The sequence below is a fragment of the Camelina sativa genome, chromosome 13 (assembly GCF_030686135.1).
Source record: "Camelina sativa cultivar CO46 ecotype springtype chromosome 13, ASM3068613v1".
In the NCBI taxonomy this organism is placed as follows: domain Eukaryota; kingdom Viridiplantae; phylum Streptophyta; class Magnoliopsida; order Brassicales; family Brassicaceae; genus Camelina; species Camelina sativa.
This window is the reverse complement of record NC_141892.1, coordinates 12,946,125-13,087,973: the sequence shown is the minus strand read 5'-3', so window position 1 is coordinate 13,087,973 and position 141,849 is coordinate 12,946,125. Positions and strand designations below refer to the sequence as shown.

General features: G+C 36.3%; 11 protein-coding genes, 3 long non-coding RNA genes, 2 other non-coding genes and 2 pseudogenes across 26 annotated transcripts; 6 read left to right on the top strand and 12 right to left on the bottom strand.

Moving 5' to 3' along the window:
* The first annotated feature begins 5,150 nt into the window (after positions 1–5,150).
* LOC147929474 (uncharacterized) lies at positions 5,151–5,615 on the top strand. The gene has a single exon (XM_087480632.1). It carries the CDS (start codon positions 5,151–5,153, stop codon positions 5,613–5,615), a length of 465 nt encoding a protein of 154 aa, XP_087336758.1.
* A 12,812-nt stretch (positions 5,616–18,427) lies between these two features.
* Positions 18,428–18,534, top strand: LOC147929473 (small nucleolar RNA R71). The gene has a single exon (XR_015579011.1). It is a non-coding gene; the product is annotated as a small nucleolar RNA R71 (small nucleolar RNA).
* Positions 18,535–26,041: 7,507 nt separating this feature from the next.
* Positions 26,042–26,803, top strand: LOC104736714 (uncharacterized). The gene is made up of 2 exons (XR_759620.3): positions 26,042–26,220; positions 26,309–26,803. It is a non-coding gene; the product is annotated as an uncharacterized LOC104736714 (long non-coding RNA).
* A 5,915-nt stretch (positions 26,804–32,718) lies between these two features.
* Positions 32,719–33,694, bottom strand: LOC104736712 (GATA transcription factor 23-like). Its single transcript, XM_087482115.1, has 3 exons — positions 33,516–33,694; positions 33,169–33,346; positions 32,719–33,064 (listed from the first exon to the last, which is right to left on the bottom strand). The coding sequence occupies exons 1-3, from the start codon at positions 33,590–33,592 to the stop codon at positions 32,831–32,833; spliced, it is 489 nt and encodes a 162-aa protein (XP_087338241.1). The 5' UTR covers positions 33,593–33,694; the 3' UTR covers positions 32,719–32,830.
* Positions 33,695–34,290: 596 nt separating this feature from the next.
* On the bottom strand, positions 34,291–37,191 carry LOC104736711 (calmodulin-binding protein 60 G). Its single transcript, XR_015578447.1, has 6 exons — positions 37,003–37,191; positions 36,840–36,915; positions 35,827–36,358; positions 35,579–35,739; positions 35,112–35,478; positions 34,291–35,016 (listed from the first exon to the last, which is right to left on the bottom strand). It is a non-coding gene; the product is annotated as a calmodulin-binding protein 60 G (transcript).
* Positions 37,192–63,758: 26,567 nt separating this feature from the next.
* Positions 63,759–64,573, top strand: LOC109128356 (uncharacterized; annotated as a pseudogene).
* A 5,865-nt stretch (positions 64,574–70,438) lies between these two features.
* LOC104736709 (uncharacterized) lies at positions 70,439–75,114 on the top strand. Of its 4 annotated transcripts, none has more exons than XM_087480176.1 (6): positions 70,439–70,620; positions 71,298–71,417; positions 71,823–71,881; positions 71,984–73,597; positions 73,767–73,878; positions 74,112–75,114. In XM_087480176.1, the coding sequence occupies exons 2-6, from the start codon at positions 71,309–71,311 to the stop codon at positions 74,792–74,794; spliced, it is 2,577 nt and encodes an 858-aa protein (XP_087336302.1). In that variant the 5' UTR covers positions 70,439–70,620; positions 71,298–71,308; the 3' UTR covers positions 74,795–75,114. The 4 variants fall into 4 exon arrangements, with proteins under 4 accessions (XP_087336302.1, XP_087336301.1, XP_087336304.1 ...); XM_087480175.1 differs by having other exon boundaries at positions 70,439–71,081; XM_087480178.1 differs by having other exon boundaries at positions 70,464–70,620; positions 71,826–71,881.
* On the bottom strand, positions 74,982–80,785 carry LOC104736710 (lon protease homolog 1, mitochondrial). The gene is made up of 19 exons (XM_087480174.1): positions 80,224–80,785; positions 79,818–79,883; positions 79,214–79,399; positions 79,050–79,115; positions 78,857–78,898; positions 78,622–78,744; positions 78,439–78,537; positions 78,294–78,359; positions 78,135–78,221; positions 77,987–78,026; positions 77,640–77,811; positions 77,347–77,471; positions 77,135–77,265; positions 76,930–77,034; positions 76,659–76,772; positions 76,417–76,584; positions 76,206–76,307; positions 75,472–76,134; positions 74,982–75,371 (listed from the first exon to the last, which is right to left on the bottom strand). Exons 1-19 carry the CDS (start codon positions 80,719–80,721, stop codon positions 75,189–75,191), a joined length of 3,036 nt encoding a protein of 1,011 aa, XP_087336300.1. The 5' UTR covers positions 80,722–80,785; the 3' UTR covers positions 74,982–75,188.
* A 104-nt stretch (positions 80,786–80,889) lies between these two features.
* LOC104736707 (protein SEMI-ROLLED LEAF 2) lies at positions 80,890–86,798 on the bottom strand. Of its 2 annotated transcripts, none has more exons than XM_010456742.3 (18): positions 86,298–86,798; positions 85,713–85,860; positions 85,490–85,564; positions 85,278–85,393; positions 85,048–85,162; positions 84,774–84,902; positions 84,429–84,670; positions 84,144–84,340; positions 83,611–84,047; positions 83,144–83,524; positions 82,900–83,049; positions 82,734–82,812; positions 82,529–82,653; positions 82,225–82,416; positions 81,966–82,100; positions 81,756–81,881; positions 81,467–81,661; positions 80,890–81,237 (listed from the first exon to the last, which is right to left on the bottom strand). In XM_010456742.3, exons 2-18 carry the CDS (start codon positions 85,845–85,847, stop codon positions 81,112–81,114), a joined length of 2,955 nt encoding a protein of 984 aa, XP_010455044.1. In that variant the 5' UTR covers positions 85,848–85,860; positions 86,298–86,798; the 3' UTR covers positions 80,890–81,111. The 2 variants fall into 2 exon arrangements, with proteins under 2 accessions (XP_010455044.1, XP_010455045.1); XM_010456743.3 differs by having other exon boundaries at positions 85,713–85,852; positions 86,298–86,657.
* Positions 86,275–88,256, top strand: LOC147929472 (protein NLP6 pseudogene; annotated as a pseudogene).
* Positions 88,257–89,418: 1,162 nt separating this feature from the next.
* LOC104706998 (threonine--tRNA ligase, mitochondrial 1-like) lies at positions 89,419–93,956 on the bottom strand. The gene is made up of 20 exons (XM_087482323.1): positions 93,607–93,956; positions 93,268–93,505; positions 93,116–93,175; positions 92,837–92,926; positions 92,603–92,677; positions 92,361–92,489; positions 92,186–92,275; positions 92,012–92,100; positions 91,836–91,932; positions 91,672–91,758; positions 91,476–91,560; positions 91,099–91,193; positions 90,969–91,001; positions 90,796–90,882; positions 90,584–90,676; positions 90,417–90,509; positions 90,095–90,316; positions 89,913–89,984; positions 89,746–89,817; positions 89,419–89,644 (listed from the first exon to the last, which is right to left on the bottom strand). Exons 1-20 carry the CDS (start codon positions 93,852–93,854, stop codon positions 89,549–89,551), a joined length of 2,151 nt encoding a protein of 716 aa, XP_087338449.1. The 5' UTR covers positions 93,855–93,956; the 3' UTR covers positions 89,419–89,548.
* A 106-nt stretch (positions 93,957–94,062) lies between these two features.
* LOC104738228 (putative RNA polymerase II subunit B1 CTD phosphatase RPAP2 homolog) lies at positions 94,063–98,423 on the bottom strand. Its single transcript, XM_087481438.1, has 9 exons — positions 98,108–98,423; positions 97,355–97,986; positions 97,050–97,265; positions 96,434–96,808; positions 95,569–96,201; positions 95,273–95,463; positions 94,929–95,192; positions 94,520–94,666; positions 94,063–94,432 (listed from the first exon to the last, which is right to left on the bottom strand). The coding sequence occupies exons 1-9, from the start codon at positions 98,215–98,217 to the stop codon at positions 94,328–94,330; spliced, it is 2,673 nt and encodes an 890-aa protein (XP_087337564.1). The 5' UTR covers positions 98,218–98,423; the 3' UTR covers positions 94,063–94,327.
* A 4,064-nt stretch (positions 98,424–102,487) lies between these two features.
* LOC104736706 (threonine--tRNA ligase, mitochondrial 1) lies at positions 102,488–107,025 on the bottom strand. The gene is made up of 20 exons (XM_010456741.3): positions 106,676–107,025; positions 106,337–106,574; positions 106,185–106,244; positions 105,906–105,995; positions 105,672–105,746; positions 105,430–105,558; positions 105,255–105,344; positions 105,081–105,169; positions 104,905–105,001; positions 104,741–104,827; positions 104,545–104,629; positions 104,168–104,262; positions 104,038–104,070; positions 103,865–103,951; positions 103,653–103,745; positions 103,486–103,578; positions 103,164–103,385; positions 102,982–103,053; positions 102,815–102,886; positions 102,488–102,713 (listed from the first exon to the last, which is right to left on the bottom strand). Exons 1-20 carry the CDS (start codon positions 106,921–106,923, stop codon positions 102,618–102,620), a joined length of 2,151 nt encoding a protein of 716 aa, XP_010455043.1. The 5' UTR covers positions 106,924–107,025; the 3' UTR covers positions 102,488–102,617.
* Positions 107,026–107,194: 169 nt separating this feature from the next.
* LOC104736705 (uncharacterized) lies at positions 107,195–107,711 on the bottom strand. Its single transcript, XR_759619.3, has 2 exons — positions 107,589–107,711; positions 107,195–107,501 (listed from the first exon to the last, which is right to left on the bottom strand). It is a non-coding gene; the product is annotated as an uncharacterized LOC104736705 (long non-coding RNA).
* Positions 107,712–111,088: 3,377 nt separating this feature from the next.
* Positions 111,089–114,756, bottom strand: LOC104736704 (solute carrier family 40 member 3, chloroplastic). 2 transcript variants are annotated; one of them, XR_015577969.1, is made up of 12 exons: positions 114,181–114,651; positions 113,862–114,084; positions 113,705–113,768; positions 113,377–113,591; positions 113,067–113,243; positions 112,909–112,983; positions 112,719–112,820; positions 112,210–112,317; positions 111,969–112,115; positions 111,769–111,875; positions 111,564–111,677; positions 111,089–111,485 (listed from the first exon to the last, which is right to left on the bottom strand). XR_015577969.1 is itself a non-coding variant. In XM_010456740.3 (12 exons), the coding sequence occupies exons 1-12, from the start codon at positions 114,351–114,353 to the stop codon at positions 111,189–111,191; spliced, it is 1,806 nt and encodes a 601-aa protein (XP_010455042.2). In that variant the 5' UTR covers positions 114,354–114,756; the 3' UTR covers positions 111,089–111,188. The 2 variants fall into 2 exon arrangements, 1 of the variants encoding a protein (XP_010455042.2); XM_010456740.3 differs by having other exon boundaries at positions 112,210–112,321; positions 114,181–114,756.
* A 6,750-nt stretch (positions 114,757–121,506) lies between these two features.
* LOC147929471 (uncharacterized) lies at positions 121,507–122,871 on the bottom strand. Its single transcript, XM_087480630.1, has 2 exons — positions 122,115–122,871; positions 121,507–122,045 (listed from the first exon to the last, which is right to left on the bottom strand). The coding sequence occupies exons 1-2, from the start codon at positions 122,869–122,871 to the stop codon at positions 121,507–121,509; spliced, it is 1,296 nt and encodes a 431-aa protein (XP_087336756.1).
* A 53-nt stretch (positions 122,872–122,924) lies between these two features.
* LOC104736703 (uncharacterized) lies at positions 122,925–125,780 on the bottom strand. 6 transcript variants are annotated; one of them, XR_015577971.1, is made up of 7 exons: positions 125,465–125,772; positions 124,330–125,000; positions 123,639–123,688; positions 123,514–123,562; positions 123,362–123,418; positions 123,243–123,285; positions 122,925–123,116 (listed from the first exon to the last, which is right to left on the bottom strand). It is a non-coding gene; the product is annotated as an uncharacterized LOC104736703 (long non-coding RNA). The 6 variants fall into 6 exon arrangements; XR_015577973.1 differs by having other exon boundaries at positions 124,415–125,000; XR_015577975.1 differs by having other exon boundaries at positions 124,470–125,000.
* Positions 125,781–132,845: 7,065 nt separating this feature from the next.
* LOC104736702 (putative pectinesterase 52) lies at positions 132,846–135,613 on the bottom strand. The gene is made up of 5 exons (XM_010456739.3): positions 134,771–135,613; positions 134,143–134,302; positions 133,793–134,023; positions 133,190–133,440; positions 132,846–133,105 (listed from the first exon to the last, which is right to left on the bottom strand). The coding sequence occupies exons 1-5, from the start codon at positions 134,986–134,988 to the stop codon at positions 132,940–132,942; spliced, it is 1,026 nt and encodes a 341-aa protein (XP_010455041.2). The 5' UTR covers positions 134,989–135,613; the 3' UTR covers positions 132,846–132,939.
* Between the last annotated feature and the right edge of the window lie 6,236 nt (positions 135,614–141,849).

Here is a 141,849-nt window from a genome sequence, read left to right as displayed (position 1 = left end):
ATGATTTAACACTGTTTTACGAGTTGGAGTAGTGAATTTGAATTTTATTAAACTTAATGTATGGATTTGCTCAATGTTAAATCTGGTGTAGGAATTCAACATACCCTCTTAGCTGGGGTATGAAATTACCGATTTTCCGTGATGAAACTGATATGATCTCATAGCTATTTCTTCCATCACTGCACCAATATCTAGCATTCTTTTGCTCCAATCATCAACTGTCAGTCTGTAACCTTTGTCCACTAGCTCAACTAGTAAACTTAGGTCTTGATCATCATTGTCTTCCAATGAAATTGTGTCTTCTGGATCCTCTGGTATTGAAGGTAAAGTGCAGAATACCTTCAGCTGCACCCACATAAATTGATTTAGGCTAAATTTCCCAAATTACTATAAATGCTTCCCAAATAACTACAAATCTTTCATGAAAGTTTAAGAGCAGATGCATAACTTACATTATCCGATGCTTTAATGCTTTCCACCTGAGCAATTATTGGAGTTCCTATGTATTTGTATTTTTCACATAAGAATGCAGTAGGTAGCTCCATTGCACTTAGTCTACTATATGCTATTTGTAGTTGTGGAATAGATTCAAGGATCTAAATAACAAAAGCCAATGAAAATCCTTGTAAATCATACTTTGGCTTCAGTAAATTTGATGTAGTATTCTTCTTCGTTGGTGTAACATTCTTCTTAACAGATCCAATTAGCATATTGTACGCCTCTCTCCCCCATGGGTAACTCATCATCGAATTAACATCCTTTGCAATGTTGAGGTATGTTTTGAGGAAACTTGCAACCTTTGTACATCTAAAATAATATGCTTTCAATAAGCACCAACACTGTAAGAGAGAATATTTTATCTGATTCATTGTTGTCTGTGTTTTTAAGCATCTCTACCACCTTGTTTAAAGTGTGCCTCTCTTTGTTGTTAACAACAGAATCTTCATTGCCATCCCATTCAGAGCACTTAAGGGCAATAACCATATGAAATTCCCTTATTGAGAATCTCAAAGGTTTTGCTCCAAAAAGAAACTAGAGTTCATTTTCCTTCAATGTGTGTAAGCTCTTGCACAACACGTTGTGTACTATCTTCCCTGAAATGGTCAAACCTCTTGTGCTAACTTTCAAAATTGGTCCTAAGAATTAATCACTAACCCTCTTGAAATCATTAGAGGAGATACCTTTGACTGTCTTGATGTACTCGTACATTTGAAACTGGTTTATTTTGATTTCTGACTTTCGCTCCTCTCCTATCACGAATTGTAGCCTAGGCAGTTTTACACTTGTTGGGAAAGAATTGTCCATTTTCCTGCAATAGAAATTTGATATCGGTAAATATTTTTATGGTCTGTCATGTTCGAACCCAAAATAAAACACACTTATCTTCTTTAGAGAACTTGACTGGGAGTATCAACTAGCTTTGGATGATGCTAGATATAGGAATTTCAAGACAAGGTTTCTCAATGAAGCTGAGAATTTGATTGAAAATCTAGCTTCCAACAGTAGCACTAAGCATGGAAATTCTGAGAGGAAGAGGTGATACGCCCAAAATTTGAGGATCACTCAGCCGGACTAAAAAGGATAGAAACTCGCCTAGGTGCAAGGTGCAACAAGGGAGATTTGATGGATTGAGGGGTCGCACAACAGTTGTGGAAGGCTGCTGATATTCCCAACTCCAATCACTGCTAGATATGACACACTAGTCCAGCAAAAGGAGGTTGTTGCTTGGATATTACACACCAAGAAACAAAGAAATGTTCTAGACAAAGAACAAAGAGATAAATTCATAAAATGAAAAGGAAAATTGATTGATTATTCTCAAATGAGATTGCATGAGTTTATATAGAGATAGAAAAGTTGGTCACAAAGCCAAATATTATTCTTGAAACTTAAACACAATAAAGATAGATAGTTGAATGAAGATTCAACTCTTTGAAGTTTATCTTCCCAAGGTGAGTTGAACTCTATTTTTGTCATTCTTTGACCACAAATAAAAGTGATTATTTTGGGCTTTCTTGGACTTGAATTAGGCTCAAAGTGGGCTGGACTTGATAGGTATCATCCCCAATAGTTTTTCCCATGCTCTCTTTGACCATAAGCTCTTGAATAAGCCAATTTAGTGCATTTCTTATCTTTCTAGCCTTTGCTCTAGTCATTGGTCCTTCAGGTACAAGCAATGGTTCCTCCGCTACAAGCTCATCGGGTTCAAGCTCAGCTACAAGTTCCTCAGGTTCAAGCTCAGCTACAAGCTGCTCCTTATTAGCTCCATCCATGGTCACATCATCATTAAGAACTTTAACTTCTTTGTCAAAGAGAGTCAAATAAGGAAATCTTTGTACTCTCAACAGCCATTGCTTTTGCTTGTGTATAAAGAAACACTAATAGCATTTTCTGACCTTGCACCGGAGCTCCCAAGTGATTTGATAGATGTTTTGCAGGAATTCTCAGATATCTTTCCAGAAGAAAACCCTAACGGTTTACCCCCAATAAGAGGCATAGAACATCAAACTGATTTCGTACTAGGTGCATCACTTCCAAACCGACCAGCTTACAGGACTAATCCCATGGAGACATTGGAGATTCAAAGGCAAGTTAATGAACTCATGGAGAAGGGACATATCAAAGAGAGCGTGAGCCCATGTACGGTTTTAGTCCTACGAGAAAGGATGTCTCTTGTTTCTAAGGATGAGCAAGTTGTATTTAATTTGTTACCATCACCAAAGGATCATAAGCAGCTGCTGGTTCAGAAGAATCTGTTGGAAATAACAAATTCACTGAGTGAGCAAACGGAAGCCAAAGAACCAGATCACAAAGAAGTCAACAAACATCAAAGTGAGGAAACCACAAAGGAAGGTCTCACGGAATGGAGTATACTTCTTTCTCAGGGTCAACAATATGGACTCATATATTCTCTTGAAGAGAAGCCACCAGAATCACTTCAATACTCTCCAACCCATGACCTTACAGTTTCGAGGACGAAACTTTTTCAAGAGGAGGGGTATGATGTGATCATGAGACCATCCAAGACGACCCTTGAGTCTTGCTCACCACGAACGAATTCAAAGGTGAACTCATGGCTACGCGATTTGGACCTACGAGTATTCAAAGGAGGATTCCGACCAATTCAAAAGGATTCAAGGTATGAACCAAAATGTTCTGGAATCTTGATCCATTCCATAACCACAAAGAATTGGAATCACATTAATATCAGTTTATATGTGAAAGATATGGATATTTCAAGTCAGTGGATCTATCTCAGTCCCAGTTTTGCGTCTGAGCAAAAGACCGTGTTACACAGACCAACTCAGAAACAGTTTTGGTACAAAACCACTTGTAGGATGTTAATGAATCTCTTATGTTTCCAACAAGCTCAGAAAGAGAAGATTTGGCCCACGAAATACAAAGATACACTTCAATTTCCAAAGGAAGTCAATCTAGTTCTACACTTGAAGAGCTTTAGGTCCAATTGGTTTAGGACCTTCCAGATTTACGTATGGCAACCAAGAGCTGTTTCTACTAAGTCCAGGATGAAGCAAAGATACAAACCCATGTTATTTCTCATCAGCAAGTTGGACCAATGACTAGAGCAAAAGCTAAGAGGCTAAGAAATGCATTAAATGGGCTTATTCAAGAGCTTATGGCCAAAGAGAGCATGGGAAGAACTATTGGGGATGATACCTTTCAAGTCCAGCCCACTTTGAGCCTAATTCAAGTCCAAGAAAGCCCAAAATAATCACTTTGTTTTGTGGTCAAAGAGGAGTGACGAAAATAGAGTTCAACTCACCTTGGGAAGACAAACTTCAAGAGTTGAATCTTCATTCAACTATCTATCTTTATTGTGTTTTAGTTTCAAGAATAATACTTGTCTTTGTGACCAAGTTTTCTAACTCTATATAAACTCATGTAATCTCATTTGAGAATAATCAACCAATTTTCCTTTTCATTTTAGAGTCTATCTCTTTGTTCTTTGTCTAGAACATTTCTTTGTTTCTTAGTGTGTAATATCCAAGTAACAGCCTCTTTTTGCTAGACTAGTGTGTCATATCTAGCAGTGATTGGAGTTGGGAATATCAGCAGCCTTCCGCAACTGCTGTGCGACCGCTCAATCCATCAAATCTCCCTTGTTTCACCTTGCACCTTGGCGAGTTTCTATCCTTTTTAGTCCGACTGAGTGATTCTCGAATTTTGGGCGTATCAAGAGGTGACATAGGAACTATGATGTGAATCAGCTTGCTAAAGTGACTGTTAAGTTGGATACAGTGCACAATCTTTTTGTGGGTAAGAAGTCAGTCCATTTTGTTGCCGATGTTTACACTTGCGAGCAAGAGTCATAGAATGAAGAAGAGGATGTAAATTTTGGGTATGGAGCTGGTCATCAAGAACAAAAATTTGGGAATCAGCAAAGCAACAGGTCTTACAGTGGTAACAGTCAGTGCAACAACTACCAAGGGAACTCTTCAAGCTACACTCCTAAGCCATACTATCATAAAGAACAACAAGGCCGCATCTTCACAAGGACTTACGGTAATTCTTCATATTAGTCTTCGTCTCCAAATATTTCTGAGAGTCGGATGGAAGCAACGCTTGAGAAAATATTGCAAGGTTAGGAGAAGTTGGCAGTGGAATTCAATGGAGATATTGATTATGTGTAGACTAAGTCAACTTGGAAGTTTGATGCATTGAATGTTCATGTTAATAAGCTGGAGAATCAGGTTGCATAGATTGTTGGGTCTGTGAAACGGCAAGATGGATTCCTTCCAGGGAGAACCGAATCGAACCCTAAGTATTCTTGCAATGCAGTGACCTTGAGAAGAAGCTTCAATCAGTTGAGTTGCAGGAGTTGATCGATGAAGACAATGATGAGTTTATTTCAGCGAAGTCCGTGTCGACCGACACCAATGAAGGGTGTCGCTCGACACTGCAGCCAATTGTCGAGAAAGATTTTTTTGACACGAAGAGATATTGACCAAGCTTAACAATGAGGAGTCGATAATAGAAGATGGTGTTGATCGACACTCACCACAGTTAGAACCCAAAGTTGCAAATATACGATTCCAGTTGCTAAGAGGGTGTAAAAACTCAAGGTCCCCTTTCCTAAGAACCCAAAGAAGTCTAAACAAGAGGTGGATGATGCTAAATACAAAGGTATGATGGATAAGCTTATTGTTAAGATTCTTCTGATTGATGCGGTAAGAACTTCTCCAATGCTTCGAAGATATGTGAAGAGGATGGTGACTAAGGATTTGAATACTGAGAAGGGTGTGATGTTGATTTCAGCTCAAGTCAGTACTATTATTCAGAACAAGATTCCAGAGAAGCAACCTGATCATGCTTGCTTTGTTCTCGATTATACGATCTTCACTGACAGGTTTGCTAGATCTTTGTGTGATCTTGGTTCCAGCTTTAATTTGATGCCTAAGTCAGTTGCAGTTAGCCTTAGGATTACAGTCTTCAAGGCTACAAAGATCACTCTTATCCTTGCGGATCGCCCAGTTTGTATTCCTGATGGTATATTGGAAGATGTTCCAAGAAAGATTGGTGATTTCTTGATACCTACTGATTTTGTGGTATTGAAGTATGAGGAACAGCCAAATGATCCTCTCATCCTTGGGTAATCATTCTTGGCTACTGCTGGAGACCAATATGTTAGGAAGGGACATATTGGTCTGAATGTTGATGATTTGCAAATGCGTTTTGACATGGATAAACAGGTAAATTGACCAACAATTGATGGCCAAAATGTTTATGTAGATAAATTGTCTAGTCTTGCTGAAGAGATTTTTAAAAAGATGCATCCCAAGGATCCACTAGAGCGAGCATTGGTTGCTTCTGCTGAAGAAGCTAGACATTTAGATGACATTGCTGTTCTGAATGAGCAAGTGAAAAAGTTGGTTGCACAAGAAGAATTGACTGGCACTTCCGCAAAGACTAAAGCATTCACTGATTGGAGCATTGAGAAAGATCCAAATCTCTATCTCAAACCACTTACTGCGGGTTTAAGGTATGTATTTCTTGTGAAAATTCTTCTTATCTAGTTATTGTTAATGCTTCCTTAAACAAAGTAGAACTCATGTTATTGCTAAGTAAGTTACGCAAGTTTCACAAAGATCTTGGCTATTCTCTTGATGATATTGCCTAGGTTTCTCCGGATTTATGTATGCATAGAATTCATCTTGAGGAAGGAGCAAAATCATCCATTGAGCATTAGAGAATGGTGAATCTAAATATGCAAGAGGTTGTTAAGAAAGAGATTATGAAATTGCTGAACGTCGGGATCATCTATCCAATTTCTGACAATAATTAGGCCAGTCCAGTTCATGTTGTTCCTAAGAAGGGATGAGTCATAGTGGTGAAGAACGATAAGAATGAGCTGATTCCAACGCGGACAATCACCAGACACAGGATGGTGCATCGACTACAGAAAGCTGAATGTCGCGACTCGGAAAGATCATTTCCTGCTACCCTTCATTGAACAAATGTTTGAGAGGTTGGCTAATCATCCACACTACTACTTTTTGAATATTTATTCTGGATCTTTCCAAGTTCCAGTTTATCCCGATGATCAGGAGAAGACAACTTTCAGTTGTCCCTGTGATACTTTTGCTCCTATGACATTTCCATGCATGATTTTTAGTTTATGGATTTTCATTCAAAATTTTCTTAGATAATCTCCTTAAAGTGCTTGCTAGATGTGAGGAGAAGCATTTGGTTATTAATTGGGAGAATTGCCTTTTTATGGTGAGAGAAGGTGATAGTTCATACAGATCATTCTGTACTAAAATATTTGATGCAGAAAAAGGATGCCAAGCCAATGTTAATAAGATGGATTCTTCTTCTTCAAGAATTTGATATCAAAGTATGCGACAAGAAAGGGATTGAGAACAGAGATGCTGACCATCTATCGCGGATTAGGATGTTTGACGACGTTCCAATCCATGATTTTCTTCCAGAAGAGAATATTTACTTCGTTGATGTTGGTTCTCAAGTTGATTTGGTGAAGAATCGTCTAGATTGTTGATTTACATAGGTGGTGTCGGCCGACACACTTTCCAAGATGGACCAATGTCGAGCTACCAATCCTAACCTCAACACTTATGATCGACACAATTCCTTAGTGTCGATCGACAATGCTACCAATGTCGGTCGACACTCATCGCCTACAGAGACGGATTGAACATTTGATGAGGATATGGATGTTGTGGTTGCTTCCAATCAACTGTGGTATACCGATAAAGCGAATTATCTTGCTGCAGAGGTAGAACCAGACAAGTTCACAGGCTATGCTAAGAAGAAGTTCTTGGGAGAACATAGAAAATTCTATAGGGATGAGCTGTATTTGTGCAAGAATTATTCTGATGGGTTTATAGGAGATGTCTAGCTGAGATTGAGGTTTCGGATATGCTATTTCATTACCATAGATCAGATTATGCTGGACACTTTACTACATTTAAGATAATGTCTAAGGTTCTTCAAGCCGGGTTTTGGTGGTCGACGATGTTTAAGGATGCTCATGAGTTTGTTTCCCGCTGTGATGCTTTTCAGAGAAGGGGACATATTAGTAAGCAACATGAGATGCCACAAAATTTTATCCTTGAGGTTGAAGTTTTTTATTGTTGGAGAATTGATTTTATGGGACCATTCCCTTCATCTTAAAAGAACCAATACATTCTTGAAGATGTTGACTATGTCTCTAAGTGGGTGGAGGCAATCGCAAGTCTTAAGAATGATTCTGTTGTGGTTCTTAAGCTGTTTAAGACCATAATTTTCCCACAGTTTGGAGTGTCTCGGATTGTTATAAGTGATGAAGGTACACAATTTATTTATAAAGTGTTTGACAAGTTGTTGAAGATGTACGGAGTTCAAAATTGTGTCGCTACTCCATATCATCCTCAGACTAGTGGTCAAGTTGAGTTTTCCAACCGTCATATTAAGGAGATTCTTGAGAAGACAGTGGGTGTGACAAGGAAAGATTGGGTTGCAAAGTTAGACAATGCACTTTGGGAATATCAGACTGCGTATAAGACACCATTCGGCACTAGTCCGGTGTATCTGCTTTATGGGAAAAATGTCATCTTCTTGTGGAGCTTGAACACAAAGCAGCAAGGACTGTTAAGTTGATGAATTTTGATTTTAAACTGCTTCAGAGAGGAGGTTGATTAAGCTGAATGAGTTGGATAAGTTGCATTGTCATGCATTTGAGAACTCTAAGCTGTACAAGCAGAGAACCAAAGCTTATCATGATAACAAGATCATCTCCAGGAACTTTGCCCTAATGATCAAGTTCTCATATTTAACAATCGCTTGAAGTTGTTTCCCAATAAGTTTTGTTCTCGTTGGTCCAGTCTTTTCACCATCTAGGAGATCCAACCATATGGAGCTATTGTGTTACTCAACTCCAAAGGCGAGAAATTCGCTGTTAATGGACAGAGGGAGAAGCACTATTGGGTGAAAGCCGAGATACCAGACGAACACATTGTGTGTTTAAGCACCTTCAGTCTAATACGTTGTCAAGTTAAGCTAATGACTTAAAACAAGCGCTTAGTGGGAGATAACCCACTGGTAGGAACTAATTATTATTTTTATTTGACTAACATATTAATTTTTAGTTTTGGGTCTAATTGTTTCAGGGGAAAAACATGCACCAGAGATGAGTGTCGCCTAGGTGTCAGTCAACACTGGTAATGGACCGCAGACGAACAAAAGGGCGATTGGGCTTGAGCAATATGGATTTGTTAGTGGGCCTCAAGAGAGAAGGAAAGAAGTGGGCCGAACCAAAAACCATTTGAGAAACTGGATTAGTGTCGACCGACACTACTAATGGTGTCGCTCGATACTACTAATGGTGTCGTTCGACACTGATGAAAATGAGTGTTTTCCTTTTAACCTCGACGGTTTCGTTTCTTCACGGATTTGGATAATTTTTGGCTCTAACTCACTCGGAATTCTCTCTTCTTTCTGATTCCGGTGTCAATTTCCCAGTTTAGTGAGATCTCAGGCAAAAAACAGGCGAAGAAAGCCAATGGCTGAGCTTCCACCTCTTCCCAACAGCGCCGTCAGCTTCAGCGAGTGATTCCTAGCCATCGATGACAACTCCTCCAGCTCCTAGAGTTCCATATCGCCCTCTTTGGCCTATTTTAGAAGGTAAAAGAATCCACCCTCATAGGAATTGGAATTATGATATTAAGAAGGAATTTGAGACACATGAATACATCAATAGGCCTACATTAGAGGATTGGGATGAGTATGATACACTTTTCTACAATGGATAGATAGGAGTCGATATTAAGCCTACTAGAACGCTTGATTTGGTTGATATGAGACATATGGGTATTGAAGGTGAAGTTCTAGCTATATTGGATAGGATTTGTTTGGGAACCATTGCGTCTATGCAATATTGTATGTATCTAGATCTTGTTTGCGAGTTCTTGGTGATAAAATCATTATTTTACCCTTTCTAGCTATAGTTTTAGTATGCATTTAGGAAGAGTTTGATATGATTTTAAGGCTTTAATGTCTATTATCAATTATTTTAGGTTCAAGAAGGTTTTACAGGTTTTAGAGGAAAAATGACCAAAAGATAAGAAAATACGTTTCAGGACAGATTTAGAGCTTTACAATACGGGATACATTTGAATTACTTACAGAATTCAGATTTCGACGAGCTTGGTGTGCATGGAAAGGTAAAAGAGTCATCTTTCTCCTTGCAAGTGGAATGAAGTTATTGTGTTCAGCCAATTGGAATATTTGTCTGATTTACTAAAACGTGTCACATACCGGCAAGAAGATAAGTTTGAAACCAAGTGGAACTTTAATGACGGTCTGATCAGCAACCTTCATGGTGGCCCGGTCCAAAGTAGTCACGACGGTCCAGAACCTTTCTTCGACGCCCCTAGTTTTTAACTCAAGAAAAAAAAAATTTACCTTTACAAAACCCTATAAATATGAAACTAGTATCTCTCTTGTGTGTGTGTGATGGAATGTGAATGAATGATATGATGATGAACAATGGTTAAAGCAAGGTGTTTCAATTCCCCTTATGCAGTTGTAGTATAAGAGGTGTCAATCCAATCTGAGTGTTTGCAAGCAATCAGGATGTGCATATATGTCTAAGTCAAGCCAAATATTAATGGTGTTTGTCACTAACAATCCTATGATGAAATATAAAATGCAGAATGTAAAAGCTACTAGAACTAGGTGCTAAATGTAAATGAAATAGAATGATTATAACAGTTATGAAGCTAGAACAGAAATAGAAACTATGGTAATGAACTAATGCAAGGCAAGTAATGAACATGACACTAAGTAAATGCAACAGAAATGCAACTAGAATGAGACAAGAGATAAGACAGGACAACTACAAAGCATAAACAAGAATTCTGGGGATGAACTCGAGCAAGCACTCGATCGAGTGTAGATCGAGTGCAGGGTCGAGCTGGACAAATCCGGAAACAGAGCAATGCAAGAAAAACATAGCAATACAAAAGGAAATCAAACAACGATCAAACAACAAGATTTAAACTAGGAAATCAATAAACAAGGAAGGCCTTGAGGAGGGATTCATGGGCTGGACTAATGATTGAGGTCATCTAACTTGGCCAACAAATCTCAAACAACTTGAGCTAATCTCTAGATATATATTTCTAAGACATGTTTAATCCACTCTCATGGCAAGAAACAATCAAACTCATGCATCTCTAGACTTGTTCTCACAAAGTAAAGAATCTACACAAGCAGGCATTAAGCAATATGTCAAATACCAAACAAGACTTCTAATCTCTTAGCAAGCCTAATGATAGTCTCTAGATCTAGCCTTATCTATGCTCCTTAGACATTGGTGTGATGCTAAGAGGCTTGAAATCAAACCCTACCCTCTCAGATATAGGATCAGCATTAAGAACATCTAGCCTAGAAGAGATCTACAACAATCAATCTTGACCAAATCAAACAAACCACAAACACAGCCCAACCTAACCCATCCTCAAGATCCTAAGCAACTACTCACAAAAACACATGATGAACATCAAAGTCATAAACCCAGAAAATGATGAAACTTGCATGATTAGATAGATAAAGTAAAGATCTACAATATTGAAGAAGGAATCAAACACGAATTCTTAATATCTTGAAAGTTATAGAACCAACAAAATCCAAGAATTCTTTGTTTTTTTCCTTCAAGGAGGTACAAGATCTAAAATATAAAAGTGCAAAAGGAATAATTCCCAAAAGGGTAAAAACTAGGTTTTTTGACTCTCTAAAAAGTTGGACTCTTCTGTGGCTGCTGGTACAAGGCCTTTAAATAGAAAAAGTAGTGGAAGCCCTAAAAATGCTAAAAGACAAAATAGCTAGGCGGCTCGGCCAACTCGACCTGTTTTAAATATAAAAAGTAGTGGAAGCCCTAAAAATGCTAAAAGACAAAATAGCTAGGCGGCTCGGCCAACTCGACCTGTTTTAAATATAAAAAGTAGTGGAAGCCCTAAAAATGCTAAAAGACAAAATAGCTAGGCGGCTCGGTCAACTCGACCCGGTGCTCGATCGAGTGACCGGTCGAGTTGGCTCCTCTTATGCTCCTTCCACTCGGTCGAGTCCCTCTCTGCACACAGTCGAGTGTCTGGTCGAGTGGACGGTCGAGTGGGACTCCGGACCTTGGTTCTTCAGCCTTAACTCTCTTGCTTTCTCCTCATGATTGCTTCACTTCTCCTCAGCATTGCTTCCATGCTCCTTAAGCTCCAAAATCACCTGTTTATGCATGAAAAGATGCAAATGCAATGCAAGAACAGTCCTAAAGCTATGCAATAATGATCAAAATGGATAGCAAAAGATGCAAAAGATGTGAATATATTAAGGGAAAAAAGGGTAAAATATATGAACATCAACACCCCAAAACTTAGTCTTTGCTTGCCCTCAAGCAAATGAACAAGACATAAGAAGGTAGGTGAGGTTTGAAAGTGGGATCTCAGCTCCTAAAGCTTGCAAATAGACCATCTAGAATCAATGTCCAAGTTACTAGTACTATGATGCAAGTTGAATGAGCTGTACTTAAAGATTTTAGACAAGCATATCACAACCTTTACTGATTTGAGCCTTAGATGTCCACATGCATTCAAATCAACCATTTTCTTTAACATTCATTAATCAAGAACATGAATCAATTCTATGCAATGATTAAACTCATTTGGCTTGGTAGTAAAAGGTTTAGAGACAATGATGGTCTCTCTTTAGAGTGGGGCTTATCAATATCAAGGTTCTCTTATAAAAATGGATTGAGCTTTAGAAGAATGCTAAAGGTAAGAACACTTAGACACATACAAGAACAAAACCTTGTCTACCCAAAAGTAACCCAAGTGTTTGATCCTATCATTCTAAGCCCAATTGATCCTAGTGCTACCCTTTAACTTCTTCTCTTCTCTTTCACCCTTTTCTCTTTTGATTTTAAAGTCTTAGGAGAGGTTTCTTATATGATCTTTCTAGTGGGATGGGGGATTCTTACTTATTTGCTATGGTTCTCTTTTCTTCTTATTCTTAAGACATATAAGCATTTTGCTAGACTTTTCTTTTCTTTCTTTTCTTTTCTTTAACTAGAACCATCTTCCACAACAATTTTTTTACTTCCCATCCTTTCACTAGATTTTGATTTTACTTAAACACATTCCCCTCCTAAAGACTCTAACCTTTTCTTTCTCTTTTCCTCTTTTCTTTTCTTTCTTTTTCAAACAACCAAATCCCAAACCCAACAATGAAATCACCTAGTCCTATCTAGTTTGGAAAATGAAAACTAGAACTACACAAGGCATTATTCTTGTCAGTTCAAACCTAACACTTTCTACCAAGCTCAATCCCAAAATAGGCCTTACACACTCAAGAATAAACATGGCTTGAAAGAAGGGTTGGTTAAGGGTATTGGAAACTGATTTTAATGATTCAATCAGCTACTTGGATTAACAAGAGTGGTAAAAAGGAGAAAGATGATCCAAATATGTATATGATATCCATGAGTTTAAAGCAATGCACACACTGATATTTAACAGTCAATATTAAGTTCTTATAAGTAGGAAATGGCATCAAATCACAACATGCTTCAATTTAGACCAAATGCAATGCAGGAATTCAAGGCTTGGTTCAATCTTATGCTTCTAACCACTCAACTAGCATCAAAGTACTATTAACTTGGGCATTGATCCTAGATTGGTGAATCTAGCAAGCTAACAAGGCAAAACTCATCATAGATCCCAATGTAAATATCTAACAGTCCTACATGAAACATGCTAAACAAGATCCTAATATGCAATGCAAACTACATGAACACTCTTTTTTTTTTTTTATAAAGATTTTTGCAAAAATTTTCAAAACTTTAGGGGTTTTCTATGCCTTAGATGCTATGCAAATACTAACATGATGATGCTAAAAATTTGAAATAAGAAAACAAAACACAACATCAAATGCTATCTCAAACCCTCCCCCTAACTTAAATCACACAGTCCTCTGTGTGAAAGAAATTTGTAAGAGGATTTAAGATAGAAAACAAAACACAACATCAAATGCTATGATATTTACAAGTGAAGGTGATAGTGGTACCTCAAGGATTAGAGAAGAAACTGTCCACATCCTAATTCATGTTGTCAAATGTGTAGTTGGGGTCTGGTTGGTGACTTGGAGAAGGTGATTGGGGCAGCTCGACGATGCCAACCGACTGAGACTCGGTCGAGTACGTGCTCGAGTGGGGGGGTCGAGCTGGACCGCGAGTGCCAAAACTCTGACCTTGTTGCTGGTAGAACTGGTGCAAGATTGCTGGATCCATGAAGTACTCGGATGGGAAGGGAGGGTAACCTGGATAGTTTGGATAAGCAGCTGGAGCTGGGAAGCCATAAGGTGTTCTGGGCTGGAACTCGGCAGAGTGCATTTGGGGTGCTCGGTCGAGTGGGTGCTCGAGTAACCCGGTCGAGTGCCTTGAAAATTGTTGTTCTCGGCTACTTGAACTCCTCTTCCTCTGAATTGGCTCGTACATGGAGGCTCTAGCTGGTTCCACAGGGTTTTCAACTCTTGAAAGTGCTCTAGTTGAGCTACTCCTCCTCAAAGGACTAGATGGTGTTGGTGAAGAATTTCCACTCTTCAACTCAGCAATCTCCTTCTTTAGGCTCTTGATGGACTTAGCCATATTGCCCACCTTCTTCTTTAGCTTATCAAACTTCTTCCCATGCCACTTGTTCCACCTTTGTAGGAGTGTCAACCTCTTGCTAGTCTCCCTCACTCCTCTACTATCTCTTGGGTTGGGCTCATAATCCTCAAAGTAAAACTGCTCCTCCCCATCAGCCATTTGCACATCTCCAGCTTCATCAACTCTAACTTGAACTATCCCATCAAACAAGAACTCATCAGCTGGCCAAAAGTCAATGTTTGCTCCTTCTTGAATGGTGGTGAGCTCTTGGTTAGGTAAGATCAACTGTTTTTTCCCAACTGTTGGAAGCTCAAAGTTTAAAATGTGATTTCCTTAATGCATTTCCTTGGCCAATATGAGAGTAGAGGTGAGGTAGCTTGAGTCAATCCATCTTGGCAAAACCTTCTCTCCTCTAAGTGGGACCTTGGCAGCTTGTAGTATTGGAGTGATGATGCCTCCAATGGCTAAGGCTCCTCTTGACCCTTTGTTTTGTAGCTTGCCTACCCAACTTCTCAAATATATCATGTGGTCAATGAGCACCATTGCAAGGTCAGTCTCCACAGTGGTCCCAAGAATGATGGTTCCATCTCTTACCTTAAGGATGATTCCATTGAGAGCCATATCAATCATCTTGAGCTTACCCTCAATGAGATTTCCAGTTTCCTTCCTAGCAAAGAAGGTGTTTGCTAAGGCCTTGTGGAAGTACCTTAGGACTGGGCTTCTTATCTTTGAACTCTTGGTCTTGGAGGATGAGTAAGTGATGTTGTCTCCAATGGTTTCCCAAACAGCAAAGAGCTCTTCTCTTGGTATCATTAAGCTCCTATTACTCCCAACTTCAAAGCCAAAGATATTGGCTATCTTCTTCATTGGAAGCTCATACTTCTTCCCCTTGATAGTAAAGGCAATATGACCAGCTCCCAACTCATCATCCTTCCTTGCATATGTGTGCAGCTTGATTGTGGCTAGAAACTCACAACTTTCTTCCTTGTAACCCTCCATGCAAAGCCCCATGAACTTGGTTAAGTTGCTCTTTTCAAAAAGATACTCCACATCTTCATCAATGGCTAGCTTCTCCATGGTTTCCTTGTGTGGATATCTAGTCCCCAGGAACTCCATTCTCATGAAGGCTTCATAAAGTTGCCTCTTTGTCAAACCACAAGATTCTGCTTCTCCATCATCCTCTCCCTCTTCTTCTTCAACTTCTTCTTCACTCTCACTCTCAACCTCCTCTTGTTCAATCTCAACTGATGGCCTCTTCCCTTAGGCCTTGTTTCTCCTCATGAACTCACTAAGAGTTGGCTCCCTTTCTTCTTCACTTTCAGTTCTCTCAGGATCTTCCTCAACTGACTGATTTCTTGAACACGGCATCTGACTCGATCGACCACTCGGACCACCACTCGGTCGAGTCCATGCTCGAGTGGGGCGTCGAGTGGTTCTTCCAGCTTCTCCTCTTGATTGTAGGCGATCATCACAACGTTCCATGGAGCTCGCAGCCGCTTGTTGAGACTTCCTAGTAATCCTTGAAGACATTTTCGAATAGAACTAAAGGGAATAGACTCAAAGCTTAAGGTTAATAGGTTAGTGACCCAAAAACTTAAAAGAGCTAAGCTTGAGCAAAAGATGAACTTTGAGAGAGATTTTAAAACTTGATTTTAGTTGTTTTGAGCAAATGAGAGAGTGTGAGAGATATAGGATCGTGTAAGGCTCTATTTAAAGAAGCTAAGGGGACAAGGAGACAAGGGTGGAGCGTCCATACCATTCAAATTTGAAATGGGAATCTTTGACCTGCTTTTTGCTGCCACTCGACCCCACAATCGACCAGCACGTAGTCGAGCTCCTTGACCAAAGTTTGAGATTTCAAAATTTTTCTGCTTTTTCTTCCCTCCACTCGATCATTCTAGAGAAATGAGAATCGAGTGGGCATTACTTCTTTGCCAACTCGGTCGAGTACCTCTCGTGGGCTGGTCGAGTGGGCTTGCGAATCTCCTTCCCCAAGTCCATATCTCTTCATATCCATCTACACTTTCATTAAAAGGCTTGCCCAACACAAACATTAAAAGAAAAGACATCAAAACTACTAAGAAAATAAAGCATATTTACAAAGGATACCTTAGGGACTTCCTCCCTAGTGAGCTTGTTTAGAGTCACTAAGCTTGACTTTTGATGCCTTCTTAGGCTTTGTTTAGATACCAAGGAGGTGATGAAATCCTCCCTGGCACTTCTTGATCACTGTGAGTCTGATCCTTGATCACCTCACCCTTAACACACAAACCATATTTCTTCTTGATTTTGAGCTTTGGTCTTGCTTTCCTCAAAGATCTCTTGTTTAGCTTGACTTGGAGATCCTTAACCATACCAGTCAACTCTTGAACTGACCTCTTAAGCTTTTCCACAGGATCCTCTTGAAGAGAGAGATTGTCCTTTGGAGTTGCCACTTCACTTAAACCTTCATGACCACCTTTGTCCTTGATAGTAAAAGGTTGATCATCAATGGTAGGAAGGTTGGTTGGGTTATGATGTTAAACTTCATAGCTATACCCTCAGAATTGTTCAAGGTCACAAGACCTTCCTTAACATCAATAACAGCTCCAACTGTGGTTAAGAATGGCCTCCCAAGGATGATAGGATCTTCAGGTTCCTTGTCCATCTCCAATACCACAAAATCTGTATGAACCCTTGCTCTTCCTATCTTGACTGGAATATTCTCCAACTTGCCAACCACATCTCTGTTTGAACCATCAGCTAGGCATATATGAAGGTTGGTGGACTTGAAGTCAATGTGCCCAAGCTTTTGTGCTATAGAATAGGGCATCACACTGATAGATGCCCCCAAATCACATAAGCACTGGTTGTAGTGAAGATAGCTGAGTGTGCAAGGTAGATAGAATGGACCTGGATCCTTAAGCTTAATTGGGATGATAACTCCTCCAAGGTCTTCAAGATCCTTCTCATCTTGAGCTTGAGCCTTCTTCTTTGACAAATCAAGCAAAAAATCCTTATAGAGAGGATATGGATCATACTGTTCCAAGGCAGGTCCTCTCTCTTCTTCTTGGTAAGCAATGATGATCTCTTGTATGGCCATCACTTCCTCTTGTTTCTCAATCACAACCTCTTCCTTCAAAGCCTTCACTTCCTCTTGTTGCAAAGCCAACATTTCTTTTTTCTCAATGATTTCCCTTAATTCCTTAAGCTTCTGTGCCTTGAAACGTCCTGGGAATGGTAGAGGCGGTTTGTAAGCAGGAGGGATGTACTTAGCAGGCTTGACAGCATCTGACTCTTCAGCTCGATCGACCACTCGAACACTCACTCGGTCGAATGCTTGCTCGAGCACCTGGTCGAGTGCAATACCGGATTCAGACTGCTTTGCACAAACTTCACTCTGAGCTTCAAGAAATGACCAATCCTCCTCAACTTGAACTTCACTGTCCTCAGTGACTTCTTCTTCAAATATATGAATGGCTTTGGCAGTATACTCCCTTGGGTTTTGAACTGCTTTTCCAGGGAGTTGGTTGGGCTTAGGAGCTGAAGTAGAGGCAAGGTTGCTCTCCATAAACTTCACTCTAGAGTTGAGACCTTCAAACTTCATGTTCAGATCATTGTACTGGGATGTGAGCCTTTGGTTCAACTCAGCAAACTGTTTGGCTTCCTCAATATTTCCATTGGTTTGCCCAATCAACAACTGTTGTATCATTGCTCAAAAGGTCTTGTTCCTGGCCTTGGTTAGTCTGAAACCCTGGTGGGGGACACAATTGGCGCTGGAACACCTGTTGTTGCTGCTTGGGTATATAGTTTTGTTGTTGTTGAGGTTGTTGAGGCTGTTGAGGGGGGTAGAATTGATCTTGTGGGTTAGCCACATTGTTACTCCTATAAGAGAGATTGTTATTCTTGAATCCTCCTTGGTTGTAACCTTTGAATCCTCCCTGGTTTTGCATGTAGCACAACTCAGCAAACTCCCTATCTCCTTCTTGGACTGGAGCTTCTTCTTCACTAATGAAGTGGATTGTCTGTGATTGGCTTAGTAGGATCTTGTCAAGCTTCTCATTGACCATCTTCAAATCCATCTTGTACTTGTCCTCTTGATCAGTAGATGTGGACCTTATTGTTCTGTCATAGTCCTCATTATAATTTCCATCAGACTGAGCAAGGTTCTCAACCAATTCCCATCCTTCTTCCACATTCTTGTTGAGGAAGTTGCCATTTGAAGCTGTATCAAGAAGCATTCTTATTTTGGGAAGCACCCCTCTATACAAAGTGCTTAGAAGGGACTCATTGTTGAAGCCATGGTGAGGACACTGAGTCTGGAATCCTTTAAACCTCTCCCAAGCTTCACAAAAGCTCTCATTATTCCTTTGAGCAAACCCAGAAATTTCATTCCTCAACCTAGCAGTCTTTGCATTGGAGAAGAACTTGGCCAGAAAAGCTTTCTTGCATGCATCCCATGTGGTTATTGCTCTAGTAGGAAGAGTCTTCTCCCAGAGATGAGCTTTGTCTCCAAGGGAAAATGGGAATAGCCTTAACTTGAAGCCATCTTCACTAACTCCATTGATTTTTGTGAGTCCACATATCCTGTCAAACTCATCAAGGTGATCTAGAGGATCCTCCATTGGCAACCCATGAAATTTGTTGGCTTGTATCATGGAGATCAATCCACTCTTGATTTCATAATTATTATTGGCAACTGCAGGAGGCACAATACCAACTCTTTGGTTGTGTGTGTTAGGTGCTTCCCCAGCGCCAATGTTCCTTGCCCTTGGAGCTTGTTGATCTTGTTGCTCCATTAGCACTTGTTGTTCTTGTTCCTTATTGATTCTTGGTTTCTGCTGTCTCAGGTCCCTTGGTGGTCGGTTAATGTGATCAAGGAGTCTCTGAAGATTGTGATGACCCTTGGATCTTGTTTGCATTAACAGACACGAGTACAGACTCGGACAGGCACTCGGTCGAGCGCAACCTCGAGTGGATGGTCGAGTCGACTGGGGAAGTGACGTCTATTTGTTTCCGGCTTCTGACTCGATCACGAACTCGAGCGCTCACTCGGTCGAGTGGAGGTCGAGTTGGTACCTGAAACTCAATCACAAACAAGCAGTAGAAGAATCGAGATCAATAGCGAACAAGGGGATAAAGGAACTTAATCTTAGACTTCTATTGATCCTAATTGTCACAAAAACACACTCAAATAGGCAACAGCGCCAAATTGAAACTAGTATCTCTCTTGTGTGTGTGTGATGGAATGTGAATGAATGATATAATGATGAACAATGGTGAAAGCAAGGTGTTTCAATTCCCCTTATGCAGTTGTAGTATAAGAGGTGTCAATCCAATCTGAGTGTTTGCAAGCAATCAGGATGTGCATATATGTCTAAGTCAAGCCAAATATTAAGGATGTTTGTCACTAACAATCCTATGATGAAATGTAAAATGCAGAATGTAAAAGCTACTAGAACTAGGTGCTAAATGTAAATGAAACAGAATGATTATAACAGTTATGAAGCTAGAACAGAAATAGAAACTATGCTAATGAACTTATGCAAGGCAAGTAATGAACATGACACTAAGTAAATGCAACAGAAATGCAACTAGAATGAGACAAGAGATAAGACAGGACAACTACAAAGCATAAACAAGAATTCTGGGGATGAACTCGAGCAAGCACTCGATTGAGTGTAGATTGAGTGCAGGGTCGAGCTGGACAAATCCGGAAAACAGAGCAATGCAAGAAAAACAGAGCAATACAAAAGCAAATCAAACAACGAACAAACAACAGGATTTAAACTAGGAAATCAATAAACAAGGAAGGCCTTGAGGAGGGATTCATGGGCTGGACTAATGATTGAGGTCATCTAACTTGGCCAACAAATCTCAAACAACTTGAGCTAATCTCTAGACATATATTTCTAAGACATGTATAATCCACTCTCATGGCAAGAAACAATCAAACTCATTCATCTCTAGACTTGTTCTCACAAAGTAAAGAATCTACACAAGCAGGCATTAAGCAATATGTCAAATACCAAACAAGACTTCTAATCTCTTAGCAAGCCTAATGATAGTCTCTAGATCTAGCCTTATCTATGCTCCTTAGACATTGGTGTGATGCTAAGAGGCTTGAAATCAAACCCTACCCTCTCAGATATAGGATCAGCATTAAGAACATCTAGCCTAGAAGATATCTACAACAATCAATCTTGACCAAATCAAACAAACCACAAACACAGCCCAACCTAACCCATCCTCAAGATCCTAAGCAACTACTCACAAGAACACATGATGAACATCAAAGTCATAAACCCAGAAAATGATGAAACTTGCATGATTAGATAGATAAAGTAAAGATCTACAATATTGAAGAAGGAATCAAACACGAATTCTTAATATCTTGAAAGTTATGGAACCAACAAAATCCAAGAATTCTTTGTTTTTCTCCTTCAAGGAGGTACAAGATCTAAAATATAAAAGTGCAAAAGGAATAATTCCCAAAAGGGTAAAAACTAGGTTTTTTGACTCTCTAAAAAGCTGGACTCTTCTGTGGCTGCTGGTACAAGGCCTTTAAATAGAAAAAGTAGTGGAAGCCCTAAAAATGCTAAAAGACAAAATAGCTAGGCGGCTCGGCCAACTCGACCCGGTGCTCGGTCGAGTGACCGGTCGAGTTGGCTCCTCTTATGCTCCTTCCACTCGGTCGATTCCCTCTTTGCACACGGTCGAGTGGGTGGTCGAGTGGGACTCTGGACCTTGGTTTTTCATCCTTAACTCTCTTGCTTTCTCCTCATGATTGCTTCACTTCTCCTCAGCAATGCTTCCATGCTCCTTAAGCTCCAAAATCACCTGTTTATGCATGAAAATATGCAAATGCAATGCAACTAAACTCTAATGCAAGAACAGTCTTAAAGTTATGCAATAATGGTCAAAATGGATAGCAAAAGATGCAAAAGATGTGAATATATTAAGGGAAAACAGGGTAAAATATATGAACATCAAAATACTCATCTAAATCTAGGGTCTAGTGTGTGCAATCATTGGATCAGCCAAGAGACGAACATAAGAGAAGCAGCCGAAAACCTAGCAACCGACCTCGTTCCACTCTCAAAGCTTTAAAGATCACCAAACTCTTTAGTTTTCCAATTTCGTTTGTTCTTGTTGCTAAAGGAAGAAGATCTTTACAACTTTGTACAAATCATTGAAATAATATCTAAAACCATTTTCTCTATTTATTCTTTTATTTTTATGAGTTTATTCAACCTTGCTTTGATGTTTCCCTTAAACATGCTAGAGTAGTTTTTTAGTTGGGTTTAAAGGGATAATCAAAAGAGGGAGATGCTCTTAAATTAGGTGGCAATTTTAGGGTTTGTTAGATTTATATTTCGTTTATTCAATACTTTAATTCTAAGTCTTTGCTTAATTCTTTAAGTTAGCTTCATGAACTAAATATGATCCAAAATGTGTGTGTGTCACTAGCGACTTGCATATGTTCTTGACCTAGCTTAGATCTGTGTCGTGTCATAGGAAGCACATACCACTTACCTATGTAACTTCATGGATTAGAATCGAACCTGTCTTAAATGCTTTGATCTAAGTGTCGTTGCCTGCGATAGTTGAGTAACAGAGTATAGTGATCTTAGATGGTTATTTTGTTTATCTAAACACATAGTCACCTAATTTAGTGACTACAAAGTGACAAAATAGCTACCGATTTACAACTGCGCATATTTATTCTTAAACCAGACAATGTTTTGCGACCAAATATAGTAGTCGGTAAAGTAGTCAGTAAAGTTGTCGTCAATTAGCAATGATTATACGACTAAGTGGGAGGAAGGGAATATAGTTGCAAAAGAGTCGGTAATTTGGATACTACAATCAAGTGCCTTGATTGTTCCTAGACTTGATTGTGTGTTGATTGCCTGCTTTGTTTGACTCTTCCGCATTGCGTGTTGATTGCTTGTTGTTTGGGGTTAGTTGGATGGGGGGGGGGGGGGAATGCACATTAGAAGGTTTACCCAACTCACTGAGTAATCTTAGATTACTCATTCCTTTCCACAAATGTTTTTGTCTTGCAGGGAAGACTAAGTGGGTAGAGTTGGGCAGCTAGGAAACCAGATAGGATGTTTTTATGGTGTGTTGCAAAAATCCTATGTTTTCTTTAACATGTTTTCTTCGAAATGGATCCAACTGTTTTACTTAAGTATTCTTGTTTTGAATTTTAAACATTATACTTAAGTAATAATACGAGATATTTTCATATATATTCGGACAAGTGGAAATGGTACATGGTCTAGTCCGGGCCAGCACAACGCCGCGTGCGTCCCAAGGGTTTAAAAGCCTAAGGAATCGGCCAGTGAACTGGCTGGGTAGTTTTAACCTACGCAATTTGGAAAAGTTCTTTCCACAATATTTTTTCGATATGATGGAGCACCTACCTATAAATCTCCCCTACAAAGCTGAATTAGGAGGCCCTATCCAATATAGGTGGATGTATCCTTTTGAAAGATTTTGTTCTAAAAAAATGAAAGGAAAAACAAAGAACAAAAGATATGCGGCATGATCAATTGTTAAATCATATATCAATAACTAGATTGCATATTTCTCATAGCACTACTTTGCTGCGAACATACAAACAAAATCAAGATAAATGCTAAAATTAATCAATTAGTGTGATATGTTATGTGAATATTTAATTTTCAATCATTTGGTCAGGTTAACAAGATTTGATGAAGGTAAAAACCTTGTATATCATGTGCCTGGAGTGCTTTCTATATTTGCTCACGTTGGCCGTGCAAGTGGGGAAATGCATGAAACATGTCTTACAGAGCGAGACTATCAATGAGCACACGCATATGTTTTAAGAAATTGTGACTACTTTAAGCCAATTAAGAGGTATATAAGTAGGCATCTCTCAAATTACTTGCGCTTTAGTATATATAATTTGCTATGATTGCTCATATATATATTTGTGTTGGTCTGTATATATAGTATGTTCGAGGATTTTATTTCACCAAAATATCCAGCACTTGCTGAAAAAGAACTCACTGCAAAAAGAGCAGACAAATATCATTTTTGGATTAAAGAATATGTACGTGAAAACAATATTCATGCCATATATAGTAATCATGTTCACTTATTGATATTATTTAACATAAGTATATACATACGCAGGTTACTTACTGGAACGCCACAAATCCATTTCCTACTTGGGTTCAAGAGATAGTGCATGGACCTTTGAACATGGTTAAAACATGGAAAATGTACTTTATATAAGGCTATTTGTTTCATACAGAGAATCACGGCACTGTACAAAAGAGATTTAACTATACGGTATGTGTTAAAGGTCAATACACGGATGAATCTAATGCAGCGGATTTCTACGGATCCTTAACTGATATCATAGAACTTTAGTATGAGGGGATGATTAATTTGAGAATCACACTTTCTAAGTGTAAGTGGTATGACCCTGTTATCGGTAAAGGCACTTGGATCAGCAATGGTGGCATTATAGACGTTCTTTCATTAAGAAAGTACAATAAATACAAACCAATTATTTTAGGTAAGTAAATATATATATATATATATATAACATTAATGTTGATATGTGTGTGTAACTTTCTATATGTTGATAATGCGCATAGCCTCTCAAGCAAAACAAGTTTGTTAATTTTGTATCCATACACAAAGAAACCGAAGCAATTATGGCTCAATGTTCTAAAAGTGAATCCAAGGGGAAAAATTTCTTGAGAATATGAAAACAAATCAGAAACGAATCTTTTGCAAACAGAAAATGATGATGTTGTATAATGTATTGATTACTACAATTAAAGATCTTGTACTCGAAAATTTGGAAGAGGGAGTAATACCAATTAATCTTGCTTACGGTGTCAAAGATGTGGAACCTGATGAATTCTTGTGTAATTTATTGTCTTCGGATGACGAAGAACCAGAAGAAGAAGTATCCTGCTAATTATGCTTATGTCAAATTTGTGCGATTAAAATATGTAAACTGAATTATACTAGTCTAATTCCGGTGTAATATATATGTTTAATAATTACAATTTTTACTTATTATGATGAAAATAATTAACATATTAATATTAGTTTAATTAATTTAAAATTTCCAAAAAAATGGATTAATTTCAAAAGCTGTGTTTAATCCATAAATCTTTTTTTTTGTGATTAATAACCTATTACATTAAAAACTTGTTCAAATAAAACCAAAATTATATTTAGCTACTGATTCGCGACTAATAAATGACTACAATCAAAACATTTGTGTTAATGAAACCCAAGAATCTATTTCCACGGTCCAAAACCTGGCCCAAATTTCTATCTAACCCTAATTGTTGTCTTAAACCTAAAAGGTGCCACTTTTCTTCTTCTTTGCCGTTCAAGCTCTCTCAATCTCACGTCGATCTCACTGTTCTTCTTCTTTTTTTTCTTCACCTACGTGAAAAGTCTCACCTAAAAATTGTCATGGAGGAATTACGATGCCTCAAGTTAAGAAGATCGAACGAAAGAGAAATGTTGTCCCCAACACTTCTTTGAGACCAGGTGGCTTTAACCATCCCACTAAGGTGAGAAGACTCAACCCTCTACGGTCTCAATACAACTTCAAGTTTGTGGCCCAAATTCGTCCGCCTCAAATGCCTCAAAACCAAGTATGTGTTCCCCCCCCCCCAACTATCAACATCAGCTGCACCACATTTTAGAAACTATCCACCACCACAAAGGCTATTTCAGAACTCCGTGAATTGAGAAGTTGAAGACCATCCAACCCTATCATCACTAGAAGTTCAAAACAATCAGCCAATTCAATCAAATCCACTAGAGAATGATGCGAGATCTCCACTTCAAAACTCTCACGCTTAAAGTCATCCTTCTTCTCAAAGTAAAAACTTTGACAAGTCATATCCAGTGTTACTGGAACTCCAAGAGGACACGTTGAGGGCTCTAAACACCATACTTATGGTGTCAGACCGTCATAAGTTTACCACCGTCCTCTATCTGGAACCGAACCTAAAACGACTTGGTATGTTGATTTTTGTTGTATGAGTATAGTAAACACGCTTCTGGTTTGCTTTGTATTGATATTGTTTGTTTGATTTTTGTTGTTGGTTTGCTTCTTGTTGTCTTTTTTTGCCGTATGAGTCTATTAAACACGCTTACGGTATGCTTCGCATTGATTTTCGTTGTTTGTTTGTTTTTTGCTGTTGGTTTGCTTCTTTTTTTATATTTTGCTTATGACTTGATTTTTGTATTGTGAAGTCTGTATTCACTTCATGTGTGTTACAAGTTTACTCGGGATGTCAAATCACAATTGGTTCGGAAGATTACTAAAGTTTTTACAAACAAATTTGATGGTCCATATTATAATTGCTCATGTGTGCCTCCGGAGAGACGAGAAAGATACTTGCTCGAGTTTGCGGTATAGTTTTCGGTCATATAGCCTTCACATATAGGTTTTACTTGTGTTGTTTTCACTAAATTAATTTTATTCTCTTTTTTCCGCAGAAAACACACATTTGATAACAGGGACAGTGCAACAGCTTTTCTATGAGATATGTCAACGCCGGATGAAAAACATGGTTGACGCTAGGAAAAGTCGACTGCGACCTAAATGGATCAAGAATACTCTCTGGAAAAAAATGGTTGCGCAGTGGGATACTGAAGAAGCACATGAAAGGAGTCGAACCTATTCCAATGCTCGTATGTCTGACTGTAATAGTATCGGTCCTCACATGCACTTATCTGGGCCAATGTCGTTTTAAAAAGTCAAACAAGGCTTGGTGAGTAACTTATATATATATCTGTACTTTATTTTTCTTACACCTTTGCAACATTAATATATGTCATAAGCCTTTCTTTTTTGTGTAACATTCGAGGAAGAGAAATTGGGGAGACCGGTGAGTCTTGGTGAGATTTTTAAAGAGACACATACAAAGTCAGATGGTACGTATGTCGATCGAAAGGCCCAGAAGACCATTACAACTTATGAGAAAAACTTGCAAGCTAAGATATCTGAGCTCGAGACAGATCCTTCACGAGCTCAGCAGCTCACAACAGAAGATTATACGACCATCTTTCTTGAGGTAAAGTAGCATTTTTCACAATCTATATTTAAAGAGTCTTCGAATTTTTCATGTTCTCTATTTACAATTTGACTTTTTCTTTTTTCAGTACACTAAGAATGATTCACGAGGTAATCTTTATGGACTTGGAAGCCTCAAGGATCATCTTAAGGATCTTCTCAATTGCAAGGGAAATCCACGAGGAGATTATTGATCCTTTGTAGCATTGCAAGAGCAAATGAAGGAAAGTCAACATATAATTGAAGAACAAGTTGCGTATAATACAAAACATGATGCTGAGATTGCTGCTTGTGAAGCAGAACATTCCAAAGTTGTGGCTGAGCAAAAGAAGAAGATACAGCACTTGTCATTGGTGGAAAAGTACTTGCGCCAAACCGATCCAGCGTTTGTGGATTTCCTTGAGTCTGAATCAAGTGAAACACCCACCGAGGCTCCAACAGAAAGAAAAACTCCTTCTTAGGTTACTTCCTAGGTTACTTCCTAGGTTACTTATCTATTTTTTAACTCTCATGAACTTGTCACTTTAGTGTTCTTAATAACTTGTGAGAATCTTAGTTTTAAATTGATCATTTTGGTTGTGTTTTTTGGTTTATTGCAAATGTTGTGTACTTTTGATATTTCTATCTATACAAAATTAGCTTCGTGAATCAGGAATACAACAAATATGAATTCAAAAACAGAACGAAAAAACAAAACAATTCTGGTTTCTGTTCACTATAATCGTTAAACCAGTTGTTAAATTTGTTCTTAAGTAGTCGACAAATAGTCACTAAAACTTTCAAACAGAGTGCCAACATAGTCGTCAAATAGTCGTAAAGTAGTAGTTACTTAGTCACTAAAAATTTCAAATAGAGTAGCAACATAGTCGTTAAATAGTCGTAAAGTAGTAGTTACTTAGTCACAAAATTTAACGACTACAGTACGACTAAGCTAAAACTAATTATGTTCACATCGTATTAATCGTAAAATAGTCTTAATATAGTCATAATTATTTAAGGCTACATTACGACTAAGTTTACGACTACGGTTTTTAGTCGTAAAAGAGTCGCTATTGACCGACTATTTTACGACCATTATTTTTAGAGACTAAGGATTTACAACAATAGTGGTTAGCCGTAAATTAGTCGTTATATCTCATTTAGCAACTAATTGGCGACTATTTATGTAGTCATAAATTGCATGATTTCTTGTAGTATGTGATTCCATTGATGCCCAACGCTTTTCTCATTTATTTTACTTGCTTTAATTTACATTTATTTACTTTCTTGCTTGCTACCGTGACAACAACAAAAACCCCCTTTTTATTGATTCCTAGCATTATATCTCTTCCGAATAAAAATATAATAATTAAAATATATATCATATATTACATGTGTATCCTATTTAAATAAACTGAAACTTTTATTAAGTTCAGATACCATTGGTTAAATCAAAGAAAAAATAATGATATTGTAGAACTTATAAAATTATGTGAGATTTAAAATATGAGGTCATGAGGGTTATAGTGAGATATGTGTTTTTCTTTTAATATATAATACAGAAATTGATGTATCAAAGGTAACTATTTGAGAGTTATAAAAGTGAAATTAAGTGCATATTAATACATTTTTAATATGTTCTATTATATTCAATTAAATTCATTGAGAACACTACTATGATATTATTATGGGAGTTACAAACAAATTTTTATACTTTTCTAACTCCTAAAATTAAATCTCATTTAATTTAAAAGTGAGTGTTGGTGGATCCATAATTTGATTCAAAAGTATAATATGTTACACATTGATTGTTTAAAAAAATAGGAACATATAATTCTCAAATAAACTTGATTTTTTGTTAAAACCAACATATGTGAATTTAAATTTAACTATGGAAATTTTAAAAATAAATATGAATAGATTAGAAAGGCAAGAAATATGAAAGAAATATTTTATTTATATATAAATAAAATAAAAAATTGAAAACATAGTTTAATATATATAATACTTTCTAAATTTAAAATATATAATCAAACTCTTACAACACATATGAGATATAACAATATTTGATATTGGTGGGAAAAGAGGAGAGAATGATTACTTATAAGATGATAATCCAAATTAGATAATGAAGATGAATCTTTAAAAATAACAACAAAGTAAAATATATATCATGTAGTCTCTAAAATAAAAATTTAGCATTAAAATTTTACAATGATATTTCATTTGCTTTTTTGTAACCCATACAACAAAAATAGGAAATCAAAAACAAAAGAAAAAAAATGATTTGAGTTATTGTGGAAGAGAATGAGAGAAGTGGAAGAGAATGAGAGACTGTGAAATGAGAAAGTAAAAGACTCCCAATATGAGAGAATGAGAGAATGTTTATTTATATGATAAGAATTGATGGAAGTTACATTTAGAATTATGAGAGTTACAATTATAATTTATTGTTGAATAAAATTGAGTGGTGGAATATGATTAATGCATAATTTATTTTATTTTCAATTATAATTTTATTTTTATCTGTGAGTGAAATGTATTGTGTTAATTGGGTCTTAAATATTTTTTAAAGCAATTAAACAATAAAAAATAAAAAAAATTAGAAAACATGAAATGAAAATCAACCAATAAGGAGAGACCAAAACTTTACTTTTATGTATATGATTTCTTAGGCAATTTATTCAGAAAATGTTTTGTTTTTCATTGATTATGTCTGAGTAACCTGCTTATTTGGTTTAGGGTTTCTCATTAGGGATTACATGGTTGTTAAATTGATTATTGATTGGGATTCATTATCTTCTTATTCTTCATCTTAGATTGTTCTTCACATTAATTTTTGATTGATCACCTAATGTTAAAAATAATTAATCAATTAATTACTAGGAAAATTAATTATATTCTCATATCAATCCTAACTTATTATTTCTAAGTGATTAATCAAGAATTAATGTTAAAAATAACCTAAGATGAAGAACAAGAAGATAATGAATCCCAATCAATACTCTATTTAACAAGCCAAGTAATCCCGAATGAGAAACATTAAACCTAACAAACAAATTACTCAGACATAATCAATGAAAAACAAAACATCTTCTAAATAAATTGCATAATAAAGGAGTTTAGAATCTTCTCTCTATAGATGAATTCAGATTTTTCTTTCCTAAACGCTGTCAAAATCTATACTAAATAAAAGTATGAGTTATAAGCTTCTTAAGCTGTCCACCTAGGATTTTAAACCACTAATAGGGATTAGACATTTCACTAATTAACTTTTTTAAAATTTCCAGAATTTTATATATTAAAAATTATTTTAAACAACTTATCAAGATTTGACATATCATTCATTAACATTTTTAAAATTTCCAGAATTTTTTAGAAAAAAAAAAATTTAAATTTATGAACAATTTGTATGGTAGTCTAAAAAAGGTTTTATAGTGGAAGAATGTGATGAAGTTGACGAGGAAGAAGAAGAAAAAGGGTATAACAAAGAACCAGATGGTAAAAGTAATGATGACAATTACTACAAAGTTTGACAATGAAAATGACAAGAAAGAATATGAAAAATAAGAAAAATATTTAATAAAAACAGGAAAACATAGGTGGTAGCGATCAATTAAACATGAAAACGAGTTAAATTCATGATGATAAAATTGTTTCATTTTTCTGGTGGTCAAAGAAATGGTTTAGGATATGTGAGGTCATCAGTTTGATTCGCCTCGCCTGGACGTCATGTTAAATTCATGATTTTTTTGTTATCAGATTTGATTTTATAACACAACTGATTTTTATATTTTAAAAAATTGTGTATCTGAAATTTAACTTTTTCCTTAATACTAATTTAAAAAATTTTATAAGATAATATTTTACTACTGTCATCAATCATATATAGTTTTCATCAAAATATATCAAATACACTCACGCATAGCGTGGGTTCAAAACCTAGTCTCTCTAAAGTTGCAGTAAAAAATAAAGGATATGGTTTTTAAAACCCAAAAAGTCTAGATATATCAGCTACATAAGCAATGTATCAGCTCCTACCAAAAAAAAATAAGTAATGTATCAGCTAAATAGAAATATTTTCACTTATATTACACACTCAGACAAAATTGATATTTGACAAATAAACTGCTTTTTTGAAACACTCTACAAAAAAATAAAACTGTTATAAAATGGATATTTATGCATGTGTAGCATAATGCCCTCTTGTTTTCTAGTATATAAATTAAAAGATACATAATCACAAAAGTCATTAACCTTTTCTTACTTGTGTGTGTAATTAAAAAATTGATTAGTTAATGTCGGGGAGAGATGATTAGAAGGTAGTGGCACATTCTCGTAATTAAAGCTTACTGGCGAGGGTAAATAATACCTGGGCATGAAGATAACTTATTAACTGGTTTGAAGTCTCTCCTTTAGGGTTTTCTAGAACTCCATAAATATCACCAGTGTCTTGTCAACATACGCTATCCAAACGATTATCTATATATATTTTTTTGCTTGCTTTTCTTTCTAAAAATGTATTTCATGCTCAATTTCCCTTCATTAAAGCTTGAACTCCTAGTGGAAGCTCAAGATTTTTTGAAACGTCGTTGCTTTCTACAAAGCCGGATTTGCATGCAGTTGAGATGGGATATTTCATCAGCTCTTTTGTGGAGTGTCCGTAATGGATTAGCTTTCATCTCTCTCCCCTTAAATTTTTTTTCTCTCCACAAAATAGCAACTATCATCATCCTAAAGTTAACTTATTTTATAGTTAAATTATGATTGTTATTACAAAATTATAAATTTAAACTGCATTTATGTAGTTTAGTTATTAAGAAATTTGAACAAACATCACATTATTTATTTAAAATTAGATATTATTTTGTAATTTTTATCCAACAAAAATAACTTACATTATTCAAATATTTATTAAAGTTATAACTTATGTACTTAATCAATTCGTAAATAGATTAGAAAATGTTATGTACTTCATATATTTTATATCAAGTATATATAAATATCAAGTATATATAAATATGCTTTAAAGATTCTACTATTATAAAAATAATCAAATGCTTCTCAGATTAGTTTTATGATATTTATTATTATTATTATTATAAATTGTCAAAAATATGTAAGTTTTACCATAAGATATTGATATTATGTGCAAATTTCATATATATATATATATATATATATATCTGTATTATAAAAATATAACATATGTATATATATACCTAGGCATATATATCAATTATAATATTTATTGTTCTCGACCATTATAGTTCAACTTTTAATATAAATAATGGGTATTTAAAAAAATTACGATTTTATTTTCTGAAAAACATATTTTTTTAACAATTTAATTATTTTATCAAATAGCCTAAAATTAATTGAATTTATATATTAAACTGAGGTATTATATATTCCAAAACGTATTTTTAGTGAATATCATAATATATTATTTTATTATGATGAATACAAATATTTCGTCGAAGCCTGTCATGGCAAAATATAACAAAGATACAAGCATATTTAAGCTCAATTACATGAACCCAATACACTAGACGACACGTAAACCAAAACGTGTAACATGGAAAACGCAGTCCACTTTGGTTTTTCTCCATTCTTCTCATTGTCTAAGATTTGATGGATCGGAAAAAACTTAACACCCGTAAATATAATTAAGCCTTGGAAACATGTTCATGAGATTTTTCTTCTACAGATTCGGCCGCTGATAAATTTTGAATTCAACTTAACCTCCAAGTAAAAGCTCCGCCTACCTAGAGATGAGGTCCTCTTCAATCCTTAACTATGAGGATAAATCGGCGAAGAGATTACTCTATCTTTGGAGAAGACTCAATTCAATGGCTAATCTATTCAAAGGAACCGATATTAAAGATGATTTTTCTGTATAAAAGATATATATCTATATATATATATATATATATCTTAGTCGACAAACCAAAAGAAGATAAAACGATTAAAATGAAGCAAAGCTAAACAAAGTAGGAAACTATTTATAAAACAAAAAAACAGGGTTCTTCTATATACACTACCGGAAGTTTGACAATGTCTATTACCCGTCCTCCCTAGTCAAGTTGTATCAAGGTGTACTAAATTGATGAACAAACATTAGTTATTCACCAAAAAAAAAGTAATACAACTCAAAATTTAAATTTAGTGAGGTAGATATTGTTAAACATTCATTGGTGTGAGTACAGCCACAAACTAAAATCTGATGGGGGTGTGGTCAAAACTAAGCTTTGGGTGAGACTACAACCCGTCGAGCTAAACATGCACATATTAACATCGTATCATTTTCTCAACCAATTCTGTAGGTTAATTAAATTTCACAAAACTGTTTCGAATTCATAGGTTTGCTTCATGTTACAAGCTTAAACCATAAACGAAGAAGGGATGATATCACAAAGCCAATGCAATTATTGCAAAGCCGAAACCAAAATGCTCCAATTTATTTCAAATAAATTTGAGACTTTTTACGATCTCTACGGATCTGAATTTTGACACAAAGTTTCGTTAAAATTTATATTATTCATATCCTTAAAAGAGTGGCCCAAGATGAACGTAGAACAGAGGACAAAACTGTGCGTTTCAGCAAGAGATACTCTGTTTTTTTTTTTCTCTTAGGCCAAAACAGAACTACAAGACAACAACAGTAGACACAAAGCAGCTTGTTCTATCTCCTTTAGACATCTTTGTTTCTTCACAGCCACGCTACCATGTGATGATGATAATGACGATGATTTTGGTTTTATCTTTTTAGAGTCTAAGACTTTGTGGCTACGAACAATACGAATAGCTAATAACTCTGATCGTCTCTGTTTCCTGAATCTGATCCCACATGCATTGCAAAGTGACTGAAAATTCCACCACAAAACAAAAATTAGGAAAAAAGACTTCTTAAATCATCTTAAGATAAAACAAAGTCAAGAATACAATGATTGAAGGTAGAAGAAGAGACCTTGGGACCAGTTGGTCCACCTCTCCACATTGGTGTCTTGGTGGTCTTGCAATCACTACAACACCTAGTTATCACCTTCTCTTCTTCAATTCTCGTTGACACGTAAGAGGATGAACAAGATCGTAGCTGTCTTGGATCCATCAAATCAAAAGAACCAACCCTTTGATTTCTAGAGCTCCTTTTTGACACAATAACAGTAGTGATCAAAAACTCTTCAATTCTCTTATTCACTATAACTCCTAGAGGATTAATATGGAGAAACTATTGCAACACAGCTTCCTGTTTTTGTAGTATAAGTAATCAAGAAAAGCTTAAGAAGAGCACCTTCAAAAAAACACTTTTCATACCATGGTGAGTGTGGGTGGTAATGAGTATGACCTTTTTGGTAGATTGATAACACAAAACAAAACATCTGCCAAATCATTGTCGGGTGGAAAACCAAGTGGCAGTACGCACGACCGGGATTTAGGATTCTTTTTTCTAAATAATTATGTGTGTGTATTTAGACGTAAGAAAGTAAAGGAAACCATAGATTTCTGCGAGCTTGTTCACATGAAGACAGAGAAAAAAGGAATGAAGCAAAAGCCACCAATGTTTTCACTTACTCATAGACTTCTTTTACTATTATTTATGAGTAGGAAGCCGGTCTTCTTCCCAAATCAATTCAAGGAAAAGCAAAAAGTACACCATTATTTAACGTGAAGAAAAAGCACTATGGAAGAAAGTTACATATCTATACATCGCAATATCGTTATACGTTGAAAATCAAAATCTGAACATACAACGATGCCCTGTGGTAACCCATCTTGATTGAGGCATCTACAAAAAGTAAAGTTCAAGATGATTATTTCAAATTAATTGGTATATATAAATAGCTTTATTGTCATTAAAAAAACATGGTTTTGTAACATATCACTTTGCACCACTAGAACAATCAATAGGCAAGATCCATTATTAAAAAGTTATGAAGGAAAAAAAAAACATATAAACATATCCCTTTTATTTATAGTTTTATTATACACAGCTTTCGTGTACCGCAAGAAACATATGATTCTTATACGGCATGCATATAAAAAGGTTACAACTTTACAGACCATGTGCCAGAGGCCATGGCTATATTGATTTCAGGGAAACCAAAAAAACTTCAAAGATATATAGAAATGTAAACTGATTTAGTCATACATAGCCCATTTAAAAAAAATGAAATATCAAACATGATATACACAAAAACTAATCTCCGTAACTCAATGGCCGATATCCATTTTTCTAACCTTATTCACAATTATATACACATGCATTTTTTTAGTGCAGTGCAAGAAACCTTTTAGTCTAATACGGTAAACAAGGCTTCTTATAAGCCTTATATACCTCGGTTTCTGGCTGTTGTATGTCTCCGGGCTTCCTTAAAAGCTGCTTTAACCTTGAAAGCTGCCTTAACCTTACACCATCTGGCTCTCGGAGATCCCAAATTAACGTTTTCAAAATGAACATCGAACATTCCAGCTTCTTCTGTCCCAGACACAGTAAGACACATCGTTTCAATGGCTTGGTGGGTACCAGGTGACCAGTTCGAGGTCATGTCGTAATGCTGATGATAAGGAAACGCGTTCTCATCCTCCTCTTCATTCTCGATACAACCTCTTGTCACTACAGTTTGCGATTTGCCGTGTACCGGATCCACTTCACTTACTTTAAAGCTGTTTCCCAAAGCCGGTAAGAATTTTTTGTCTATATGAAACGTCGCGGTTGATGAGTTATCGAAACTCATTAGCATATCAGCGTGGCCCGTTGAGCCTGAAGCTGTGTGGCAAACAGACATCGAAGAAGAGCTTGATGGATCCAAATTTCCTAAATATACAGAAAAATAACATTAATTAGTCTATATATAGTAAGGTATAAATATCAAAGAGTACTTAAGACCACGACCGTTATAAATCGTTTACCTAGAAAGTTAATATGCTGTGATCCAGAACATGTTGTGCCAAATCCAGGATCTTGAGGGCACTGTAAGGACCTTTGTGGATGACCCGCAAAAGTCCTATCCTTAACCGCTGTAATGCGGTTAATGTTTTGGTAAGCTTCAAGCTTTAATTGGTCCAAAATCGGTTGATATGCGGTTAGTTGATCGACGTTTTCGAAATCCCCGCCATTGAATGAGACTTGTATAAGTTCATAAACAGAGTTGAAAAGAAGAGATATGCCAGGAGCGTTTGCTTCGTAAATGTAACTCTCTGTTTCGTCCAAAACGCAATCCATTGCGTGTGATACAATTGCCTTCCATGTTTTCTTTGAGATCCCACCACAAAGTATCTGTTAGAAAAATAAAAATAAAAACAAATCAATATTTTTTCATGGTTAGAAAATAATTTTTAAAAGTTTTGAATTTCAAGTTAGGTTTTATATTTCTTACGTTGTATAACGCATTTGGATCTACCGTATACCAGCGGCGAAACTCTTTGACGGTATAAATCTTGTGTTCAGCCAAACGTGTCGCGGAAACGCCATCTTTCGCGATTTTCTCTAGTCTCCAAACATCGTCAAAGTGGCGAGGAGGATGATGTTTTTTATAAGCTGCATAAGCAAAGAAGATTAAAAAACGATTAATAATTTAACCCTAAACGTTTTAACCGCTGAAGAAACGCACTAAACGCTACTTACATTCTCCTCGTTGGTCTCTACATCCAAAAGCTTCGCTTCTCGCCTCCATGGCTCCATCTCCGGTCAACCTAGCACCCAACCGGAACTTCCTACTCCTAGTCCAGCTCGAATTATCCGAGAAAGCGATATCTCCGGTTATAACTCCAACGCCGTTTTTAAGCGTCACCGTTAAATCTCCGGTGAGCAACGGTCGTTTCCCTTCACGTTGCGTGAGAATATTCCGTTTAAATCCCTCAACGGTCCAGCTTTCCTCCGTGAAGTCAGCGTTCAACGGCACGAGCTCGACCCGAGAAGACGAGAACGGTCCGGAACTAACTCGAGTGTTGGTGGTGGCGTCCACGAGCTCGATCACTAGCGGAGTACCGTCCTCAGCTTCGATCTTGGAGCCCGTGAATATCGATGAAGGCGGCGAGTTTATGAACCGCAGCTTGAATCTTGGACGCGACGATGGCGTTTCAGAACGCGATCGCTCCATTGAGACCAGCGATGAAGAGAGGAAAGGTTGAAGAATGAGATTTGTCTCCTCTCGAACCTAATAAATCAATAGAGTTGAGAATAATCATTTACTAATTTGCATATAGTTTTGAATATAACCAAAGGAGCATATGAACGTTCATATGCATACAAAACGGTGCTACGTGGTAAAAAATAGTGGTAATTAAGGCAAAACGATAAATGAAATTTGTTAATTTATTAGTAGAAGATAAATAATCAAACGCATGTGATTACATGATTTCGTTATACTGTATGTGATATTATCATATACTATAGTAACTAGACTTGGGACTAATTTGTTATACTATTGTAACTAGTTACTAGGGACCATTGTTGATGTTGAGAGGAGCCCACGAATATATAAAACAAAGACATAAGAGAACGAGTCGGTCAAACTTGGTGGCTATGGCCTATATATATAAATACACGAAATATGTTAACTTAACTAATCCATGGACTAAGTAGATGGTTTATGAAATGAAAAATTGTTAATCAAATATGATTTGGAAAAAACTCACAATTCTTCTGAGCATGTTCTCCATAAGAACCATGAAATGATTATTTGACTGGTCTCTCATCACTTGCTTCACAACTCTGTGGTTTACATGAGAAAATAAAATTAGAAACTTTGTCCGAAAAATATGAAGATTACTTGTTCGGTAATTAAGATCAAGAACTTACTTCTTGAATGTTAAGTTACGAGCTCTTAAGCCACTGTAACCACCAACCCCATGAAAACTAGGGATGTTTCGAGTACTCTTCATTGAACACTTAAATAAGTTTCAGATTAAAAACTTCAAAAGACTTTTAAAAGTCTTCTGTAAAAGAGAACTCTTCTTTTGTGTGTGTGTGTGTAAGAGAGAGAGAGATGAGATTGCGGAGGAGTGAATGATGAGATATATAAAGGCACTGAGTATTGACGAAGCAGTAGTCGTAATTTCTAGGAAGATTCGTTGCACTGCGGAGTTTAGAACTGCTATTCATTAACCACGCTAGAGTTAGTTATTTAGATTTTTTTTAGTTAATTAATTAAATTTAAAAAAGACACTTGTACTTTTGACAAATAAAGTACTAATAAGATACTTGTGTAGTGTCATGTATGATCCATTATTTAATTCCTGTTTGGATCATTTCGTACAAATTAAAAGCCGCTTGTGTTTGTAATAATGTTGAAGAATATATATATTCGATCCTTCCTAAACCTCTATATGTATGTATTTAAATCCAATTATAACTAGTGTTTAATTTTTTAATCAGCTTCCTCTCGTATTGGAAAAAGTCGGATATAAAGTGGAGATATTTAATAATTTCAGACTATTAAATTTTTTTTTTCCAATCAAACATTAAATTAAATTAAAATAGAATCTCATGGTTGGTTTTCTAAACCGAAAGATAAGAGTTTACTAAATTTTTTTATTTCTTCCGATTTAAAAATTTGTATGAAAACTGATTCATAATTTTGTGGTGATGCGGTATCAGGTATACACCATAAAAGTTTAGATATTGTTCTAACCAGTTTTAACTAAGCTTAAGTTTTGCAATTGAATCAGATAACCTTTTTCATAAGCTAGCTAGATTAAGAATATAAACTTGGGAAAAAACACGTAGATATATATGTCTTCCGTTATAAATTTCAACCATTTCTTAGAGATTTTAGTTAATGATTTCCATCATTGATTTTGTTGATATTAAGAAAACACCAAACTCCCTTAAGTTCAGTCTGTGGTCAGATATGAGCCTGCATTTATGTCAAGAATTGCATCGTAATCAAATGTTACAATCTACGCGGTTTAGAAATTAGAATTATTACTTAAAAAAAGCTTTTGTCCGTTTCTTAATCATTGACTAGATCTAAGAAATAAATACTAGTAATCTCTTATGGTGCTACCGTGGTATGATCAAACCCTACTCATGCACTGATTTAGTTCCAATTGATATTATTGGCCGTATAGTATCCTAGTATTTCTTACTTTACGATGTCTCGCTTTATTCTGATAAAAAATAGAGTATCTCTTCCTATCATTTTAGTTTCCTTTACAGAAAAGTATGATTTAGCGTCTTTTACTTATTTTTAGGTATGAGAGGCAAAAAAACTATTACTCAACCTATATTAGACAAAAACACTGAAACAATAAACATCCAAAATGATTAGAACAATATCTAAACTTTTATGCATGGTAATGACGACTTGGTGATTTGTTTTATTATAATTGCAAAACACTCGAGTGTTTTCAATATTGTCAAGTGTTTTTCGAATGAAATGTAGATTTCAAAAAAATTGTCTTCTTTTTTAATATTGAAAAATATACCTTGGTTGGATAAATCACCAAATTTTCGTGTTCGTAACGTCTATTTATTATTAAAAAAAATACAAAGAAAAATTTTCCATTACTAGTCAATTAAAACTCTAATGGAATTTTTACCTGAAAAGCCTTAATTTGGTATAGGTAGGTAAAAGAATAATGAAATATAACAATATTTTACATATTTGAAAATTTATAAACCAGGCAAATTAAAAGAGGCGTTGACATGGCTAGATCGTCAACTAGTATCCCAAAAAAGCCACGCCTCAGAGGTGATGATGCCGTAACGCGTTTTTTCAGTTATTTATTTATGATCAAATATTAACACTCAAGATAAATATTTCACAAGAACAAAAACATTCAACATAAAATATCGATGTTCTAAACGATTGGAACGACAGATGAAGAATAATAATGTAACACGATTTCTACATCTTTTCCAAAAAAAAAAAAACAAAAAAAACATGTTTTTTCTACATCTACGCGTTATGCTGATGGACAATGTCTTTAAGACTTTAACCAAATAAAATGAAATAGGGGAAGAAGTCTACACGTAGATTTTTTCGGCCAATAACAGTGTTAGTTTTTGAAGGTTGAGAATTTATAAAAATCAAACCGTTAACAACCATCTTTTGTCGATGCTGTATCGAATCATGTATTAGCTTTTGGGGTTGGATTGTCATTAGTCTAATTTGTTCGTGTTATTACAAATAAAATCTAATCCCTTTTTCGTCTTTTATTCATGTTTAAAAAAACTCGAGATTAGTAAAACCAAACATTTTAGCATGTCACCATCTACTACATTATACATATATATATATATATATGTATATATATATATATATATATATGTGAATCAGAATCATTCAAAATAGTCACTATGATAATGTCTAATAAAGTTGATTAGATAGAAGTACCATATAGTAGTAGTGCGGACATGATCAGTCTTGGGTTGCCCTATACCCCCCAATTGACATATCTACGATCACATAGGATATTTTGTTTTTCTTTCTAGATGGCTAATTGGCTATAGAAAATTTGGCGATAATGAAATAATTTGTTTGTTTTATTATTCAATATCAGATGTTTAGAGAAATATTTTTGTTTTATAATATATAATATTTTTAATTTTTTATACAACTTTTAAATTAAATTTATATTTTATATTTATGATTGGTTAAACTTTTTAAACGTAAATTAATATGTATGTTTTTACTAAAACAATTTTATATTTTAAAAGAGAGGGGAGTATTAGATAATAAATAGAAACTTTCCTTCTAAATTCGAGGAAAACCGTAAGGAAGCTAAGAGAGGCCGAATAGTCAAACTAATGTTGATTGATATGATGCATATCTCTAAGTTTTGTTTGATCGAGCTTTTTCATTCCTCAATCACTATACGCAACTCTTTCATACATTTATTTTATATATGTCTTTGTTTAACATATATATATATATATATTTTTTTCAACCAAATATTAATAAATTAAAAGAGAATTTCAAGATTAGTTGTCCAAATCGGAGGAAAAGAGTTTACAAAATAGATTCAAAAATTAAACTTCTTAAAGACCGAGCAACACAATCCGCTCTTACATTGACGTCTCGTGGGATCCTGTCTAGAGTAAAAGAGGGGTAAGAAATTCGGAGTGATGCAAAATCCTCCAGCAGATTCGAGAAAGCGGGCCAATCGTCCGACGTCTGCACCATCGCAACTAACTCAGTACAGTCCGTCTCAAAACCCTGACAAACAACTCTTGCCGCCAGTAAAGAATCCATAACCCAGATCATTGCTTGTAATTCCGCATGTAAGGGGGTAAGGCCTCTTCGGTGGCTCTGTGCTCCCAGTAGGAGCGTTGAATCTTCTTCACTACAGCACCACCAGCCCAGATCCTGAAAAGGATATGTACTTTTCCATGAACCATCAATCTGACAACGGGGAAAGAAACCCTTGTCCTCCAATAAAGGCGGTGAATCCAGATAACGCACTGAGTATGATTTGGCCTCCTCCCACAATAATTTATCATTAGCCGCTTGATTCAAAATTTCAGTTGGCTCTACCTCGATACCTTGGAAAACCTTTTTGTTCCTATCTTTCCAAATTGACCATACAATCCAGGGGAGACGAAGGGCTATATCTGAAACCCCAGATCGGAAAGACGCCCACCAGAATATGAAGTCTAGATTTGCTTAGATCGAGGCATATGGAAAACCTCCTGGATCTAGCACCACTAGGGACAATTCCCAAATGTATCGTGACCGAGGGCATTCAAAGAGCGCATGGTTTATAGTCTCTACTGCTGATCTAGAGTTAAATCAATAACCCAAAACACACTCAACCACGACCTAGTGGTGTCGTCGTAGTACTTCAGGGTCGAATCCACAGAGACCAAACGATACACTATGAAATTATATAGACTGAGTATAGCTAAAGCAAAGAGGAAGTTTGTTTTGCAAGTAACAGAATTAAAACAGAAAATAAATAAGAGTTTGTAAATTTAAGAGAAAGTATTGGGCGCAGGGAATCAATCAAGGGTTAGGATCACGAAATTGGGTGATGGATTGGGATAACTTTAGGAACCGTTCTTGAACTCGGATCTCAAATATAAAACTAACCTACTGTCGCAGTGTTAGTTATCTAAGCAAGAAATCGAATGAACCCTAAACCGTCGTTTGGATCTAAACAATCCTAGCAAGCATTAAGTTCTAGTCCGATTATGTTCACAAGGTGCCCCAACTTCAACTGTCGTTGGCTAAGGATCACCTTGCTCACCTATGTTCTTTTCAAGTAATTCAACAACACTTTTGATGCCTAGATGAATTAAACCTAAGATCATAAACTAGGTAGCTAATCTAGTTTAAGCAATAAGAACAACAATAGATGAAGAACACAAGAGATCAATCCCAAATCTAACAACCTAAATCAATAAATCATAAAACCCCCTTTTGAAACCCGAAACCCAACAGAGAGACTACTCAGACATCGAACAGAAACAATCACAAATCAAATATGAAGAAAACATGTTTGAATTGCAAAAAGAGATAATAGGGTTCAGAATTCTTCTCCAAAGGGTTAGAAAGGATTAGAGATCTTCTCCCAAGCTTACAAGTGCTCAAAAACGGCGTAGAGTAAAAGTTGTCTTTCTAGGGGTCGAGCCTCGTGGTTAAATAGTAAAATAAATCCCTAAAAAGTCGGTTTAAACCAGAAAAGGAAAGATTGCATCGGGGACGGGGACTGGTCGATCTCGAAAGGATCAGTCGATCCGGAATGAATTTCTGCTCTTACTTCATCTGCCTTCTAGCTCGATCAGACTTCAACCAATTAAGCTCCAGATGCATATTTCCATCCCCAAAACGCTCAGATTCCTTCCAAAGTCACCTAGAACCTGTAAAGACTCACAAAAGACAAAAAGGACTCTAAAAGCACACTTGGACCTAAGAAAAGACTCAAAACAATCCTAAAAACTATAGTTAAAACCCTATAAAATGCAGACACATCAATTCCCCCGGACTTGAATCTTTGCTTGTCCTCAAGCAAGAACAGACAGAAACTCAAGAACAGAGAAAATGTTTGAAAGTGGAAACTCACATTATTCTTGGGAACCTCTTCTCTACACTCTTCATAACATCAAATCGAGAACTACTTTCTATACTCTGCCCATGGTTAGGATCAACACTCCCTACTCTGATCTCCACAGCCTTAGAGAACCTTCAATCTCCCCATCGTTGTCTCTCTACATCAGATTAGTAAAAAGGTGCGGTCTTACCATGGGAGTATCGATCATTGAACTGTTGACTCCTTCAACCTCTTATCGCCCAAGACCTCCTCTTATGCTCCCTTTCCTCTCTCTTTTCTCACTTCCAAAGGATTGATTTCTCCCTAATTTTCTAGGGTATTATTTTATTTTTATTTTATCAATCCTTTGCTCTTTTCTTGTGGACAGGTTTCCATGGGTTCCGAAAGATGCACGGGTTTACGCACAACCCTCGGTTCACTTCTTTTATTACCTATATCCTCTTCTTCTCATATTTTTTTCTTTTCTCTCTTTTTTTTTTTATTTTTTTTTATTGAGTACTGAAGGGAAGAGAGAGGGGAAGCATACTTTGTGAGGAGATGCACGTCCTGTAAGGCTTGAAGGGAGGAGTCTTGTCCGATGTATACCAAGCCCCAAGGTAAGAAATTAAATCCGGTTAAGTCATGTTAAAGCTAGAGTCAACTTCTGGTTCGACTTAGTGTTCTCCTTGGCGAGTGTCTTTTGGGGCGTGTTGAGACTGCTCATGTTCATTCCAAGCTTCATTCCAAATCAGAGGTACAAAAGTAATCATAAGAGTGTTAGTTCAAAGCAAAAGGTTCCTAGAAATGATCATAGTTTCCCAATTTTTTTTTTTTTTTTAGACATGACAAACTGACTCAAACAAAAGAAAAATCAAAAGAAACAGCCAAAGAAAACGATATTAGTAACTTGGAGACATCCCTCCCCCAGACTTACTTCACACCGTCCCGGTGTGAAAGTAAAGCTAAGGAAAAGAGACCTCCGACAAAGAAAATAAGAAAAATGAAAAAGAAAAAGAAAGGAAAAGAAACAAAAACCGGTGATCTCGCATCTGGTGTTGGAGTGGTGTTGGCAAGGTTTGTGATGGAATCGACCAATCTCAGGGTGGGATCGACTGATCTGCAACATTATTGAACTTGGAGATACCCACAGCAAACCAACGGGATCGGTCAATCTTTAAGGAGGATCGATCGATCCGAAGCTCCTGGAACAAAAAAATTCGCATCTTCTGCGTTTAGAACCTGTTCCTGAAAACCAAACTCACCACCAAACGTGATTCTCGAATAACTCTGTAAAGAATACAAAAATAGCAACTGTCCTAATAAAAGAAAAAAAAAACCAAAAAGAGAAGGGTAAGCAAATGCAAACCCTTTTGGTTGCCTCCCATTAGCGCTTGTTTATAGTCTCGAGCCTGACTTTTCTTGTTGCTTAGGCAGCTAGTGGTTCCTCCAGAGGGAGGGAAATCTCAATTGGGTCATACTCCGCTAGGTACAGTTTAAGACGCTGACCATTGACAGTGAATTCTTTGCCCTCTTGGTCCCAAAGTACAACAGCACCATAAGGCATGACTTCCTTGATTCGAAAAGGTCCGGACCAACGGGAACGCAACTTCCCAGGAAATATCTTCAGCTTTGAGTTGAAAAGAAGGACCAAATCGTTCGCAGCAAAATCCCTGGGGACAATCTTCTTGTCGTGTAAGGCTTTGGTCCTCTCTTTGTATATCTTGGTGTTCTCATAAGCATCCATGCGAATCTCATCAAGCTCATTCAGCTGAATAAGGCGTTTTTCTGCTGCGGATTTGAGGTTGAAGTTCATCTGCTTGGTCGCCCATAAGGAATGATACTCAAACTCAACAGGCAAGTGACATGATTTCCCATAAACCAGCCAAAAAGGGGTGGTACCGATGGGTGTTTTGTAAGCAGTCCGATATACCCATAATGCCTCATCGAGTTTTAAGAACCAATCCTTTCTGGTTGAGTTGACTGTCTTCTCCAAGATGCTCTTGATTTCTCGATTAGAGATCTCGACCTGCCCACTGGTCTGTGGATGGTAAGGGGTAGCGACCTTGTGTGTCACGCCATGTTTTCGCAAAAGGTTTGCAAAAAGCTTGTTGATAAAGTGAGTGCCCCCATCGCTTATTACCACCCTAGGAACACCAAACCGTGGAAAAATTATGTGCTTGAACATCTTGAGAACCACCTTCGAATCATTAGTAGGACTTGCGACAGCTTCAACCCATTTGGAAACGTAATCCACTGCAACAAGTATATAGAGATTGCCATAAGAGGGTGGAAAAGGCCCCATGAAGTCGATTCCCCAACAGTCAAACACCTCGATTTCCAAGATAAAGTTTTGTGGCATCTCGTTCCATTTGCTGATGTTCCCACGTCGTTGGCAAGAGTCGCATCGGGAGACAAAGTCGTGTGCATCTCGGAATAAAGTAGGCCACCAGAGGCCTGCTTGGAGCACTTTTGTCGCGGTTTTGAAAGTGGCGAAGTGTCCCGCGTAGTTAGAACCGTGGCAATGAAAAAGAATTCCTTGTACTTCTGATTCTGGAACACATCTCCTGTAGAGGCCGTCAGCACAATGCTTGTAAAGAAAAGGCTCATCCCAAAAGTAGCGTTGCACATCTCTGAGGAACTTCTTCTTAGCATATCCAGTGAAGTTCGGAGGTTCTTCTACTGCACACAAATAGTTTGCGATATCGGCATACCATGGCAAATCGTTAACTGTTTGTTGAAGTACTTTAATATCAGCTTTCTCCTTGTAGCAGTCGAGGAAGGCTGCAACCACATACACATTTTCCTCAGGGAGTCGGTCATCTATGGGGATTTCTTCATCAATTCTCAACCTAGAAAGGTGGTCCGCGACCCCATTCTCAATCCCCTTCTTGTCTCTTATCTCAAGATTGAACTCCTGCAGTAGTAGTATCCATCGCAGCAATCTCGGTTTAGCATCTTTCTTAGTTAACAAGTAGCACAGTGCAGCGTGATCTGTGTGTACAATAACTTTGGATCCAACCAGATAGGATCTGAATTTTTCAAAGGCAAAGACTATGGCGAGTAATTCCTTTTCTGTTGTGGCGTACTTGGTCTGTGTCCCATCAAGTGTCCTGCTAGCATAGTAAACAACATGCAACTTACCATCTTTGCGTTGTCCCAGAACCGCTCCCACTGCAAAATCACTTGCATCGCACATAACTTCGAATGGCAGATCCCAATCGGGTGGTTGCACTATCGGAGCCGAGATCAGTGCTTGTTTGATTGTCAGGAAAGCCTCCAAACAATCTGCAGTAAACTCAAAAGAGATGTCCTTGCACAGCAGCTGGGTGAGTGGTCTGGCTATCTTGGAAAAATCCTTTATGAACCTCCGATAAAATCCCGCATGGCCAAGGAATCTGCGAATGTCTTTAACGGTTTTCGGAGGTTGTAGACTGGACATGACCTCTATCTTGGCTTTGTCGACTTCTATCCCTTTCTCAGAAATTCGATGGCCAAGAACAATCCCATTGGTGACCATGAAATGGCATTTTTCCCAATTCAGCACAAGGTGTTTATCCACACAGCGTTGAAGCACTTTGCACAAGTTGGATAAACAGGAGGAGAAAGATGAGCCATACACCAAAAAGTCATCCATAAAGACTTCCATAATTTCCTCAATTAAGTCGGAGAAGATCGACATCATGCAGCGCTGGAAGGTGGCTGGGGCATTGCACAACCCAAAAGGCATTCGTCGGTAAGCGAATGTGCCATAGGGACAAGTGAAAGTGGTCTTCTCCTGATCATCCGGGTGAATCGGAATTTGGAAGAAACCAGAGTACCCATCCAAGAAGCAGTAGTAAGGGTGGTTTGCTAGACGCTCAAGCATTTGGTCAATGAATGGAAGAGGGAAGTGGTCCTTTCTTGTGGCTGCATTGAGCTTGCGGTAGTCGATACACATGCGATGCCCTGTTACTGTCCTGGTGGGGATCAACTCGTTTTTCTCATTTGCAACTACTGTCACCCCTCCTTTCTTCGGCACTACATGGACTGGGCTCACCCAAGTGCTGTCAGAGATTGGGAAAATAACTCCGGCTCCCAACAGTTTGAGGATCTCCTTCTTCACCACTTCCTTGAGGTTCGGATTTAGCCTCCTTTGGTGTTCGATGGAAGACTTAGATGGATCTTCGGGGTGAATCCGATGTGAGCACAACTCTGGTGATATACCTGAAATGTCATCTAAGGAATAACCCAAAGCCTTCCTATATTTTCTTAACTCGCAGAGCAAGAGTGCGGTTTCAACATTGTTCAGGTTAGAGTTAATGATAACCGGATATGTGGAGTTAGGTCTGAGATACGCGTACCTTAGCCCTTCTGGGAGTGGCTTTAAGTCCAACTTTGGAGCCTTGAGTTCGCTCCAATCCTCCTGATTTGATTTTGTCCCAGGGCAAATTTTGGGATCAGCTGATCTGTCGCCTGGAATGGTCAATCCGTCGCCTTTATCGGATGCTTCCACAGGAGGAGTTGGATCGGTCAGTCCATTTTCCGGATCAGTCAGTCCATGTTGCAGATTGATGAATAGGACTTCATGTTTCAGAACTGCTGCAGCATCGAGTGTCCTAGCCAAGCTCTCAGTCTCCTCAGAGAGATATCCCAGCTCTGGTTCCGTCTTGGTGAGTGCTACAGCCAGATGATCACTTGTACACACTTCATCATAGATCTCACCTGCTATTTCGCCTATTGTATCAACCCAGAAGGTTTGACCATCAATCGTAAGTTTCTTAGCTGCTTTCTCCAAATTAAATCTCAAAATCAGATCATCCATGTGTAAATCGATCTTCCCCTCCTTGACGTTTATCATCGCACCAGCCGTGGCCAAGAAAGGTCTTCCAAGTAGGATCGGTTCTTGGGATTCCTCGTCAAGCTTCAGAACTATGAAATCAGTAGGAATGTAGCAGTTCCCAATTTGCACTGGTAGGTTCTCCAACACTCCTTCCGGGCGTCGAGTGGAACGATCAGCAAGGACGAGGGTGACTTGGGTCGGTTTGAAGGTGTAGAGGCCAAGTCGTGTCGCAACACTGAGTGGCATAAGGCTCACGCTCGCTCCCAGGTCGCAAAGGCATTTGCTGAACTTGAGATCTCCTATCGTGCAAGGCAGGGTAAACGGTCCCGGATCCCCACATTTTTCAGGCATTCGATTTTGGAGCATAGAACTGCACTCTTGTGTAAGGTACATCACTCCTTTCTCCAAACTGAGCTTGTCGGTTAGAATTTCCTTCATATACTTCTTAAGAGATGGAACCATCCTTACTGCTTCGATGAAAGGGAGTCTAACCTGAAGCTCCCCTACTACTGACTTCAGCTTCTCATATTCTCGCTCCTGAATCTTTGATTTGCGGCGAGTAGGGAAAGGTAGTCTGGGTGCGTAGGGTTGCTGCGATCCACTGGGTTGCTTTTCTTCAGGAACTGTTGTTCTACGTTTAGCAACATTATCAGGAATATTGTTGAGAGGTTCGTCATGGTTGCCTTCCTGATCCTGTGTTTTAGATTTGTCAGTCCGATCGCTGGATCGGTCGTTCCCTGCTTTCTGGAAGCAGGGAACTCCTTGCCGCTTCGAAGGGTGACGACATTCACGTATTTTTTTGGATTAGCCTCGTTTTTTCCTGGAAGTGTCCCTGGAGGTGCCTTGACTCTAGCTGCGGATTGTGCCACTTGGTTTTCCAACACTCTCATGTGAGACTTTAACGATTCGATTCTCCCATTCAGCTCAGAATACATGTTGTCGATCTTGACAGTCACCTCAGTGGCATTTTTCTTCTGGTTCTCCATCAGAGCATGCATCATCTGTTCCAGTTTGCTCTCCTGTGGGACTGCTGCCTGCGGTGCAACCGGTTGATACCCTTGCGCGAAGTTGTTGACCTGAGGTTTTTGTTGGAAATTCGATCCTCCAAAACCTGTACCCTTGTTCTGGAAGCCCTGTGCAAAGTTGTTCTGCTGAGGTCGCGGTGGGTAGACCTGATCCTGAGGATTCTCGACGTTATTGCTCCTATAGGACATATTAGGATGATTCCTAAAATTTTGGTTAAAACCTCGATTTTGGAAGTTCCCTTGTCCTCCCATATAGTTTACTTCTTCCGTACCCTCTTGGTATGTCTCAGCTGGCTGCAAGATTCTCAATCAGTGCATTGGCTTCATTCGCGGTGTTGGTGGAGAAGTCTCCTGATCTAGAGTTAAATCAATAACCCAAAGCACACTCAACCACGATCTAGTGGTGTCGTCGTAGTACTTCAGGGTCGAATTCACAGAGACCAAACGATACACTATGAAATTATATAGACTGAGTATAGCTATAGCAAAGAGGAAGTTTGTTTTGCAAGTAACAGAATTAAAACAGAAAATAAATAAGAGTTTGTAAATTTAAGAGAAAGTATTGGGCGCAGGGAATCAATCAAGGGTTAGGATCACGAAATTGGGTGATGGATTGGGATAACTTTAGGAACCGTTCTTGAACTCGGATCTCAAATATAAAACTAACCTACTGTCGCAGTGTTAGTTATCTAAGCAAGAAATCGAATGAACCCTAAACCGTCGTTTGGATCTAAACAATCCTAGCAAGCATTAAGTTCTAGTCCGATTATGTTCACAAGGTGCCCCAACTTCAACTGTCGTTGGCTAAGGATCACCTTGCTCACCTATGTTCTTTTCAAGTAATTCAACAACACTTTTGATGCCTAGATGAATTAAACCTAAGATCATAAACTAGGTAGCTAATCTAGTTTAAGCAATAAGAACAACAATAGATGAAGAACACAAGAGATCAATCCCAAATCTAACAACCTAAATCAATAAATCATAAAACCCCCTTTTGAAACCCGAAACCCAACAGAGAGACTACTCAGACATCGAACAGAAATAATCACAAATCAAATATGAAGAAAACATGTTTGAATTGCAAAAAGAGATAATAGGGTTCAGAATTCTTCTCCAAAGGGTTAGAAAGGATTAGAGATCTTCTCCCAAGCTTACAAGTGCTCAAAAACGGCGTAGAGTAAAAGTTATCTTTCTAGGGGTCGAGCCTCGTGGTTAAATAGTAAAATAAATCCCTAAAAAGTCGGTTTAAACCAGAAAAGGAAAGTTTGCGTCGGGGACGGGGACTGGTCGATCCCGAAAGGATCAATCGATCCGGAATGAATTTCTGCTCTTACTTCATCTGCCTTCTAGCTCGATCAGACTTCAACCAATTAAGCTCCAGATGCATATTTCCATCCCCAAAACGCTCAGATTCCTTCCAAAGTCACCTAGAACCTGTAAAGACTCACAAAAGATAAAAAGGACTCTAAAAGCACACTTGGACCTAAGAAAAGACTCAAAACAATCCTAAAAACTATAGTTAAAACCCTATAAAATGCAGACACATCAATTCCCCCGGACTTGAATCTTTGCTTGTCCTCAAGCAAGAACAGACAGAAACTCAAGAACAGAGAAAATGTTTGAAAGTGGAAACTCACATTATTCTTGGGAACCTCTTCTCTACACTCTTCATAACATCAAATCGAGAACTACTTTCTGTACTCTGCCCATGGTTAGGATCAACACTCCCTACTCTGATCTCCACAGCCTTAGAGAACCTTCAATCTCCCCATCGTTGTCTCTCTACATCAGATTAGTAAAAAGGTGCGGTCTTACCATGGGAGTATCGATCATTGAACTGTTGACTCCTTCAACCTCTTATCGCCCAAGACCTCCTCTTATGCTCCCTTTCCTCTCTCTTTTCTCACTTCCAAAGGATTGATTTCTCCCTAATTTTCTAGGGTATCATTTTTTTTTTTTTATCAATCCTTTGCTCTTTTCTTGTGGACAGGTTTCCATGGGTTCCGAAAGATGCACGGGTTTACGCACAACCCTCGGTTCACTTCTTTTATTACCTATATCCTCTTCTTCTCATATTTTTTTCTTTTCTCTCTTTTTTTTATTTTTTTTTTATTGAGTACTGAAGGGAAGAGAGAGGGGAAGCATACTTTGTGAGGAGATGCACGTCCTGTAAGGCTTGAAGGGAGGAGTCTTGTCCGATGTATACCAAGCCCCAAGGTAAGAAATTAAATCCGGTTAAGTCCTGTTAAAGCTAGAGTCAACTTCTGGTTCGACTTAGTGTTCTCCTTGGCGAGTGTCTTTTGGGGCGTGTTGAGACTGCTCATGTTCATTCCAAGCTTCATTCCAAATCAGAGGTACAAAAGTAATCATAAGAGTGTTAGCTCAAAGCAAAAGATTCCTAGAAATGATCATAGTTTCCCAATTTTTTTTCGTTTTGTTTTTTTTTAGACTCGATAAAAATAAGAAAATGACTCAAAGACTCGAAAAATCAAAAGGAAACAACCAAAGAAAACGACATTAGTAACATGGAGACATCCCTCCCCCAGACTTACTTCACACCGTCCCGGTGTGAAAGGAAAACCAAGAAAAGAACAAATCCCACAAAGAAAATAAGAAAAATGAAAAAGAAAAAGTAAGGACAAGAAACAAAAACCAGTGATCTCGCAGTTGGTGTCGGAGTTGTGTTGGCAAGGGTGGGGATCGATTGGTCTCTGAATGGGATCGATTGATCTGAAACATTATTGAACTTGGAGATACCCGCAGCAAACCAACGGGATCGACCGATCTGTAAGGAGGATCGATCGATCCGAAGCTCCTGGAACAAAAAATTTCGGATCTTCTGCGTTTGGAACCTGTTCCTGAAAATACTTAACACCAGACGTGATTTCACAGTAATAAATCCTAAAAACAAAACCAAAATCCTAAGACAAATAAAAATTAAAGGGTAAGCCAGCACAAACCCCATGGGTTGCCTCCCATAAGCGCTTGTTTAAGGTCTATAGCTTGACCGCTCAACACAAAATGTTAATCATGAGTATCAAAAGGCTGAGCCAATGGACCTTTAGTCCTTCTCTTGTTAATGCAATAAACAATATGTGTCAAGCAACACACAATTATCCATGGCAAAACAATAAAATTCACATCTAGGAAGTTTACTACAAATGTAGCATATACTTTGAAATATTCCTTGATGGTTGGATGCTCATGAGGATCAAATGCATTTAATGGAAAAATAAAGTCAATTTCAGGTTCAAACGAGGTTTTCACAAAATAATTAACTTCATCACCATTAACTTCATAAAACACAATATCCTCATTCATATAATCAACCTCAGGGTCTTTTGTTTCATGCAAAATTGTATCAATATCAAGAACACACCCTAGGTAAGATTCTTCAAGAAGAGAGCTAGATACATCAGGCATTGAAAACTTAAACTCGAGATCATGAGAATTCAAAGCATAATGATATTCAATATCAAAACATATTTCATGATAATCCCTAGCAAGTTTTTCTGCTCTTAAGATGTCTAGCCGTTGAGACTCACATATCAAATCATAGCATTCATCAATGAGCAATGGAGTATCCAAACTAGAAGTCACATCTTCAATGCATGGCATGTGAATATCCTCAAAATCATGAATTTCAAGGGTGGAAACGCATGTACCTTCTATTTGGCTTGGTGGAACCCAATATATTACCTTTTCGCAAGCATGGGCTTCCCTAATCTCTGTGAAAGTGGGCTCCCTCCCTTCAAGTACTGCTCGATGTGAGATGAGATTCAACCGGATCATTGCTGCTAAGTTCCTCCTTGTCGTTGTTGGATGCTCCATGTAAAGCTCATCCAACTTAACTTTTTGATCCGGTGTAAGAACACTCTCATCGAACGGTGGCTCCACATAATGCTCATCTAGAATGTCTTCATCAAATGTGGTCTCCTCTTCCTGCTGCCAGTCATCGTAATCCATGGCCCCAAAGACTTTTTTCATTTTTTTTATCTACAAAAAAAAAAAAAAAAAAATAATTAGTAAAAACAAAAATAAATCTTAGACTATACTCAATTCTAAAATCTCAAAGGCAATCGTTTTGGTCCCCGGCAACGGCGCCAAATTGATCTAGAGTTAAATCAATAACCCAAAGCACACTCAACCACGATCTAGTGGTGTCGTCGTAGTACTTCAGGGTCGAATCCACAGAGACCAAACGATACACTATGAAATTATATAGACTGAGTATAGCTAAAGCAAAGAGGAAGTTTGTTTTGCAAGTAACAGAATTAAAACAGAAAATAAATAAGAGTTTGTAAATTTAAGAGAAAGTATTGGGCGCAGGGAATCAATCAAGGGTTAGGATCACGAAATTGGGTGATGGATTGGGATAACTTTAGGAACCGTTCTTGAACTCGGATCTCAAATATAAAACTAACCTACTGTCGCAGTGTTAGTTATCTAAGCAAGAAATCGAATGAACCCTAAACCGTCGTTTGGATCTAAACAATCCTAGCAAGCATTAAGTTCTAGTCCGATTATGTTCACAAGGTGCCCCAACTTCAACTGTCGTTGGCTAAGGATCACCTTGCTCACCTATGTTCTTTTCAAGTAATTCAACAACACTTTTGATGCCTAGATGAATTAAACCTAAGATCATAAACTAGGTAGCTAATCTAGTTTAAGCAATAAGAACAACAATAGATGAAGAACACAAGAGATCAATCCCAAATCTAACAACCTAAATCAATAAATCATAAAACCCCCTTTTGAAACCCGAAACCCAACAGAGAGACTACTCAGACATCGAACAGAAACAATCACAAATCAAATATGAAGAAAACATGTTTGAATTGCAAAAAGAGATAATAGGGTTCAGAATTCTTCTCCAAAGGGTTAGAAAGGATTAGAGATCTTCTCCCAAGCTTACAAGTGCTCAAAAACGGTGTAGAGTAAAAGTTGTCTTTCTAGGGGTCGAGCCCCGTGGTTAAATAGTAAAATAAATCCCTAAAAAGTCGGTTTAAACCAGAAAAGGAAAGATTGCGTCGGGGACGGGGACTGGTCTATCCCGAAAGGATCAGTCGATCCAGAATGAATTTCTGCTCTTACTTCATCTGCCTTCTAGCTCGATCAGACTTCAACCAATTAAGCTCCAGATGCATATTTCCATCCCCAAAACGCTCAGATTCCTTCCAAAGTCACCTAGAACCTGTAAAGACTCACAAAAGACAAAAAGGACTCTAAAAGCACACTTGGACCTAAGAAAAGACTCAAAACAATCCTAAAAACTATAGTTAAAACCCTATAAAATGCAGACACATCAACTGCCGAGTCACACCGTTTACACAAAGCCTCACACCGAACACCTCGATACGCAAGCCGTTCTAACAGGGGGAGAGTACCCGACCCAATCTGCCAGAAGAAGTGTTGAATACATACTTTTATATTTATTTGTTGTATTCTTTTAGCAAAAAAGTATACACTGTTATAGATGTTTTTGATATTGTACACATGTGTCTTTCATCGCATAGCATAAGAACATATATGTAATTAGTTCCCTTTATGAAGTTTACAGTGACAGAGAGAGATTAAATGAGTCTGTTTGCACAACAACAAAAAAGAAGAGAGATTAAATGAGTCTTAAAGGGTTTTTTTTTGGAAGTTTAAAGTTGTAGTTGTTATTGTAAATTTTACATCATAAGAAACGTTTTAATGTTGGAGTTCATATCTTTTATACTGTTAAATCACCACAAAAATATACACTGATACCACCAAAAAAAAAACATTCGAATCCAAAGGTTTCCTTAGAAATATTAAATGTCGGACGTGTTGGGGTAATAAAATGTTTTCAAAGATACCTCTTTAATTGTTTAATAAATCGATCGAGAAATGTTTGTTCTTCGAGAGCATAAGTCAGACTATTCTATAGTTGTTAACTTGTTATAGATCTACATTATAGTTACTTGTTATTTAAGAAGATATGTTAGCTAGTGAACCAAGCATCCAAGAAGTTTCTGAACTAAGATTTAATAATTCGATACCTTGTAAAATACTTTTTTCTTCCCGTAGTGAAATATTTTGGTATTAGATTTTAGTGTGTAACTTTCAATTTTCCTTGCTATAAATATTTTATATTTCCAATTTTCATTAAACAAATATATCTATATATATATTGTGCAAAAAACATATATATATATATATATATATATCTTTATTTAATTAATTTTTTTTCTCTTGAATTCTTATTTAACAATTTCTAATTTTTAATTTATATATAACTTATATTTGAATTTAGTTCTATAATTTGAATGAAAAGGTTTAACTGAGGTTCAACTTTCTTTTAATTTCATAATTTAGATATTATTTTGATTGATAATAATTATATATATCTTATTATATAAAGTTAGGTTTTGAAAGTTAGCCATTAACAAGATTTTGACATGTGTCAAGTTATCAATCTGAGATTTTGACATGTGTCAAGTTATCAATCTGAGAATTTGATTACAGCAAAAAGAAAATATTTTGTTTAAAAACATATTAATAAAGCAAAAAAGATAATTATAAAAAAATTCAGAATTTAGAAAAAAAAACAAAGTTTTTGAAATTAATTATAAGGAGATTATATATATTTCATAAAATTCGAAATTATAATATTATTTACTTATTTAAAATTTTAAGTGATTAATTATATAAAAAAAATTAAAGAAAATATAATCTTAATTATTAATTCTAAATTTTGTACTCACTTCTATATAATCAAAGATCGCTTCATATTTAAATAATTTATTCAAAAACATTGTTTTCAACTATGTTTAATTGGGAATATATTTTAATGGAAAGATAAATTTTTCTTATTCTCTTAAACCAAAATTTTCTACTACTTTCTTCTTTTTCGATTGGGAATAGTTTAGCTTAATATGTTGACCAAAAAAATATATTAATATATGAGTCTTTTTTTTCTAATACTGTATTTTAAATTTTATTGTAGTATTTTAGATTGTTAAAATTTATATTTTAATCTTTGAATGATTTGGGAATCATATATTCCCATGTTTATAATTTTCTATTGTTTCTTTAATTATGCCAAATTATTTTTTTTTTCAATTTCTCAACCTTGATTGGTTGGTTATAAACCCTTTTTTTTTTTTTTGCAAACATAATTGTTACCATTATTCATTCAATCCCAAAAGGGAGATAACGAATAGAAGCTCATCAACCTAATGAATTGATAAAATAGGCTAATTAAACACAAGCGTACAACAAACATAGATAGATAGATTGGAAAAAATAAATCGTTGTTGATAGATCCATAGGAGCTCAAAGACTCTGACACCATGGTTTGCGGAAATGTTTAAAAGAATTGATTTAGCCACACACATCACTAAAATGCACTTATTTTTTCAGTCAAGGGTCCTGAGAGAACTTCATGATGGGTGACCTTTGTGGAAGCGATTGTCGAAATTGTGCGGGGGAGGACAAAACACAAGAAAATATCATTTGTTGATTTGTAAGGTCGGTAATCAAGTTTTTAAAGACTCCCAGACGTAACAAACCGGCCATCGAATATGGGTTGTTCCACAAGCCGAGAATAGATGTAGGGCCCACTTGGGAAGGTGGGCCCATGGATTGAGAGTAGGCATGGGCTCACTAAACAATGTAGCGGTTGAAGCGTTACAGAGAAAGAGGCTACATTATGGTGTGTCAAAGACACTTCCACGAATTCATTGAGAAATTTAGCATTAGTTACTATCAAAAGATTTTGTGACGATTGAAAAAGGTTTTGACGTTTATGGGTCGTCGGAGCAAGCTGTTTTGAGATATCAAAAAGACGTGAACATTTTCTCTCCACACAGGATGAGGGCAGAGTCGAGGTTCTCTCTATGGTGGAGAAGGTTGGACACAAGGTTATCTACCCAACAGAGGAAGGTGGAGGAGGTTGGACGCAACGTTATCTCTCCAAGGGAGGAAGGCGGAGCCAAGGTTCTCTCCATGATGGAGGAAGTTGGACGCAATGTTCTCTCCACAAGGGATGAGGGCGGAGCCGGGGTTTTTTCCATCGCGGTCATACATTATTGTGATGATACATCATTGATTATTATATTATGTTATATATAAACACATTAAGCCAACTATTTTACTTTCACTTTGGCATAGTTACTATCACGAATACATTGGAAAATTTAACATTAGTTACTATCAAAAGATTTTTTTGTGACGTTAGAAAATTGTTTTTACTTTCATTGGTTGTTGGAACAAGTCATTTTGAGATAGCAAAAAGACGTGAACATATTTTCTCCACATATGAAGAGGGCAGAGCCGAGGTTCTCCCTATGGTAGAGAAGGTTGGACACAAAGTTATCTCTGCAAGGGAAGAAGGTGGAGGAGATTGGACGCAAGGTTATCTGTCCAAGGGATAAAGGCGGAGCCAAAATTCTCTCCATGGTGGAGGAGGTTGGACGCAAGGCTCTCTCCATAAGGGATGAAGGCGGAGCCGATGTTTTCTCCATGGTGGTCATACATTATTATGATGATACATCATTGATTAGTATATTATGCTATATATCTTTTATTCAAAATGTTTTGAGCCAACTATTTTAGTAATTAAAAAACTATGCAGAAGTGAAAGTACTATATTTGGTTTAATGTGTTTATATAGACTATATCTAGATGGTGATAAAAATAATTTTGTAACATACAAGAGTACATTTAGGTGTAAAAATATATACTTTTAATAGTAACATACATAAAATATTTGTAAGTGGATATAAATCAGTATATTTTAACAAAAATAAAATTTATATATAACATACAACAAATTTTAATAAATTTAAGTTCATTTATAAAACTTTAAACCCGCACATCGAGCGGGTCCTCATCTAGTTATTATATAAAGTTTGGTTCTTAAAGTTAGTAATTCACCAGATCGTGACACGTGTTAGTTTTAACGATCAGAGATCAAAGTTAAAAATACACCAGATCATGACACGTGTCAGTTTTAACGATCTGAAATCACATATCAAAGTTAGTAACTCATCAGATAGTGACACGTGTCAATTTTAACGATCAAAAATCACAGTTTTCAAGCTGGGTAAAACGATGCATAAGATAATTATAATCTTATTATATTAAAAAAATTGTTAATCCTAAAAAGAAAAGGATTGTAAATACACCCCTCTATATAATCAAATAGATGATGACATATTTTTCACCAAACAAAATAATTTCGACTAACTTTGTTTTTCTTGGTAAAAATTTCTTCTTTGTTTCTTTATTAACCTTTTATTTGACACATTATCGTTCTTGAACAAGTATCGAAGGTATTTTGTTTGTTATCTAATAGAAGCAACTATATAAAAAGATTCTTAGATATTACCACGTGTTTTTCGTCGTCGTTTCTTTGAATTTTGTTCATTTCACAATTTCATAACTACACAATCATTGATTTTGAAGTGTTAACAAAGTTTCTTATGCATAATAACTAAAGTTTTTGGGATTAACAAATTTTTCACGGTGTTATTATTATTTCTATTAATTTGCAGGACATGTAGCATTAAAAAAAAAAGATGAATACACAAATGCAAGATAACAAAAGGGATTATATAACACTTGATCAACTAAACAGAAAGCGTTCTTATCGTCGACCGATATTACGTCTTACAATAAAGTGGGAAGCAAGAATTTTTTTTTAAAAAAGCAATGAGCTCACTGGAATAAATTTCCTCATAAAATAGAAAATGATTAAGGAAAATATACAGAAAATTATTAATTCTAAAAATGTAAATATTCACTTCTATATAAACATAGATCGTCTCATATTATTCATCTAACAAATTAATTTATTCAAAAATATTGATTTCAACTTTGTTCTATTGGTCAAACTTTTTTTAGTGGGAAGACAAATTTTCCTTATTTTTTCAAACCAAAATATAATCCTACTTTCTACTTTTTCAGTTTGGAATAGGTAAGATTAATATGTTGATCCAAAAAAAATGGAAGATTAATATATGCATCTTCTTTTTCTAATACTGTATTTTAAAATTTATTGTAGTAGTTTTAGATTGTTTTATTTAAATTATATTTTTATCTTTGAATTATTTGAGATTCATAAATTATTGTGCTTATAATTTTCTATTATTTCATTAATTATGTCAAATTAATTTTCCTCTAATTTTTCAACCTTGATTGGTTGGTCATAGACCCTTTTTTGTGCAAACATAATTGTTACCATTCGTTCAATCTCAAAAGGTAATAAATCAACCTAATGGTTGGATCAAATAGGCTAATCAAATACAAGCCTACAACAAACATAGATAGATTGGAAAAACATAAATCGTTGTTGATAGATCCATAGGAGCTTGGAGACAAAGGCTACATCGTGGTGTGTCAAAGAAACTTCCATGAAATATATTGGGAAATTTAATATTAGTTAGTATCAAAAGATTTAAAAAAGGGTTAGTTTTATTGGTTGCTGGAGCAAGCAACTTTGAGATAGCTAAAAGACGTGAACATGTTCTCTCCACACATGAGGAGGGCAGAGCCGAGGTTCTCTCTATGGTGGAGGAGGTTGGATTCAAGGTTATCTCTCCAAGAAAGGAAGGTGGGAAAGGTTGGACGCAAGGTTATCTCTCCAAGGGAGGAAGGCGGAGCGAAGATTCTCTTTATGGTGGAGGAAGTTGGAGGCAAGGTTCTCTCTAAAAGGGAAGAGGACAGAACTGAGGTTCTTTCCATGGTTAGTCGTACACTATAGTGATGTAATTTATCTTTTATTCAAAATGTTTTTTGAACCAACAATTTTATTGATTAAAGAAACTATGCAAAAGTGAAAGTAAAGAGACATATAATAGTTGGCTTAATTTGTTCATATGGATATTTTCTAGGTGGTGGTAAATAATATATTTGTAACATACAATATACATAGGTGTAAAAAATACACTTTCAATGATAACATACATAAAAGGTTTGTATATGAATATTAATCATTGTATTATAGCAAAAAAAAATAATTTATAAATAGTACAATATATTTTAATATATTTTTATTAAATTTAATTTTATTTACAAAATTTTAAACCCGCATATCGGCGGGTCCTTATCTAGTATATATATATATATATTTCATATTATTAAAACTAGGAGTAAAACGATTATACATCCCAATCATTAGCAGAATTGTTCGGTGAGAAATTTTCTACTTGTGTTGCTTTAGATTAATCACATCATTAATCATATGCTTTGATTATAGATTTGATAATTCACAATCATGTGCTTAGTCATCATCATGTTGGAATAGATTCTCATTGCACAACGGAGAATTGAATTAGCTGCTTTGATAAGTTGTTGGGTGGTGGTGTGATACGATTGTACAATGTCACGTCAGAAGGAAGTAAGTGAAGAAGAGGATGACGTGGACCAGAAGAGAGGAAAGACTTTGGCCGTTACGGGATCAGCTTAAAAGAGCTTTGAAGCTCTTCTTCCTCATTATGTTGAATCTGTGTTTGTTATTCTCAAGTGATGTGCTCAAGAGTTGATCTATGTTGATCAACGCATTCTCAGATTAAGCTCTTCTCTCTTTGATTTGTAATTCCCAAACTCTGTTACATTTCTCAGATTCTAATTGAATATAGAAGTATTATTCAGAGATACCGTTAGATCTATCTAGAATCTATCATGGTGAGCTATGTTGTTGGATTGTTTTAACAAGTTAGACCGAGAGAACTTCCACGTACGAGCAGAGAAACAAGTGATGGAGTTCACACACACACAGATCCTAAGTCATCTTTCATTTTTCAGGTATGTTCCCCATTGAAACGGAACCAAGCCGTAGTAGTAGTAGTTCTAGAAACTGTGAGAGCATCTGCCGATATATAGTTTTTTTTTAGGAACAGATTTGTTTGGGTGGATTCTCTATAGCAGGCAGGTGATGTTCTAACGCTGGTGATACTAGTAGTCATGTTCCTTTTAAAGATTGGAATACTGAGTTCAAACTGATCAAGTTGGTGAATCAATTTGGAAAAACTACGATTCAATCTCCACCGGAAGTGATTTTGCAGAGAGATCTTTCTTGCAACAATATTTTGTTGGAAAATTTGTAAAAAAACGAATCTTTCTTGCATGTTAATTCCATAAAATTGTGTTAAATATAGATCATATACATCCAATTATAGTTTACTTTAGTTATCCGGGCCGGCAGGGTGAACATGAATATTTACAGTCAAATAATAATTGGTTTACAAACCACCTAAATAACTTATGTATTTCGGCACGATTTGTGAAAAAATAATAGTACTGTTAACTTTTTTTTTTTGAAGTCATGCTATGTTACTACTTACTATGTGTTGTTGATTACAAACAAATGCTACCAATACCATTACTACAGGCTACAATCATAGCTAGCTGAAGCTCTTTTAAGTCAGACATTAAAACATGCAATAATCACCAATTATTGTAATCGAAACCATATACTCTAATTGGTACTAAGTTGTTAATAACTAGTTTAAATTAATAGTATTATAATTTAATTGATACAATACCATTTTTTTTGTACCGACATACATACTAATGTGTTTAATAAAACACATAAACCAATATTACGAACAAACACATAAACCATTAACACATGCATGGCCAAGACAAATCTTTTACATATATAATGTGTAAAAGATAAACTTGCAGGCATGATGTGGGGGAGGGGCGATTAAGGAAGTGGAAGCAGTGAGAAGTGTGAAAGAGAGGGAAAACATTGGTTATCCTTACAACATCAAAATAATTTGGAGTCGTCATTGCAAAGGGAGCTTAACTTGCATACCTTATAATAAAAAATAATACGGTAAAAAGACTCAACTCTAGTTAAAAATTATTTAATAAAATCATAATGAATCGAGTCAACTCTACTTGTATCGAGGCAAATTATTAAATAATTTGTATGTACTATAAGTATAAGATATTATATGAAAAATTATTGTAAAGAGTAACAAACATCATAACAGTTATTGATATTTATATATTACTCATAAAAAAATATTGTAACGAAGTGATTCTAAGTGAGAATATCAGACGAACGATTATAATAAGTAAATACAGTTTTCTGATAAAATAATTTTAAAATAAAATAATTTTCATCTCGAGTGAAAATTTATCAACAAATAATTATAATAAAAATACATAACTTCTAAAAATAAAAGACGAAATAGTTAAATATTAAAAAATTACATATTTTTCAAAAGTTACGATAAATAAATGCAATTCTAAGTTGCACAACTAAAGCTGATTAAATTTCTATATTACCATAATCATTTCTAAAATCTTTTAGATTGATTATAGAATAATCTTGGATAATGAATATGAAAATTCATATTATTTAGATTTATCATGAAACGAAAAAATTTGTGTCAACGAACAATGATTCATTGATTTGTTAGTTATCTAAGAATAGACAAATATTCAAAAGATATAAACATTTAGATAAACATAACTATTGGTACAAAAAGTTGTAAATAAGTTATGGCAAAATGACATAACTCTACAATGAACAGAAGCAACTAAATGATTTTTTTTTTATGATAAAAGACACAACTCTCGATGAATAGATGCAACCGTATGATTTTTTTTAAAAAAAGAAAAAAATTATATAATGAAAAGATACTATTAAAAATCACAACTGGTAATGGTATTTATTCAGATTGTTATTATCATATAGATTTTCATTGTAAAAGACACAACTCTACAATAAACAGACACAACCATACGATCTTTTTCAAAATAAATATATTATATAGATATTTTATGGTAAAGACACAACTCTACAATAAACAGACGCAACTGTATGATTTTTTTTAAAAATAAATATAAAAAATTATTTAACGAAAATATCCTCCTTTTATATTAAAGTGACAAACATCATTGCTTTTCTTCTAACAGTTGAAATTTTATCTAGAAAAAATAAAAATTCAAACGATTCATTTCACGTTTACTACAATTAAAGGGTCCAACACAAATAAAAAATATACAAGATAGCCATATAGCTTGAGGATATCTTTCAGATCTGGACTTTGTAGTAATGTTAATGCATTATTCAGTTATGATGTATTCAATCCATATAAACTGTTTTTAAATAGAAGACATTTTTATTACCAAATTCAATAGTCAAATCCAAAAACTCATTATATAATCGATCTAACTCTTAAAAAAATTATAGGTATTTTTAATAAATTTTTATATTTAAAATTAACTAAAAGTTGTAAATTAGATTCACCATTCTAAAACTATTTTGTTAAATAAAAAATTGGAGGAATTTCTTTACTTTTAAAAGAATGAATGCTAGAGAATAATTTAGAAATCTATAGAAACCTTTGAAATTGAAATTCTATATTATTTTGTGTCATGACAAAAAAATGAAAACAGTTTAAACTTACAAATACATATATAGATTTCAAAAGATATGAATGTTCCAATAAACACAACTCTATAATGAACAGTTGCAACTTTACAAAAAAAAACCATTACAATGAACAATTGCAACTTTTAGTAACACACGTAATAAAATTTTCTATGATTTTTTTGGAAAATTATCCAAAAAATACGATTGAAAAAACACAACTTTTAGTGACATTTATTCATATTACTATTATATATAGATTTATTTTTGCTTAAAATGAAGTTAAGTTTGGTACCAACCAGAACCAACCAACGATCAATTCGATTTTATTTGGATTTGAATATAATATGATCTTCACTTCATTTCATTTTTTTTGTTGGAATGTTATCATTTTTAATCAACAAAAAGAAAAATATACAATGGTTGGAGACAGAGCATTATAAAAATAGAGCAATGGAAGTTACAGAGACAAGAACGACTATGACATGCTTGGGAGATTTATTAAACTGGACCAACGGGTGCGAAGATCTGATTCGTTTGCTTCCGTGTGTGGCGTGAGAGACGCAAGTCTAGCTTTTATTGTCTTGTCAATGGCATCGGCTGTGTACAACGGTTCATTGTCAACGGAGAGTGCGATGGCCAGTGCCGGTCCGGTGAAATCCATTACCCAATACAAAAAAAAATATTATAATTTTCTCTTTTTTAAAAATAATAAAATATTAAAAGCTGATATTTGTTTTGCTAACTATATGGGGCTGTCAAAAAAAATTATGTATCAACTTCTAAAATTTTGGGATTTTTTACTAATTATGGAAACTTTTTCTGATTTTAAAACCTATTTTATTAATTATAGGATATTTTTAAATTATGAAGTCTTTTAACTAATTTTGGATTTTTTGGGAGATTGGACATTTTTCAAATTAGGAGGTCTTTTTACAAAATTATGAGATTTTGAGGCCTTATTAGTTTTTTAAAAAGCCTCCAAAATGGGCTTCGAAATTTTGAGGCCCAATACGAATGTTTCATTAGAATTGGTGAAGGACCGGGCCTGGCCATGGCTTACCGTGGATCCTTCCGTTACGTTCTTGCCAAATAGAATAGATGCATGCTTGAAAAACAAGTCTTGCGTGATAGAATATAGGATATTCTGTCTCAACTACTTAGCTACAATCGTATATATCTTGTTGTATATATCCCACAATATGTAGAGTACTCTGTAACCTACTCGGCTGCATATAAAGCCCTTCTAAATCAATTGATCCCTCAAGGGAAATTATCCAGCTTTCATGGTATCAGAGCCTTGCTCTTGATATTCTCTTCCGCTTCTTCTTCTTCTTCTTCTTCTTTTTTATCTTCCTTCTTTCTCTTCTTTAAAAATGACTGCTCCCCAAGCGAATTATGAGTGTGTGTTTGGTGTCACCAACATCAAATCTCACATTCCTATAATTCTCGATCTTGATGATCACAATTACGATGCTTGGAGAGAGTTGTTTCGCACTCACTGTCTCATGTTCGATGTACTAGGACATCTTGATGGCACTATGCTTCCCGCTAATGCCAACGATGCGGCCTGGTACAAACGTGATGGTTTAGTCAAGCTTTGGAACTATGGTTACCTTGCTCCAGATCTGTTTCGGTCATCGTTTGAAACAGGTGGTACTGCATGTGATGTCTGGCGACGTGTTGAAATCAGTTTCGAAACAATAAGGAGGCAAGAGCCATCTAACTTGATGATGAACTCCAGAATCAGGAGATTGGCGATCAGACCATTCAAGAGTATTGTCAGAAGATCAAATCTCTTGCTGCCTTGCTCACCAATGTCAATGCTCCAGTCAATGAACGAACGTTGGTCATGTATCTTCTCAATGGACTCAATGAGAAATTTGATTACATAATCAATGTAATCAAACACAAAGACCCTTTTCCAACCTTTGAAGTTGCGAAGTCGATGCTCGAGCTAGAGGAATCACGCCTCAAAAAGACCAATCGGCGCACTTCTACTCATTTCGATCATTCTTCATCTACGACGGCTCTTACGGTAGCAACTTCCTCGCCTGAGCCACGACCCAACAACCAAACGACTCAACGTCAACAATTCAACAACAACAACAGGGGAAACCATCGTTCTAATAATCGATCGAGGGGAGGAGGTCGAAACAACAATCAATCTCGTCCTCAGTTTCCAAATTAGGGTTCTCCTCCCTTCTGGCAAGGCCCATTTCCAGTGTGGCCCAATTATTATGGACAATGGCCTCAAGCTCCATATAGACCATCATTCGCAACGCAGCAAGCGATGCCGTTTCAACACCAGCAAGCACATCTCATGAAAATTCAGCCATCAACTCCAATGATGGAGACCATCACTGATCCGACCGCTTGGATAATGGATACTAGAGCTACGGCACATCTGTCTTCCTCTACAGGTAATCTCAACTCTAAACTTAATTATGGCACAAAGCAATCTATGATAGTAGGAAATGGTTCCAAAATTCCAGTATCTTGTGTCGGATCTTCCTCTATCCAAACACTTTCCAGACCTCTTTCCCTCAAAAACGTCCTAGTCACACCTGAGATTGTCAAAAATTTAATTTCTGTTCGTAAGTTCACAACAGACAATTGGTGCACCGTTGAATTTGATCCTTTTGGTTTTTCTGTAAAGGACCTTCCGACAAGGGAAACTCTTCTCCGATGTAACAGTGAGGGTGATCCCAACTCTCTTCCAGCTTTTTTCAATAAAACTCCGACCACTTCCACTGTTCTCCTGGCTTCCACACCCTCACTTTGGCATAAGCGTCTAGCTCACACAAATAATAAAAGTCTTAATTCCATTGTTTCAAATTCTTTGGGTATCTGTAAGAAAAACAAAATTTCTCAGCCTTGTGAACCTTGTTACTTGGGAAAACAAATAAAATTGCCTTTTGCTTCTTCTCAATCTACTGTATCCAAAGCTTTTGAAATCGTTCATTTCGATGTTTGGACATCTCCTGTTCCTAGCATCAGTGGGATAAAATACTATGTTCTGTTTTTAGACGCTTATACACACTATCTATGGGTTTATCATATACGAAGGAAGAGTGAGGTCTTCTCAAAGTTCAACCACTATACAAAAATGATCAAAACTCAATTCAATGGCCATATCCAATCTTTACAATGTGATAATGGGGGAGAGTACAACAACAACCAATTTCATGGTTTTTGTGATGAACATGGGATCAAAATTCGGTTTTCTTGTCCACATACCTCCCAACAAAACGGGAAATCTGAGCGAATGATTAGAACTATCAACAATGCTATTTGGGCTCTCTTGTTTCAAGCTCGGTTATCACCATCTTATTGGGTTGAAGCATTGAACGTAGCTGTTCACATCTTAAACATTCTACCTTCAAGTGCTATTCAAAATAAGATACCATTCACTCTTCTTTTCAACAAAAATCCAACTTATACTCACCTTCGAATTTTTGGATGCTTATGCTTTCCCAGCTTAAATCATTCAAACCTCTCGAAGCTTTCCCCAAAGACAACGCCTTGTTTATTCCCTGGATATCCTTCTCATCACAAAGGATATCGTTGTTTGGATTTAAAAACCAACAAAATCATCATCTCTCGCCATGTTCACTTTATCGAAGATAAATTCCCAGCAGCTGATCACGAGTTTATGATGATGTTGCACCTGTTTTTAAACAGATATTACAAACACCAACACCAGAAATACCTCAACCACATAGCCAAACACTCAACCCTCCTTCACTCCCCACACCACCGTCAAATGTGCCTCCTAAACCAAGCCACACAATGACTACTCGCTCAAAATCAGGTATACCCAAACCAAAAAAGGTTACCTCCCTTCTTACCACGACCAAATCACCTCTTCCTAAAGGTCACAACCAAGCTCTATTGGATCCAAATTGGAACCCTGCTATGACAGATGAGCATGGTGCTATGATTAAAACTAAGAGTTGGGATTTGGTACCTAGGCCTCCAAAGGTCAATATTGTTCGGTCTATGTGGCTTTTCAGGCACAAGTATGATGAAGATGGATTACTAACACGACACAAAGCAAGATTGGTTGCAAATTGAAAGTCGCAAGAGGAGGGAGTTGATTTTACAGAAACTTTTAGCCCAGTTGTAAAACCAGCGACAATACGCGCTGTCCTAGATGTTGGAGTTGCTTTGAATTGGCCAATGCATCAATTAGATGTGAAGAATGCTTTCCTTCAAGGAGACTTGACAGAAACGGTGTATATGCACCAACCTCCAGGATTTGTCAACAAAGAGTTCCCAAACCATGTTTGCAAGCTCAACAAAGCAATTTACGGTTTGAAACAAGCTCCCCGGGCATGAAACTCACGGTTCACAAAGTTTCTTATCAAACTAGGCTTCATAATGAGTAAAGCTGATAACTCTTTGTTTGTGTTTAAATAGGGCTCGAATATGGCTTATTTGCTCCTCTATGTTGACGACATCATGTTAATTGCATCATCTATGAGACTTCTGCAGAAAATCATCGGACACCTAAAGTCAGAATTTCTAATGACAGAACAAAAGCTTCGTCACTTTCTCGGTATAAAGGTGGACTATAACAAACAGGGGCTGTTTTTAAGTCAACCAACATATGCTCAAGACATCATCAACCGAGCAGGCATGTCTGAATGTAAACCGTGTGCTACACCGGTTGATCTGAAGTCCAAACTTTCAGCTGCAGAAGGCGAACCAATACCGGATCCAAAAACATATCGGAGCCTTGCTGGAGCGTTGCAGTACCTTACCTTCACACGCCCAAATATAGCTTATGCGGTACATCAAGTATGTCTCTATATGCATGATCCTCGGGTTCCCCACATGAATGCACTAAAACGGATCATCAGATATATAAAAGGTACAACGACACAAGGTCTCCAACTGGTTCGCGACGATGTTAACACTCTTACTGCATATACAGATGCGGACTGGGCAGGTTGTCCAGATACTAGGCGTTTAACTTCTGGTTATTGTGTCTTCTTTGGTTCAAATCTTGTATCATGGTCTGCAAAGCGACAAACCACTGTTTCCCGTTCAAGTACAGAGGTTGAATACAAAGGCGTTGCCAATGTCGTTGCTGAACTAACTTGGCTCCGAAACCTCATGCGTGAACTTCATCTCCCGCTACACAAAGCTTCACTGGTCTACTGTGATAACATCAACTCCGTTTACTTGGCGAATAATCCTGTTCAGCATCAGCGCACAAAACATATAGAACTGGATATACACTTTGTTAGGGAGAAAATAGCTATAGGTGAGGTTAAAGTGATGCACGTCCCATGCTCACTGCAGTATGTTGACATCTTCACTAAGGGCTTACCAACATGTCTATTCAACGAGTTTAGAACCAGCTTAACCATCAGGTCACTTGATGCTTCAATTGCGGGAGGGTGATATAATATAGAATAGAATATAGGATATTCTGTCTCAACTACTTAGCTACAATCGTATATATCTTGTTGTATATATCCCACAATATGTGGAGTACTTTGTAACCTACTCAGCTGCATATAAAGCCCTTGTAAATCAATGGATCCCTCAAGGGAATTTATCCAGCGTTCATTGCGAGAGTTAGGTCCGATCGATTCCAATGTCCTAGTCAGGGTTGATTCTTGATCCCAAAAGATTTCTAGCAAGATAACTCCATATCGTAAAGGTATGTGATTTTTGTTGGTCTCACCAATCACCACATAGCGGACAAGACTACACTTGACCCCAAATCCTCATTCGAGCACCAGTTGTGAGCTTCTGCTGGACGGCAAGCCAAGTGATGAACGCATAACATGGGACACACTATGGAAACCAGACCACCTTGTGCCAAGAAACTGCTTGGTTTGACCTTCGGATCTGGTTCCATGTTTATGTTGAGGAGAAGTAGCCTTTGTAACTTTCAGGCCCAAGCCGCCAACGGATCTGAGGTTCCAACCTTCACCTGTAATCTGCATAGGAATACCAATGTTAAGCCAATTGTCAAACTAAAACGAGATTGATTTCCCATCCCGAACTTCAAACCTGAAAAAATCAGCAGCTACGCAGGAAGCTTGAGAAGTTTCTTCCATTTCATATTAGTATGATCACCATGTTTTGGTTTTATATTTGTGTGCATATACTTCGATCTTATTTTGGTTCAATCTAGTTCACTTTTTTTTTTGTAGTTTTCCATGATTTGATATTTGTAAAATAACAGAGCCACCTCAAACAGAGATATACTTTTTACTTATGCATATATCAAAATGTGAAAACTTCAAGAAAAATAGTAATGGAATGTAATATATATACTCCTCTGACATTTAAATGTTTTTGTACATACATTATTTTGTTTTTTCTAAAGAAGAACAAAATTTAACCAAAGGTAAAATAAACTTTAAAATTCAAATAATTTTTAGATATAAAAACGAATTAATCTAGAAAAGTGAGAACATCAACTAATCTGAAAAAAAAAAAAGTTTCTCTAAAAAATCAATACGGAGGATGTGATGTTAAGTCTTTACATGAATTAATTTGACGTGCCGAATTATTTCAAAAGCTTAAATATATACAAATATCTGTGCCCCAACCATGTTTACATTTTTGGTGTTGCTTACAATCTGATTTTATACAACATTCTTGATAAGGTGATCCGAAGGACGTGTGATGTTCTTAACAATACCCTAATAACTCCAATTGCATTAATATTATCGGTCCAACTATTGGAACTATTTATATATATATATGCATATGTATTTCTTTTCTTTTTCTAAACAACATACTACAATATATGCAGTATGTAAATATCAGTAGACAGAATAGTCATATCAATAAGATTATCCTAAACTATTAGATTAAAATTACCATGTAATTTTTATGTTTTAAATTTTTTGAAACGTTACTGTTTTTTTTTTGTTTTTTTGACATCAAACGCTACCATCCATACTCATAGCGATGTCTATTTACGATAACAAACAACAAACAAAATTACAATATTAGAAAGTGGTCGACAAAATGCTAAACGGTGGTCGACAACAATAAATTAAAAATATATATAAATATAAAAAATGGTAATTTTGAGTACATTGATTGTGATTTCTATAAGCATTATAGTAATAAAAATAATGAAAAATGAGATAGTAATGTTTTAAAAAAATTATATACTTAGAGAAGTGGAGCCAGGAAACCCATTTTGTGGTTCCCAAAATCCATAGCATATAGTAGCAAGTAAACTATTACGATTTGGCATATTATTTAGACCTCTGCACTGTTTACTATAAAGCTTTTGCCTTTTTCTATAACTGAAAAGTAGAAACGTATGTATCATCCCCATTTCTCATTTTGCTACTACAAACATATCTATAGCCTAATTTGTCTCCACATGATCATTCAACCTTTTCTCGTTACTGTATTGGTCCACAAATTCCTTTTCTTCATTACACTTTATATATAAATAAACGATATAGGCTGTAAATTATAACATGTATTTGTGGATTTATTAAGGAATTCATGAGGAAGAAACAACATATTACATCATTTGTATTTATGGAACTGTTGTGAAATTTTTGATGTTTTATCATAATGGTTCCATTACATTCTTTTATTTATTGAATTAATTAAACCTTATTATTTGTTTTTGGTTAAAAAAAATACTGAGAATAATATAGATTTGATATGTTTTGTACTTTTCTATTTAATATATTTTATTTTTTTAAGAAAAACTAAACAAATAATTATTTATTTGCAACAACATATTTTTTTTAATATGATAGTTATGTTTGTAATCTAAGCTTACTAAATATTTTATATATTTAACTACTATGATTCATAATAAATTTCTGTAATTAATATTTGTATAAGTTTAGTTATATTAAAATGAAAATTATTTAGCTAGCTAAAAACCACCAATAGATTTGGCAAAGATAGATTCACTAATTCAGTCAAGTCTACCAAGATTCAGCGGTTATCATTTATCTGCTCTAACCATTTATTTAGATCATTAATACGTAATTTTTTTTTTTAATTTACTGAAAGATGTAAACAATAAATAAGACACCAAAATTATAAAAATAAACATAAAAACAGTTTATTAAATATTTTTTCAGAGGTGGAGTGAGAAGACTGGAAAATTCAAACACTCTGTTTCTCTCTCATCTCTCTCACTCCTTCGCTCTCTTCTCTTGTCACATCAATCCACACTGTGAAGTATCTGTTTTTGTTCAGAGTTCTCTGCTTGCGTCTGCACATCTATTGGTCTGTCTTCTCTACCCAAATCCCAAATCTTAAAAATCTATCTTTACTTGGTCCTCGTTTGATTTAACCTTTTCCCTGATCTGACCCATTTCTCAAGAATCTCTCTCTTTCTTCTAAGATTCATTGGTGTTTTAATACCTTTGCATCAATTCCAATTCTCTCAATTACTGTGTTTGAGGAACACAAGACCACCCCCTACCCCTAGTGTTGTTTGCTAGCTTTTAGGGCTAGATAGATAGATCTTCTGGTTAAACGCTAAAGTTTAGGTTTTTAATCGGTTTTGTGCGTGAACAGTCCCCAGCATTTCTGGGTTTTTGTTTCCCGTTGTCACATTTTGCTGTTAGCGTCTCAAAATCTTCGAATTCGGTTGATTTCTCCACAAGGGTGTCTGGATATTAACTCAAATGGGGTGAGCCCATTAGTTAAAGTTGACGTCTTTGGCATCTGAAGTTACACGATAGGTAATATTGGGTTCATGTTTGATCTGTATTATCCTGTGGTGGCCTTATCTGAAACTGTCTTAATCTTCTTTTAGTTCAGCTAAGAGTTGGGGTGAATTATTAAGGTTTATGCTGTTTTTGGTGCGGTTTCGTTTGGTTATCTGCTGTTTTGGAATCAAGATTACACCTTGCTAGTTACATCCCAGGGAAGTGATTCAGTGATTGTTTTATCTGTAGATGAAATAAAAATGGAAGTTGTTGAAAGGAAACGATCCAGAGGAGGTTTTTTTAATTTAATCGATTGGCCTGGAAAATCTCGTGAAAAGCTCTTCTCTTCCAGCAGCTCTGAACTCTCAGGTGAGTCTGCAGTATTTGCCTCTGTAATGCTGAGAAAATAGTTTTAAAGATTTGGTTTAGTTCTTGTGAATCCTGTGGCATGTAGAAATGTTTGGTCTAAGACAATGTACTTCTTGGTTGAATGAGATTTTATTATGATTACAGACAATGCTGTTCTTGTTTTTGTAAATGCTTACAAATAGTTAGAAATGTTTGGTTCAGTTCTTGTGAATTCTGTGACATGTAGAAATAGTTGGTCTAAGACAATGTACTTCTTGTTTGGAAGAATTGGTTATTGTTTGATAACAAGTTTTGATTCATTTGTTTTATAATGCTGTGTATATAAGAACGTAAAAATTGATCTTTGTTTGGATTCTAGTAACTTACATATCACACTTCTTCTTGTTCTTCTTGTTTTTGTACCAGAAGAATCAAAGCAGATAAAACAGACTGCTCAAAACCTCTTGAAGTCGAAGGTTTCTCTTGTGAGTTATCTCAATACTATTCCCTTGTTTTTGTCAAGTGGCTTTAGTCTTAGTTTAGCGGATGAGAGGAACAAATTTGGTTTGATGTTATCTTTTGTACAGGTTGAGGTTGATGAGACTGGAAAGAGTTCAAGTTACAACCCGAAAAGTGACTCGAGCTGTTGTGCATCTTCTGTTACCAGTGATGATGGTCAGGGGACAAGAGCCCCAAGTGTGGTTGCGAGGCTTATGGGTTTAGAGTCTCTACCGGTACCAAATGTCCAGGAACCTCGATTCAATCCCGATCTTGATCCGTTTTTCCTCAGACCTTCACGAAACACCAACAGATGGGATGCATATGAGAATCTTGGTTATGTAAATCTCCGTACTGACTATGATGGTATTTCCTGGGACCGTTTGGATTCAAGAACAAATAATGGGCGCAACCAACCGATTGAACGGTTTCAATCTGAGACTTTTCCCCCCAGGTTGGCTAAACCAATATGTGTTACCAACAATAGACACCTGTCTCCTATCCGGAGTCCTGGGTTTGTCCCATCCAGGAACCCTATTTATGTAATGGAAGCGGCTTCAAGAATGATTGACCCAAGTCCTAGGATGGTTGCTAGAACGCGGTTTTCGCCATCTAATTCTCCTTCATCAGTTCCTATGAGGATTCAAGATTTAAGAGAGAAATTAGAAGCTGCACAGAAAATGTCTAGCCGTCAAGTCTCCAATGATGCCTTTAACCTTAAGTACCAAAGAGGAAAGCACAACGAGAAGAGAACCTCAACATCACTCATGACGCCGTCAACTAGTAAGTTCATGGGAAAAAGCAGTTCTGATAGTTTGAAGGGTAAAGTGAAGCCATCATCTTATGTATCCGCACAAGCAAAAGCCAGTACAACGCCCGTAAGTATCACCAGAAACTCTGCAAACCAAAAGGAGAAGGCAGAAGCTAAAAAGTGTATAGTCAAAAGCCAGAATGGTCTTAGAGGAGCTCCCATCAGCATGGGAAAGAGTATGCTTAAGCAGAATAACCAGAAACAGAACTGCAGAGACAACCAACCTTCAACGACCTCTGTTTCGAACCAAAAAAGCAGCAAAGTAAATAACAAAGTTGTGAACAAGTGTCCAGTGGAAAGTGGATCGTTATCAAAGCACTTGGGTTTAACAACGGCCGCGATGGTAAAGAATACTTCTTTACCTTTGTCACGCAAAAAGACTCTTCCCCGGAGCAAAAAGCTCCCTAATGGGATGCAAAAATCTGGAATCTCTGATGATAAACGGACCAAAAGGAGTGAAAGTTTGATCAAATGTAACATCACCATTGATGGTGGCTTGAGCAAAGGCAAAAATGATCGGAAAAAGGAAATGGATGTGATTTCGTTCACATTCTCATCCCCCATCAAAGGCTTATCATCTGATTCACTATCTTCCTCCCAAGGAATTGATCAAGACACAGAATCTGCAGTTAGTTTCAAAGTGATTGGCGGCGATTCCTTAAATGTTTTGTTGGAGCAAAAGCTCAGAGAGCTGACTTCTAAGCTTGAGTCTTCTAGCTGTAGCCTGACCGAAGAAGATTCTTCATGGTCCATTCCAAAGGATGAGGTGAACGGGATGATTTCATCTGCATCAGAATATGAAAAGTCGACTCAAAACGGTCTGGATAAAGTTTTATCGGAGAGTGAATCTGTTTCTGACTGCACTTCATTCTATGACAAACCAAAATTCCAGGTTAGTTCCTTCCTATTGCATCTAAGAGATTAAGTATGCAAATTCTTATTAGTCATATTTTGCATTCTATAGTTTTAGACCGGCACTGTTTCTACTTGTAAAAATATATTTAGGTTATTTAAGGCTTTCTAACTAATTATGTTTTGTATAATTTCTTCTGAAAATAAAGATACAAGCAGAAGAGCTCGAAGTTAGCAGCATTAGCACTGTAACTGAAGCAGATGATCTCAGAAGCTCCTGCAGCAAGAGTTTCTTAGATTGCAGACAGTCCGCAGAATACGGTTTGTTTTCTCAATACTTTACAAAAAAATGTTTAGTTTTCTTTCTCCCAAGTCCCACCGAATCAATAAGATCAATGCATATTATAAAGTCAACATTCAGCCTGCAAAACTTGAATCCCTAAGATACATGTATTGTGCGAAAACACTCTTTGCTTGCACTCAATAGGAACTGATGGCTTACATGAAAGCTAGATTTGCGGCTACTTTGATGTCTAACGCTTTGGGCTTTACAGGGACAATACAGTCCTCATCAGACCAAGAACCGACCTGGTTTTCATCAAATGAGTCGCACCAATTACAAGACGAGTCCGAGTTCTCAGAATCTGTAATAACACTGAGTTGTTCAGAAGGTGAAGAAAGGCTCGACTGGGAACTTGGGTACATATCCGAGATCCTCAGGTCTGACCAACTGTTGGTGAAAGAATTTGCTCTGGGAATGGCCACTGACATATTACCTGCGAGCCTCTTTGATGAAATGGAAGGCGGAGGAGAAGCAACAGCAGCCAAAATCAACAGAAAGACACTGTTTGATTTTGTCAATAAGTGCTTAGCTCTCAAGTGCGAGCGGATGTTTATGGGTAGCTGCAGAGAGCTATTAGGCAAGGGCGGGTTTTTGTTTGAACAAAGAGATTGGTTAGCAGAAGAACTGAACAGAGAGATTCATGGGTTGAAGAAGATGAGAGAGATGATGATGGATGAGCTTGTTGACAAAGAGATGAGCAGTTTCGAAGGGAGATGGCTTGATTTCGAGAAAGAGACGTATGAAGAAGGCGTTGACATTGAGGGAGAGATAGTATCTACTTTGGTTGATGATTTAGTTAATGATCTTGTCTCAGGTACTCAAAGAAGAACATGGAGGCAAAGGGAAGGGCTAGTTTCTGCTTTAGTAGAGCCTGATCTTCTCTCGGTATTCTAGATGCTTCTGGTGTTTGTTTTTAGATGCTTCTTCTGATAGTTTCTCTGACATGAGAATCGAGATGAAGTGTAAGTAGCCGATATCGAGGAGCATTCTCTCACACGATGTATAATATGAGCATTCCTTCTTTTATGTTTCCACTTTTATTGAATTGAAAAAAATGCAAATAATAGGATAATTCTCCTTCTTTCGTTCTAATGTAATAGTCTGTTATTAGGTATGAGTGAATCTTGCTTCCGCCAAGATACAAGAGTTGATAGACTTAAGTGTTAACACAAATAACTTTCTTCTTGAATGAAAAAGAAAAGTGAATGAATCAAGAATGGTCTTGTTGTTTAGATGGGAGACAACAAATGATGACGAGGGTGAATTTGAATCGTGTGTTCTTGTTGTTTCAGTCTTCTTGTTTGTCATAGCCAAAGGCGAGCTCAAAGATCTTTCCATAATCATCCACAAAGTGAACTTCAAGCCCTTCTTTTACATTCTCCGCCAGCTCATCAAAGTCTCTTCGGTTTGCCTCCGGAAATACTATTGTTTTAATCTCACTCCGCCTAGCCGCTATAGTTTTCTCCTTCACCTGAGAGATTTTGTGTAAGAAACTTGCAGCAATTCGGTAAAATGTCAAAAATAAAGAATTAACATAACAGAGTGAGAGACGTCTGGAGTTGCTAACTTACCCCACCAATAGGAAGAATTCTTCCAGTTAGTGTAACTTCTCCGGTCATTGCAAGATCCTTTCTAACTGGTTTCTTCGTGGCAAGTGATAATAAAGATGTGATCATGGTGCAGCCTGCACTTGGACCGTCCTTGGGGGTGGCTCCTGCAGGGACATGGAGATGAAGCTTGGAGTTTGCAAAGAACTGATTCTCTGGTTCTTTCTCTAGCATTATCTTTCTAGCGACTGTGTGAGCAATTTGTGCGCTTTCTTTCATCACATCACCGAGCTGACCCGTTATATTCAGGCCACCTTTACCTTCCCCGTCCTCCACAACAGTTGTCTCTATGTACAATGTTGAACCACCCATTGATGTCCAAGCCAGACCCATCACAACACCTACCGGTGTCTGCTCATAGAGCTTCTCTGCATGGAATACCGGTTTTCCTACATAATCCGCAAGGTTTGATTCATCAATCATTACCTTTTCAAACGCCATCTTCTCGGTTTGGGCCTCCTCATTTGATTCTTCCAATGAAGAATCAGAGGACACAGGGTTTTCTTTATCAGTATGGTTCTCTGGGGAAACTACGCCGACTTCGGCCACAATTTCAGCTTCTTCGGGATCACTTGCAACTGCAGGCTCTTCGGCGACTGCTCCTGCACGCACTAATTTAAGAGCAATCTACAAAAGAAAAATGATGTTAGATTTTGGGGGCTTAAGGAAACCATTCAGAGTGTTGTAGCAAAACTTACCTTACGGTAAATCTTCTCGATCTGTTTCTGAAGATTCCTAACACCTGCTTCTCTGCAGTAATTTTCTATCAATGAAAGAAGAGCTGCATCACTCACCTCAACCTGCAGATAGTATGAACAAATTGAGCAAATCCTAAAAGTATTTGATTCATTGACAATTACTCCCCGAAATTAAAAGAGACACAATTGGAGAATAGGATTAAAGTGAGACCTGTTCAGGTTTGACGCCACAATCTCCAAGTGCAGTTTTTTCCAAATAGTCTCTTGCGATATGAACTTTCTCATCAGTGATATACCCAGCAATAGAAATCACCTCCATTCTGTCTAGCAGAGGATTTGGAATCATGTCTATCACATTTGCTGTGCACACAAATAAAACCTGTAGGGAAATGGATCAGCAATTAGCAGACATCCTAGAACCATATGAAACAAAATGGTATCCACATTAATAACCTTTGATAGGTCAATAGTAACGTCGAGATAGTGGTCCAGAAAATTTGCATTTTGCTCTGGATCCAGAAGCTCCAACAAAGCACTGGCTGGGTCACCAGCATGGCCTTTCCCAAGCTGCCAAGGAACAATATATAACACTTTTATTGCATAGAAAGTTGACTTTCTTAACTAATGATGAACAGTATTGTATCGATGGAATAAAAGAAGGTACATATGTGACTACCAACTTCAGGAAGCTAGTCACAAACTCACAATACTAAAGATATATTACCTTATCAATCTCATCGATTAGAACAAGAGGATTTGATGTCCCTACACTTTTTAGACATTGCACCATCTTTCCAGGCATGGCGCCAACATATGTTCGACGATGCCCCTAAACACGTTATTACGAGAATGATTTATTGTTTCTATGACAGAATTTAATCGAAATCATTTGACTAAACTTTGCAAGTAAAGAAAAAAATGAGCTATACCTTGATCTCAGCGACATCTGCTAACCCTCCAACAGAGAACCGGAAAAACTTGCGATTAAGAGCGCGTGCGATAGAACGACCAATACTAGTTTTACCAACTCCAGGAGGGCCGGAGAGGCAGATGATTTTCCCTGGTGATAGTCCAGGACAAGTTCTTTTTCATCATTCAAAATCAATCAGAAAGGGCCACAACTACTGTGCGAGTATCATACCTTGTGAAGTGCCTCTAAGTCTTCCAACCGCAATAAATTCCAGTATTCTTTCCTTTACGTCAGATAAGCCATAGTGATCCTCATCCAGAATTTTTTGTGCCCGCACAACATCAAAATTTTCATCACTGCAAATTTGATAAAATAGATTCCTCAATCAGTGAACACAAAGCAAATACATATGGTACCATGTGATGAGCACGGATGCTCATCCCTCTCTTTGTCAGTCCCTCATAAAGACTAGCTGCTGCTTTACTTAAATAATAAAGTTACAAGATAAAGCAAGAGTAAATTACCTGAAGTTTCCCCATGGTAATATGGTCAACCAATCTAGGTAGTTACGGGTCACGTTAAACTCGCTTGAACTCGCCTCTAACAGCTGCAGTTTTGTAAGCTCTTCTTCTATGACTTGTAATACATGCGCTGGAATTTTTTCCTTGTTCGGCTCAATCCTTTCCCTAAACTTTGCTGCAGTAATGAACAGAATATCAGTTGCAGTTGTCTTACAAATAACAGTATACTGGTCTCTGAACTCATACCAAAGACACTGACGCATCACGAATGCATAAGGCAGTGAAATTATAAAGCTCTAACGGTGATATAAATGAATACATAAAATTGAAGATACTAAGTTAGTACCGACCAGAAAGTGCAGATTTATCATCGGTCTCCACACCAAGCTCCTGCATTGGATCACTTAAATGAATAAACCAAATATGATATATACCACTGACATTATGTTGAGTTGACGAAAAATACAAGCAAAATTTGTGAGGCGGGATGAAACATACCTTCTTTATAGCCTTGAGCTGCTCATTTAGTAAGTACCGGCGTTGCTCACCGCTAATTTTTTCTTCAATTGCTTTTGCTATGGTTTCCTATATGGCTCAAAAGATTTGAATCATATTTCATTCAAACAGCTAGCGGATAAGTAGCCCCAGAAATAGTACCTGAATCTTGCTAATTTCCATTTCTTTTTTCATCAATTCCAGCGTCAACCGCAGACGTTTGTGAACCTGGGTCAATAAAGGTAGAGATGAGAGATTGAACAAGAATGGAAACCCATACAACTACAAGAATAGTGTAACTACTTACATCCAGTTCTTCAAGAACTTCTTGAGCTTGGTGCCTATTTGCACCACATATCGCAGCTCCAAAATCGGCTAATCGTGGATACGTGAAATCACCTATATGCTACACAAGTTTGAAAGAAATCTACTAAGACAGGCGTCCTGAAAGTTTTTACCTGCACATGTGAAAATTATGAAGAGAACATGCCTGGGTATATGTCTGAACGTGATCTCTCCATAATGAACTTGTCTTAAGTACATCCCTAAGCGTTGAAATAACTTCAAAGGATGTTGCCTTGATGACATCATCGTCCATGTCAAATGGGTTATCCTGCACAGAGAACAAGAAAAAAGGTTCCTGACTTAAGAATTTCAAAAAGAAAAAGGAAAAAATAAACAGAAGTCTCATATCATAAGAGGAAAAGCATAAAAGGAAATTATACCTTAAGATGATCGACTTTGACGGTAAGTGGTTCCTCACTCACCTGTATAAAGAAAAAAAATTCTCCCTTAATAAAAAGTAACTCGATTAACCAAAGGACACAAAAGGTGTAATCGCTAGGCATTTGAACTTTGAATTCTTTCCTAACTTTAATTCTACCATGTATGGAAAACCCTGTTACTCTACCGACTTACCATCTCTGTTATGCGAAGTCGCCTATGACCAACAAGGATAACTTGGTCACCTTGGATACTTGAAATCTGGAAAATCAGCAAGGAAATTGTAATGCTTGTTATGCTATTTGATTTGATCACACAGACACCAAACAGACATTAAAGAGAAGTAGCAGCAACACTACCTGAGCAAGTGTGCCAACTTCGTGAAGCCGGTTAAGTAACTCTTTCCCTTTTAGCTCATTTATATTTTTTTCTGCATCAGTGGTTGAAGATGAATCAGCTGATGGGTCATCCTTCAGAAGGAAAGCTCCGGCATATGGAGCTTGTCGTCTTCTGCTCTCCTGTAAGGCTGCGAGTACTTTAGGATCCTGCAAACCAGAAAAAAGCACATGGTGGTCAGAGGCAAAAAATGCGCATCTCCCAAACTATAAAGTTAAAGTTACCACTATAGTTAGAGAGAAATAGTTCTAGCAATTTTGCCCACATTCATCAAATGAACCAAGCAGGAAAGATTATAATATAAGAAACAATGATGTAGTTAATAATGCATCAAATGCCGCTAAAATAGCTATATATACTCGAAAAGTAACCAGCAGATTTCAAAAGAAGCTGAGGTGTCAACTTTGGTAATCGGTGATGCTGGGTCTACAGAGCACCAAAAAGAGAAGATACTGACTCTAGCTCTAAGGCTAGATACAGTCCAACATAGAGAGAATTCAATGAAATTTTTGGGTATAAACATCTTAACAAAATGTTGAAAGGCCAGAAAAGGATGAATTGACATACCTTGACATAGATTGGCATGTAAAAACCAGGAAAAAGAGGCCTATGCGGCACCGGCAATGCTAGAACCTGCAATTTAACAACAGAAAGCATAAGTCTAACTGAAATGTATATTAAGTCACAAACAAAAAGCCTCTGGTTTTGCTCTGACTAATAACTAAAAACCACCAAATCCAAATTCAAAAAAAGCAATACAAAACCACCATGGAAACAGCATACAATAACATAAGCTTAAACAAAGATGAAAAGCATCTCAAAAGACCAAAGTTTAAAACTTTGAAATCATTTCAGCAAGGATAAGATTTTGCCTCTAGAGTTAAACTGCCAACGATCCATCAAAGCATATATATATATATACATTGCGATTAGAAAGACAAAGCATATATAATCCTACAAAAATTAAACTAACCGTTAAACAATCCTCGGGCCTAGGGTTAGTGGGCACAATCGCAGACGACGATTTTGAGTCAGACCCTTCAGAATCGGACTCGACCGCCTTAGCTTCAGCCTCAGCCGCCGCCTCTCCATCGGTAGGCTCGGAGCAGAAGAAAGCACGTTGACCTAAAGAAGCAGATCTCCGATTCCACCCAGTAAGCTGACTCAACGCTTTGAACAATGGAGACTCCACAGGGCTAGTAGACCCGACCCTAATTGCAGGAGTCAAATGATGGACTCGAGAAGCGGAAGAAGTGAAGAGCTTTAACATGGTGGGAGAGAAAGATCTGTGATAGCAATTTCTGAGATTGAGGTTTATAAAGTTTTGCCTTTTAGGCAAGAAACCATTGGAGAATTCTGGAGAAGAAGAAGCCTGTAAACGAAGATTACTATCAAAGCCCTTCATAAACCCCCGACGAAGCAAAACCCCAATTTTAAAGGCAGAGAGAGAGAGAGAGAACAACACCACCATTTTGCTTTACGACATACGCCGTCGTTTTAATGTCGGTTCATTGGAACCTAAACCGGGCCAGTCTAGTTCACCGTCATTAGTAAAAGATATGAACTTTTAAATCATCGATTTTGTTTGATGATGAGTTTAATATAGAGAATCTGATACATTATACTAGTAGATTGAGCATTTGTTCTCTAATGGAATAGATCATAACAACAACAGTAACATTCTTGTCCTAACGGCATTACTTACTACTGACAACTACTGATTCCAGATCACTACCACATGTGTCTGTTTTGAAACAGAGAAGCATCGTGCTTGTGCCTAGATTAGCTCTCTACAAACCCAATAACAACAACAAGATTACACACTTTCTACAGAGATTTAAATATTACGAAGTTAGTTGAATCATCTTCCAGCTCCTGCTGCTTTGAGGAAATTGTCAAAGGGACTAGCTGGAGGTAGTCTCATCGTGGACCATGAATCCTGCAACACTCCAGATTCTCTCCCATAGATGTTCCCATCTTCTACTACCTGTAACACAGCGTATCAATATGTAAGCCTCGTATCATAAAGTTTCAACCTTTCTCTTAAACAGCCCATATGTAAGTTAAGACCTTTCTCACTATGATTGAGGACCATAGCAGATTTCAACAGTTTGTAGTTCTAATCTGTTTACTATAAGTAGGTTTTGGTATGAAAAAACAATCGAACTCGAAATCTTTGAAGATGAAATATCTACTCCAACTCAGCTGTTACGTACCTTCTCAAGTGCATATGATTCCTCTGGTGAGTTTCTGTAGAGACCATTCATCTGGCGGTTCTCAGTAGCCAACCACCTTGAGAGCTTCTGTCTAGTACCAGTCCCAAATGTTTCACAGCGGTTAGTCATTGTGTCATAAGGAAGCGGTGAAGTAGAGACAGATGACACAACCACTTGACCAGCCACCTCAAGCGCCTAGATAACAAATAACAAACCAAAATCATAAGACAACATAGATATCTATATATCAGCCAGTTTCTTCTTTATGCCGAATGCGGTCTACACTTACAGATTCCATAAGCTGGCCAATGCTGATAACTTGAGGAATAGATGGTGAAGGAGATCCTCTTGGGGGAAAACGCACAGAGAGTTCACTCGTCACTTCGTCCTCAGCCATTGAACCTGCAGGTATGTCCTGTGATAAAAAGAAACACAAGTGTCTACAGTTGCTTTTATCATCAATATCCCAAAGAATATGGGTCTTCAGAGAATAGTTTACCTCATCGAAGGATAGCGATTCCTTAGAGATACTTTGGTTTGGTTGAGGTTCAACATTTGGCCGTGATCCAAACATAAAGGCATCATCAGGTGTGAATGGCTCCGAGAGTTGCATCTTCACATCAGCTTCCTCGAGCTTAACAAGAAAATATATAAAAACCAAATCAGCACAAGAATCACCAGGTTTATACTCTTTTCTGGTGCCTAAAGCCATTGATCAGAGCTAATGCTCATTGAGAAACAGAAAATATAAGAATTACCTTAGAAATCTTATGTAGATTTTTTGCGATAATATCGGTTATAATAGTGTTGGACAGTTCTACTTTGCTTCGCATCTCAAACAGCATTGAAGTAGCCATCTGGCTATCACCCGAGGATCCAAAATCTTTCATATTTGCCTGTGGTCTTACGTGAAGTTGTAAGTCATCACCAACGAATAGATAGGGATCCATCTGAATAAAATTGAGCACATAATCAAGTTATGAGGAATCTGATATATAAAATTGAGCACACAATCTCCATGGATGAAAATAATAATTCAAAAACAAAACATTGAGAACTCACATCACCAGGAACTTGGGTCTTCAGCATTTCACAAATATGAGGAATCTGATATATTTTGGCAGCGAACATCAGCGTACTTGTGGATAAAATAAGGACCAACCGCTTGCAAACTGTGGGTAATGAGCCTGGCAATGAAGAAAGTTTGGTTTACCATAAGCCATTTCTAATACATTGATCAATTTAAGAGAGTATCAATAATCAATACCGTTATTAAGGTCCAAAGAAAGATTCCTCAGTGAGAAGAGCAGCTGGAAGGCTCGAACAACAAGCCCGTCATCAGGATTCTGCAATAAAAAATGATCATGAGAAGCTTAAGTATGATCATGAAAGTGAAACATTAATAGCCAGCAAAGATGAAACTTTATGTTGACCTTCAACCGCAAGGAAAGAAGCACCAAGCTGATAGAATGAGCAATAGCTTCAATGTTGGAAGGTAAGACATCGGGTAGAGTTGATTGTATCCAAAATGCAGATAACAATTGCCCGATTTGATCTTCGGTAAACTTCATCATTGATGGTAACTGCATCACCAGACATTATCAGACAATTGCAAAAACATGTGATGATCCTATATAGAACATAACATCCAATTGTAAGCAAAGAAAAAAATATTACCATATCAGCTAAATTAATAAATCCAGCAGTCCTATCAATTATGGAATTCAACTTGTGAAAGTTTGGGGACGATTTGTAGTTCTTAAGATCTTCGTGAGTATTATTATTATAACCGTTCTTCTCAATCTTGGCACCATCCTTATCCTTCCTGAGCTTGTCTAATCGAGCAGTAATAGATGTGAAGGCAGATGTTGTATCACTCCTCCAGTTTCTTGATTCATTAAGATAGCCAGAAGCTCTCACTGATGCAAGTCCAGCCTGAGACTGACCAGAACTTTGCAACAGTATTACTGAAAATATTTCATGCGCTCCTACACGGGTTTCGACATTTGGATGCAGCATTGCTTTTAGAAGCGCATCAAGAAGTCCGTCTGGGAAAACCTGTATAAAAATTAAATAAGGATGAAAAAATCTGTAAAAGATAATGTTAGAAACTAAGAAGAAACAAAAAAAAAACTATAGTTCACCTGTTGTGAACGCATAGATGGCGATAAAGCTGAAGACATTGCATGAGCAAGTATCAACAGCGATCCAACCGCTGCGCGTGAAACAATTCCTGAAGAAGGAAGACCCTCGACTGAAACAGCCATCATATCAAATAGGGGCTGTGTATTAACAATTCCTTTGGCTATCTCCCGCAGACAATCTTCAATAGAATTTTGAAGCATCACGTTCAAGTTGAGTTCCTCATCTCCAATTGATCTAGCTGTTGCCTGGAAGCTTTTCCTCAGGTGCCGACACAAGTCATTAACAAAACTTATGTCCCTAAGATACGAGCTGGTCCTGATCAGCTTTGCTAGACAACCAGCAACTTGTATGATATAAGCCTTGAACTCAGGGTCATTGGCAACATGCTTATTGTCAAGATGACGTACAACAGTCGACAACACCAATTGCTGACTACCTAATATATATAAAGAAACACAGCTATGAGTACACATACGTGTCTAGACAAAGACCTAATATTCTAACAAAAAAAAACAAGACATAAAGAAGGTACCAGAGGTTTCCATCAAGTATACTGCATCAGACAGAACAATCACGGCCAGCCCATTTGGGGGAGTCCACTGGCGTCTAGAATTAAAATAGCTGAACATAGGATCCAAGATTTGCCGCAGAGTTGTGCTTTCTTTAGCCAGGTCAACCATCCTCTGAAGACATATCTGTGCCCAAACTTTGGGCATCTCAGTCTCTTCTCTAAAACAATTAAAAGAGAATAAGGCAATTAACAAACAGAAGAAAAAAGAAGATATCATAGCAACAAACAGAGGATTAAGTCAGTTACTTGGTCAACAGAGTCGGATCTTTTCTTGCTGTTCTTGGTCTGACAATCATGTAACTAGGGCTATTACAAACTGCTGTTCCTCGGCCTTCACATCTAATCACTTCATTTACCCAGTTACAATTTTGCTCTTCTCTGTCTTCGTTGGTCTGAACAATCATGTTTGCCTCGTAATTATCAAGAGTGGCATGTACAATCTCATCAACAGCAGCAAATATATGTGAAAACTCTCCCATAAACCACACCTGATGAAGAAGCAAATATAAGAAACACTTGTTAAAACCGGACAGAAACTTTTGGGAGTAAGATTGACTGAATTTGGAAGATTAAAAGAACTAGTTCTAGTACCATCGCTGAAAGGCACTGCAGGCCAGATGCTCTCAGACACAGCTTTTGATGTTCTTCACCTTCTTCACGAGCCAATGCGCAAACTTTGAGGGCAAATTTTTCAATGCTGTGAGTATAAGTTCCATCAACCTGTTCATACCAGATGAAGAGTGAGAAGTTTCACGTTTTCAACATGGACTAGCATAAGTGTAGAAGCCATGAACATTCTGAATTGTTAAATCAGTCAAAGCCTCAGTATGCATAGTTCTCCTAATGTTCTTCAATAACATTTTACCTGACTGTAAATGAACCTCGTCAATGTTTGGCATCCGAGAATGGTCGGTGTGTCCAGCTTTGAATTTTCAAGTAGTTCCGTAACCACATTCAGCAAACTTGTAGCAAAATAAGCCCTTAAATAAGAGGAAAACAAAACAGGCAAGTGTTTAATAATCATCAAAGTAATGATGCAATAGATGTTGCTACGAATTTTGCGTTCCTAAAACAACCAGATATTAGAAAGCTTACATCTGATCCTTGCAATGGCAAAGCATTTTGTTGTAAGCCTCGGTAACAATATTGATGAACTTCATCTGTTCAGATCGAAGGTCCTTGTAACACCTCTCTTCAAGAAACTTAGCGATCTGTGACAGCAACAAAACAGAATATGCTGAACAGAACTTAAACACAAGAGTCCTCCTCACCAACTAAGTAGCAAGATTCAAAAACCAAAACTATACCTTAGGGATACGGATGGGGTTCTTGGCAGCATACTCACACAATTTGACAATCTTCCTCTCATTTGGTGTACCATCCTACAGAACATTCATAAAAAATAAGTTGAAAATATACCCCGAAGCACGTTTCAAACTCTCAAATCAAAACCTATACCAAAGATGTTACCAAAACACAAGTGAAAAGTGGAAACTTTTTAACGAAGTGAGGTTAAAGGAGGACACTTACAGGGGATTTAGGGAAGATCTCACCCAGCAGTTTCTTGTAACGCTTGACGGGCTGACGAGATCTCGACCTGAGAGCTGGACAGCAAATGCACATACTCTCACACGCCGGGAAAACATTCCTTGAGATAAACCCCATTCTCTCTGCAAACCTTCACAGAAGCAGATGGTGTTAGAACATCAAAAGAAGAGAACATAAAAGCTTCAATTTTTTTTTGTAAACCCTAGAGCACCCAAAGTTACTATAAACCAAGACAAAATAAAGGAGACGAGCAAAAATAAAATATAAAAAACATTCTAAGTAACAAAAAAAGGGCAAAGGAGAAACCTAATAATACATTTTTCAAATTCAAAATTCAAAACTTTAAAATCGAAGATATAAAAACAATAGACGAAAAAGATGTCAGAGGTTGAAACAACAAAACTGGGTTTGGAAACGAAGAAGGAACAAGAGATCAAAAAACACAAATGTGTCATTACCCCGATTTCTAAAAAGAAACCCTAACCCACAAAAATTTAGCTTAATCTCCAAGGTAATCGAGAAATCATGAAAGGAAACTAAAGAGATGAGAGATTTGAAGACACGTACAGAGCTTTCAGGGGACGGATCTGAGGAGAGGCGAAGTGAAACTGGAAACTGGTTTCAAAGCTTTGATTAATCTACTGAGAGAGAGAGAGAGAGAGAGAGAAAAGAAAAAGGCGCGTGGATTTGGATACAAACTGCTGCAATTAGAGAGAGAGAGAGAGAGAGAGAGAGAGAGAGAGAGAGAGAGCACGTGAGAGATGTTGTCACAGATTTTAATGTGTTGTTTTTTCTTTTCTCTCTCTCTCTTTTTACTAGAGAAAAAAGCAGAACTAGCCTATAGTACTTCTTCTGTCTGGTGTCAGAATCCTCCATCAATTAAAGAACAAAAACAGAAGCTAAACAAGTTGGTTGTTGTCTTTGTTTACAACAAAAATTCGAACAATTTTGGTTTTTCTTTTTGCTTATTAAAAAAAGTTGTTAAGGTTAGAATGACGAATGACCCGAATCCGGTCCGACCTGAGTCCTCTTGACCCTGAACTGATGAAATACACAATGGTCCGGTCCGTTCGTCCGGATGATATTTGGTTCCATATAATAATAATTGAAGAATGTTTCTAAAAGATTGCGAATCTTTAGAGTCTTTAAATAAATAGAAGCTACACAATAGTTTCTGTCAAAAGAAAATGTGAGTTAGTAAAGTCATCTGTCGTGGTGAAAATGTGAGTTAGTAAAGTCATCTGGTGGGGGTATTGAACTTGGTATTTTAAAAGGTTTTGTAGTATTTTAAAAATCACTTGTTATTGACTTAATGATTTTAAAAAATCTTCTCAAATCTTCTGTTATTCAACTTTAAATTCATGTAAAATCATTTAAAATAATTCACAATCTGTTGTTATTCAATCACTAGTTTGTAAATCTTGTTTCAAACCTACTGTTATTCAAAATAACAAAAAAAATTAGAAAACTTTATTGTATCTGATTCTAGGAGACTTTTTAATATATTTTTAGTTGAAAAACATTACAGACAAATCATACCTCTAGGGGTGGAATTCTGAACGATTTAAAAAAAAAAAACAAAAGGAGTTCAATACCCCCCCTCGTATTGTGTCGGAGACGACTAAAACTTCTTTCTTCCACAGTAGCTTCAAGACCCATCTTTCTCGTTCCCAATTTCTTGAACCAGAACAGAACTGGACATGGATTTAGCAAAAAACAACAGAACTGGATATGAATTTCGTTAATGATTGAGTGAAGAATTAGTGGAGACTTCGAGAAAAGGGAAACAAGCAGCGACGAAATCGAGATGATAATGAAAGAGTAGCTCCTGGGTTCACTACCACTAGCTGAGAAAATTAGAGAACCAAATCGCAAAATGACTGTTAATTTTGCACGTCTTGGAAAAAATAAAAATAAAGGCTTTATTATCGCCAAAATGCATTAGCTGAGATTTTGGAGATACTGACTGTGGTGTGCGAGACCTACAAACTGCCTTTAGCTCAGACATGGGTCCTTTGCAGGCATCGCAGTGTTCTAGCTTTTGGAGGTGGTTTTAAGAAAAGTTGTTCAAGCTTTGATGGGAGCTGTATGGGGAAAGTCTGTATGTCTACCAGTGATTTAGCTGTTTATGTTGTGGACGCTCATGTTTGGGGTTTCAGAGACGCTTGTGCTGAACACCATCTGCAGAAGGGACAAGGTGTTGCTGGGAGGGCGTTTCTCTCTGGAAATCTATGCTTCTCTAGGGATGTTACTCGGTTCTGCAAAACCGACTACCCATTAGTACATTATGCACGCATGTTCAAGTTGACGAGCTGTTTCGCGGTCTGCTTAAAGAGCACGTATACAGGGGACGATGAGTATGTTCTTGAATTCTTTCTTCCTCCAGCCATCACAGACAAGAGAGAGCAGGATTTTCTGTTGGGCTCTCTGTTTCAGACAATGAAGCAGCACTATTCGAGTCTCAAGGTTGTCTCTGAAACTGAACTCTGTGAAAATAAAAATAAAAACAAGCTCTCTTCGTCCTAGGATTTTGTTGACTTCCTCAAGCATGCTTATATCGCTCGTGTCTACGTATCCCACAGCTAACTCATATTAATATCAGTTACATATGTTAAACCAAAATTATATGTTTCATATTTTCGGATCCAAACATTTACATGTTTAACAAACAAAAAACTATGGTTGATAGTCTCTGTTTTAGTCAATCTTCACAAGATCACCACGTCAAGGTTTTATATAACACATATCCTTAGCAAAGATCAAAGTAGCCTACCAGTGTGACACTGGCAGTGTCAAGGCATAGCCTCTAAGAATGTCTTCTCCTTGGCAAGATATGTGGCTCATGTGTGAACTTTATAAATGTTGGAAACAATGATCGAATTATAGGCAACTGCAGCTTATGGAGTTAGTACCGGAAGAAGAGACCAACATGTCTCTACGATTAAAGAGATCATAGTTTCCAACATTTATAAACAACTTCAAACATGACTACATGAGCCACATACGAAAAAAGCTTGAACATGTCTTCTTGTTTTTTCTTGAATATGCAGCGGTCACTGATTGAGTGATTTCCAGAAATCTTTTAAAATCTCACAACAAATCTCACCAAATGACCATTGAAAATATTTTTAAATCCTAAAGAATCTTCTAAAAATCCACAGAATCATAAAATATCTTTCAGAGTCTCTCAAAATCTAAAATCCATAAAATCTTCTAAAATCTTAATTCAATACCCTCCTCAAAATGTGTACAAAGGTCAGAAACAAATGACTTCATAAGAGTAAAAGTCTTTTAAAGCTCAGCAAAAATTTATGGCAACAGAATCATATAAGCAATCCTTCAGCATTCTTAAGAGCTTCTTTGGCTTCCCTGAATTCCCCATTTGTTGCCTTGTTAGTTACACACTATATTCCTTCACAAAGAATTTGATACCATCGCGTAGAGCTTTATAAGCAAGATCTACACAAGATTATCAGGGTGCTCAACGGTGGCCAGGAACAGCATTCAAAAGTGCATGATTCTTTTTGTGGTTAACTCTACTGGATTTGTTAAATCCACGGATTTGAGAACCGCAAGAGAAAAAATGAAGGATAGAATAATCTCTGCAAGTGCGAACGTTCTTAGTTTTCTAACATCGTTTTGGTTATTTTTCCATGAAATTGAATTTAAAGGAGAGCAAACAGAATAATGTCGCTGAAAGTAATCGAAATTTTAATATGGTTGAATGAAAAAGATAAAAAGACTTCAAATCTGGTCCGACTCTAATTTGCAAAAACAAAAACACATCCTATCATGACTTCAGTTTCAGGAGTTGGATCTCATACAAATTCGGCAGTCTTGGCCTTAAATTCTTCCAGCAAATCCTCAATGCTCTTCACCGAGTGGGCTGCACTGTCTCTCAGACGAACACTCACCTGAAAATGTGAAGGTCCAACAAACAATTGGTCTTAAATGTCTTCACACAAAACAAAATTAATTAAACTCGAGAGACTCTAAATATGGATGGCCGTCTAACCTGTCCAGTAGCTGCTTCAGTTTCACCCACGACCAGAATGTAGTTGTACTGCGCAAGCTGAGCTTCACGCACCTACAGACACACCACGATCATCATTACTCAAGTCAATATTAAGAATTACCAGCCAACCAGAGAACAACAATGGGAATATGATCCAATATTGTTACCTTTTTATCGATCTTCCTGTCTGTTAAGTCGGCATCCACATAGAACCCAGCATCATGAATTTCCTTTTGTACCTGTTTGAATGAATGTGCCAAAAGAAACGCTAGAGATTAGATGCTGCAAATAAGTCAACGCGAACCACAGGCGCTAACTAAAAGAGTACAGCCAAAGCCACAAACTTAACCTTTTCTGCATATTTCTGAGATTTCTCTGATATAGGGCAAACTATGGCTTGGCGCGGACTAATCCAGAAAGGCCATTTTCCTTTGTAATGCTCCAACAATATGGCAAACATACGTTCCACAGATCCCAACACGGCTCTATGTATCATTACAGGTTTACCCCTCTGCGCTTCGTCCTCAGCTGCGTATTCCAATTTGAAGCGAGCCGGAAGTTGAAAATCAAGCTGATAGAGGCAACAAGAAACATACAATCAACTCCTGCACTGATTACAGCAATGGAAATGCATAGAACAGAAAAAACTAAAAAAAGTTTCAGAGCATAACCTGTAAAGTAGCACACTGGAATTTCCTATTCATTGCATCAGAAACTGTGATGTCTATCTTTGGGCCATAAAATGCACCATCTCCTTTGTTCAACTGCCAAAACAGCACACATTAGAATGAATACAGACTTTTGGGAATAGAATTGAGTTTTCAACAAATGCCAATACCACTAATGGCTTTCCAAAAGCTTCTATAGCTTCTTTGAGATCCGCTTCAGCTTTATCCCATGTTTCCTCATCCCCAAGGTACTTGTCTGGCCTCTGAAATTTAAATTAACATGCAAATAAAGGTTATAGAAACATGTCACGCTATAAACATGTCACGCTAAGACTATAAGATTTGGTAGATGCACTGGTAAATAAATCATCAAATATGGTACCGTTGAAAGTTTTAGCTCATAGGTAAACCCAAAAATTTTGTACACATAGTCAATGAACTCCAACACACCCTGCACTTCTTCCTTAACCTGCAAATAGATGACATTAAGTATAACAAAAAAACTGGGAGAAAAGGAGCTCCGACAGTACCAGATAAGACACATATATCACAAACCTGTTCCGTTGTACAGAATATGTGTGCATCATCCTGAAAAAGTATGCGAACATTATATTAAGTATCAAACATGCAACATGGAAAGGGAAAAATGATAATAAACTATAGTAAACAAGGATACAAAATCTACCTGCTGGAACCGTCGGACACGAGTCAACCCACTAAGTGCTCCACTTGCCTCATTGCGGTGTAACACTCCAAAGTCAGCCAGTCTCATAGGTAACTCTACAGATCAGATAATATAAGCAGCCAAAAGATGGCGTCAGTCCAGATAAATGACAGACAACTTCTTTAGTAAGATTTATAAAGGGAAAACATTAGCCATAGTCCTTGAAGATAACAAAATACAAATTACACTTTGGAACAAGTCTCCTGTCATTGAAAAAGTCAGCACTGTGTAATCCACAAGTTTTGACAGACTTTCATGGAGTGAACTTTAATTTCTACAACTAATATTATTCATAATTTTTGGTGATATCAAATAGCACAAAAGGAACAGAGTCACACCTCTATATGACCGAACCCTATGTTGGAATATCAAGCAGTGACCAGGACAATTCATAGGTTTCAGCCCGAACTCTTGCTTCTCAATCTACATAAGGAACATTCTGATAAGTCATTCATACGCAGAATATAACTTAGAGAGCTGCTTTGCTAAAGTAACAGAGTCAAAGAGACTCTTAAGGTTTCCATGTCCTCTCACATCAAACGTAAACATATTATCCTTGTAGTTTTCAGCATGTCCGGATGTGTCCCACAGACTCATGTTGTACATATTTGGTGAAATGACCTGCCAGTGCAAGGTTATTTAGCGATCCCCACTCAACAAGTATATTAAATAAATGAGATGAGAGAGCTAAGGAAAACCTCTGTGTAACCCCTTTGCCAATATTGCTTCTTAATGAAGTCCATCAACTTGTTATATACACGAGTGCCGAGTGGAAGAAAGAAATAACTTCCAGGGCTGAAGCTCAAGGATGGTTAATATATGTATGTACAGTGAAACACAAAGAGGAAAACACAGTATATTAGCAATGAAATACCTGAGGTGATGACTAAAGAAGAGTTCCTGCTTTTGGCCCAATAGTCTGTGGTCATACTTTTTGGCTTCTTCTAGAAATTGAAGATATTTCTGTAACGACCAAGTCAAAGATAACAGATATTATTCATACTTATGATACAGCGTAGCTGCCATAATATTCAAGAAATATGAGTACCTTCAGCTGCTTCTGATCAGGATAAGAAATCCCATAGACTCTCTGCAAGCTCTCACGATCTTTGGTACCCCTCCAGTAAGCTGATGAAGCCTAAGAAAAATACATTTGTCAGCATAAGAAAACAAACTATAATCTGTACATACGTAGCTCTCCTAGAGATACAATAGCAAATCACCCTCAAACACTTGAACGCTTTAACAAAAGAAGTGTTTGGTATGTGCGGTCCACGACATAAATCCACCAAAGGGCCACATCTATAGACAGTAATGGTCTTCTCCGCAGGCAAATCATTGATGATTTCAACCTAGAAGATTAACAGTAGAATAATGAGTCCAAACAACGTAAGAGGACAGAAATACGCGTAAAGTTAAGGGAGCATAACAAAATTGAATGATATTTATCCACAGCTTAACCAACCTTAAAATTATTCTCTGAAAACATCTCGAGTGCCTGATCCTTTGTCACTTCAATCCTTTCAAATGGTTGTGCTTCCTGAGATGTAAATAGAAAAATATGACTAAAATTTGGGTGACACATATCATTCAATTTTCATTAATAGGTTTGAGAAACGAACCAACTATTTTACAACATATATTGTAAGAAAGCTTCAAGATAATCGAATAAGATATCAGACTAAAGAGGAAACGATACCTTAGCAGCTTTTGCAGCACCTGCTTCGATTTTAGGAAAGTGATTGTCGTTCAGGCCCAAGTCACCATAAAATCCATCATAGTAGAAACCCTGCAATAACAAATTCATTACTAACATCAGCGATAGCCACATTTGCACAACACTTCATTGATTTACAAACAACAAGACCAATGATTTCCACCTTTCTTTTTCTATTCTTAGTGCCAAAGAAACATCCTAACAAATGATGGAACATGACATACAAACAAGTAACAATTAGCACAAACAAGCTGCTCTTACCTCTCCTCTCGTTGTACATGGTCCAATGCATAGTTGACACCCATACTCCTGTTCGAGAGCCTGCAACAAGATCACACCCACATCTACCATAAACGAATCGTTCACCACTAGCAAAACTTTTTCCAAAATCAGATAAGATAAAACTCTTATACCTGACCAAGAATGTGAGCACTAGAATGCCAGAGAGTATCACGACCTTTATCGCTATCAAACTTGAAAAGCTCAAGCTTACAGTCACCTTCAAGTGGCCTACTCATATCCCAGAGAACATCATCGACCGCTGAAATCAGCGCAGAATTTGCCAAACCCTTTGAAATCTGAGCAGCAATATCCATTGGAGTTGTCTCCCATTTCCTCCCTTCTTTCACATTCCCATCTGGCAAAGTAATCCTAAACACACACAACGCCAGAAATCAAAATCAATCTTCAACGAACAAATTGAAAACCTTAGACACACAAATCAGAGTAGCACATAAGCAAATCGTATTTACTTGATCGGATCGTGAGGTAAGGACTTGAGCTTCTCGAGTTGATTGGCTTGGATCTGCTCGAAAATCTTGATACGTTTCGGGATGACGGCGGAAAGATACGCCTCATCCTTTGGATGATTAGCTGCCATTGATGGAACAGTACAAAACGATGACGCAGAGGAGAAGAGAGCTGGTAGAGACGAAGAAGAAGAAGAAGAAGAAGAAGAGGTGTAACGACGAATAGACCGAGCCGTAAGACGAAGGAGCATCAAAAGCCGTTGCAAAGGTTTATGTTATCTGTGTACCTCTAGGGTTTTTTTTTCTCCTTCCCATCAGTAGAAAACAAAATCGAACCAAACCGACCTAAAATTGGGTGATTTCGGTTTCCCGGTTTTTGAAATCGATTGTGTAATTATCCCGTTTAATTATCGGTTTAGAAAAATAATTAGAGTGCGACCGGTTTAGTTAGTATGAAGGTTTTCTAAAAACTAAGTGAGTTTTTACCATTCAAATCCTCTCCAATACACAGAATACAAGAAGAAGAGTAAGTGATGTTTTTTATATAACAAATTTTTACAAAAGGAACAGCACAAAGTCTGTAAACCATTTATAAAATTGAAATGCGACAAATCTTTGTTCTAAGTGACTTGAAGATCTTACTCAACATCAAATGGCTTCAAAATTATACTCCTCTATTTTCATATTTCTTAAGTTGATTTCTTCTACCAAACGGTGGCTTTGTCTACGCTCCGCTTCGGGTAGCAAACTGAGGAACGCGGCCTAGTGGTAACAGGATATCCTTCATTGTCTCATACTCTTCGTTTCCTATTCCACTTCCTTCCAAAATCTGATATTTTTTCACAAACATAATCAACAGATTAAGGTCACTTAGATTTCACCCTTTACTACTATGTTCAACTTGACTGTAACTAACCTTGTCTCTGTTAGATATATAAGGTGCAATCCGAGGGATACGTGATACAGACAATGCGTCCAAAAAAAGAAGAACTATCACAAGCCATTCTTTAATCTTAAATGATGGAACTGCCCCTGTTAACGACATTGTTTCCAACAAGCTTCCCTGCTCAATAACAAATCACAACCAATATCACTGAGAACTATATATAAACTTCCAAGCATAAGTTTCACAATATTCTCATGAGAAACTTGATAAAGAGTTTATATTTTCAAATATGATTCCATACTTTAAACCTAAGGTTTTGTTCTAGGATTAATTGCTACATTTTACAAAGATAGACAGGGAACAAATCACTAATTTAACTAGGATTGGCTGTTTTGGTTTATTAGTAGACTAATAACAGAAAAAGAATTTGGAAAAGTACCAGTCCCTTTTCTAATTCGGATATCGCTATTGGCAGCCTGAGATAAGTGGCGACTCTGGGTAAAGCTCTGGCAAGGTACCCAGCAATTGTCTGCTTGATCTCTGAGGAAAGCCCGTCTCCCAAGATCATCCTCCGAGGGTACTCCTTCCCGTTAACTGATAAGAACTCCTCATGAGCAGACTCTTCCTTCCCATATATGTATGCCAGAGAGGACGATGATACCCAGCCAAACAGTGAATCCCACATCACAGCAAAACTTGATAACTGAGGAAGGAGAAGGACCAGTAAGTTTAGCTCAACGGAGTCCTAATGGGCGAGTAAATTTAAATGCATAAGAGACTTACTGTGAGATTGTAGCCCTCGGGAGGTCCATCAAACCACGATTGATCACGGTCAAACAAATCAGAATCTGGAATACCGGGCTTATTTGGCCACTTCAGAAGCGTTGATTCATCTTCGTCTTCGATATGTTCCTCACTAACCTCTTCATCAAGTTGATGTGCACTTGGTAACAAAACTATTCCAGCTTTTGCAGCTATATAAAACATGTCAAAGTGCACAATTTAGTAACTCATGCAAGTCCACAACGTATGGACACCAAAGTGTGTCATTACATAAGTAACACCTCCTATGGACTTACTGGCATCACTTGCATCTGCATCTCCTGAAGATACAGCTTCAGCAGCCTGGCTTAATGCTGTAGCACAGGCTTCTGCTAATGCAAGGCGTGATAAACTATTGACATCCTTTGTATCAGTAGAAGACAGGCTAGGACCTGCGGCGATATCTTTGTTTCTAACCTCACAAAGATCACCACAGCCATCATTCTGGTCGGCCCAAGTAACCGAACGGCTAAGCTTCTTACAACCAGAAGTTTTAAGGCATGACGTTGTAACGGTTTCACTTGATGAACACACATCCTGAACTTTGTGTATTTCGGACAAATCAGCTGCAAGGTTTTCTTCACCATCTTCATAAGAATTAGCATGGTATTCAACAGAAATCTTTTTCTTTCCTGATTTTTCTGGTTTTGTCCTCGAGCCCTTCGTATTAGGACCAGAAGAGGATCCTGATAGAGTACTTTTTCCGTCCAAAGTCTGAAGACCGCCTTTTAGATTGCAACTAAGAGAATCTTCCATCGAACATTGTGGCTGCTTAGACACACTATATTCTACGCCGTATCCATCACTCATAATAGCCGAACTCGCAAGACCCATCTCATCAAACCCGAAATTCTTAATGTCCTTCTCTATTTCAGGATCATTACAAAAACCTGCATATGCACAATAGACTTCAATATTAGAAACAGAGTCACACAGGCACAAAAACACCCTAACAATAATTAGAACAACTCAGACACCCAAGGAATAAAGAAACTCATTTTTTATACCAGATGAGTACTTCAAAATGAAAAAAAGGTAACATATACAGAATTACAGATTATTTCTCAGCGATTTCTTGAATTTAAGCCCAAACTATCTTTATAGCTTCCTAAGTGCTCTTACCCAATTTTTTCCTGGGGGGAACTGCAGTTTGTCCAAAATTTTTCATAACTGTTTTCATTTTGCCATCCTCTGATTCCCCTCCATGAGTAGCTTGTTTGGCTTGTGTTGGAAGCTTCAAACTTTTCTTCTTAGATGCAGAAGAGGATCCTGTTAGAGAACTTTTTCCATCCAAAGTCTTATGATCCTTTTTTAATTGACCACCCATAGGGTCTTTTGTTGAGCATGGTGGTTGCTTAGACACACTATATTCAACGCTGTGTCCATCACTTCCAGTACCAGAGCTCACACAACCCATCCTATCAAACCCAAAGCTCGCAAAATCGATCCCATCAACCCCAAACGACTTCTTTTCCTTTTCTTTTACACGAAGAAACCCTGCAAATGCACAGTACACACTCAAGATCATCCAGAAAAATAGAGAGCATTGAAAACAGTATTTACTGCCCCAAGCATCAGCAGAAATAGCCCAATAACCATCACATGATCTCAGGCTCCCAGAAGAATAAAAAAAGTCATTCATGATACCAACAAAATACATTTAAGAAAGACTAAGTAATATTTATGGCTACATTATGCTGGTCGTAAAGCCTACTCTTAACAGCTCCTTAGTGCTTACTTGATTTCTTTTGTGTGGGAGGAACTACAGTTTGCTCCCCCATAACTGTTTTCCCTTTGCCATCATCAGATTCCCCAACAGGAGAAGCATGTTTGGTTTGCGGTAGAAGCTTTGAAACACTATATTCATCAGGCATAATTACTGTGCTAGTGGAATCCATCTCGCTAAAAGGCGGGTTCTCATGCTTCTCTTGATTCTTTTGAGTAGCCTTGGAATCTGCCAAAACCAAAAAGTTATATTATACATTGATCAATCATTTGGTAGCTGAACAATCTTTTCACTCCATAGTTCATCATCGAACTTACCACTTATGTCTTTGCAATTTCTTGAATTGCAATCACTTAGATCCAAAGGAACATAACCTTCAACAGCATTAGAAGGACCCATCCACTGCTCTAAAGACAATTCTCCACCTCTCGCTTCAAAATTCTCCCGAATTACAAGCTTAGACAAATCTAAATCCTTATTCACATCCAAAGAACCTTTCACTTCCGGATCACCAAACAACGCCAAAATCTCATTCAACTTCAGCGAATCAAACTCCGAGGTACGAGCATCTTGCAAAGTCCCCGAAAACGTTTTGCTATCAATCAAACAACCCGCGGAGCAAAACTTTCCCGTCTCCTGTAAATCGTAAACCTTATGCTCCTTCAACGAAATCCGATACTTTCCTCTTCTAGAAACATCGGAAGGGAGAAATCTCTGGCAAAGAGGATAACCACATAGCTTAGCGATGGTTCGTTCAGTGACGACATCTTCGTAGTCTAATCGAGAAATTAACTTCCCCGCCGCGAAGAGCTGGTTCTGCTCAGTGATACCGTCGAGCATAGCGAGCTGAAGCTTGTGAACCGCATCGTTAATGGCGATTACTTGATCATCTATTGGAGTTGTCTCACGTTTCTTTCCTTCTTTCACATTCCCATCTGGCGATGTCATCCTAAAAAACACACACACACACACACACAACACCAAAATTCAAAATCAATCTTCCAGAAACAAATTGAAACCTTGGAGATACTAATCGCAGTGATACATATGAAAATACGCGTCGTATTTACTTGATTGGATCGTGTGGTAGAGACTCGAGTTGATTGGCTTGGATCTGCTTGGTACGTTTGGGGATGACTGCGGAAAGATACGCTTCATCCTTTGGATGATTAGCTTCCATTGACGGAACAGTACAAAACAAAAAACGTAGATGAAGACGATACGAGAGCTGGTAGAGACGAAGAAGAAGAGGAAGAAGAAGTTGTATAACAAATGAAAAGCGAGCGAGTCGTTTGGCAAAGGTTTATGTTCTCTCTGTTCTAAATGACCCTCTACTCTCTAGGTTTTTTCTTTTCATCAGGGAAGGGTGGTAAAACAAAATCGAAACCAAACCGACGTAAATTGGGTGATTTCGATTTTCCGGTTTTCAAAATTGATTGCGAAATTATCCCGTTAATTCTCGGTTTGCTGAAACCGGTTTAGTCTTCATCAAATCAGGTCACCTAATCACATCCTCTAACGTGAACCCCTTTTTCACTTCTATTTATTTTAACTAATAATAATTTGACATGTCAGTCTATTCATTCATTTCCTTATACAGTAAAATAAGGAAACAAAATTTGTATATATTATTATAAGATTAATAACTCAAACTAGTCTTTCATAAATCCAAACCGATACATAATTTCATTCTAATTGTAAAATCTAAACCCTAACCATTTTATTTGCAAACCCAAACCGACATATAATTTTATGCTAATTGTAAAATCTAAACCCTAATCTAGGCATGACCAAAATTAAACCGTAACCGTATTTCGGACCATAACCAGACCATATTTGAACCGTAATCAGACCGTAACCGTATAAAATGGTTAAAAACCGCAACCGTTAACTGTAAATATATGGTTAAATTATATTAACCATAACCGTTAATTAACTGTAACCATATCAAAACCGTTGGTTAACCGCATAGTTAAACCGTAATTTGTTAACCGTAACCATTTTAAAAATATAACAAAATATACTAATAATTATTTATTTAATATGAATCATATAATATAAAGAAATATGAGTACACTAAAAGAACATAATAATTATAAATAAATAATTTCAATTATATTATATCATCAAATAATATCAACCGTATCAAATTATCAAATAACCTTAACCGTATATAACCATAACCGCTTCAACCGGAACCGTATTTAACCGTAACCATTTAACCTTTATTAAACAGTTATAGTTAAGGTTAAACAAAATTTCTAACCGTAACCGGTGGTTAATTAACCGTAACAGTGATAACCGTAATCGTGGGCATACCTACCCTAATCATCTCATTTGTAAACTCAAACCCACATCTAATTTCATTTTAATTGTAAAACCTAAACACTAACCATTTCATTTGTAAACCCAAACCGACATATAATTTCATTCTAATTGTAAAATTTAAACCCTAATCATCTGATTTGTAAACCCAAACCGACATATAATTTTTGTTCTAATTATAAAATCTAAACTCTAACCATCTCAATTGTAAACCTAAACCGACACATAATTTTGTTGTAATTGTAAAATCTAACCCAAGCCAATATTTAACTTTCCTTAATTAAAAGTATACAAAATTTTGTTACCTTAATTTGTTATTCGTTTTAATATAATTTTGATTTATTTTTTTAAATAAAATAATGTATAGAAGATTTTGATTGGTTGAAAATAAGAAAGTGAACAAAAGGGTTCACCTTAGGAGTGAACCTAAGTATTTTTCTTTCTCAAATCAATACAATAAAACTACAATGTTTCTCACGAGAATTTATCTCAAAACTCCCAATAAATTTTTTACAAATCTCCTATCTCTCTCTCTATTTTGCATACCCCTTTCATTTAATGAAATATGTTGAGACTAAAATACCCTTCTTTCCTTTCTCAATTTTTTATTTTTTATTTTATTTTAAAAAACAAATAAAACCAAAAAAAAAATCATTACCGATCTCTTCTCTTCCTCAGTCGCCGTCGTTCTTCACCGGAGCTCTCCATTGCCACCGTTTCTTCACCTTTTCCGAGTTGTATCAAGCTTTTCTTCAAAATACAAGTGTGTTCTTCAACATAAGAATAATTTTTTTGATGAATAGGGTTAGGTTTTGGATTTTGGAAATTTAGGTTGGATTTTGCTTGAGATGCTTAGCAAATTGGGTGTTTTACCATGTGTTATGGGTCTATTGAGCTATTTAGTTGATAAGAAATGAATTTTACTGTTGAATCGTAGTGAATTGTAGAGATTAGAATGCCAAACTATTCAATTTTCAGTTATCCGGACTGGGTAAAATTGGTAAAACTGGTAATATTAGTAAATGTAGTATAACTAGTAAAAGTGGTAAAACTGATTAATGTAGTACAACCAGTAAAACTAGTAGTATTACTAATTGAGTATTTTTTAGAATTTTTTTGGTAGGATAAAATGGGAGAGAACGTCAACATATATTTTAAGCCTGAATGTCTTATATATAGTATAATGTTCAAGACACATGTGAAGAATATAAAAGAAGCTTGGGTTTGTTGAAAGTCACGTTAAATTGCAGTTGAGCAACATTCAAAGGATGATGAAATTGCACCTAACACCATTGTTTGATTCATGTGTTGATCTTTTGGTTTGTACTACTACTTTCTTGGTTATGTCTCAACTATTGTAAAACTTATTTTAAAATTTTAGTAATGTTTGATTTTCCTTTCTCTTGATGTGTATATTTGCTCTGTCATAATAGAGTAAAATATCTATAACAAAGATAAAACTGATAAAACTGGTAAAACTGAATTGAAAATCCATAAAATGATTTTATAGATAACATAATAATGTTTGTACAAGTAAACGTCAAAAGTAATGTTTAAATGATTATTAAGAATGAAATTTTAAAAAAATATATGAATTTTGGGTTGTTATGTAAGAACCTAAACACGTGTTTCCTTATACTTGTAAGGTCACTTTGTAAATAATAATCAAGTTAGAATGACAAAATTATACAATTGTAGGTTTTAAACATATGAATGCATAAAAAACTCATAATTATATGTTAATAGACTTTAATCAACTGTAAAACTAAAAAATATAATTTTAAGAGTGGATAAAACTAATTAAATGAAAAAACCTCAAAAGTAGGACTATTTGCAATTTTGGTACAACTATTATACTTGGTATAACTATGTGTGAACACTAAGTGTGAACACATATATTGCATACGTGGCAATACAATTCAGATTTTTTTTTCAGGTGCACGTGTGGTTTTATTTTTTTGTCTCTGCAACAAACGGTTAATTACAAATAAAACACGACAAGTTTTATCTAGTTTTATCAGCATTACAAAAACATACTAGTTATACCTATATATACTAGTATTACTTAAAACCCAAAAATTCAATTACAAATAAGATGCAGAACAAACAAATCATGAATCTCTTCTTAACCAAACCGAATGAGTTTTATCTAGTTCTACTTATTCAATCAAATCCAACTACTTATTCATGGAGTCGATGGAGTCGCTCACGGTTGGCTTGTACTTCTTCCCGAGTTGGTTTATCGCTGCTGTCATTCTGGATTTTCTTATTATTGTTGAGTTGTTCATCTCCGCTGTTTCTTCTTCCTTAATTGGTTACAGAGATCGCTCGTCGTTGATTTGCTCATCATCGTTCAGTCGTTCATCACCGTTGTTTCTTCTTCCTGAATTGGTTACAGAGGTCGCTCGCAGTTGAGTTGTTCATCGTCTTTGAGTCATTCATCGTCGCCGTTGTTTCTACTTATTGTTGTTGAGTTGTTCGTCGTTGTTGAGTCGTTCACTGTGAATGCTGCTAAAACTATTTCATCTCTACACTACTGAATGATCCAAATTCTCTAATTTACCGGATAGTTTTACATACTAGTATTACATAGAAAATCTTATTAGTTTTATCTAGTTCTACTAATATTTCAAAATTACACTAGTTTTACCTAGTTATATCCATAAATTCAAATACAAACATAAACCCAAAAATCACAATTTTCGTTCATCGTTGTTGAGTCATTCTCTGTGAATCCTGCTGAAACCATTTCGTCTTACTAGTTTTATCTAGTTGTACTTGTATTTTAAAATCACACTAGTTTGACTTAGTTATACTAGTTTTACTTAGTTATACTAGTTATACTCTGAAATTCAAATACGAACATAAACCCAAAATTCACAAATTATAATCTCAAATTTGTATTTTAGACCTATCTTGGTTATCAATTGAACACCATAACAGAATATCTAGTTTCTCAAGTTTTACAAAATCGTTTTTGAGATTGCAGTTTTAATATCTTGAGAACCGCAAGAGAAAAAATGAAGGATAGAATAATCTCTGCAAGTGCGAACGTTCTTAGTTTTCTAACATCGTTTTGGTTATTTTTCCATGAAATTGAATTTAAAGGAGAGCAAACAGAATAATGTCGCTGAAAGTAATCGAAATTTTAATATGGTTGAATGAAAAAGATAAAAAGACTTCAAATCTGGTCCGACTCTAATTTGCAAAAACAAAAACACATCCTATCATGACTTCAGTTTCAGGAGTTGGATCTCATACAAATTCGGCAGTCTTGGCCTTAAATTCTTCCAGCAAATCCTCAATGCTCTTCACCGAGTGGGCTGCACTGTCTCTCAGACGAACACTCACCTGAAAATGTGAAGGTCCAACAAACAATTGGTCTTAAATGTCTTCACACAAAACAAAATTAATTAAACTCGAGAGACTCTAAATATGGATGGCCGTCTAACCTGTCCAGTAGCTGCTTCAGTTTCACCCACGACCAGAATGTAGTTGTACTGCGCAAGCTGAGCTTCACGCACCTACAGACACACCACGATCATCATTACTCAAGTCAATATTAAGAATTACCAGCCAACCAGAGAACAACAATGGGAATATGATCCAATATTGTTACCTTTTTATCGATCTTCCTGTCTGTTAAGTCGGCATCCACATAGAACCCAGCATCATGAATTTCCTTTTGTACCTGTTTGAATGAATGTGCCAAAAGAAACGCTAGAGATTAGATGCTGCAAATAAGTCAACGCGAACCACAGGCGCTAACTAAAAGAGTACAGCCAAAGCCACAAACTTAACCTTTTCTGCATATTTCTGAGATTTCTCTGATATAGGGCAAACTATGGCTTGGCGCGGACTAATCCAGAAAGGCCATTTTCCTTTGTAATGCTCCAACAATATGGCAAACATACGTTCCACAGATCCCAACACGGCTCTATGTATCATTACAGGTTTACCCCTCTGCGCTTCGTCCTCAGCTGCGTATTCCAATTTGAAGCGAGCCGGAAGTTGAAAATCAAGCTGATAGAGGCAACAAGAAACATACAATCAACTCCTGCACTGATTACAGCAATGGAAATGCATAGAACAGAAAAAACTAAAAAAAGTTTCAGAGCATAACCTGTAAAGTAGCACACTGGAATTTCCTATTCATTGCATCAGAAACTGTGATGTCTATCTTTGGGCCATAAAATGCACCATCTCCTTTGTTCAACTGCCAAAACAGCACACATTAGAATGAATACAGACTTTTGGGAATAGAATTGAGTTTTCAACAAATGCCAATACCACTAATGGCTTTCCAAAAGCTTCTATAGCTTCTTTGAGATCCGCTTCAGCTTTATCCCATGTTTCCTCATCCCCAAGGTACTTGTCTGGCCTCTGAAATTTAAATTAACATGCAAATAAAGGTTATAGAAACATGTCACGCTATAAACATGTCACGCTAAGACTATAAGATTTGGTAGATGCACTGGTAAATAAATCATCAAATATGGTACCGTTGAAAGTTTTAGCTCATAGGTAAACCCAAAAATTTTGTACACATAGTCAATGAACTCCAACACACCCTGCACTTCTTCCTTAACCTGCAAATAGATGACATTAAGTATAACAAAAAAACTGGGAGAAAAGGAGCTCCGACAGTACCAGATAAGACACATATATCACAAACCTGTTCCGTTGTACAGAATATGTGTGCATCATCCTGAAAAAGTATGCGAACATTATATTAAGTATCAAACATGCAACATGGAAAGGGAAAAATGATAATAAACTATAGTAAACAAGGATACAAAATCTACCTGCTGGAACCGTCGGACACGAGTCAACCCACTAAGTGCTCCACTTGCCTCATTGCGGTGTAACACTCCAAAGTCAGCCAGTCTCATAGGTAACTCTACAGATCAGATAATATAAGCAGCCAAAAGATGGCGTCAGTCCAGATAAATGACAGACAACTTCTTTAGTAAGATTTATAAAGGGAAAACATTAGCCATAGTCCTTGAAGATAACAAAATACAAATTACACTTTGGAACAAGTCTCCTGTCATTGAAAAAGTCAGCACTGTGTAATCCACAAGTTTTGACAGACTTTCATGGAGTGAACTTTAATTTCTACAACTAATATTATTCATAATTTTTGGTGATATCAAATAGCACAAAAGGAACAGAGTCACACCTCTATATGACCGAACCCTATGTTGGAATATCAAGCAGTGACCAGGACAATTCATAGGTTTCAGCCCGAACTCTTGCTTCTCAATCTACATAAGGAACATTCTGATAAGTCATTCATACGCAGAATATAACTTAGAGAGCTGCTTTGCTAAAGTAACAGAGTCAAAGAGACTCTTAAGGTTTCCATGTCCTCTCACATCAAACGTAAACATATTATCCTTGTAGTTTTCAGCATGTCCGGATGTGTCCCACAGACTCATGTTGTACATATTTGGTGAAATGACCTGCCAGTGCAAGGTTATTTAGCGATCCCCACTCAACAAGTATATTAAATAAATGAGATGAGAGAGCTAAGGAAAACCTCTGTGTAACCCCTTTGCCAATATTGCTTCTTAATGAAGTCCATCAACTTGTTATATACACGAGTGCCGAGTGGAAGAAAGAAATAACTTCCAGGGCTGAAGCTCAAGGATGGTTAATATATGTATGTACAGTGAAACACAAAGAGGAAAACACAGTATATTAGCAATGAAATACCTGAGGTGATGACTAAAGAAGAGTTCCTGCTTTTGGCCCAATAGTCTGTGGTCATACTTTTTGGCTTCTTCTAGAAATTGAAGATATTTCTGTAACGACCAAGTCAAAGATAACAGATATTATTCATACTTATGATACAGCGTAGCTGCCATAATATTCAAGAAATATGAGTACCTTCAGCTGCTTCTGATCAGGATAAGAAATCCCATAGACTCTCTGCAAGCTCTCACGATCTTTGGTACCCCTCCAGTAAGCTGATGAAGCCTAAGAAAAATACATTTGTCAGCATAAGAAAACAAACTATAATCTGTACATACGTAGCTCTCCTAGAGATACAATAGCAAATCACCCTCAAACACTTGAACGCTTTAACAAAAGAAGTGTTTGGTATGTGCGGTCCACGACATAAATCCACCAAAGGGCCACATCTATAGACAGTAATGGTCTTCTCCGCAGGCAAATCATTGATGATTTCAACCTAGAAGATTAACAGTAGAATAATGAGTCCAAACAACGTAAGAGGACAGAAATACGCGTAAAGTTAAGGGAGCATAACAAAATTGAATGATATTTATCCACAGCTTAACCAACCTTAAAATTATTCTCTGAAAACATCTCGAGTGCCTGATCCTTTGTCACTTCAATCCTTTCAAATGGTTGTGCTTCCTGAGATGTAAATAGAAAAATATGACTAAAATTTGGGTGACACATATCATTCAATTTTCATTAATAGGTTTGAGAAACGAACCAACTATTTTACAACATATATTGTAAGAAAGCTTCAAGATAATCGAATAAGATATCAGACTAAAGAGGAAACGATACCTTAGCAGCTTTTGCAGCACCTGCTTCGATTTTAGGAAAGTGATTGTCGTTCAGGCCCAAGTCACCATAAAATCCATCATAGTAGAAACCCTGCAATAACAAATTCATTACTAACATCAGCGATAGCCACATTTGCACAACACTTCATTGATTTACAAACAACAAGACCAATGATTTCCACCTTTCTTTTTCTATTCTTAGTGCCAAAGAAACATCCTAACAAATGATGGAACATGACATACAAACAAGTAACAATTAGCACAAACAAGCTGCTCTTACCTCTCCTCTCGTTGTACATGGTCCAATGCATAGTTGACACCCATACTCCTGTTCGAGAGCCTGCAACAAGATCACACCCACATCTACCATAAACGAATCGTTCACCACTAGCAAAACTTTTTCCAAAATCAGATAAGATAAAACTCTTATACCTGACCAAGAATGTGAGCACTAGAATGCCAGAGAGTATCACGACCTTTATCGCTATCAAACTTGAAAAGCTCAAGCTTACAGTCACCTTCAAGTGGCCTACTCATATCCCAGAGAACATCATCGACCGCTGAAATCAGCGCAGAATTTGCCAAACCCTTTGAAATCTGAGCAGCAATATCCATTGGAGTTGTCTCCCATTTCCTCCCTTCTTTCACATTCCCATCTGGCAAAGTAATCCTAAACACACACAACGCCAGAAATCAAAATCAATCTTCAACGAACAAATTGAAAACCTTAGACACACAAATCAGAGTAGCACATAAGCAAATCGTATTTACTTGATCGGATCGTGAGGTAAGGACTTGAGCTTCTCGAGTTGATTGGCTTGGATCTGCTCGAAAATCTTGATACGTTTCGGGATGACGGCGGAAAGATACGCCTCATCCTTTGGATGATTAGCTGCCATTGATGGAACAGTACAAAACGATGACGCAGAGGAGAAGAGAGCTGGTAGAGACGAAGAAGAAGAAGAAGAAGAAGAAGAGGTGTAACGACGAATAGACCGAGCCGTAAGACGAAGGAGCATCAAAAGCCGTTGCAAAGGTTTATGTTATCTGTGTACCTCTAGGGTTTTTTTTTCTCCTTCCCATCAGTAGAAAACAAAATCGAACCAAACCGACCTAAAATTGGGTGATTTCGGTTTCCCGGTTTTTGAAATCGATTGTGTAATTATCCCGTTTAATTATCGGTTTAGAAAAATAATTAGAGTGCGACCGGTTTAGTTAGTATGAAGGTTTTCTAAAAACTAAGTGAGTTTTTACCATTCAAATCCTCTCCAATACACAGAATACAAGAAGAAGAGTAAGTGATGTTTTTTATATAACAAATTTTTACAAAAGGAACAGCACAAAGTCTGTAAACCATTTATAAAATTGAAATGCGACAAATCTTTGTTCTAAGTGACTTGAAGATCTTACTCAACATCAAATGGCTTCAAAATTATACTCCTCTATTTTCATATTTCTTAAGTTGATTTCTTCTACCAAACGGTGGCTTTGTCTACGCTCCGCTTCGGGTAGCAAACTGAGGAACGCGGCCTAGTGGTAACAGGATATCCTTCATTGTCTCATACTCTTCGTTTCCTATTCCACTTCCTTCCAAAATCTGATATTTTTTCACAAACATAATCAACAGATTAAGGTCACTTAGATTTCACCCTTTACTACTATGTTCAACTTGACTGTAACTAACCTTGTCTCTGTTAGATATATAAGGTGCAATCCGAGGGATACGTGATACAGACAATGCGTCCAAAAAAAGAAGAACTATCACAAGCCATTCTTTAATCTTAAATGATGGAACTGCCCCTTTCAAGCACAGACTGACGCATCAAATAAAATGAATACCCAATCAAATTATAACAATTAATACACATCATCTTTAATTTGCTTACATGTCATTATTCTATCTTACCTTCCCATTTCTCTTTTTGCTTCACCATATTTCGAGACTCAACAACCATCACTCTGAAAATACAGAAACAGAGAAGAGACTGGATTAGGGTAATTTGTTGGATTTCAATCTAAAGAAGAGATTGGATTAGGGTAATCTGTTGGATTTCAATCTATAATCAGCTCTAATCTGTTGGGTGTTAATGTAACAATCCGTCCTGTGGACCCTACTAGCCTCACTGCTAGCTGCCCCAACGGACCGTCCGCGGACCCCACTAGCCTCACTGCTAGCTGCCCCAACTGTGGGAAGGTTGTTAAAGGGTGGGGACCAAGGTTCGAGGAACGCCTGGCGCACCAATAACCTATTGGTGGATTGGGATATCCACAATGATGGGTTAGGATCGATGCCCGCAGGGCCAGCTTGGAGTCCGTTTGGGCGACTAGCGGTGGGCTAACGGGGTCCACGGACGGTCCGTTAGGGCGACTAGCAGTGGGCTAGTGGGGTCCGCGGGACAGGTTGTCATAGTTAATTTTAGGGATAAACAATCTCAGACATTGTATCCTTTTTTATTTCTTTCTATCTCAGTAAACATCGCTCATCTTCAATTTTGATTCTTATTAATCGTGAAAGTGGAAAACAATCTTCTTTAGCAATGACCATGGAGAACAATCACGGCGATGGCGATTTTTGAATTTTGGTGAAAACGAGAGGGCACCCAAAGTCCCATGTTGGAGGCTGTGTGCGAGATGCTGGCGAGGGAGGAGGAAGGTGAAGCCACTGGGGCTGAATTGGAATGCTTATGGACCTCTGAAATTCGGTTACATCAGTTCAGGGAGAAAGTAGCAATGTTGCGGCTGCTGCTACTGAGGATAGTACATGGAGGAAGCTGATCATGATTCGCATCACCAGCGTGGCAAAGTGTACTCTGGCTTGCGTGAGTTCTCTAACTCCTTTTTCTTGGCTATGTTTTCCTTTGAAAGAAGAACCTTCTAAAAAATGGAACTTGATATAAACTGGTCGAAAATAAAGTTTTGATTTTTCAATGAAATTGTGTAGAGGTGTGACCTTATCATCTTTTAGAATTTTGAAACCAAGCTTGTAAACTCTGCTTTAACATCCTTGTAGCGTATTTGCAGCAGCATCTGATTTTATCTTGATTGTAAACTAACTCTGTTTTGTCCAATGTATCTTTATCATTGTTTTATTGTATAGATTATTTTTCTTTCTTTCAGGTGTCCACAACTCATGTCTTTATCATGAAAAAGAATTAATATGTCACAAGCGATGATTAACTATCCACTCCTCCAACTTCTTGATATAGCCTCATGCCATAAGCTTTTAGATGTTACTATTCGTTCAGCGCTCATTTCATGTCCTCGGTTTCTAACAGTTCTTATTTCAGTGATGAAGCTTTGCGCCATATAGCCCAGGCTTCTGCTAATCTGCATATTTTGAATGCTTCATACTGCCCAATATATCTCTTTAGGTTGGTCCTATTAGATATCTTCTTTGCTCCCTCAATTTCTGTTGTCTCATTCTCTTTTTTCCTGACTTGATTTCCCTTTTGTTCTTTGAACTCAGCACATCTTCCATTGTTGATTGTTCATAGTTGTGAGGTTATGACATCCGCTTCTATGACTTGGATTGCTAATAGTCATGTGTTAGAGGTCAGTGATCATTCTACAACCTTTAACTATTTTCTTTTGTTTTCCACACGGTGTGGACCACACCCAAAAACGTATTGTTCTACAATCTTTAAACGAAGACCACAATTTCAGTTGGGTTGACCACATCCACATATAATCTGTTGCAGGTTTTGGAGCTTGACAATTGCATTATGTTGACATTTGTATCTTTGCATATCTCCTACTTTTATTGTATTGAGTTCTCATTTTTTATACCTTTTTCTCTGTTTTTTACTTTATAACAGTGATTTGTGCATAGGTTGTATGAGGTGTGATGATAAAGCTCAGTCGAATGTAGGTGTACTCATTGCTGTGCTTCTGCAAATTTATATTCAAAGGTAAATTCAATAAAACTAATACAATCTTTTTTTTAAAAAGATAAAATTATTTTAGAATGAAATAAAAGATTTTGTAGCTACATAATGTGGTCTTAGAATTTAAAATTCCTAATAAGATAAATAAAACACAAAACAACTATGCTTACTTTATAATAATGATTTGTGCTCCTTAGCTTTATGAGGAGGAGCTGTTTAAATTTCTCAAAATAACTATTTTCATTTTTAAATCACATTTCATAAACAACAGTGAAAGTATGTAAGAAAAAAAGAAAACAGTCTTTCCAAATCCAAGTACCTATTTTATGTTACATAGACAATCCAATTAAGCAATTCTACCAATAATAATAAGAAAAAATCAATAAAAACACACACGGTATATGTCATTAAATAAAAAAATCAACAGCCAAAATTAAGTAAAAATAATAACGAAACAACAAAACTAATAAAATGGACCTCAAATACATCCTAGAACAAGAAAAAGAAACACTACACAGTACTCTACAATTCCATAACAAAAAAAACTAAAATAAAAATAAATAACAACACATAATAAAATAAAATAAACACATAAACATCCTTAAAAAAATAAAAGTGATTTTACATTACAAACAACATACGAAACTAAACACTACAATAGTTATAAAGAAAAACAAAATAAAAAATAACCCCGCGACGTAGTAAAAATCAATGGAAGGTTTTATATTATAGTTTAAAATCAGTAAAAACTAATTAATTATCTACAACTTAAATATTACTTTGACAATTAACTTAATCCATATGCTATTCAACATAAGTATAATAGTATTAAAATAACATACAAAACCAGATTAAAGTAAAAATATGTCTATGTAGTTTGACAAATAATAACTTTTCTAACAAGACAAAAAAACACTATATAACAATTATGTGATTAAATTTGTAAAAACTACAAAAAAACACCACAAAATCAAACTATACTAATATATCTTCCACAAAAGTAAAGAAAATAAATAGAACATATATTAGGATTAGTTAGACTATTTATATAATTAATTTTACCCAATTTATATGTAAACATTTATAAGCCATCCTATGCTTGACTTTGAGATTACTCTATTTTTATTGATTAGTGCATTTTTCTATCTTAACATTGTATAAACTGTAGTTTTTATAATTATTTCAGTTAAAAAAAACATATTTTCAATAATTAAATATATTTAAGAATAGTTATAAAAAGTATCCTAGGGGCATAGTGCGGGTCAAGCCTAGTTTGAAGTTTAAAATTGATACGCTAAAGTCAGAAATCATGGTTTTTTTTTTCTTTATACTTTAAATAAATAATTTATACAGTGAAAGTGAAACTACTATACAAAACATTTCAATGTAAAAACTCCAAATCAATGTGAGAGAGGGTCGAAGGAGAAGAGTCGTCTTTGTTCATCAGTGGGATTTCTCAGCAATCTGCAGAATATCAAAGAGGCCGCAACAACTGATAAAAGAGACAGAACCGCAAGAAACCCGAAATGGGAAGCGTCATTTGCCACTATGGCTACTCCGAGCATCAGCGATTCAGCTAGACTCGCCACTGAGATCTCTGTTGCACCGATGAGATTGGCCTTGGACGATGGAATTCCGGTTTGGAGAATCTGAGCTCCCACAAGACCGTAAGACATGTGACCTAGCCTCGATAACACCTGCATTTTGTTTCCCTTTCAGTCAACCCGTAACTGTAATCTTACTGGTTAAAAATAGAGAGAGGAGTAGGAACTTACAATCATGGAAAGGAAGAAGAAGAGTGGGCTTGTTTGGGATAGAGAAGAGCTACAATAAACAGTAACAGCAACAGCAAGGAGTGAAGCTTGGAAAAATAATCCTACTGCACCTGCCTGCATCGTTTTAAAATGCAATCGCAATAACATTAACCAACTTGAACGCAACACATGCTCAAGAGACTAAATGGCGGAAACAAAGTTCAACCTTTAGAATGCCAAATCGTTTGACCAAGTTTGCTGATAAGAAGGTTGCGGCCACGCCCATAACAGCGCATAATCCACTGAAGCCCCCAATAACTGATGGATTCACACCTGTTGAAGAGACAGTTTGGTGTAAATTCTGTTGAGTAATGTCCCAAAAAGTTTCACTAAAGAAAAGTGAGGGACCAAGTTAATGTAGCATACATCGTTGTGTTAGAAATGCAGTCATCAAGCTGCCTGGGGTGAGGACAATGTTGAAGTAGAGAAGGACATATGCGAGGCTAGCGGGAAGAACTGGTTGTTGAATATACTCTTTCCATCCGAGCTTGATAGTTTCCATGCCAATATCAACTGATGAACAAAGCAAATGGTATTTGTGATGTCTAAATGCTCGAGTCTTATAATATGCTTATCCATACATTTTGAAGTAATAAGGTCTTCTTACAAATATTGTCGGTATCAGAACGAGGTCCTTCAGCAGCACAGCTGCTCTGGGAGCATTTAGGACGATCCAGAACACCAGAGGAGAACTTGTTGGTCAGCCATATAAGAGCTGTCTGAAGAAAACAGATTTTGTCTATTAGAGTTGCAAGTCGGAAAGAAGTCCCAGTAAAATAGGTAATGCTCAAATGAAGTTGCTTCTAGGATCTGAAGCAAAACAGCATCACTCCAATGTTGATGACAAGACATTTATCTAGTTAAGAAAACTGATGATACCGGATCTAGGCTTAAGCTCAAATAACCATGATAATTATCCAAACTAAACAAAAAAGACAGCCTTGTCTGATGAAGAAGAAAAGAGTTGGACATTTGGCCCATAAGAAATAGGGATTATTCGATCCTACATAGTTCAGCCTCATACAACACAGCAGCTTTGTGTTTCATTTATTTAGCTTCAGAGACCATACTGACGAAAGAAGAGTAACCAAAAGTTTATAGGGCATTGTTACTTACCATGGTTGGTAAAGAACCTATCATTAGTGTGGCAGCAAACTTTAAGCAGGTCACAGGGTCATATTTGGATAGGAGGATGCCAAATAACATCGTCCCAGCAATCTGTTTAAGGTTAAAATTTTGTCATTTGATTAATAATGGAATCAAAGGAGCAGAAAGCACAAAACATCTATAAAGAGGATTACAATACCTCACAAAGCAGATCAATCCTGTGTAGAACAGCATTTGCTTGTGCAAGAGCAATTGGTCTGTTTATTCCCGCCAACTACCAAATGATAAGTTAATTACTTCAGTAGGTGTTTCCACTGACGAAAAAAGGTATTCAATGGCATCACAAAGAAAGCATACCAATACAACCCAATCACGTTCTATGGCGACTCCAGATGCTATTCCACATAGGCTGTCAATGGCCCCTGCGAATACCAATGCAAAGAACCAAGGCTGCAGAAGAATAGACGATGCCGATGTGGAAGGAACAGTGTATGCATGAATTATCATTCCGGCAGATAGCACTTGCGCAGCTGCCTGAACACGTAGATATAAACTATGTTTATGACACTTAACTGCTATGTCTGATGACAGGTGTTGAAGGAAAGTAACCACAAAGTCATATGTGATGTTATATACTGAATCATTAAGATGTTTCTTAAAAAATTACCTGAACGACATTCAACGAGATATATGTAGGGACTCTTGGACTATAATCCATAAACTTTCCAACAACTGGACCCCCAGCAATGATCACCAGTTTAGTGACAAAGCCCATGACTGCCACAGGTAGTAAGCTCGGATGTAGCATTGCAATGGCGGACGGCCACGCAAAATTCCAAAGTTGCTCAACCAAATTTCCGACCAAACAACTCGCATATAAGACTGATAAAAACCAAGTAAATGTCATCATGTTGATAAATGCCAAAAATGAAAACATTTTAATCTCATTTGCTCAGCAAGTTCAATTCAGAAAACTAGTGAGAGAGAGCTCTAACCATATAATCCTTCAGGGTGAGCTGGAGTGGCTGCAATGGCAGTCTGCTCCTCCTCAGACAAGACCTATAACACAAGAACAAGAAACCAAAGATTGATTAGCTCAAGCAACACTATTAGAAACTCCTGGTTCTTGACCAAAAATGAGGAAGAACATACGGGCAATGCTGTCAAAACGGTATCTACGTAAGTACACTCGGTTAGTAAGCTGAGAGAATCAGTAACCGCGAGATTGGTATCGAGATGAACAATTGGAATAGAATGATCCTCAATTGGAGTAGTAGTAGGCAAATCCTCGTTGATGTCATCATCAGTAGTAGTGACAAAATCATGACATACATCAGTGTTTATAATCGAACACCTTGAATTAAAGCTGTTCAACCTAATCACGAGTACAGAAAATTTCACAATCAGCATCAGAGATCAAAATCACAAAACTGTTTGAATTCCAGGAGTTTTTCGAAACAAGAATTTGAACCTGCGAGAATATGAAGGTGATGAGGTGAGACTTAACCATCTACAAGAAGGGAAGCGATGGCGAACTGTAGAAAACGCCACCGGCGATAAAAAACGGCTCCTGTCGACCGGGAAATGAAACAGAAAATCGAATGACGGAGAGTGGTGCCGGACCAGAGCCATGGAAGCAACCATTCCGGGATTTGATTCTCTCCTCTTCTCCTAAGCTTTCTTCTTCAAGCAATTGAACTCTTTTAATGGAGTTGTAATTAATTCGTACTCTTCGTCTTCTCTAAGACTCATGCAAAGCAAACAAACTCGTCTCTCCCAATGGCTAACTTAATCGCCACCACATCATTTTATTCAACCTGAGGGGGAAAAGGAAAAAAAGAGAGAGAACCTTATCTATGGCGGTTCGTCGCGAAGCACGCCGTTAAGCGGAAGAGCTCAACTCAAGTGGGGGGCGTGAAAAAAGCAGAGAGAGTTTTTGTGTAAGGGAGATTAAGCCACGTAGATTAGTTTATAACCACTAATGCATAGCCACCTGGCTAACCAAATCATCCACAGTCATCCATGGCCATATTGGGTTTGTTGGTTCGGATTGGTTGGGGTTTGGGGTGATTCGATTTTTGGAGTAAAGGAGTTAAGTTAAACCGATAAGAAAATCGGTTCGGATTGTTTGGATTTTGAGTGATTCGAATTCGATTATGTCATAAAATCGGTTAGTAAGGTATATAAAGTTCGCTTATGATTAACGAGATTGAATTTTGAACCGTGATTAACAGTTCCGTATCATGGGAATTCTGGTTTTGGGGTTTCCGGTTATGTTGTTTAGTTTTATAAATAAACTAGTATCCTACCCCGTACTACGTACGGGACAAAGAGATTAAATTAACATTTTTGAAATGTATTTGTTTTGCTGCAATAGATTTTCGAATTATCATAAATGAGAGTATAAGATATTTTATACAATAATTTAACTGAGATATCATGCAAACTGGTAAAGTAAAGTGATTGATTTTATCATATGCAATGTCACAACTATAGAAATGGAACATGTATCAAATTTGAGATTATCCGACTATTGAACCTGAGCGGAACCCTGAACATCGTTTATGTCAAATATCAAGTTCTCCATACTGTTGGGATGATATTAACATATTACGGTTTCTGTTACTATATTTTTGGTGTATTTTTCATAGATCAATGTGGAACACTTTCAAAACTTGAAAAAAAAAAAACAATAAATATTTAAGAGAGACGTGTATCTGACTTCATCGAAGACTAAGAAATAAGAACTGGATATTTGGATGTTTTTATCTTGTAAGAATGGCTGGTCAGGGAAATTTACCATTGTGCCGTACGTCTTAAGGTTACACTCATGTCATGCCAGAGGAGAGGAATAAATATCTCTTTGGAAGAACTGTCGAAAAGGAATGGAGTCTTGGTTGGTGGTGATGGTGTAAGCCAAACCCAAGAGAACAATCCGAGAGAGAATAGATTCAAAATGTACGTGAGACTTGGGAAATAGAGGATTGTGGAATGTTGATGTCTGAAATCAACAATATAAATAATACGAATATTAATGGGGATAAATCGGAAATGGTCCTTTTATTAACGTTGAGTTGAAGAGAGTGTTTACAGAAAATGACAATTAAGGAGCTAAGCGTCGTTAATACGAATATAAAAGCTCTTCTCTCTCTAATTGCTCCAAAAGTGGATCCCTTTTTCTAACACTGACATCTGATATATATAGTGGGCCAGTGACCTAGGGCTTCCTCTGTTCCTCTGTAAAATTACCAGTTTGCTCTTGCGGCCAGATGGGCCATATCCAAAACTTCAGGCCCAAAACTCTCTAAGGTTTTCTGTTTGGGCTTCTGTAATTGTTGGGGACAAGGCCCATATCCAACAATGGTCCCCCCTAGTCCGATGAGCGATGACATGCTTGATCTCGTCGCGTACAATTCCATGTCTCTAGATCCATCTTGCATAATGAACAGAAGATCTTTGAGCGATGACATAACCGACCACGTATGAGGAGACCGTTCGTCGGCAGTTTCAGGTTAGGGTCTGATCCTACAGTTTGTTTTAATGTGCATCTTGCTTAGCCGTAATCCAACTATTTTTCTTGATCACTTAGGCGATGAGCTGGACGAACCGCCTTGTTGGCGACTACGAGGACAAGGTGCATGCGGCTAGAAGGGAGACTTCGCTTGTCCGGGAAACGTTGGTTCAGGCCGAGAAATCAAGCAAGGATGGTGATGCGCTCGTCAAGGAGCTGACGGCTTCGCTTAAGGAGTCTCAGAGGAAGCTCAATTCCGAGACAACGCGTCTCAAGAAAGCGCGAGATGATCGCGGGGAGGAAGAGAGTGCAAAGGCTGCTGTTGAGATCGGGGTACATCGGGAGCGTATTGAGCATATGAGGACACACTTGATTGCAACGCGTGAGAGACAACCTCATTTGCTCGTTCTCAGCCAAGTGACCGGGACCAGGCAATGTCTTCAGAAGTTGATTGGCAGGGGAATCACAATTCCCGAGAGTAGGATGGAGCGTCTCGCAGCTAGCCACGCAGAGTTCGAAGCGAAGGTTAACGGGGTTGTGGTGCCGCCGCTTCCTGACGCTGATCTAGAGCCTTTTCCGGAGTCTGCCGACGAAGGCGCTGGTGATGCTGCTAACGAGTGATGTCCTCGTATTATTGCTTGTTGTCCTTGCTTTTGGATTTTCTTTATCATTGAGAACTCGATTGCTGATTGCTTTTGTACTTTTCCTTTGGGTAATTGCAAACTTGGTTGCTTTTGATTTATGAACTTGATTATTGCCGATTTTTGTTTCCTTCTTTATGATGAAGCTGCTTTTGCCGCACAAAGATTGATTATTGCGTAGAATAGAGATGCGACTTTTTCGTTGTTTACAGGGGATATTTTGCAGTGCAGGACGTCTTCTGACTTACCCTGGATATGTTGTTCCCCGAAACGTCTCGAGTAGACAAGACAAACTTGTCGTACTATTTTAGGTGCGGTACGCGTGATCGGCTTACCCTGTAGATGTTGCAGGAATTGCGGGTGTGCGAGTCGGGGTCTCGGCTTACTCACTCCGGTTCCTGCTAGCTTTGTGAGTCTGGGCTCGGCTTAAAATGTCCTACCGAAGTAAGGACGTGGATTATTTCACCACTGCACCCATGCAGAGCGCGTTTTAGAGCTGTCCGCCTGGCCAGGGCGTCAGAATAAGAGTCGATAGATCGCTCGAGAGTGTTTCGTTGCGAAACTTTTTTTTTTTTTTAAAGTTATAATTGCACCTCGTGAAAGGCTGCCTACGTACCCTCGAAAGTGATCAAACCATTCGTAGTTTAAATTACAAGTGAATGCTCGATGACGAGCTTTTTTTTTTTTTTTTTTGGGTAGATTGACTAATGATAGTAGCGCTTGAGGTTGGCGGAGTTCCAGGATCGCGGGACTGGCATGCCGTTCATTTTGAGTAGCTGGTGGAGGCCGGGCTTGAAGATCTTGGAGACTAAGTATGGACCCTCCCAATGCGCGACGAGTTTTCCAGCGTTCTTCTCTTTTGTATTCTCGTAAACTTTGCGGAGGACGAGATCACCCTCCGCAAAGTAACGAAACTTGACTTTCTTGTTGTAGAATTTTGCGGCGGCTTGCTGATAGTTCTGAATCCGTAGTAGAGCTTGGTCGCGCTCTTCTTTGATGAATAGGAGTCGGTCACACAACATTTTGTCGTTCAGCTCTGGATCTTGAGCGAGTATAGAACGTCGGAGTGTTGGGATTCCTACCTCGGCTGGAGCGAGTGCGTCCATGCCGTATGCGAGTGAGAATGGGGTTCGTCCAGTTGATGTGCGCGGTGAAGTGCGATGAGACCATAGGACGCCGTCGAGTTCGTCAGCCCATAGACCCTTCTTGGCGTCGAGCCGTTTCTTGATCCCAGTGATTATAGTTTTGTTGGTGGTCTCCGCTTGTCCGTTGCCTTGAGGGTATATCGGCGTTGACTTACTCAGGCGTATCCGGCAGCCGGCGCAAAATCCTTCGAACTGATGTTCATGTCTGCATATGATGTTCGAACCGTTGTCGCATACGATTTCATATGGAAGTCCATGTCTACATATGATGTTCTTCCAAACAAAATTCTGGACTTCATTGGCTTCAAGCGAGACATATGATTCTGCATCGACACATTTGGTAAAGTAATCCGTCATGATCAGGTGATACTTCTTTTGGTTAGATTGTTTTAGCGGCCCGACAATATCCATCGCCCATCGCATGAAGGGGTATGGTGGTGAGGTTGTTCGCAATTGTTCAGTTGGAGAATGGATGAATGGTGCGTGGCGTTGACACTTTTCGCACTTGGCAGCGAATGCGGTACAATCGACGATCATAGTTGGCCAGAAATGATCATTGCGACGGATTCAAAGTGCCAAAGCGCGTCCGCCCGAATGATGTCGTTGGCATCCTTTTTGTTGATGCAGACGAGGAGGGCGCCATTAGCGTCATGACAGAATAAGTTGCCATCCAACATCGTGTATTGGGCGTATTTAGCGCGCAATCGTCGAGCTTCCCACTTATCCTTTGGGCTTATCCCATCAGCGATGTAGGCGATAATCTTAGTTTGCCAATCGTCTTCGGTGGAAGTATTAGGAGTTTGAGCTGGGGGTGATAAAACCGGGGTCGGTGATGTTGCGGGAGCTGCCGCGGGTACTGCAAAGACGTTGTTCGAATCTGCCGGTACTTGTGCTGAGGACTCGACTTCAGGGAATGTGACAGGAGCAAGGGACAGCGAATTGATGCCGATGCTTAGGCGATCGATGCTCTCCACAGGTATTATTCGGCGGAGATCGGGGTCTGATGTGGAAGCAAGCGTTGCGAGCGCATCAGCTGGAGCATTGTCGCTTCGTGGAATCTTGACGAGCTCGAAGAACTCGAACTTCTGGGATAAGTCGCGAACGACTTTGAGATAGGCATCCATGCGTTCGTGTCTCGTTGCATAATCTCCACTGAAATGATGTGTGAGAAGCATTAATTAAATTAATTAAATTAAAAGATAACTCCAAGATTGGTTGCCCAAACCGGAGGAAAAGAGTTTACAATAGAAATTTCAGAAAGTAAAGATCTCGAAGAACGGGCTAGACAATCTGCCCTTACGTTGAGCTCTCGAGTGATCCTGGTGAGGGAGAAGGAAGGAAAGTTTGATTTGAGCAAAAATAACTCTTCCAACAGAGGCGAAAGAACTGGCCAATCATCAGGCGTCTGCACCATCGCCACCAATTCTGCACAATCTGTCTCGAAGCTATGGCTGACAACTCCCGCCGCCAATAGTGACTCCATAGCCTAGATCAAGGCTTATAGCTCTGCATGTAAGGATATAGGACCGCGCCTCTGACTCCGTGCTCCCAGAAGAAGCGTCGAATCTTCATCACTACAATACCACCACCCCATACCCTGCAGAGGATCTGAACCTTTCCATGAACCATCAATCTGACATCGAGGAAACGCCCCTATCTTCCAACAGAGGTGTAGTAGGCAAATAACTGTCCGAGTAAGATTTGGCCTCCTCCCACAGTACTTTATCATTATTCGCCTGAATTAAAATCTCCAACGGCTCAGCCTCTAACCCCTGAAAAACTTTTTTATTCCTGTTTTTCCATAGTGACCAAAGAATCCAAGGAAGACGAAGAGCTACATCAGGATCCCCCGACTGAGAAGCTGCCCGCCAGAAAATAAAATCTAAATTTGCATAGATTGAAGCATATGGTAAACCATCTGGAATTAACAAAACCGGTGACAACCCCCAAACATCGCGCGAGCGAGGGCACTCAAAAAGAGCATGATTAATAGTCTCTGCTGCAGACTTACATCGTTTGCATAGAGTATCACACCGGACACCCCTATACGCAAGCCGTTATAACACTGGGAGAGTGCCCGAAGCAATCTGCCAGAAAAAATGTTGGAACTTCGGGGTAACATCAAGTTTCCACGACTGGGCCCTAAGGGCCATACAAGTCGGCCCGTATTCGACTTCCGTCATTAATTCTCTGGCTAGCCGATAACCTGATTTAACTGTATACTTCCCTGACTTGGTAAAGTGCCATACTAATCGATCCGGTTGCTGGACTTTGCTGACCGCCATACTCCGAATAATCGGTATATCCCCTGGATCCAGAAACTCCTCCAGAGTAGGCAAATGCCAATCCTTCGTAACAGGATTAATTAAGTGGTTCACCATCAAACTCGGTAACCAGAGTCTTCCCTGACCATTTGCTGGACGTGGTCGAATATCTGGTATCCATGGGTCTCGCCAAACCGAAATAGAACAACCCGAGCCTACCACCCACCGCGCTCCATGTTCCACCAATCCCTTAGTTGAAAAAATACTCCTCCAAGCGAAGGAGGGGTTATATGGTTTTTTGGCCATAAGAGGGTGTTTATTCCTAAAATATCGGCCTTTCAACACCCGAGCCATTAAGGACGTCGGATGTTGGATTAACCGCCAATACTGTTTCGCGAACATAGCATCATTAAATTGTTCCAGGGCTCTGAAACCTAGCCCCCCTTCACACTTATCCTTACATAATTTATCCCAGGCCACCCAATGTAGGCCACGAGCCCTATCATTGGATTTCCACCAAAAAGTGGAAATAGCACTCGTTAATTTAGATGTCAACTCTTGCGGCAATTTATAGCAGGACATCACATGAGTAGGAAGTGCCAACGCCACTGATTTAATTATAATCTCCTTACCACCTTTCGATAAAAGCTTTGCATTCCAACCATTGACTCGGTCATCCAACCGATCCTTGACATATCCAAAAACCTTCGTTTTTGAACCATGGAGGCTTTCAGGAATGCCCAAATAAGAGCCCATAGCTCCCTCTTTAGAAATACCAATAACTGACTTCAATTGATCCCTTATCTCAGAAGGAACCTTCTTACTAAACATTACAGAAGATTTCTCTAAATTAACCTCTTGCCCTGAGGCTTTACCATAATTTCTGATAATTTCTATGACTGTATGACATTCAGTCACCTCTGCTTTACAGAAAAACAGACTGTCATCAACAAACAACAAATGCGAAATGGTAGGACTATCGCGAGCGATTGAGATACCCGTTAGTTTCTTCTCCCGTTCTGCCTTTTTAATATTCGCTATCAGAACCTCCGTGCAAAGTACAAACAAATACGGTGACAACGGATCCCCCTGACGCAGACCTCTCTGTGGTTTAATAAAACCCCGGGGTTGACCATTGAGAAGAACTTGATATGACACCGAGGATACACACCACATGATCCAGGAAATCCATTTCCTATCAAACCCTAGCTTAACCATAACCGCTTCTAAAAAATCTCATTCCACACGATCATAAGCCTTACTCATGTCCGTTTTGAAGGCCATAAACTCCGACTTACACCTTCGATTAGTATTTAACCCATGAAATATTTCCTGCGCAACCAAAATATTATCTGTAATTAAGCGACCCGAAACAAAAGCCGACTGAGTTTCGGAAACCAGGGATGGGAGGAACCGTTTAAGCCGAAAGTACAGAACCTTAGAAATAATTTTATAGCTCACATTACAAAGGCTTATCGGCCTAAACTCCGCCATCCGCGGTGGCCGATCAACTTTAGGAATAAGACAAATATTCGTCTCATTTAAACGTGGATCAAAACTACCTGATCGGAAAAATTCTCTAACCAGAGCCACTAAATCCCCTTTTAAGAAGGACCAAAATCGTTGAAAAAACAAAGCCGTCATGCCGTCGGGTCCTGGAGTTTTCTCCGGATGCATAGCAAACAGGGCTTTCCGAACATCCGCTTCAGAAATATCCCGAATTAGATCTCTCTTCATAGCATTCAAAATTAAAGGGGTAATCTCCTGTAACATCTCTGAAACACCTCAGACATCTGAATTCGTAAAAAGATCCTCAAAATATTTTGTAGCAATATTCTCCATACCTGAGACCGATTCATTCCATACATTTTCTGCATCAAACAGACCAATAATCCTATTTCTTACCCGTCGATGTCTAGTAGAGGCTTGGAAAAATTTAGTATTCTTATCCCCAACCCGTAACCAAAACTTCCTACTCTTTTGTTGCCAGTATAATTCCTCATCCTGATACGCCTCTTTTAATTTCCTCTCTATACCCCGAATATCCTCCTGAGAAATCAAGTCATCCATTTTCGCCTCCTGTAGCGCCGCCTTCAAGGACGAAATGAGCCTTGGACCAGAATAAATATTATTCTTTCGCCACCAAGAAATCAAATTTCTGCAATTTTTTATCTTATCCACAAAGCCCGGAATCCGGAAATTTTTAGTACGATTCCATCCTGACTCAACCGCCCCTAACAAACCATCTTTCCCCAACCAGCGTTTGTCAAAACGGAATTGCCTATTCCGTCTCGTATGTGTCTTTAGACAAGTTGCTAAAATTGGACAATGATCAGAACCAATCATTTCCAAATAATCTACTTTAGAATTTGGAAAATAGCCATGCCATTCCTCATTACCCAAAGCACGATCTAACCGACAACGAACTACCTGGTTATTGCACCGGTTACCTCTCCATGATAATTGCTCACCAAAACAAGGGAACTCGAGCATTCCACAATGATGGAGCATGGAAATAAAAGGCACAAAAGAAGAGGCTGAACGCAGAGCACCTCCCCTTTTCTCATGATTACCAACCAATTCGTTAAAATCACCAATCATAAACCAAGTATCAACACGAAAAGACCCGATATCTGATAACTTATGATCTCTGATTTTTTTACTAAAAAAATTGGGAAATTTACTATTTATTATATATTATTTATCCATCTAAAGCAATTTCAAATAAACAATAATTGTAAATTGTTAAAAAAAACTCTTCCTAATCTTCCTTAATCTCTTTCCTTCTTGAAAAACCTCTCAGATATGAAGTCCCGAATCCAATTAATTTTCCTTACTTCTTCTTTCTATCAATTTAAGAGGAAGAAGAAATATTAGTCACAAATATTTACGAAGAAATACTAGTCACAAATCATAAAAAAAATTTAAATTTATTTGTAATTAGAAAGAAATCAAAGTTTTTAGAAAATTACCATAATTTTTAAAGAATAGAATCTACCATTGTTTTTTTTGCAACTATAATCATTACAAAAAATATTAGCATCAATATTATTTTAAAAAATTAAGGATTCGGGTTAGCAAAAATTAATACCTGAATTTCATATTTTGTAGATCCACATTTATTATCAATGATCATCCATGAATTCAACTGAAACAAAAATTATGTAAGAGGTTACATATAAATAAAGTTATAATTTAAATCCATTTGTAAACAGAAAGAAATCCAATTTTTTAGAAAATTACCATAAATTTGTTATGAATTTGAATATAATCCACCATAATTTTTCTGCAACTATAATCATTACAAAAAAACATTTACAACAATATTATTTTCAAAAATTACGGATTCAGATTACAAAAATTAATACCTGAATTTCATTATATCCAGTTTTGTAGATCCACAATTATGATCAATTATCTTCCATGAATTCAATTGAAACAAAAAAATATGTATTAGGTTACATATAAAAGTTTATTTCAAATTACGAAACTACAAAACAAAATCTATACTAAATAAAAGTATGAGGTATAAGCTTCTTAAGCTGTCCACGAAGGATTTTAAACAACCAATAAGGATTAGCCACTTTTTATTTTACATTTTTATAATTTACAAAACTTACTATATTGTTAACATCCAATAGGGATTAGCTACTTCATTATTTAACACTTTTATAAGATTTTTTTAAAAATAAAATAATTTAAAATATGGAAATAAAATAAATATTTGTAAATATTTGTAAATTTAATATTTTTCTAATTTAACATTTTTAAAAGATTTTTTAAAAAAGGAAAAAAATTGAATCTATGGAAATAAATAAATGGTATAAAACTAATCAAAAACAAAAATTTATAGAAAAAAAATTAATCTATGGAAATAAAATAAATATTATAAAATATTTGTAAATTTAAGTAAATATTTGTAAAAAAAATGTAAATTTAAGTTTTTGTTTTCAAAATAAATGTTATATCATCGATCGTTCAAATAAAAAAAGGAACTTTTAGCTCAAAACAAAAACGGAAGAATTCTACTTAGCTTCCAAAAAAAAAAGGAAAGCTTACAAATTCTACTTTAGATTTCATGTATAAATAGCCATCTAAACAGAGAATGGAACAAGCTCAATATCATTGAAAACAATAGCTCCACCGAAACATATAGTTCGTCGCGATCAATCAGAGAGCTCATTAAATTACAATGGCACCTGCAACTTTTCCTCCATCAGACAGAAAAGTTGCAATCAGAAAGAAAAGTTGTTCTCCCTGTCGCTTCTACCTGCAGGAAGAACGACACATTCATGCTTTAAAATTCCCATGGATCTCAATGAAGATTCATTATGTCATATAAAGCCAGAAACGATGTTAGCATAACTAATAGAGAAAACTGATCTTATCATATGGGATGAGGCGCCCATGGCACATCAGTACGCATTTGAGGCGGTTGACAGGACATTACGAGACTTGATGTCCATGAAAAAACTCAGAAGATAAAGACCAACCTTTTGGAGGCAAGACTGTACTACTAGGTAGGGAATTCAGACAAACACTACCAGTTTTTCCACAAGGTTCTCGAGCTGATACAGTATTAGCATCAATTAAACAATCATACTTGTGGGACTCTTGGAGCTTAAAATCAGTGCTTCTCTATTTTCGCCTCAACCAGTTTTCAGTCATGGTCAGCTGTACGTGGCGCTCTCACATGTAACATCTCTTACAGGTTTAAGCATTCTAAAACCCTGTAATGATGCAGAGAAGACAGTAAAAAATATTGTCTACAAGGAAATATACAACGGGCTACCTTGAAATTAAGGCCAGATCCGATATTTCATTTTATATGTTTTTGGAGAAATCAACTTCAGCTTTGGTTTGGATTAATGTATTTCTTTCTATATAGAGTTATGGACTAATTCATCATAAAAGCAAGTAATAAAAACCAAAGACACAGAACCTCTGAATCAATCTTAAGTCAAAAGGAAGAGCAGATATATATGACAAGTGATGGCTAGATTTTGTGTCGGTGGTTGAACGTGAAGCAGGATTCCGGCGTTAATAAGAAAGAAGCATAGATGGATGAACAACTAACTTAACCAAAAGGCATAACCTATACTATCAAATTCTCCGACAGACAGTAATCAAATTAATCCCCAATTCATTTAATCAAAAGGGAAGAAGAAGAAGAATATTGAAAAAAGAAGCTTACAGTGCTGTGGAACGAAATCCCAATTACTAATTGATATGATCATTTATCTAATCCTCGGCCTTCTTGGTAGTATCGGCAGCCAACTTCACCCATTTCCCTAGCGTGTCCTTAATCGAACCAATCATATTTGCCACCAAACCAATATCAATCATAGGATTAGGATGCGAATATCGGATAGAAATAAAAGAAGAAGACAGGGGCAGGATAAACGTAAGGATTCAACTCAGTCTTGTGAAACGTCGTAGGTGAGTCGTGAAGAGACGATGTTTTTGATTCTCTGTATTTGACTTATGCAACACCACTCATCTGGTTTGTTAAGTTTTTATTTTTTTATACTTTAATATATTCTTATCATCACCGAAGGAAAAAAAAAAAAAAAGAACACAATACACATGTGTACTTTATATTGGTAGTTTAGTAGTTTTTTTTTGGTATAAAGTATAGTAGTTATTTATAATGTTTTGTCAAAATATTTCTAAATTTATTAATAGGCTAATAAAAAAATTCTAACATTTTTAAATTTGATATTTCTAATAGCAAGCAAGAGAAAATGACACATCATATTTCTATAATGTTTTTTATACAATTCTACTATTAATTTTATTTAAATTTTCAAAATAAAAATTACATGAATAAATGTTAATAAAATTTTATAAAACATTATGTAAAATTGAATAAAAATAGAACACTATAATAATTTATTTTATTATTAAATATCAATGTATAGCTATTAGACAAAAAAATATTAAAAATATTTAAAAACAAATTATATAAATATATCCGCGCATGGCGCGGGTTCAAAACCTAGTATAGAAAATAATACAACATATGCACGGGTTCAAAACCTAGTATAGAAAATAATACAACATATATGTTTTAAAAGATGGAGAAACCATAGACAAAGTCTGTGATTGCTTGATCTTACTTTCCAAACAACCACTACAAAAAAGAGCATAAAAATTAGAATCTGATGAATCATATGTAAGACCAGGATTATATTACCAAAAGTTGTATTTGCTTATTTTCTTGTAGAATAAAAAATCATCGATTAAAAAAATATGATCATGTTTAACCAAGAAAATAAAATTGAATAACAATCACCACCAGAAAAAAACCAATAAACACAATTATTAATAATATTTTACCGATTTGATTTTTTGCTTGCTTAATCAACTTGTTCGTCCAATCTGGTTTTTGATATACAAAAAAACATCCATGGTCCATGACATGTACACCTAAAACACAAACAAAAAGTACAAAATGAACAAAACTTTTGATATGATTCAACATAATAATTAAAAATTATAGCAGCATAAAAATTAATCATGCAAAGCACCGAAGCATATGGATAGTACATCAACATGAAAAAAAATCAAAATCATACAATAGTAAAGTTAATTCATTAGAACCAAAATAATACAAAATAAAAATTATAGTCTCAAAACTATATGTTTAGCTTAATGAATCCGACTTCTACTGTTTTGGCTGAGCGTCTATATATATAGCTTAGAAGGAAAATCTTCATAATTATCTTTACCATTTTAATATTTTTAAAAATAATAATTTTCTTTAAACGAATATTCATAATATATTCTAATATTTATCTTCTATTTTTTATAGAGAGATATTGCATAAATATATTAGATTTCCGATTTTGTAAACAAATTTCGTTTTTTTTTTAATTTTTGTTTTTTATTTTTAAAAAAAAATAAAACTTAGATAAACAGTAAAAAGGTCCAGATTTGAATCTCATTAACGGCAAAATAGTATTCCTAAGTATGAGGATGAATGTGGTGCATTTCTGCAACCTAAATAGGTAAAAAAACCTTGTATGAAAGAATCATTATTGTTCTGAAGCTCATCATGAACACGCACACACAGGTAAATTAGCTCATAACAATTTTCAAATTTTCATTCTTCTTAGAAGTACCTTAATAATCATGTTTCAAGACCAAAAATTAAACCCAAATTTCTTCCGAGCCTTCAATGTATACCAGAGATTAGGTTGTAGTTTGTTCCTTTGAGAGGAGGTTGAGAAATTACAGAGCCAGGATTGTCACTGGAGAAATCGTTCTCCTTTGAACTTCAGTCGGAGGCTTGGAAAAAACTTTTCTAAATAAACTAACAAAATGCTAACGTCGTAATAAAAAAAGATAGATATGATATATGAGAGTCTATTTTATTTCTTATTATAATAAAACATCCATAAAAATACTTTGCTTATGTTTTGCTTATATTTACATATGTTTTGCTTATTTTTTTGTTAATTTAGTTTTTCACATTATACAATGTATGTAAAATTTTATGTAATTGCAAAATTGTTATCAGTGAAATTAGTTGAAAATATTTAGTTATATATAATACTATTTTAGTTTTATGATGTTAGAAAATCAGTTAAATTAAATTTGAAGTAAATAACTTTTTTTTGAAGTAAATAAAAAATAAAGTGTATGTATATATATATATATATTTGTAATTTGTTTCTAAAGAAGTGTAGAGGCGTGTATACAAAAAAAAATTTAGTATCGAAGTCAAACCTTCATAATTATCGATAGAAATTTAACATTTCTAAAAATATAATTTTCTCCAAAAAAAATAGCAACAACATATTATAGTATTTATTTTTCATTTTTAATAATTTTAAATGGGATAAGATTATTTTATTTCTGAGATTTTCTAATTTTTGTTTTAAAAAAATATAATTTGTTTTTTAAAAATGAAAGAAAAATTATTTTTTAAAATTACTCGTTTTATTTTCAATATATCTATACTATTAAAGCAAAAGTATCCACAAGACTCAAATTGGACCATGACTTTGTTTTGGTACGTTTTTCATTAAAAATGATTAGAGAATCACTTAATTTAATTAAAAACCCTATAGTTCGATTTCAATAAATGACAAAAATACCCCTTGGTCGACAACTTAATTACCACCGGGTTAGGACGCAGATCATGTTTAACCTGACAATAGAACAAAACAAAAAACGCGGATCCGTTTGTAATCCAGGTTGATACTATTCGGGTTGTGTATTCAAATAATTCAATAATAGTTATTCACCCAACCAAACAGATTTATACTTATTAGGCAAACACTCGGACTTCCTTATTTTTTAAAGTATCTATACTATAACCATATATTTTTATTACCAAATATTTATGATTATTGCTTTATTTCCGAGATTGATCTTAACTGCTAATCTTTTAGTACAATCTCTTTAAAGGAATATTCGCCATTAAGTTATAATCTCATCTTACCAAATCGATTTTCTCTTCAAATATATTTATTATGTATTAAATCAACCATAATCTTACATAAATTAATTAAGGAAAACATATACATCATATTTAAATAAGTAAAACGTTTAAATACATAATAAATCAATTCTAAACTTCTGATTCTTTATAAATATTTTAGGAAAAAAAGAAAAAAACAAGCAAAGGAAATTACCATTAATATATGTGCATATTTTTTCTCACAGTTTTAGGAAATAATTTACAGAAGGAAATAAATTATATGTCAAAAAATGTGAGAAAAACACAAGATTTAGTTATGTTTTTACCCAAATTTTAGACCATAAAAATTGTCTAATAGTTAATTATTTAAAAGATAACAATTATGGAACATAAAAAATTTACGGGTAAGGACGAGATGAAACAGGACGGGACAGGACAAGACGGGGTGGAGCGAGATGTATTTGCCTTTCTAAAATAGTTACGTGTAGATTATATATGTGCAATACTCCAAACTAAAACCAAAAATCTAATATTTGAATTTAGCACCTTTAAGCATACCGCTACCTTTAAAAAACTGCAAAACGATCATTGTATATCTGTTACCGTGCAAAGGATTAAAGATGTCTAAACAACATACTTATCTAAATATGTTTGAACATTTACCATGTAAGTAAACCAAATATACTACTTAGCACTATTTAAAATTTTATAATTATAAAATGCACATAAACCCAAATATTTTATGTATTCAAAATATAAATAAACTAATTGCAACATGTCTCATCCCGTGCTGTAGCACAGGGTATCACCTAGTATACATTTTAATTGTCACGACTTTTTGTTTTATTTAGAGTCTTTGTTCCTCTTTTTAGTGATAGAGTATCCAGTCGGAATAACATGGTTTGTCCGGAGATTTGCAGCAACCATATGAGATTTTATCGGAATCACAAAAGATTATGTCATATCTTCAAAGTAAAGGGATATTTGAAATATGAACTCTCGAGATTTTCAGTTCTTTCTGTCCAAATCAAACCGTCATAATTATTTATAGAAATTTAACTTTTCTAAAAAATGTTAAATTTTCTTGAAACAAATATTTATAATAAATTTTAGTATTTATTTTCTATTAAAAAAAACTTAAATGGGATATGAATATTTGATTTCCGTTTTTTTTTTCTAATTTTCGTTCTAAAAAAAAAATTAAAGTGAAACAAATAGTCCATAGAAATTTAATATTTAAAAAAGAGGGATTTCTCAAAGAAATATTTGCAATATATTCTAGTATTTATTGAGCCTGTTCTTTTCCCTTTCATGCGACAAGCGACGACGACAACAAAAATACACTATTACGATGGCAAACAAAAATTCCAGCGAATCATTTAAAATTAACGCACTGATGAACACTGTGGCACACTGCCGATTATGCGGACGCTGCATGTTTCAGCCAGTGTAAAATCTTATATTTTCCTTGACTGTTACGGTGGAGTAGAAAAGCATCTTGGCCTTATATTTTGCTTGTCGGTGTCGCCAATGGAGCGAGTAAGAAACGAGCACGCCCATTATCTATTACTTTTAAAATTTAAATGTGATATAAAATTTAGATTTCTGATTTTTTTTATTAAAAAAAATGGGAAATATACAATTAATTATATATTATTTATCCATCTAAAGCAATTTCAAGTAAATAATAATTGTAAATTGTTAAAAAAAAAATCTTCCTAATCTTCCTTAATCTCTTTCTTTTTTGAAAAATATCTGAGATATGAAATCACGAATCCAATTAATATTTCTTCCTTCTTCTTTCTATCAATTTAAGAGGAAGAAGAAATATTAGTCACAAATATTTATGAAGAAATATTAGTCACAAATATTTATTTAAATATTAGTCATAAAAAATATTTAAATCTATTTGTAAATAGAAAGAAATCCAAGTTTTTAGAAAATTACCATTGTGAATAGAATCCACCATAGTTTTTCTGCAACTATAATCATTACAAAAAATATTATCAACAATATTATTTTAAAAAATTAAGGATTCGGGTTAGCAAAAATTAGTACCTGAATTTCATTATATTCAATTTTGTAGATCCACAATTATGATCAATGATCATCCATGAATTCAACTGAAACAAAAAATTATGTAATAGGTTACATATAAATATAATTATAATTGAAATCTATTTGTAAACAGAAAGAAATCCAAGTTTTAAGAAAATTACCATAAATTTGTTATGAATAGAATACACCATAATTTTTCTGCAACTATAATCATTACAAAAAAACATTAGCAACAATATTATTTTAAAAAATTAAGGTTTCCGATTTGCAAAAATTAATACCTGAATTTCATTATATTCAGTTTGGTAGCTCCACAATTATGATTTTAACAACCCGTCTCGTGGACCCCACTAGCCATCCGCTAGCTTGCCCCCATAGGCCTAAACTGGCCTTGCAGGGCATTGATCCTAACCCCTCACCGTGGACATCCAAATCCACCAGTAGGTTATTGGTGCGTCAGGCGTTCATCGAACTCTGGTCCCCACCCTTTAACAACCTTCCCACAAGACAAGATGCCACCAATTGACCTGCAGGGCCAGAGTGGAGCCTATAGGGACAAGCTAGCATAAGCTAGTGGGATCCACGGGACGGGTTGTCACAATGATCAATGATCATCCATGAATTCAAGTGAAACAAAAAAAAATGTATTAGGTTACATATAAAAGTTTATTTCAAATTACTAAACTACAAAACAAAATATAGAAAATAATACAGTATATATGTTTTAATAGATGGAGAAATCATAGACTTTATTGATCTTGCTTTCCAAACAACCACTACAAAAAAACAGCATAAAAACTAGAATCCGATGAATCATATAAAAGACCACGATTATATTACCAAAAGTTATCTTTGCTCATTTTCTTGTAGAAGAAAAAATCGTCGAATAAAAAAATGATCATGTTTAACCAAGAAAATAAAATTGAATAACAATCACCACCAAAAAAAAAACAAATAAACACAATTATTAATAGTACTTTACCGATTTGATTTGATTTTTTTTAATTGCTTCATCAACTTGTTCGTCCAATCTTGTTTTTGATATGCAAAAGAAAATACATGGTCCATGACAGGTACAAACACAATCAAATAGTACAAAATGAATAAAACTTTTGATATGATTCAACATAATAATTAAAAATTATAGCAGAATATAAATTAATCATGCAAAGCTCCTAATCATATGGATAGTACATCAACATGAAAAAAAAATCAAAATGATACAATAGTAAAGTTGATTCATTAGAACCAAAATAATACAAAAGAAAAATTATAGTCTCAAAACTATATTTTTAGCTTAATGAATATGACTTCTACTGTTTTGGCTGAGCCTCTATATATATAGCTTAGAAGGAAAATTGTCATAATTATCTTTACCTTTATAATATTTTTTAAAATAGAAATTTTCCTTAACGAATATTCGTAATATATTCTAATATTTATTTTCCATTTTTTTAAAAGAGATATTGCGTAAATATATTAGATTTCCGATTTTGTAAAAAAAACTTAGAAACCGGGTAAAAAGGTCCAGATCTGAATCTCATTAATAGCAAAATAGTAATTCTAAGTCTGAGCATGAATGTGATGCGTTTCTGCAATCTAAATAGGCGAAAAAAACTTATCCAAAAATATTTTAAGGGCAATTTTCATTAAGGATAAGAGAGGTCAATTTTAGTGAGATTGAATGTTAGCTCTTTCGACTACTCTTTTAATATATTAGATTTGTGGTTTATTTTTAGTAAAAATTGGTATTCGTATAAAATTTGGCTAATTTTTTTTTTAGGACAATTTTGATGAAAATTTATTCAGTACTAAAATACAAAGAATCAAAACTTGAAAATAAAACGAACCAATAATGATAACTATTTGGATTGCTCGGGGTAATATTATGAACCGAACCAAAAACGGAAGATTCTTTTTTCTTTTTGGTAAAATACCAAAACCGAAGTTATATAAAAAAGAGCGATCAAAATGTACCAGAAGCGAATCGGGAAAATATATACATACAGTATATTATTAGTCAGTTCAGTTTGGTTTGAATAATTTGTCCAAGACTAGTCTTACAAGTTACAAGGTAAATGAAATTGTGTAAAAAAAAGAAAAAGTCTTTTATAGTTCAAAGTTCAAACACAATAATATTCAACAAGAAGAAAAAAAATACAAAATACAAGATTCATAAACAATTAAAAACGAGGAATATTGGAAATCCATCCATCTTGGTCGATGAAATTAGAGACAGAGAATCGTCGTTTAGTGTCAAAAGAATGACGTTTGTCAATCCAAGGAACTCTTCCAGATATATCCGATCCTGGTCCTTTACATTCAACTTCTGCATACGTTAAACTCGATCTAAACAAAAAAAAAAAAATTAATATATAGTTTGCATATATCATCATCACATAAAATTAAATGGAATGTTATAGATGTGCTTACATGTGGCCACCTTGGTGCCAAGGGAACCAACCCTTGGGGTGGACGACAGAAGAGAGATCGGTTTGGATGAAAATGACTCGGCTGAATGGACCATAGGCTCGTCCAAGATAGACACTGGTGCTACCTGATACACTACCACGTAGGAACACGAACCCACTTGGGTCCAACTCACTTTGTCTTCCTTGTGCCGTTATGTACCCAACCGCCACTTGTGATGCCAATGCTCCTGCCGTTGCGTTTATTTGACAGTCCTGTCAATCGATCAAACATTATATATGTTCTTTACTTAAAATGTATATACTGTTTCACATACATCTTCTTAATCTTTGGTCTCAAAATCATCAACTTGTTGAATCGTAAATTTTTAACAAAGTTTTTTCTTTTCTTTTGAATGACTGATCATATTACTGTTTCTAGAACAGCAAGTTGACTTTACTACAGGGTGCAGCTGTGCCGCCTTTCTAGGGCGTTTGCTAATTAAAAAAAAGGTCTTTAAAATGTCAATGTAACAGTTTCTTTTGTGTAAATAGTGATCAAGTACGGTTTCCGTGTTTGCCATTGAAATCCAAGTGTATAATATAGAGAGATATTATGTAAACATACCTCGTAAATAGATTGGCCATTTCCAAAAATGAAATCCATAGCACCTTCGATGTAACAATTTTTGAAATGATGTTTTCCTTGATTATCCCACACTGTGTCTTGTAACCCCAAGAAATCGCAGTTGTAAAACGCAGATTTATCGCCATAAACCGAAACGGCTACTGCTGGCTTTATTTCCCAACTCATACTGTTTGCTGTAGTAGTAAGACTATTCAAACGATTGTACGTATTCTGCCACCAACCATATAAAAATGTATCAGTACTAAATACTAAATTATATTGTTACGTCAGAAAAAAAAAAGTATAGTATATAGTCAAAAGATAATGTGGTGCTCCGTTCCGTTACGTACCATGATTGATAAGTTTCGGACGACAACATGGGGTGGATACGAAGTGAAAGTTGAGCTGACGTCAGTTGCTTCGTGACCGTTGTACGTGATGGTCGTGACTCTTTGTCCCTCTCCTTCTACTATTATGCACGGTTTGTTGTATGGTATTATCACTTTCTCTCTGTTTTATACATTTAATTATCATACACAGCTATATTATATATATTAGTCGTTAAATTGATTGAATGACGGATTAATTAATGACGACCAGATTTGATGTAGTTCCTAACTTCTTACAAACGTCTTGATAATCTTTACATCAAAACAATACAAATTCAATATTAATGGGAAAATTCATCAAAGTTTAATTAGGGTTTATTATGTTTTGAATATATATATTAACAATACCCTAAGAAAATGAAAACCTAGACAAATATTTAGATAAAGAATATTTTTATATGTAGAATTATGGAGAAGCCTAAGCTGAAGTCAAGTGTTACTAGGTCATCGTTTCTACACCAAAAACAGTAATTTCTTACTTTCAAAACAAATCAAACGCTAGAAAATTGTGGTCGATCGAGAACGTTGCGTTCTAAAATTGGATTTAAAAAATATATATAATAACAGTAGTGAGTAGGTCTTTACTTACACGTAAACACCTCGTTTAACTTTGATTTTGATCCATAGAGAATTCCATTCACCAACCGAATCAATGGCAGCTTGAACCGTACGGAACTTACCTACACGGCCGGTTTGGTCGACGACGATAGTGTTCACGACTTTGTTGCCACAAGTCTGATCAAGGGCTGTCAACGATCCGACACAAGAACTCAGAAGCAAAGCGATGAAGATGAACAAACAAGACATGTTTATTTATCTATGTTATATCTGAAAAGAAAAACAAGATGACGAAGTAGGAGAAGATAAAAGAAAGGAGGCAACGGAGAATGGAAAGTTAGTGTAATTATGGTGGGGGTTGAAATATTCTGCTTTAAAAAGATTACGCTAATTTTCCTAATTAATATAGAGTATATTTTTTGGATCAAAACTTGCTATATTATACTACCCAAAATGCTAGATTACTTGAATTTAGGCCTACTCGAACGGCTTGACTCTATTTTGTTTATAGGAACTTCAGTTAACATGATGAAATTACGTGTGCCTTGTGTATAAAATAAAAAATTAACCTACCGTTCAGCTAAAATAAATCTTATTTGAGGATTCTTATTATATATAGATCTCTCAAAGTAGCATAGAAAATGTAGGTAAATTATAAACTTATTACTATGTTCCTCTCGTAATCGATTAATGTGGTTTAATTCATTAAATTTGTTGGAAAAAAATATAACAAAGCACCTGGTTGTGATGGTTTCACATCCGAATTTTATAAAACAGCCCGGGGGATCTTGGGAGTTGATGTCATTACCTCTATCACCCATTTCTTCTACTCCTCTTTTCTGCCAGCTTCAACAAATGCAACAATCTTGACTTTGAACCCAAAGAAGCCAGGTGCCTCTTCTATAAAGGACTATCGACATATATCTTGTCTGAACACTATTTACAAAGTAGTCTCCAAACTCCTAGTTTCAAGATTAAAACCAGTCTTACCGACCTTATCCTCCTCTCCAACCAAACTGCTTTTGTACAAGACCGCCTCCTATTGGAGAATACCATCCTTGCTGCTGAAATAGTAAATGGTTATCGCAATGCCCAAGGTCCAAAGCGGATTGTGATCAAAGTAGATATAGCTAAAGCCTTCGATACACTTTCCTGGGAGTTTCTATTCAACTGTGATGAGACCATGCACAGCTCAACCAATCCACATGAATCTGAGGAGCAGCTTGAACCTGAAGAACTATTCGAGGAGCAGCTTATACCAGAAGAAGCATTTGAGGAAGCATTTATCGTTCTGGCGGGTTCTCTAACAAGGTCAAAATCCAAGAGATTCAACCAAGCCATAAATGGACTACTTAGGGAGCTGAACAAGAAGCAAGAAGACATGTCTCAAACCACCTTAATGATGATCACATCTTAGGGTGTTCGATGAACGGTTAAATGTTGCTTATGCACTCTTTTTCCATTGTCAAGTTTTGTCCCATTGGGTTTTCTTGAAAATGTTTTTAATGAGGCTTAAGTGACACTTTCAAATCCCCTTTGTCACCCCATTTCGTGGTCCAAGGTCCATCTCTTTTCCTTGGCCCATTTTTCTTTATGTTTTGTTCAAACTTTGCTTTTAATGTTTTTGTATTTTCCAAGACATTTTGCATGAGCTTGCATGAGTGTGGACTTGTGCATGTTCTTGCATGAGTTTGGGCTTGTGCATGCTCTTGCATGTCTTCCCTCCCTCCCCTCTTCTCCGTCGTCCTCCCTCTCCTATTTAAACACAATTTATTTCTCATTTGCTACTCATCAAACATTTTCATCAAAAACTTATTTTCTACTTGTTTGATCTGAGTAGTGTGTAATATCTTCTCAAGTTGTTTACTTCTTAGTGCGTCATATCTAAGTTGTATTCAAGCCTGTAGTCTAAGAGATTTTCATCTCTCTTGGAAGTACAATTCGTTTCCCCTTTCAATTCGCTGCATCCATTCCCTTCACCTTCATCGCCATTCATCTATCAATTCCGCTGCATCACCAAAGTTCAATCCATTGTTCATCATCATTTCTTCCATTCCACTCCAAAACCTTGAAAAATGTGTCCTTGGGAATAGATCCTCATCCAAGAGTCTATCAAACTGTCTTGAGGGATTAGAGATTGATGGCCAATACATAAGATGGCTCCAAGCTTCTATCTTCACAACAAACTTCACAATTGGTTATAATGACACAGTTTAAGGGTATTTTAAAGGAAAAATAGGGTTCAGGCAGGGTGACCCATTATCTCCTTACTTATTTGTCATTGCTATGAACAACCTCTCTCTAATGTTGAGTAAGGCTGCGGAAGAAGGAAAGTTCTAGTATCATCACAATTGCGATACAACTAAACTTACTCACCTTTTATTTGCGGATGATCTGCTCATTTTCTTGGACGGTTCACTAGGCTCAGTTCAGAATTTAAATTCAAGTCCTTCAGGAGTTTGAGGAGCGATCAGGCCTTGCCATTAATATTCAAAAGTCATCTTTCTATGGTGGTGGACTATTAGAAGATGAAATCAGTTTAATCAGCTCCACGACGGGACTCCCTCCCAATTTGATACCTAGGAGTCCCTCTCTGCACCAAAAAACTCACCATTCAGAACTGCGTACCACTACTCCAGCAGATTAAAGGGAATTTAAACAATTGGTGTACAAAATCCTTATCTTTTGCAAGCCGGCTATTACTCATAAATATTGTAATAGCAGGAATCTCTAACTTCTGATGCTCTACTTTTGTCCTCCCAAAGTTGTGTATTCGCAAGATAAACTCCATGTGTAGCACTTTCCTATGGAAAGGAACATCAGACAGTCAACATACAACAAGAGTGTCTTGGGAGACAGTAACAAAAAAAAAAAAGATCAAGGAGGCTTGGGTATAAGAGATCTGACTTACTGGAATAAACCTTGTATTATCAGGTTGATCTGGCTCTTGTTTTTTTAGATCAGGCTCGGTTTGGGTAGCTTGGTATAGGTTTCATTTCTTATGGGGCTCGCTGAGCAATTTCTGGACCATGAAACAAAGACCACACTACTCATGGTTAGCAAATAAGCTCCTGAAGCTGAAAGACTTAGCATATAACAAGATAAAAATGTGAGTGGGAAATGGGCTCACATGCAGGTTTTGGTCAGACAACTAGTCCCCGTTTGAGAGACTCTCGAACTTCATTTCCACTCCCAGGCACTCAAGGCTAGGGATCTCTGAACAAGCGACTCTTCGCCAACTCTGTCGGGAAGGGAGATGGCTTCTTCATAGTCCCAGATCTGATAATCAAGTCTCTCTTCACATATTTCTTACAACTTTGACTCTATCATATGCAGAAGACTATTATGAATGGGAGCTTGATGGTTCACGGCAACACCGATTCTCAACCGGCCAAGTCTATGGCTTTCTGCGAGAACAGTCACCTCTGGTACCATGGAGAGGAGCCGTTTAAATCAAAGGAATGATACCAAGGCATAGCTTCCTTACCTGGTTAATGGTCCTAAATAGATGCCCTACTAGAGATCGGATACTTTTTTGGGAATTCAGACCGATCCACTATGCCTACTCTGCAACACATTTCCGGAGAGGCGAGACCATCTGTTCTTCCAATGTCCATTCACTTGTTCAGTTTGGACATCGATCACGACCAAATACAGACTACAACCGCTCCGATCTTGGGATGCAATTGTTGGACAAATGAGCTTGTTAAGAGGACCCAAGGGACAAAAAATATTGACTCTTCTGGTATGGCAAGGACCATTATATGCTCTGTGGGAGGAGGGAAACAATCGCCTTCATCGCAAAATCTTCAGATCTGCTGACTCCATCCTCCGACTGATAGACTCCACCATGAGGAACCGAATAGCATCCTATTGAGATACAAACTCTTCCATGGCTTCTTCGATGCTCCTCTTTTGGTTCTCTTCGACGTAGTCTCTTCACTCCATCACTGATGACGATTACTACTATATCGCCTAGGGCTACCTACTATGTAGATTCAAATTCAAGATCTTACTACAATGTGTTTCAATTGTTGGACTTAAGCCCTTTCAAAAATTCTAAAACTGGGCTTTTGCAATCTTTTTTCTTTTCTTTTTCGAAATTAATAGAAAGCCTTTTTCAAAAAAAAAGAATATATATATATATATATATATATATATATATATATAGTATGAAATTTAATATAGATCTTGCAATCATCTAATCTGAGACTGAACTGTTCACAGAGTGTCTTAACATCAACAGTCGTTGGCTAAAGAAACTTTTTAAGCAATCAACAACACTTATGATATCTAGATAATTTAACTTGAGATCAGAATCAATATATATGGCCAAAATAGATTCAATTATATATGAAGAAGAACAAAATCAGTTTCCAATTAATCTAACAACCAAAAAACCCTTTGAACCCCAAAACCTGGTTTAATAATCTATTCAGAGATGGTGGAACATGGACAAACAAATCGATGATGAAGAGAAAGGGGTACATAAATATTCTCAAAAAAAAAAAATATTCTCAAAAATAACGTTCAAGAGTAGAGATTGTCTCGGCTCACAACTATCAATCAAGGTGGAAGTTAACTGATTTCTAGTTAGAAATACTTACCTTAGGTTTTGTTATGCTATTATATTGAGTGTTGCTTGTATTTGTATGTTCATTGATAACTACGTAGACGTCACGTAGTCTTTGATTCAAGTTAATAAAATAAGATGTTTTAAGAAAAAGACTAAGATGTTTTAGTTCAGTCCATTGTCTATATGTCTTACCACCACTCGCTACGCTGTAATAAACAAAATATTAATCAAATCACACACATGGCAGTATATATCTATCTTTCGATGCTCCTACGTACAACTATTAGTATAAGGTTTGAAATATATGATTACATACTAATGGAAAAGAAAATCATGTGCTATTAACAGGGGGAGTACACTTACCGCGTAAAAAAAAATATATATATATATGTTGCTAAACAGATCTATTTGCCTACAAAATAAAAATAAAAATAAAAAAGATTTAAATTTCCCTAAAACAATGGTAACAACTATTAAAAAAATAAATGATTGACTTTTTTATAATTGGTTATAGATTTCATATATATATATTTTGATATGGATATAAATTATAAATAATTAATTTTGAATATATTAAGTTTTCCAAATATTTTTCTAAATTAAATATTAAACTAATGATTTTTTCCTTAAATTTAATTAGAACACACCGTCACTATAAAAAAAATATAAAGCCAACAAGATTACAAAATAAAATTTAAATATTATAAGAAAAATGAAATTATTTCTATTAAGAATTCCTTGAATTTATTTAATTATTGAAACTTTATAAAATAATAAGAGATTTCCGCAATTAATAACATACAAAAAATGTAACTTATTATTTAACAAGATTTCCATAACAAATGAATCTAATTAATTTCGAATAGTATTTATGAAAATAACTTAACTTAACTTTAAATAGATGATTTATTTTAAGAAATCTTGAAATAAAATCAGTAATTATTTACCAAATTTCTAAAATTTAGGGATTATTTCTAAAACTAACCTTATATATTTACTCTCATCGGTTTAATAGGAAAATCTAGACAATTAATTCAAAATCCAAATCTAATTATCCATATAGATTCAAACATATTATATATGCATTAACTGAAAACTAAATCAGATTTTAAAAGATTTTATATAGATTTTTTAGTTTTAAACGTAAAGATAAAAATGTTTACTCTCTCGAACTTATAAATAGAGTAATCGACCTAACATTCACATATCATATACACCACTCTAGCACTATTTTTGTTTGTATCTCTTTGTTTCTGCAAAAAAAAAAAGTGTCTCTGTATTAAGTTTATGATTTATGATTTTATGTCCATTTTATGATTTATGATTCTTATGATTTGTTAAATTTAGAATTTTCTGTTGTGTATATAAGCATATACAAATCAAGATCTTTTTCGAAAGCATACATTTTTCTACCTAGAGTGTATATAAGGGAGGATTGTGGTATGAACGGGTGTTCATCCAATTGACATAGCATCTGCAAATAGCATCTGCAAAACAAGAAAATTACATTTGATTGCTTAAAAAAAGTCCACATTTTTTATATGAACCCGGTAAGTCACAAAATACTATATTAGCTTTTGTTTTCTTCAGGTTTTCTATAGATTTATTTAAGTAACCTCTGTAGGAAATTTTTATTAGAGTATGTAGTTGAGCTTTGCATTAACAGTGATTAACGTTTGAAACGAGCAAGGGGTATGTATACATAAACTATATAAGTACAATTAATCTCCCATGCCTATATTGTAATCATCTGTATGTATTAAATTATATTATTTTCTTATTTTTCCAAATATATGATGTTAACAGTCTTTATTAAAATGGCACTATAACTTGGGATGTATATGGAAAAGAAAACAAAAAACACACATGGCAGTAAAATTTTATAACATGAGCACCTTGAATTTTTTTTTATAGTCTTTTAAGTCATGGTTACCTTGAATTTCTAACGAAATTTTCAAGGTAATGATGACTCATAGTATAAAAATTTCTAATCTAAATCTTAAAGTACTGATTAACACTCAAACACCCAAATATTCATAAATCAAAATGACAAAATTTTGGGTTAATGACGTTATACTATATAAATATGTTTACACATACTAAATAAATAATTCTTACTATTTTCAATTGAACTAGCATAAGTTTAAAATAAAATAAAAAGAAAAAATACATAAAATATGTTCTGTAACAGTTAAAAATATTAAAAAATAATAATCTAATATAGGTGAAACATATATAAAATAGTAAGAATAAAGAAGTCAATTAATTTTGTAATATTTTTATTAAAACATATGAGATATAGATATACTAAGAATTATATTTATGTTTATTTCATACGGGAGTTCGAGAATTTATGTATTTGTCCGGTCTCCTCCCGTTTTTAATCGGAAATTTGTCCCATATTCGGAATGTCCCATATTGGGAATGCTTTCTGTTATGTAACGAAAATTTGAGAACGAGTGTAGGACATAATGGAACATGACAAAACGAAAAGAGAGTTACGGTCATTCCTAAATATTTGTATACGTTTCAAA

Excerpts from the sequence above, each read along its gene's own strand:
- LOC147929474 (XM_087480632.1), top strand. The coding sequence starts at position 5,151 with ATGGATAAGCTTATTGTTAAGATTCTTCTGATTGATGCGGTAAGAACT.
- LOC104736712 (XM_087482115.1), bottom strand. The coding sequence starts at position 33,592 with ATGATTTGGCAGATGTTTTGTTTTGTGTTATCAATCTACCAAAAAGGT. Across the intron at positions 33,347-33,515 it reads TACCACCCACACTCACCATG|GAGCTCTAGAAATCAAAGGG; the intron begins GTATGAAAAGTG and ends TGTGTCAAAAAG. Across the intron at positions 33,065-33,168 it reads GTGGACCAACTGGTCCCAAG|TCACTTTGCAATGCATGTGG; the intron begins GTCTCTTCTTCT and ends TGGAATTTTCAG.
- LOC104736709 (XM_087480176.1), top strand. The coding sequence starts at position 71,309 with ATGGAAGTTGTTGAAAGGAAACGATCCAGAGGAGGTTTTTTTAATTTA. Across the intron at positions 71,418-71,822 it reads CAGCAGCTCTGAACTCTCAG|AAGAATCAAAGCAGATAAAA; the intron begins GTGAGTCTGCAG and ends TTTTTGTACCAG. Across the intron at positions 73,598-73,766 it reads ATGACAAACCAAAATTCCAG|ATACAAGCAGAAGAGCTCGA; the intron begins GTTAGTTCCTTC and ends CTGAAAATAAAG.
- LOC104736710 (XM_087480174.1), bottom strand. The coding sequence starts at position 80,721 with ATGGTGGTGTTGTTCTCTCTCTCTCTCTCTGCCTTTAAAATTGGGGTT. Across the intron at positions 78,027-78,134 it reads AGCTCAAGGCTATAAAGAAG|GAGCTTGGTGTGGAGACCGA; the intron begins GTATGTTTCATC and ends GATCCAATGCAG. Across the intron at positions 76,308-76,416 it reads GTGGCGTCAAACCTGAACAG|GTTGAGGTGAGTGATGCAGC; the intron begins GTCTCACTTTAA and ends TACTATCTGCAG.
- LOC104736707 (XM_010456742.3), bottom strand. The coding sequence starts at position 85,847 with ATGGGGTTTATCTCAAGGAATGTTTTCCCGGCGTGTGAGAGTATGTGC. Across the intron at positions 83,525-83,610 it reads CATCTATGCGTTCACAACAG|GTTTTCCCAGACGGACTTCT; the intron begins GTGAACTATAGT and ends ATTTTTATACAG. Across the intron at positions 81,662-81,755 it reads TTGGCCAGCTTATGGAATCT|GCGCTTGAGGTGGCTGGTCA; the intron begins GTAAGTGTAGAC and ends TTTGTTATCTAG.
- LOC104706998 (XM_087482323.1), bottom strand. The coding sequence starts at position 93,854 with ATGCTCCTTCGTCTTACGGCTCGGTCTATTCGTCGTTACACCTCTTCT. Across the intron at positions 92,927-93,115 it reads CATGTACAACGAGAGGAGAG|GGTTTCTACTATGATGGATT; the intron begins GTAAGAGCAGCT and ends TTGTTATTGCAG. Across the intron at positions 89,818-89,912 it reads ACAGGAAGATCGATAAAAAG|GTGCGTGAAGCTCAGCTTGC; the intron begins GTAACAATATTG and ends GTGTGTCTGTAG.
- LOC104738228 (XM_087481438.1), bottom strand. The coding sequence starts at position 98,217 with ATGGAAGCTAATCATCCAAAGGATGAAGCGTATCTTTCCGCAGTCATC. Across the intron at positions 97,266-97,354 it reads AAATTGCAAAGACATAAGTG|ATTCCAAGGCTACTCAAAAG; the intron begins GTAAGTTCGATG and ends TGGTTTTGGCAG. Across the intron at positions 94,433-94,519 it reads ATATATCTAACAGAGACAAG|ATTTTGGAAGGAAGTGGAAT; the intron begins GTTAGTTACAGT and ends AAAAAATATCAG.
- LOC104736706 (XM_010456741.3), bottom strand. The coding sequence starts at position 106,923 with ATGCTCCTTCGTCTTACGGCTCGGTCTATTCGTCGTTACACCTCTTCT. Across the intron at positions 105,002-105,080 it reads TTCTTTAGTCATCACCTCAG|CCCTGGAAGTTATTTCTTTC; the intron begins GTATTTCATTGC and ends CTTGAGCTTCAG. Across the intron at positions 104,828-104,904 it reads GGCAAAGGGGTTACACAGAG|GTCATTTCACCAAATATGTA; the intron begins GTTTTCCTTAGC and ends TTGCACTGGCAG.
- LOC104736704 (XM_010456740.3), bottom strand. The coding sequence starts at position 114,353 with ATGGTTGCTTCCATGGCTCTGGTCCGGCACCACTCTCCGTCATTCGAT. Across the intron at positions 113,769-113,861 it reads CCGTTTTGACAGCATTGCCC|GTCTTGTCTGAGGAGGAGCA; the intron begins GTATGTTCTTCC and ends CTTGTGTTATAG. Across the intron at positions 113,592-113,704 it reads TCACCCTGAAGGATTATATG|TCTTATATGCGAGTTGTTTG; the intron begins GTTAGAGCTCTC and ends GGTTTTTATCAG.
- LOC147929471 (XM_087480630.1), bottom strand. The coding sequence starts at position 122,871 with ATGATTGGTGATTTTAACGAATTGGTTGGTAATCATGAGAAAAGGGGA. Across the intron at positions 122,046-122,114 it reads ATGGAATGAATCGGTCTCAG|AGATGTTACAGGAGATTACC; the intron begins GTATGGAGAATA and ends GAGGTGTTTCAG.
- LOC104736702 (XM_010456739.3), bottom strand. The coding sequence starts at position 134,988 with ATGTCTTGTTTGTTCATCTTCATCGCTTTGCTTCTGAGTTCTTGTGTC. Across the intron at positions 134,303-134,770 it reads GTTAAACGAGGTGTTTACGT|AGAGAAAGTGATAATACCAT; the intron begins GTAAGTAAAGAC and ends TGTATAAAACAG. Across the intron at positions 133,441-133,792 it reads ATGGCCAATCTATTTACGAG|GACTGTCAAATAAACGCAAC; the intron begins GTATGTTTACAT and ends ATCGATTGACAG.